At 44.3% G+C, this 144,179-nt stretch overlaps 1 protein-coding gene and 1 long non-coding RNA gene across 4 annotated transcripts; both read right to left on the bottom strand.

Moving 5' to 3' along the window:
• Positions 1–6,238: 6,238 nt before the first annotated feature.
• Positions 6,239–62,091, bottom strand: CYRIA (CYFIP related Rac1 interactor A). Of its 3 annotated transcripts, XM_032866876.1 has the most exons (12): positions 62,044–62,091; positions 51,711–51,806; positions 32,700–32,779; positions 18,463–18,584; positions 17,032–17,137; positions 15,128–15,264; positions 14,579–14,656; positions 14,290–14,406; positions 14,120–14,199; positions 12,416–12,542; positions 8,696–8,766; positions 6,239–6,702 (listed from the first exon to the last, which is right to left on the bottom strand). In XM_032866876.1, the coding sequence occupies exons 3-12, from the start codon at positions 32,767–32,769 to the stop codon at positions 6,639–6,641; spliced, it is 972 nt and encodes a 323-aa protein (XP_032722767.1). In that variant the 5' UTR covers positions 32,770–32,779; positions 51,711–51,806; positions 62,044–62,091; the 3' UTR covers positions 6,239–6,638. The 3 variants fall into 3 exon arrangements, with proteins under 3 accessions (XP_032722767.1, XP_032722768.1, XP_032722769.1); XM_032866877.1 differs by lacking the exon at positions 51,711–51,806; XM_032866878.1 differs by lacking the exons at positions 18,463–18,584; positions 51,711–51,806 and having other exon boundaries at positions 62,044–62,085.
• LOC116873185 lies at positions 62,087–107,513 on the bottom strand. Its single transcript, XR_004383758.1, has 3 exons — positions 107,408–107,513; positions 63,809–63,835; positions 62,087–62,164 (listed from the first exon to the last, which is right to left on the bottom strand). It is a non-coding gene; the product is annotated as an uncharacterized LOC116873185 (long non-coding RNA).
• Positions 107,514–144,179: the final 36,666 nt, after the last annotated feature.

Consider the following 144,179-nt stretch of genomic DNA (forward strand, 5'->3'; position numbering starts at 1 on the left):
AAGAAATAAGAGTCATTCCTATGAGTTTGGCTTGAATCTAAAACTGTGAATATGAAAACACAAGGTGATACTTGTGCCTTTCCAAAACTATTTTCTTTTCTTTTTTAAAATTTTATTATTTAAGTGTTCCAAGATTCATTGTTTATGCATCACACCCAGTGCTCCATGTAATAAATGCCCTCCTTTAATAGCCACCACAAGGCTTACCCATCTCCCCACTTACACTCTTGGTGGGAATACAAGTTGGTGCAGCCATTTTGGAAAACATTTGGAGATGCCTTAAGAAATTAAAAATAGAGCTAACCTATGACCCTTCAGTTGCACTACTGGGTATTTATCCCAAAGATACAGTGAAAGAAAGGCCATATGTACCCAAATGTTCATAGCAGCAATGGCCACAGTCGCTATACTGTGGAAAGAGCCAAGATGGCCTTCAACAGATGAATGGATAAAGAAGATACGGTTTACATAATATTATGCCTCCATCAGAAGGATAAATACCCAACTTTTGTATAACATGGACGGGACTGGAAGAGATTATGCCGAGTGAAATAAGTCAAGCAGAGAAAGTCAATTATCATATGATTTCACTTACCTGTGGAGCATAAGGAATAACATGGAAGACATTAGGAGAAGGAAAGGAAAAGTGAATTGGGGGAAATTGGAGGAGATGAAATGAAAGACTGTGGACTCGGAGATCCAAAACTATTTTTTGCTCATTTTATGTGATATTCGAAGTCTCAGGACAAGGAAAAATGCGTTCCCAGGAACCTAGCAACTTATTTTTTGTAATGAACATATTATCTTTCATAATCAGAGTTTTAGAGACAAAGTGAAACCAAGTAATAGGACAGATTCCAGGATAAATAGCTAAGGACTGTTAGGACAACACGCCTAGATTGCTATCCAAGGTGCTGAATGGGTTTGTCTAGTTATTGGAAACCCTCTGCTTCTGTTGCCCTTTTGCCTTTGCCTAAGCTCAGTCCTCTGATGGAGTAGCAGCCTTGTCCCAGACCAAGCTAGACTTCATCTGATAACATGCCTGTTCTTGCTAGCACTAACTGACTCTGACTTTTGATTAAGGCAACAGACTGATTTCTCAACTGGACTCCTGGCATATCAGCTGCAAGCTTAAGCTGTGTCCACAGAGGTTAAACATATCCTGGCAGGTAGGTAAATATTTCCTCCAGGAATAAAGTTGACCAGCCACGGGAGCAGAGACTTTGTTACTGTGGATAGTTGTGAGCTATAGAAATTAATTCTCTGGGTTTCATTTCAGCACATTCAGGTGTCAGAACCCTGAAGTTTCCCCTTTACAGGCAACTTTTATTGGCTACTGGCTTACAGTGAGCTTGACCCTGTTTCGATGTATTCTTTTCCCTTAGGAACTTAACATCTAGTATAAGAAATAAACATATAAAGTGCTGTTCAGTGCCCTACATTTAGCATCAAATAAATTAAATGCTTTAGAGACCAAGAACAGAGAGGATTAGCATTATTTGGGGGTGGTTAGGAAAAGCTTCTGGAAGAGGTAGAGTATGACCTTGATGTCTAGGTAAACTTCAGGTAGGCAAGGAAGAAGAAGGGGTGCATTAATGATGATATCATAGGAGTGGAAATGCCCATGACACATGAAAGTAGTAAATACTCACCTGGATCTGCCTAGAGCTCCCTATTCTTTTAGCCTCCCCACCCACATTCACACATAACACTACCGCCCTTATGCACACCCCCACAGGGTTTGCATTATTTCTCTTATACAAAAGGAAGACAGTTTTCCAATGTGGAAGGAGCCACTGATGCTCAAGCCACAACACTGTAGGAATGGCTAAGAAAATATAGCTCCTGACTTGAAACAAAGCCTGTCATGGGGCAAACAAAGACAATTAAAAAAATGAACAGTAAGGGCAGGGAGAGAGAAGAACAATCTAGAAACATACAATTTGTAGGGAAAACTGGAAGATTTCATAGGGAAAAGACTTTCTTAAATGAGTTTACAAGATGTCTCAGCCTAAATGACTCTACAGAAAATTCTGGGATTTATCTAAAATCCTACTGACCACGATTTCAAATGTATTTTTATAGAGTTTGTAACTCTATAAGGTGACCAGAGCAGAAAAAAGTCCCTTCTTTGTAGTCTGACTTCGAGCAGAAGAGACAGAGCTGTCAGCACCTCTCTTTATTGCCGTATAAAAGGTGCATGGGGGTGTGGTCAGCAAGGCTTTGTTTGTTTCTTTGCTTTTTGCTTTGTTTTTACTATTAGGGGTCAGGGTTTTGGCACTGGATGGAATAATGTACTTAATGAATATGAATAGTACAAGTAGATTGTATAAAAAGTACAAGTACATATTATTATTATTTAATTACTTAAGTTGTGATGAATAAATATAGTACAGACATTTCAAGCAAAAAATGCCTGCCTAGAAATTCTATCTACTCAGTGATACCTCAGAGTATGAAGTCAGTGTGAATAGAGATCGCATATATTCACTCTTTACCAGGTTTCATGAATGTGACCAGCTAAACTCCTCATCTCCATCCTTCCAAGAAAACCCCGATTAATAACCAGCTTTTTGGATGGCATGAAGGTATTCCTCACTAGCCGTATTCCTCTTAACAATCACACATACGCTCATTTTTTTTCACGTATCTTAACGCTCAACACTCATTTAATTAGTGTCTTTATCTTTCTCTCTTGGCCTCTTTTCTTCTCTCTCCCTCCAGCTTGAGTCCATTTACAATTCATCAGTGTGTCAATTTACAGAAAATTTCCCATTCCTACTCATTTCTCTTTGAGTCCCAAATAGTCCTAATTATTGTACCTTTGTCTTTTGCATAGAGAAGGTCTCTTTTGGAGACTGTGACCCATTGATAGCACACACAATTAGGTCTCAGGTGAAAAACTTAAAATGTCCAAGGATGCTCTAAGCGATTTCAATATTCAATTTTTAAAAGAATTATTCGCTTTAGAGCTTAAGTTGCCTGAAAAATATACATATATAGAATAAGGTAATGGCTATTATTGTTGAATCCATAAAGGGCTCCTACTCTCAAAAGATAGAATGCGTGGGCATTTATCAGTGTTCCTTAGCATCCTTGGGCAATTAGGTCTCATGCTTCTCTAGATATCAATCTACCTTTTTTTATTCTATACCTTTTTAAATAATGAAAGATCTTTGCTGAGATGAATAAAATATAGCTGGTACCAAGAGCAGAACATTTTTCATATTTTATGACGTAGGTAAAGAAAGGTGAAAGGCAGATGGTGTGATTTGCTGGTCCCCAGAGCAGGTGTTTAGCAAATATCTATGATCATGGGCTCATCATGTGGAACATCATGTAAAATAGAGGTATATTTTTAAATATATGTACCAAACTTTAATTTTCATTTCACACTCAAAACTTCTGTACAAAAAGAGGCAAAGCAGGCAAAAAAAATTACAATGACTTTAGCAAACAACATATGACAACTTTAAAACAGCTTTGTGTATGCAACAGCCTTTATAGATGTAATGGGGAAGTTAGGTTCCAAAATGTCTTTAAGATAAAATTCCACTGTTTATTATTAATGCATGGAAAAATTTGTAGCTGGGTGGATACAAGATTGAATGAGAATTCTCTGAATTCTATTTGCACAATTGGATTCCAAGACTGGGTAGGCTTCATTTTTCTTTTGAGGAACCATGATTCTTACTTTTTTAAAACTTAAGTGTGATGATGTATCAAAAACCTCAGTTTACCCTTAATGTCTTGATATAATGATGATGACTAGAAGCAAATGATGAAGCATGAGATTAACTAACAATTAAGAGATTACTATCAGGACTTTTTTTTCTGGTTGTTAATAAATTCTCCAGCCTTAATGGGCTACCACAATTCAAAACACTCATCTCTACTTGCTTTCATTAGCAGTTCTTAGTGATGCATGAAAAACTTCTGAGAATAATGTCATGGTGTCAAAATAGCAGTACATCTGAGCAATGTGATTTTCACCTGTTGTCTGCCCCCAAATAAATAGCTGAGTAATGGAAAACACCGTTTATTTGAAAACTATGAAACATCAAATATGAAATATAGTTAACATCGACATGGATACTGTGGCTAGCACTTTCCCCTAAACCACCCACGGGTCTTAAACACATGTGCATGCAGCACACACAGGAAAAAAAACAAAAACAAAAACAAAAACAAAACATGATTGTTCACAGACTCCTGGTGCCTGGAGGACAGGTTGTTAAGAGAATTTGTCTCCCACAGTAGCTCAGGAGTGGATCCAAGGTCCATTACCTGTTAGTGATCACAGACGTTCAATTAACTTGTCCTCCTGGCCCTGGGCTTTTGGAAATCCATGTACAGATGAATCCTAGCTTTGAAACAAGGTGGCCTGGCTGTATTGGGGCAGGCCAGCAGCCCCTCCTGTATATTTGGTCCCATTTGATAAAATCTTACTAAAAATTATAAATGTGCTCAACTGTTTCCTCTGCAAGTCCTTTCCTCTCTCCAAGACTTAAGCTCCTCACCCGATAAAGGGAACAAAGGGACCCAATGATGATAAACATCGAGAGCCTCCATGATTCTTGTCTTGTTGTTGCTGCCCAAAATTACTGCCCAAAGATGACATGCGGCTGCCAAATAGAGCATTTCTTAAGCTAAATAGTCAATGAATATGACTATTTACCTCACTGTAACCCTATTCCTCTAAGGTGTTAAGATCCCTAGATTTGAAAAGATCATAAAGGCCATCGAAGTGCGTTTCTGTCCTGACGAGAAAACCCTCTATCTAAGGAGCTATATTCACCCAGCTTGAAAAGTTCTAAGGAAAACAGTCTTTTTTTTCTCTCTCTGTTGACTGGCATTTAGATATAAACCAGAGAATCTGTTCTGCCACTTGATTGGAATTCTTGTTGCTGTTGTTGTTAAAAATAAAACAAAACAAAAGTATGTTTCCCCCTTTTTGGAGGACTCGAGAGAATGCCAGCTGGATCCTAAAGTCTGGAGATGAATTGTGTCTGACAACTCCTTTCCTGGGATATGGTGCATGAAACCCCGATGTACCCAGGCCCAGTTTCTGGGATTATCAATCATTCAGCAACTCTTTCCTTCTGTCAGAAATAGGCAAGTAATAATATAAGCCAGACTGAAGATTGACTTTAAAGTGTCCAATCTCATTCCATAGTATGTATGCATAGGCCACATGGTGAAGAGGGAGAGTCAGGAGTGAGGGATCCTGGGCTCTAGTCCTACCTGGGGTCTATCCTATTTGATTTCACCCTTGTCTGGTTTCTCCACTGGAGGTTGGAATAGGAGATTTCCAAGATCCATTATAAGTTCTGATCCACATACAGAATGACTCTAGGCCCCGTCTTATTTTCAATCATCAAGACAAGATGGCGTGATGCTTCCTGGACGCTCTTTCTTAAGGAAGCATGTAAGAGTCTGCCATTCTATTGGCTGGTTGCCTTGCAGGGCTCTTGGAGATCGTCTGTTCTAACTGCCCATTTTATAGATGAAGAAAGTGATACACAAAGACCTTACGTGAACTTCCAAAGATCACACAGTGGATCAATAAGGTGAGGACTAAATCCAGGTACCCAGACCAAAGTTGTACACATTGCAACAAGCTAGCTATGTGGTCAAGGAGGAGCTACCTTTTAAATACTAGGGAACTGGAAAATGTAGGGTCTCTCCTCTTTGAATTTCCCAGTCTTCTGGAAATCAGTGAAAAACCTGAGACCTCTGTCACCACATAATCAATCCACAAAGGGCAGGGCCCATTTTAGGAGGGGGGCTGGGCTTCCAGCACTCCACAGACACCTGGAGTGCCAGTAAAATTACCCAAAGCCAGAGGCTTGAAGTGGAGAGAGAACTGTCCTGTTGCCTGTGTCTCCTTCCTCCCAGCCTGCCCCCACTTCCATGACAACCATCTTCCCAGCTCATTTATGAGAGCATATCTATCTATACCCACTTCTTTCTTACAAATGGATTCAAGTGCAGGTGATTTTCCTCTTGCAGAATCTAAAGGGAATGTTAGAGGAACATAAAACCAGAGAGAAGGGGAATAGGTTGATAAATAAAATACGCGCAAACAAAAAAGCTGCACATGTGGTTTGCAGTCTGAGGAAAGAGGTGGGGTGGGGGGCGTGCTGAATTTCAAACACTTGAGTTTGAGTCTTCACATGCATTTTTCTTTTCTTGGATTCCTCTCTCCCTCTGTCAGGATAATGCTTGTGTTTCTTGTAGCCAAGCCGACACAGGAAATCAAATAGTTCGTGTTTCTATAAGTAAACTTCCCAGAGAGATTACACATCTAGAATTAAAACACTACCACAAACTATTGGGAATTTCGGATTGTTATCAGGGTAGTTAAAGGACTGCAGTAGCAAAGATCAACATCGCCAAATTTTGGCTTTGGAGAAGAGGGCTTTGTTTTAGACATCAAAGGTAAGGCTCTCAAGTTAATTTATGCTCTGCTGGGTCGAGTCAGTCAAGATACAAATTAAAGTCCATATATTTCAGTGACAAGAATGAAACGGCTATGTAAATACACAAGTATTAACATCAATCTGTATTAAATTATGTAAACATGTACATCTTCTGAGGTCAGTACATAGATCCTCTTCTCTTCTCCGAGCAGAGCTCTACTGAAGCATTGCTCGAATCTGTTTGGAAGTTGATTCATCATTCAAGTGCTTGGTAGTGAACCTGGATGGAGGGAAAGCGACAGGGGTCAGCGTGTGAACAGTGCTCTGCCAAAGCTTCATGATGACTCTCCCCCCATCTTTACCTTGAGAGACAGGATGGCTATTTAAAAATCAAACTTGGGCTCTTTCCTTACACCAAGAACCACATTTTGATGCCCAGTGTATTTTCGGAAGGATTTAATATTTTATTCTTCTTCCCAGAGGAATTTTGGATTGTGGTTATTCAACCATTAGACCTTTTATCTAATCAAATAAATACACGGAGAAGACAGTAGCCGTCTCATTTTCTGGGGAGAGAGACTTGGTGTGAAGGCTTGCGGCATCTCAGCCATCTCGGCTCCCCCTGCTGAGTTACAAATTTCAGAACGTGGCTCCGCATCCCAACATTCCCCCAAACCTCAATGCTGATGGTTTTCTACTTTCCTGGGAATGCTTATGCTCATTGCCACCACAAGGGGGCCTGAATGCAGGTAAACACACCAAAAAAAGGAGCGGGGGCAGTCTGCAAAGTCACATTTACCTGGCACAGGCATGGGGTCCGGAAAGGGAGGGGAGGGGAGTTAACATGTCATCAAACCCTGCCAACTCCCAGGCACTTTACGTTCTCACTTCACCCACACTAACTCTGCGGGAGAGGGTCCTGTCTCCATTTTACAGGTGAGAAAACTAAGAATCAGAGAGGAGAAATCACTCATTCCAGACCACAAATCTGCCCATGTGTGATTTGTGAGCGATCTGTGGCTTCTGATTTGGACGCAAGTCTGTCTGCCTCCAAAGCCATTCATCACAGACAAGACACCGCAGATGCCTGCACTCATTTGGGACTCACTGCTCAGTCGATGCCCTGCTCTTCACGAAGCCTTGCTCGACTGAACAAAGTTGGAAAGTTAAAAAAAAAAAAAATTCAGGCATTAACGTCTTACTGTGTATGGGAAGCCAGTGTGCCATGAAATGGGCACTAATGGGGAAAAGGTTGGTTCATGCAAGGAGTCTGGGAGGCTCCATCTGTTCTGAAGGATGATGACCTAGCAACTCCACAAAACAGCACTGAACTCAGTTTTATTCATTAAATGTGTGGCTGTTTCTTCATTTACTAAATGGGGGTGACAGATCACCTCCCCCCTGTGAGCTATGACAAGGAGATGAGACAACGCACTCGGGAGTGGGGCACAAGACATGAGTGTTGTACACAGAAGACTACTGATCCATTCCACTTGTGCTAACTGAGCCCTTCCTGCACGCACAACAGTGAGTGGGACTCGGGGAAATCAAAGATGAATGAGACAGCGAGGACCTGAAACCTTCCAGATTGCAATCCGGCATTGGAATAATTCACGTGGTAGGATGAGTAAACAAATTCCTGTCCATGTGTCATGGCTAAAAAATAAGAATGCCTTCTCGGGAGTGAATTAAGCACATGTATCCTTGGAAGAGAGGCCGCTGGGGCATCAGCTGTTAGCAGGGAGAAGCCAAGATGAGCCACAGCTGCCAAATACTTGGGCATCAAGACAGGGTTGAGCAGGTCCCCCAGGGAGCTTTCGAATGAACACAGAGTGGATGCCCGTGTCCCCACCCTCAAGACTCTGATTCGTTCAGTCAGGTTGGAGCCTGAGTGTCAGGGTTTCCAAAAGCCACCCACCATTCCCAGAATACAGCCAGGGTAAGGGGAAAAGAAGACTCGGGAAGCATCTTCTGCTGAGTCTCCACTCACCACAAAATGGCACAACGTGGAGTGAGGCTCCCGGCCTGTGGGGTGACCAAGACCCAGGGTTAGGCTCTAGCTTTGTCATTTGCTGTGTGACTTCGGGGAAGTTATTCGATTCCCTACATCTCAGTTTCTTCTGTCTGGGAAAAATGGTGCTGACTTCAACTGGTTGTTGGCAAGATTAAACGTGTGAAGACATGCCGGGGGTCAAGCCTGGTGCTCCAGCGCCTGGGCCCTAAGAACATCTGAATTTGAAGGCGCTCCGAAGGGTCACGGGGCTGAGGCTTACCTGAGGGCATTCAGCAGCCCCTCCACGCTGTCCGGGGCCTGTTCCTTTAAAACCTTTATGCAGCCTTTCATCTGCGAAGAGAAAGCACAACATTTTGTGAATAGCCTAGCAACTGAGTCTGTGGTAGCCTCCGTTCACGCTACCGACGGTCCCTAATCAGATCGCGTTGTTTCTGCCCAGAGAAATCAAAACGGAAACGACCCACAGACCTTCCTACTCCCTCAGGGAGTTGCTCCTCGGGGCAGTTCTCAAAGTTGTGTATCACTTTACTGTCAAACACTTAACATTTCCCTTTCTTTATCCTCCCTTCCTTCTTTCCATCCTTCCTTCCTTCCAATACAGCTAAAGATCATCCAAACCGGATGATGACCTCATTACCTTCCGCAAGTAGAAGTAAACACCGCCTCTTTGTGCTCCTAATAGCACACTGGCATTCATCAGAGGACCTTGGAGATTTTAATGCCTGGGTTATTTGGGCTCCCTCAGCAGGAGGGGACTGGTGAAGGACAGAGGTTAAGAATATGAGGGGCATCTGGGTAGCTCAGTCAGTTGGGCGTCTGCTCAGGGTCATGATCCTGGGGGCCTGGGATCGAGCCCCACATCGGGGTCCCTAATCAGCAGAGAGCCTGCTCTTTCGTCCCCCTCTGCCTGCTGCTCTGCCTACTTGTGCTCTCTCTCTCTCTGCCAAATAAATAAGTAAAATCTTAAAAAAAAGAAAATACAAGCCACTTGGGGGTGGATGGCTTGGGTTTCCTCCATCCATGTTTATTTAGTACCTGCATGAACCTGGGCAAGTTTCTTAGTTTTTTGCATCCTCGGAATATAATTTATTCATACTGTGGGGAGTGTATGAAAACTAAGTTTACATGGATCACATTATACTATGCATATCCTATAATTTTTTTTTTTTGACAGGGAAATATCTTCCTGCAAAAAATACAATCACTCATTTTAAACTCAGATGTTCAGTTTAAACTGTATTGAACCTGGGCAGACCAATGGCCTCTTTTATGATGGTCTCCTTCAAATACTTTCTGTGGGACTACTTCTGGTACGTAGGAAGTTTTATCTTATGGCCTGATAGACTCTGGTAGATTGAAGGAGGCAGCCAGAAGCACAGGGTTGAGAATCATTTGGGGGTCACATTATAGGCTCATCAAGAAAGAATGTCATGGTCCCTCAGAGATGTCTGTCACGGGTGCAGGATAGCAGAGACTAAAACATGCCCAGTGTGTGCCATCCTGAGGCTGCTCACTTCCAAGAATGGGCTCCCAGCCGAGGGATATAGAGATTTGGTCCCTTTCCCAGTAGAGTTCATGGTCTAGTGGAAGAAGAGACCCTCAAGGTTCTCCGGTAAGTGTCCATATTCTATCAGGAACACAAAGCGCCTGGCCTTCTGGCACCCAAGAATGGCATCTCTTCTGTCAATGACCCAACCCTTCTGGGCCTCTGTGACTTGACTCTGATGATTCACTGTTCCAGGAGCCTTCCTCCTCCCCTCTGTCCACTTGGGGAAATCCTGGTCCTTCTCCAAGATCCACCTCAAATATCGCCCTCTGTCTCTTCTCTAAACAGAATAAGATTCTCCACCATTTGGGTTCTTTGTAAGTGCATGGAATGAATGACACGCATCTCAGGGCTTCACAAATAAATATTTGTGTTTTTTTTCCACAGTTCATGATACTCAAAAGATGTAAAAATCCAGTGCGTGTAACTGCTGGCTTAGAAGCAGACTAGTATCTGAAAGAGCCCCTTTATGGTGTCCAAGAGCATGGCCCATCTTGGATATGTGATGTATTGAGTAAGCCTGAAACTTTCTCAGAGAAACATGCACAGTTCAGTATGAATAAGTTTTCCCTAGTGAGACCAAGGAACAAACAAGATTTCATGAAAGCTCTGGGTGGTTAGATGTAACATTATATAATGATTGTGACCTCAACAGAAAGACTCAGTAAATGACCAGCAAGGACAAGCTTTTAAAAGGTTAGCGATACAAGCCATAGTTGTCCTGAGTGTATTTTGAATTGTTGACTCTTAGGTAAGTTGACAAGTGGCTCTGGTCAGTGAGAATGTCCTGTGGGTTCCAAGTGATAAACTCAATCCACATTCAAATGATGTCCATGGAGTTATTAATAGAGTTATTTACATTTGATCCACAGTATGAACATGTTCAAGCCTCACCAAGAATATAGTAAAAATGTTCAATGGTATGAAAAAAATTCTGTAAAATACTGTGATGCAAATTTTAAAATAGTAATTACAGCAGGGGGGTGATCTGTTATGTACACACACACTTGCATATACACAAATATCCACATAAAAGGAAGGGAGGTACATATGCTGCCACGTTGACCATGGTCATTGCCTATGGTAAGGTTACTATAGAAGACACGTTCCATTTTCTGCATCTTGAATTCTTAGGTTTTCCTAATTCTTTTATACTAAATATTCCGCCCCCCCCCGGTAAACAGAAAAATAACAAAGTGATATTAAAAAATAAAAAAAATTATAATGAAGACTATGAAGAATAATGACTAGCTGTGCTAGGAAGCCAGACCTGCAAAATAAGTCATCTAAGTTTACTGTAATTGGTAAATTTCCTTATGGTCTTCAGCCTTGTGGTCCCTCAGGGCATGAAGACTTGCTGTCTGCATGCACTAAAGTATCAGAGACGTTGTTCTGCGCAGATGAGTGAGAACAGAGCATGCCTCCCAAACTGAGCATGGTCGGAAGGGGTTCATCCCAAAGGGGCCTTCCTATTCTGCCCCAGAAGGCTGTATATTAATGCCTGGGGCACGCTATTGGGGTGATGCTGCAGATGGGAGCTAGGAGGAGCGGTGCTTTATGCTTCCATCAACGGAAGTCACTTGTATACCAAAGCCAGGTGTCTTCTGGTTATGTGCATTCATTCAGCAAAAATGCTACAGAGCATCTATTGAGTGTCATGCTCTACGTCAAGTACAATGTTAGGCAGTAGAGCAGACGGTGGGCGTACAGATCATGGTCTCTGCCCTTACAGACACACTTGGAGTCTGTGAGGGAATCAGAAAATCCAAAATGGTAAGTGGTCTGGGGGCCAGAGGAGGAGGGAGGTCCTGATCACAGAGGGTACAGGAAATGTGTTCCGAAGTGAGGTGACATTTGGGGATTGGTTTAAAGGAATCCACCCATCAGAAAGAAGGGAGGGTCTTCTGGGCAGGGAATGGGGCTCAAGCATATCCCAATGACAAGAAAAGTCATGGCCATCAGAGAGAGCCACCAGTGGGGAGTGGTAGGAGAGGAAGTTGGAACGTTGCTTGAAATTTGACCATGGCGTCTTGTAATCCAGTCTCTCCCAACACTGTTTGCTTTAAGACACATAAAACATATTAATATCTATATATTCGCATGGCACATTGGGTGCAGACGTAAGGGGCAGTTTGCAACTAAGTGATTATTCACATCTGCTCTGCTCCCCTGCCTGCTGTCAGGGTCAGTGTCTCTGAGCTCCTGCCAGGATTGTTGATTGATGTTTTGCTGTAAGAACATGGAAAAGACTGGACATCTTGCTATGAGGATAGCTGCCAATCGGGGGTCTTGCCTCTTGGACAGATCCCTGTCTCCAAGTGGTGGATGAAGGAGACAGAGAGAGAGAGAGAGAGAGAGAGAGAGGAGAAAGTTCTGTCTGGCATCATTCACGAGAGCTCTTATTGGGAAAGCAGAGCTCGTCACTGTTCTTACATCGATCTTGGATGTCTTGCAGAAAGCTCCCACGGGGTGGACGTGGTCGTACAGAATGATAACCCCCACCATGACCCTCATGCAGAACATCAGTGTCTCGTCGCTGGTGAACCTACTTCTATATTCCCTGTAAGACAGAAGACATGGCAGCCGTGTTACTTCCTTGCCGGAGCACGTCCATTTCTGGCCACTTTAGGCTCCTCCAATCATCTCTTGAGAACAATCCTGGACTGCAACAACCAGGTTAATATGCTCTTAAAGAAGCCCATGATGATAATTCTCCTTGAACCTATCCAACCAGCAATTCAGTGGGAAAATAAGGTATATTAGAGGGCAGTAAATTCTCTTCTCTTCTGCCCTTCAGCGGCCCGGCTCATCATGCACATCACTCCCCCACCCATCAATCTTGAATATTTTATAGCAGGTCCCTCTGGCTGTCCAAGATTATCGAGAATAATGGCTTCATTATGGAGAAAAAGAATCGGGCTCATTTCTACAGAGCGGATATCGTGCCTCCAGTCAGAGGAATTCCTTTGTTAAGACACAGGCTGCAGATTGAATTGGATGGGCAGAGATACGTAAAAGAAATTATGTACCATTCACTGGGGCTGGGAGTATTTGTGGAGTTGGAATTTTGTTCACTTACCTTGACAGGGTCCCTGATGATTCAGATAATTCAAGATAATTCTAGAGGCTTTCTTAACAACTATTTCATTATGAATTTGGCCCACAATGAAGATGATTACTATTTCTGTCTTGGAATAAATCTTAACTTGGGTATAAGTGAAATATTTGAAATGAACACCATCTTACATTTGAACAGAGTGTCACATTTCATATGGCACTTTTGAGGTCTCTGGCCCTCCCCAGCCCTCTGCCGCATAGATGACCTTACGGGAACCCCATCAGGGAAGGAAACCAAGGCCTGGGCAGGCCATCCCACCTGTCTACAGGCACAGAAGTAGCTAAAGAGATTACAGGGTATGGAGAGGTGTTCCATGAACCCTGGCTTATGGGTGTGGACTTCCTCATTACCACACTGCCTTGTCATTAACCACCTCTGCCACTTCTAAAATCCAGCAACTAGTTGAATTAAGCACAAAGGATCTGCTAAGAGAGGGAGACAGAGTGAGAGGCAGAGAGGGAAGGGAAGGGAAGGGAGAAAATGAGAAGGAAAGAGGGAGAGAAGTCTGATAATCCATGATCATTCTTGCAACAATACTACCCCTTATACTCTTTTGTTCTAAATCTTCTGCCAAATCCCTTCTCCAATATACTTATAATAATAATAATAATAATAATAATAATAATACCCAGTCATTTAAGCCAGCCCTCCATTTGGCCCTTCCCCATTTTCTACAGCACTTTTGGTGTGAGTCCTGGTTCTGCCATCTAATAAGCTATGAGACCTTTGGGAAGTCAGCTAACCAATTTGGACCCCAGTTTCTTCAACTATACAATGGGGCTGATTACATTTATCACCCAGAGTTCTTTATAAAATTAATTCAAATAATATACCTGTGTCAATATGCTGACCCAAGTGTTAACACCACCACCACCATCATCATCATCATCATCAACATCAAGATCAACATCATCATCAACATCATCATCACCATCAACATCATCACCATCAACAACATCATGTTAACAAGCTCTCTCTAGGCGACCTCTAGACCTTAATTCCACTCTGATCTCACTTACGGTGTTTCCAGCATGACTTTACAGACACTTGTCATCGTGCTGAGGCAGTCTGTCGTGTTCTCTATTGGCAGGGTTTTGTTCTGAATGGGAGATACAGAAGTGTATTAGCCCTGAGAGCAGCTTCTTCGTGCAGCTAGGGAAAAAGCACCTCAGGGCTCAGCTTCACTTACTTCAGAGACAAAGTGCATGGTGGCATTGCTAAGGGTTTTCAGCATTGGTGTAGCTTCTGCATAGAAGAGGGACATTCGATTGGCCATCTCATTATTGACTTCATTCTCAATGTCTAGCTGATGAAAATAAGAAAAAGCACTGATAAAGACAGGGTCGACAATCACCAAACAGTGTCTGCTGGAAGGGGAATCAGAGACAGGGTTGTCTTTTCCTTGGGCCCTGCCTAAGGCAGCAGCCAAAGGATGGTGTGGGGAGTGGGTGCACAGACCAGGAGACCCAGGGGCTCACATGCATGTTGTTGATGCGGTTGCGACTTATCGTCCTTCTGTAGTAGCTGAAGTCATTCTGAATAGCTGGGTTCCTCATCTGAAATTCAGAAGAGAGCAAAGAAGGTCATCTCTCTGTGTCACAGAGAGGACAGGCATTAGGGGCCCAGACACTAGACTTGGGAAATACACCAGGACATCTCTTGATTATACAACAATCAAAGCAACTTCTGCTTAAAAATGAATACCCAGTGCCTCACTGTTTTAATACAGGCCCTGCTTTTCCTGTCAGCTAGATCTCAAGGAAAGAATACTTGTTCTCAATCAGGACAGATACTCTGAAAAGGTCTCCTCTTCTTGTATTTAGTGGATTTTGAATTTACACACACAAACTGAGATCCTAAGTCATGTGGACTATAGGAATGCAAATTCTCACCATGTTTGATGTCTCTGTAGGGAGGGAGCTACATCCTACTCATCAATCTCCCGCCCCATGGCATTAGCAGAGTGCTGGCACACAGTAGGTCCTCAGGACAAGTTTGTTAAACTGTCTTAACGTGTGTGGTCTAACCTTCAGCTCATCAAATCGCAGGGTAAAATGAAGAATTTCTGCGAACTCCTTCGCAAGGGCCTGCTCCCGTTCCAGGTGCTGGGTTGGCGTGTAGGGTGGACAGGTCAGAGACTCTAACAAACTCTGAAGAGCTTTCTCTGAAAGTCAAAGTGATAAATATATATCTGAGGTGGCCCACAGAGATCCTTTTAGAAGCACAGTTCTTAGGCCCCATTGACATTCTCAGAGACAACTGCTTGAATCTTTCTTTCCCACGTCTTTTCCCATAGCTGTGTATAGTAGGACGTGTGCAGAAAGGAGAAGGAGGCCATCAGGCCTGAGCAGGTGCCCCCCCCCACCTGCAGAAGACCCCCAGGGCCACACAGTTTCCCCCGTGTCTCTCAGAGCTCAGCTCAACTCAATGTTCTATAGTGCTGACTCCTACCACTGTTTGGAACCAGACACGTTTTTGGATCCTGTGCTCGAGAATGTGCAGTGCTTTTCTGCCAACCCATTGCCATATCGATCTCCCTTACTGTCCTTGAAACAGTCTCATTACTCCCTCTTGTCTATCCCTAAACATTCCCTCCTGTTTTCCCTTCACCATATTTCTAATAATACTGAATCATTTAGCCAATCCTCTATAGCAGGGGTTGGGAAACAATGGCGCACCGGCCAAACATGGCCCACAGTCAATTGTTACAAATAAAGTTTTATTAACACATAGCCCCACTTTATTTCCATTCCTTAATGTACTGACTGTGTCTACTAATGTGCTACATTAGTTGGGAGAGTTGGGTAGCTGCAACCAAGACAGGGTGGCCCATAAGCCTAAAATATTTATGATCTGCTTTTTACAGACAAGTTTGCTGGCTCCTTATCTGCAGTCCTGAATTGTATTTCATAGCATCTTTACAAGGACATCTCTTGCCTTTTTCATATATGGGGACATACTGCCTTCTGAGGTAGCCCTGACAGGGTGGGTCTTTGTCCTGTTAAAAATCTGGCTCTTTAGAATTTCAGTTCAGTGGATCTAGATATATACTTTGGTCTGCTCTGACAGGTGGGTCTTTGTCCTGTTAAAAATCTGGCTCGTTAGAATTTCAGTTCAGTGGGTCTAGATATATACTTTGAAGAAACAGAGAGGGAGGAAACAAGAAGACGCTGACCGAGAGTCTCCAGAAGCTCTCTTTTCTTGAAAGAATCTTTTAGTTCATTCCACCATTCCCTTTGGGTTTTTGTTTCAAGTTCTCTCAACGCCATGACTATTATTTCCCCAAAGTATTTTAATTTCTCTGTTTAACTCTTAAAATGTGACATTCACTTACAGCAAAAGTAAACATAACTATCCCTTTCCTCGTTCAAGCTGTGTTAACTAATGAAACCACAGACAGTTTAATTCTTGGGGGTGTGGTTAGATCATACATGTGGTCACATCGAGCCTATTGTTAACCACACCTGACTTCGCTCTTGTTTCTGCAATGCCATCCTGTACCTGTACATGTTGTTTTTAAAGCTTAAGGGCAGAATATTGTTTGTTTTTCCCATATTTTACTATATTAAATTTATCACAAGACTCCAGCAAATCAAGTTTTTGGGATTAGCAGGTAACTTGTTTGTTTCAACTTCTCTGCCATTTAGGAATGTGATCAGCCTATAACAAAACTGTTAGCTGAGAATAAGACCAGAGGACATCCACCAGTAGAGACACGCTCAATGTGCAGGTAACCGCAGGGGAAGGAACTCTGAGATGAATTTAAGGAAATGAAAATGACAGGTGTTTCTGTCCATGGATGGCCTCTCCTAAGACACTGGGGACAGATGCGGGCCACTCCCCAGCTCACTGAGCTAGCTCTTCCTGCTCCCTAAGCAAACTCCATAACAGAACTTCACACGTGGGATGCAACTTATAAACACATACTCACCTAGCCTTATGGAAAATTCATAAAATCTCTTTAGCCTCACAACCAGAGGACATACTGCATTCCAAGCTTTTTCTTGAAGCTGAATGTCATTGGGATTCTGAATCGCCTACAGAAACATGATAAAATTGTCTGTTTAAAAAGAGGGAATAAGCTCCACATCGAAATGCCTTAAGATTGAGAAGGGATTTTAGTTTAAGAAAATACAATGCCTGACGCACTTCACTACTGTGCTAGTAAACTGACATCAGTTTCACCGACTGTCCTGCAAGATGTTCAATTAGAATGGAGATTTTAGCCCTTAAACATAATGCAAATGACCCTACAATTAGATCCTGTGTCATCTTACTTGTTTCTCTGATTTTAAATGCGAAAAAAAAAAAAATTGCCGATCTAATTGGAAGCCATTCAGCTTTCCTCCATCACATGTTGATTTTACTAAAGTAAAGCCAGTGCTCATTAAGAAGTGCGGATCCTGTAGACATCTTCCTTTCTCTATAATATGCATTATGTGCCTTCCGTTCTGGGATGTTACCTAAATTATCTAAATTAATGGCGACCCCTAAGTAGAAAGACCACCTCTTAAGAGGCTGTCACGTTCTTGGAAATGCTGTTTTGTCTGAGTTTCAGCAGCTCATGGATTATGCCAGTGGGATTTTTCCCAGAAAGACGGAAGCGGCAGCAGTAGCGTGTGTGTACGTGCGAGTACGTGCGTGTAGGTGTACGTGTACGTGTGTGCGTGTAGGTGTGCGCATGTGCGCGCATGCGTGTATGGGTTGATACTGCCACGAAACTGATTTCAAATACAAGGAGTGTGAAGTTTTTTGCCTTTAAGGCATAATGAAGTCGTAAAAGCCACACTGACAACCTCCTTTGTTGTTTGGGTGGTTGTTTTTTCAGGGATTTCTTTTTTAAAGCTCAAAGTCATTTCAAGATGACAAGCCTGCAGGCTTCTTGAAGCGACCTTGCTTACAAGGACCCTGCCCTTTGTGATACTGTGGGACCTGCCAAAATTATTACAAATGCTGAGAAATTCGTGCAAATCCAGACCTCATGACTTACAGTTCTTTTTTTTTTTTCTTTTCTCATGACTTCTATTTCAACTTTTGTCCAGACACCTTACATGTATGTTTCCCTTACCCGAGGTTGTATGCTGACCAACCAGTGTTTAAACGTCAGTCCTGCGCTATCGCACGTATGGCTGAGAAGAGAATGGCTAATGTTTTACACGGTCTACAGTGCCGTGTGCTCAGATTAATGTACCAGAATAAAAAGGACCATTCATACTTTGTGAAAACCACATTACCGTCCTTGTTCTTCCTAGTACACTAGGAAATACTAGGGCTATTGCTTAATCTTGCTGGGTGTGTGTGCGTGTGTGGGTTTCCCTTCTCGTCCAAGAGGGTTGTCAGCCCAGTGTTATCATTGGCATACATCTCGGATCTCTGGCCCCGCGCCCTTGTAAGCCTGCAGGTCTGCGAGGATGCTCTCCGAATCCTGGAGGACCGCGCTGATCTGGTTCCATATTTCCCTCTCTCCTTCTGTGGGCTGGGCATCTGAGCAGAAGGGAAACCAAAAGACACAGAGAGCTGATATTTACAAACAGCTTGGAATGAAGATCAGCATTCAGTTCTACCTGCTACAGAGTCCTGTTTGATTCCCGCAGGTTTGGTCTTTACTCTTTAAGGTAATAAGCTGCTAGGAAAGGAAACTAACACAACTTCTGCCCATGACTCAGTTCAAGACAGTCATCTGATTCTGTACATGTTACACGGAGCACACTGGAATAACTGAGAGCACTTTATTTATTTGTGTAGAACATACTTTTTGCACCCCAATTATGTGCCAAGTGATTAACTGGGTGATGGAAGGAATCAATGTTGTCTTCTGGGGGCCATGTTTAATAGGAGAAGCTATTGAATAGTTCTGTTATGACTAAAAATCTGTGAATCTGAGTGTAGGTGAGAAAAACACTCCCTCCATTACCATAGAAACAAATAAGCTTAAGATATTAGATAATCTTTCAGAGCCATGACAGAGATATATCTTTCTGGAACACAAAGACAGGGAGAAAGCACTGAGATTTATAATTGAATGTAAACTAAAGAATTACATGAGGTTCATTTGATTTATTTATTTGCTTGTTTATTTCCAGTAAGCTCTACACCCAGTGTGGGGGGCTTGAACTGATGACCCCAAGATCAGGACTTGCATGCTCTATTGACTGTGCCAGCTAGGCACCCCCAACAGGAGGTTCATTTTAAAGATACTTGTACTATTCAACTTTGATCTTGATTATAAATAATTCCCACAGGAATAAGTGACACTTTCAGGTTTACATAAATAAGTAACATATTCTAACAGCCATAAAAGCATCCCCTCAGCTCTGAATTCCGAATTTTACTTTGCATTCCTGTAGCCGATATATATTCTTGTCCCCACGAGTATTTTGTGGAAGCTGGTGAGTGGTAAAGATTGGGTTTTATCTCCTAATACTTACAAAATAGGTTACTTGCCTGGGCTAATAAGGGAATTAATCTCCATCTCAAACAAAGGTACTGCTAATGGAGAAGGGGGATAGATGTCACCTCCTAAAAATTCATTTTTAAAAATCCAAGTCCTAAGGTAGTGAATTCTCTCAGCAGACCCTACTCATGAAAAGGGAGCTAGAGTTATGTCAGGTAAAACATTCGTGAGAACATGAGGAACATGACAGAGACCCACCAGGTTATGGTACAGAACCTAGCCTGGGAGGATAGATTACTTCTTTATCCTCTTCTATCCTCTCACTGTTTCTAGAATATTCTCAGGTACAGTGTTACGCACAGTATCAGTCACTTTGGAGCCTATCCTTTCCCGTTTCCGAAACTTTCCCCAAAGTGATATGGGTGTCTTAAACAGAAACCTTTAAAACTTAGTAAGTTAGGAAGCCTGTAATTGAGGAGAGCATTTCAGGGAACAGAAATTCAGGGAAATTTCTGAGAAAGAAGAAAGTGCGGGAAAAGAACGTGTGACAAAAATGCAACATGAAGTTCCTAGAAAACAAAGAAAAAGGAAAAGCTCATTTCCTCAAATCCTTCCCCCCCTCTGATGAATGCACTGAAAAATCACAAGCTAAAAAAACCCATTTCCTAGAGAGAAATTTGAAAAGGAGGAAAAGAAAAATAGGCTGTAACCAAGATTCTGGGGGGTAAGCCTCTTTGAATGTAATTATAAAATAGTATGAAAAGAAGAAGACACTTGGGGACCAGGAAAGGGAAACTTCTGATCTTGGCCATTACCAGGGTTCCATCTGAGCGAGACCCCACTTGGTCAAGTTTTAGACAAAACAGAATTAAAATGAAGTGGCTGGAAGATGAGGGCCAAACACAAAAACCTGTTCTTCTAGTGATTAACACAAAAGGAGAAAACTTTCAGTCAGTTTTTAAAAGCAGAAGCCCTTTCTTAAGTGCTTCAAAAAGAAGACCATCTACAATAGAGCAGCCTGAACGTGGTATTGGCAAACTTTGCTCTCTATCCCAGGAGAGGTGACACCTTCTGTTATGACTTAGCCCTGACCTGATGTGACCAAAGGAACTGGATGAGTGACATGGGGTGGTGTCACTTCTCTCAGGGTGGCAGAGTTGGGGCTGTGGGGAAGCCCCTCCACCCTAGGGTGACCCTCTCGCAGCACTGCAATGGTCTCTGAAACAGGACCCCTCAGTCCCAGCCTTCCTCTCTGGGAAAATGCTTCTTTTGGCAAATGTCCTGGTGTCTTATTAAAAACGTTTTTCCTATGGCCCCACTTCACAGGGGTGGGGTGGGATCAGAGAAATCCAATCCATCTTTCCTTCTTCATACCAACTTAGAAATGTGTTGCTCATTTTCTTCCATAATTTGTTAGTCTTCTTGGATGCCCTCTTTTTTTTTTTCTTCCCCTCTCATGGAGCTGAAGTCACTTCTTCATCCAGCTAATGAGTAAGCCCTTGGTGCCAGCAGCATGGCCCCAGCCTTCTGAGGACTCGAGTCACAAGTGGGGCCAACTTCTAAGGTGAAGAGTGCTGACTGGGAGAAGCTCTAATCTATTTGCCTTTTTTTTTTTTTCCAAATAGAAAAAAGACTGTATAACCCTAATTTGGCATAGGCTCATGTCCCTATGGAAGTTCGTGATTGATCCTACTCTGATTCCCCTGAGCCATGTGATCAGACAGCCAAGGCTAATTAATGAGAATCTGACCTATTAGGCTGCAGGACTCTGGCTTTATTTGTTTCATGTGATCTTAAATCTCCAGGGCCTGGCACATAGTATATGCTCAAGAAAGAGTTGCTGAATAAAATACCTGAATGATTTACTTCTCACACTACGTCTTATGATTTTTCTGCTTGTGTTTGAATTGGAAGGTTTTTGGAGACACAGTCTATATTTTATCCTCATTGCCTCCATATGTCCTACCTATTGGAGACACTCAATAAATATGTCATGACTCAATGAACATATGAGGACATTGACCAGGTGGTAGAGGATGTGGGTGTTTGGAGGCAGTGAAAGAAATAAAGGTCCTTTTACTTCTGGATCCTCTCCTCTGTCTCTTCTTCCAAATGGTCTCTATACTGGTAACCTCTTTTCACTGTTATTGTTTTTCTATATGTATATTCATCTACGACCAAATTGGCTATTCACCCTTTCATTAACACTTGTGTTTTTAAATCATCCATCATTCGTCTACAACTTCAATATCTCTTCAGTAGGGTCAACACCCTATTAGGATATTTGTTGAGTGAAAAACTACGCCTATGTTGACTATCCCAACCCTAAGGCTGCTATCATTTGCTTTTTGGAATATTCCTTTAAGAGGCTTTGGGGTCTTTATGTCTGGTTCTCTCTGTATTCAGATTCAGTAGGTATCCATGTTTTAAAAATGTATTGTGTCTTCAGATGTCAAAGAGAAACATCTTGAAAAATTAGTGATTAAAAAGGTACGCTGATATCTAACCTATCAGCGACCTTCTAAAGCGCCTGCAGAGTGAACAGGAAATCAGATTTACAGGTTTTGTTTTCCTACTTTTAACATAAAGATTGACACTTACTCAAAGGTGCACACACATACACATGCCCACCAATAATATTACTGATGGACACCAGTCCTTATTTTCAGTTGTAGCCAGGGAATCCCTCAGTGATGTTTCTTCTAAGAATCACATTCCAAAATTCTAATCATTGTCCATTATTCCATCTCCATTGAGAAGAATGGTTGCACCAAGCTGGGCTGCTCTTATCTAACAATGAAGCTGTTTAAAAAAAAAAAAAAAAAACCCACCCTGTGATTTACACACGCAATTTCAGAAACCAATCCTCTGAGGAGCCCCGGAACAAGCCTATCCAGGCCATTCCCCAGGCAATAATTTAAACCTCTGTTCTGGACTTGCTATTGTACAAAGTATGAAAATGTATCATGTGCACTGTGACCTTGAATACATTGTTAAGAACTTTCTGAATTCCAAGTGCCTAGAATTTTTAATGGAAAAATAACCCTCTTAGCAATGAAGATAGTGAGGCGGTATTCATCTTGTTTACAGGGGATCTATTTACCCTCCTTTGGCTCAATTTGCTTGTGACTGTGGATGTTAACTGTCAGGATTCCGGTGTCACCAGGTCAGTTGGAGGCTTTGCTGTGGAGGCCTGTGATGTTTACTGAAAGCAGAATACCTCACATTCCACTGGGAGGATGGAGAGGAAGGTGGCCCAGTGTTTTTGTTTGTCAGGAAGGAACATCTTTGGTGAACATACCCCGGGGCAGCAGGGCTCAAACCAGAGCAGGGCTGTCAAATCAAAGGGTTCTTATCTTTATAAATCAGTCAAGGACCTCCTCTGTCTTCAAGCATGGGGGAACATGCATACCTTCTCCTCACAACCTACTCAGAACTGTATTGGAAAATCTGACAGAATCAAACAAATTAACAGAAAGTAATGCGAGCAGAGGACACCATTTATGTGGAGATGTCTTTGGCTTTGAAGGAAGCTGTGGCCTTTCATCCATAGGATATGCTGCTCTCCCTGTACCCAGTGGTGTTGTAGAAACCCTGAAGACAGTTTCAGCAAAGGGATTTGCCACAGCTGTAAATTAAGTCCCTCGCTCTTCTCCCCCACCACTTCCTTCCCCCTCCGCCCCTTCCCCCTTCAAGATAGACTAAGAAACATAACCAATTATCTATGATTAACATTTGGGGATATAAAGTGGCGATGATTTACAGCAGAATACCAGCTGCTTGAAGAAACCACATAAAATTGCAAAGGTCCATTGGAAAATGTTAAGTGTGACTGGGCTGACATATTTATTTGCACGGGAACATTAGTCATCCCTTTCCTATGGAAGAGCGAATGAGGGCCTGCAAAAAGCAGGGAGGGCTGAGTTTGCTGGAAGGCTCATCTTTTCAACCCCAGGCAGTGGGATCCCTGTGATGTCACAGGAAGAGGAGGGAACTTCAAGGACGCAGAGTTTTGAGACTGGATCCTACTGCCCCCCTGCCACTCAATGAATATGAGACTTCAAGGTCCTCTCCATTCATCTCTGGCTCTCAGATTACTTCGTGGCAGAGGGAGGGACACGCACAAGAGCTCTGTCCCCTCCCTGTACTGTCTTGTAGGGACTATGGCCTGGAGGCTCCTAATGGGATGTTGATGTCGATCAAAAGCACTTAAAAAGAGAGTGCTGGAAATTTAACCAATCGCTGGACTGAATCTCTGTATTGGCATAAATTAATTGCCTCTCAGGTCTGTTCTGTTGCTTTTTGCTTGTTTGTTTTATTTGTAAAGTGACCAGAAAACAGCTTTTATTTTCCCCCTCTCCTCTCCCAAGATTATCTAGCCATCTCTGAAGAACCTTAGTGGAAGTGAGGGTACCAGGGAAGGGCGGGATGAAAGAAAAGCTCAGTGGTATCACTATATTGTACACCTAAAACTGACATAACACTGTATGTGAACTATACTGGGATTAAAATTAAAAACTTAATAAAAAAAAAAAAAGAAAGAAAGAAAGACACTCAGCAATGGCAGGAGGTAGCCTGCTCTACCAAGATCATCCCAGGCAAGGGTTTCATCTGACACTCCACCTCGTTTCAAGACGTAGGAGGAGACTGTTGTCCTAATAGGTCACAATATCCAGAGCCTTTCTGTGAATATAATGGGTGGCTTGGAGGCTTTAGAATTTCCTTCCAAACTAGCCCCCACCCCTGCCCCCGGACCACTCTTACTGTTCTTGGCATTCCTTTCATGCTCATAAAGGTGGATTTGTCTTATAAGAAGATCATTTCTCAGTTCCTATCTGCCAAGAAACATTTCTTGCTCCCAGCCCTAGAAGCTGTACTTTCTCTCCTGGCTAGCCTGCCCCTTGCTCTCCCTTCTCTTGTAGGCTTCTGTACTATGTGTCCTATTGTCTGTTCAATGTGCTTGTGTCTCTCCCCAATACAGTTCTGTAATCCCTGAAGAAGAGGACATGGTTCTCCTAATGTCCCCCTGTATTGATGTGCTCTATGTCATCTCCATGCCTCTCTGCCCCCATTCCTGTTGTTCCTGCTTGATGCTACAATGCAGCGGAAGCCCTGCATATAATTACTGAATTAGCATCAGTACAAAAAAAAATCAAAATTCCTAAGCAGAGACTTCATGTCCAGCTCTATGCCATCCAAGGCCTCTCTGCAGGGAAGTTCTTCATGCGAAAGTGAAATGATACCAAAGACATCTAGTTGTGTAAGAAGGAATGGGGAACACCAGAGCCAGCTACTGTGTCTGTAAATAGAAAATGTCTATTTAAATTGCACACACACACACACATACACATTGAGAGTTTAAAGGAAAGAAAAAGGCCACCACACATTGCACTAGGGAGTTTCTAACAGATATAAAAGCAAAACAGAAAAGAGCACAAGGTGGAGGGATCTGTGACAAGAGTCTTGAATTCTTCATGAAATGAAAACTACATGTGGAAGATTGATTCTAATATGTCAAAGATGTATCTTGCAACAAGCATGGAGGGGCAGAACTAAAAAGCCAACAGAAAAGATCAAAGAGAATACCAGAATTATTCTACTTAATCAAGAGGCATAAAGATATTAAGAGATAAAAATACAACAAGTAGAAATCAATATCAAAATAGGCTCAGATACAAACATTAATTGAATATAAATGGGCTAATGACTCCAATTAAAAGGTAGATATTATCAGCTTGGATGGAAGAGTTGGGGCCAACTACACACGGTTTACAAGAATTACGCTGTAAAGATAAAGACACAGACAGGATGCAGACACATACATCATACAAAACAGCAAGCATAAAAATCTGGTATGGTCAAACCATAAAATTCTTAATGATACACTTAAAAAAATATTATGCAAGACCTCTAAAAATTATACAACATTGCTAAGTAAAATCAAAGAATATCTAAACAAATGGAAAGATACAGCATACCCATAAGTAAGAAGCATCAATATTGTTAGATGTCAATTCTCCTCAAATTGATCTTCAGATTTTATATCATTATAATCAATATCCCAGCAAGGTGATTTTGTAGCAATTGAAGGCTGATTATAAAACTTACTTAGACAAGTAAAGAAACTGGAGTAGTCAAAACAATCTTGAAAAAGAACAACAGATTTGAAGGACTTACTCTTCTTGGCTTTAAGATTTGTTATTTGTTATAGTTTGGTAATCCTTGGTGAAAAGGCTCAATAAATCAATGGGGGAGACGAGAAGGCCCAAACATATCACAGTGAGCTGATTTCTGATAATGGCCCTCAAGCAATCTACCTGTGCTCAAACAAGTTGATAATGCATGAAAAAAATAAACCCAACACCTTGCTCATAAAATGAACAAAAATCAGTTCAGGATTGGTCACTGGCCTGATGTAATGCTTAAATTTCTAGAACTTCCAGAAGGAAACAGTAGAATGTCTTTAAGACGTTGGAGTGGGCCATGATTTCTTACAGAGGAGATAGCATGCCCTTAGCACAGAAGAAAAGCAATCATAAATCACACTTCATCAAAATTTAAAAGTTCTGTTCATGCAAAAATAAGAAAAAAAGAGGCAAAGAACTGAGAGAGTAAAAACATTTGCAAGCTATTATCTCACAAATGACAAGTATCCAGAACACACTAACTCCGACAACTTAGTAATACGATCAAAAACAACCAAACTCAAAATGGATAAAAGATAAATATATTCTAAAAACGCCAAGCGAATATTCAATAAGCACATGCAACAGTGTCCAACAGTCTGAATTATGATGGAAGTGCAAATTAAGCCACAAGGAGAAATCATCCCACAGTCACTAGAACAGCTGAAAGGAAAAAGATCGACAATGCTAAGTTTTGGAGAAGACGTGTTACACCTGAGCACTCTAGACTGCTGGTAGAAATGGAAAATAGTACATCCCATTTGGGAAACAATTTGACAGTTTCTTGAAAAGCTGCATATAACTACTCAACAAGTCTATCTTCCATATGTACACGAGAGAAAAGACGCATGCAGATATTCTACAAGAATGTTCACAGCATGTTACTCCTAGTAGCAAAAAACTGGAAGTTGCCCAAGGTGATCATCAATAGGAAAAGGGATGCAAAACTGTCCCACAATAAGAGTATTCAGCAAAAAAGGGAGGAAACTCTGATACATGTAATAACATGGTTGGATCCAAAAACATTTTGTTAAATCAGAAAAAGGTACCAAAAAAGCATACACTGTATAACTCCATTTATATGAAGTTCAAGACTTTAAAGATTAGCTAAATTTATCTTAGAGATACAAATCAGATCTGATCAGTAGTAGTTTCTGGGTGTTGGTTAAGGGCAGGGGACTGACAGAGAAGAGGCATGCTGGAACTCTTTGGAGTGAAATATGCTGTCTTGTCAGAGAGTGTGGCATTGGTCAAAATTGACTGTATTTCAGCCTGTCTAATTCAGCACATGTAAATTATGCCTCAATAAAAATAAATTTAAAAAAATGGAAAAGTCAGGAAAAGAAGAAAAATTATCTATTTTGAGTAGATGGAATGGCTTCTTCTCTTCCAGCAGCAAGAAATCGGATTTTCTAAAAGAAGCACGTTTTTTTTTCAGTAGCAGCTTTATTGTGATACAGTTCACATGCCACACAATTCACCGATCCCAAGTGTTCAATGATATGTAGTATATTGCCATTGTATAATCATCACCGTCACCAATTTTAAAACATGCTTTTATCCCTCAAAAAATCTGTACTCGTTAGCTATTGCTCCCCATTTCTTCCTAGCACCCCTAGACCCAGACCATCACTAGTGAACTTTTTATCTCTGTAGATTTGCCTAATCTAGACGTTCCCCATAAATGGGATTATACAATATGCGCTCTTTTGTGATTGGCTTTTTTTCACTTAGCAGAATGATTTCAAGGTATCCCTCCATCAGTATTTTACTTTCTATCACTCAGTAATGTTCAAGTGAATGGCTGTTCCATTATGTGTCCATTCATGACTTGATGGGCATTTGGGTGGTTCCCACTTATTGGCTAGTATGAATAATGCTACTGTGAAAATTGATGTCCGAGTTTATGTGTGGACCTATGTCTTCATTTCTCTTGGGATGTACCTGGGAGTGGAATCATTGGGTCATAGGGTGACTTTATGTTTTACATTTGAGGAACTGCCAAACTGTTTCCAAAGCATCTGTACCATCTTACATTCCCACAGACAGTGAAAGACAGTTCCAATGTCTTTGCATCCTCACCAACACGTTTTGTTATAATTTTTTTTGTGTGCGAAGTGCTCTCTTGTGGTGGTTTTGCTTTGCATTTCCTTCTTGACTAATGACAGTGAATATTTTTCCTGTGCTAAGAGGATTTTTGTTCATCTTTGGAGACGTATCTACTCAGATCCCAAAGGAATATTTTGATAGATGCAGTTGTTTGGTGAGACAGAGTGTCTTCGAAGAAAGGTAACCTTGCATAGATTGTCACCTACTGGGACTTGTGCCTGTCTCAGAGACCTTATACTCCAGAGTGGATACTGGGTGAAAGGCTGAGGAAGCGTGTTACTCCATAGAGTTCAAGTTCTAAGTTATGGCTACCTCTATATCACCTGCGTGGCAGGGGAAAAACAGGGAACCAAAACCTAAAAGGAGTCTTCTGTGACCAACTCTGGAGACCTCAGCTCTGGATCTGGGAACCCGAAAGGTTGCCTGGTCAGCTCCGCTGTCCCAGACCCTAGGGTGTGTTGATGCTTGACTCGAATGCGTTAGTTAAATATGGTTCCCAAACTTCCTGATCATCAGAACCACCTGGGAAATGTGGGCAAAAGCAGATTCCTGGAACTAGGCTACTGAATCAAAATTTTGGGAGAGGCTCAGACAACTATGGAAAATCTATATCCAGCAGATGTTTCTAATGATCATTTCAGTCTGAGAATCCCTGGAATTATTTTGCTGGGTGGCTAATGCCCGCTGCTCACTTTGGGTATCATAATGAGTAGATTCAATTGAACAATCGTCAACAGACCTTCAGGCATATATCTTCCTGTACACGGTCCCCAAAGCCATCGCTCAGGCAAGATTAGGTTGCATTATATTCCCCTCTCTGTCTCCCAGCCTTCAAAAAGGAAATGGAAATATGTTAAGGAGGCAGAGACAGAAAAAGAAGAAAAAAAAAGTAGTGGGATAAAAAAAACCCCAACAACAATAAAAGAGATGTTAAATAGTTGTGTAGAAATGTGAGCACAGAGTATGGAACTCACTGCAAAGGTCAGACAAGAATTTAAATTAAATCTACACAACTGAAAAACCTTAGGACAGATGTGTCTAATTTTGTCTTATATTTTGACCCAGCTTAATTATATCTATTTGACCCAGTTCAATTATATTCCATCACTGACTTCAAAAAGAAGACTCAACACTCAGAGTAGAGGTGCCAAATTCATTTAAGCTGTTGCTACATGCATGCTGTTTGGCCTTCCTTCCTCCCTCCATTGCTTTCTCCTTAACTCTTTGTAGTCCAGCCTCTAGAGGCAAAGGAATATGTCTTGAATCTGTTCTGCCAGTGGCTACAGTAGCTGGGTGGCTCATAGCCCATGCTGCCATTCCCTTTCCAAGCCTTTTTTTTTTTTAAGATTTTATTTATTTATTTGACAGAGATCACAAGTAGGCAGAGAGGCAGGCAGAGAGAGAGAGAGGAGGAAGCAGGCTCCCCGCTGAGCAGAGAGCCCGATGCGGGGCTCGATCCCAGGACCCTGAGATCATGACCTGAGCCAAAGGCAGAGGCTTAACCCACTGAGCCACCCAGGCACCCCATCCCTTTCCAAGCCTTATCTGTCTGGAGTGTTTTGCAGCATGTGAACCGATTTACAGTCCCTCCTTCTTTACTGTCTGTGCTCTTCTGGCTGCCTCAATCTAGCCTGTTGTATTCCATTCCTTCACATGGCCAGCATCTGTTACGAAAGCTTATTTGGTGATCTGTTCTCCATGTTCAACATGGGGAGAAGATACTGGGTTGCAAACCTGAGTGGGGCCCGGACTCTGCCATCATGAGTCTTGGTTTAGTAAGATATTCTCTTTCCTCTACAATCTAGTCTCTTTTCCTGATCCTCTGACTCATCAGCCTCCTGATAAGCATGAGCATACCTAAAGTTCCCACCTGCCAATCCCTTATCTGCTCTCGAGTTTTCCCTCAAGGAGTTCAGCTATTCTTTTTGAAGGAGAACCCCAATTATGGACCACTTAGCCCTGAGCTTCTGCAACTGCTGTGGTCTAACCCGAGCCAGCCCTCCATTTCTGCCCATACTTCCTTTTCGTGAGCATGAGCTGCTCTGTCTAAATTGGGCCTCTTGCCTTTCTTCAAACACGCCTTCCTATTCCTACCCCTACCTACTTCCACTGTTGGAAAACTCCTGTCCCTATACGCTTGTAGAAAAATCACCATTCTTTAAAGCCCATTCCAAAGGCCACCTTTTGCTAGAAGACTTCTCCAATTCCTTCTGTTGTCTTCCGTTTCCCTAAACTAAACTCTTTCTTCCTCTTTACTCCCCAGACTATAGAGTGGTCTTAAGCCCCTTATTTTTATCTTGTCTTGAAAAATGTGCCTATATTATGCTGCACACCAGCCTGAGATTCCAGTGACGGTCCTTATTTAGCTCTGTCTCCTTGATGTTGCCTGGCTTACATGGATGTTCGTAACCATATTGCACATACCACTGTTGTGCTGAGCAGATATCTACAGCCTACAGAGAAATTATGGCCACAGCCCACCTTTGCTATCCTCTGGTCCATCACCATTCTTTTTTGAAAACTATCTTTAGGAAAGAGGATTTTCAGGATCAAGAAAAACTTATTTTTTCCATGAGATGTTTTAGTTCATAGATGATGGAGAAGCTCTCTACTCAGGAACAGGATGATGGCTGTTGTACTTCTAAGAGGCTGCTTGTGCTGGGCTCTTGAGGAGGAGAGCCAGAGACCTGTGCTCCATCTCAGGTCCTTACTCATTCCCTACATGACATCAGCCCAGCTATTTATCTTTTCTTTGTCTCAGTGAAATAATGTTAACCTTCTCCTCGGGATTGACAGGGAAATAAAGAGTTCCCATACATTTTTTAGTAAATTTCTAGGTTTTGTTTTGTTTTGTTTTCCTTACTTACTACTGCTCTAGTCTTAATGAGCCCCAAGGCATGAGAATCCAGTCCATGAGGAACCTTGTTGAAGATACTATGGCAGATCTACAAGTAGAGTTTTTGGTACCATAAAGAACATCATCAAAATTCAAGATATTTAAATGTCCTTTTTAGCCACAATGACCTTTTTAAAAACAAACAAACAAAAAAATTAAGAAACTATCCAAAGTACAAGACCGAGCAGACCAGAGTGCTTGGTCTTAGGAGAGAGGAATAGCAACAGATCCTCTGCAACAGCAGTGGGCCAGGGGCCCCCAAGGGGATAACCCCAGAAGGCTGGCCGTCTAGAGAACACCCATTGAAAACCACTGCTTTAAATCCCTATAGACTGTGATTTTCTCACTTGGAAGACTTTTCAAATTACTCAATATTACTTTTGTAAAAGCAAGAAAACCACGAATGCAAGAACAGCTAAATAGACAAATGGGGGCCACTGAACGTAGTAGGCATTTGTGAACAGGGTGTACAGGTGCATGTGGCATTTAGAGCTTCAGGAAAAGTGCATGCATTTAACTCCCCTAGGGGTTTATATGCCCCTCCCCCACATTTTGGGTGAATGGAGTATTTTACTTTCACCACTGTTTTGGACCTTGTACATCCTGGACGCAACAGTGTAACATGCACGTGACAAGTGGAAGGAATCAACTAAACATGCAGATAGTAAGATTAGGGGGATGAGATAATAGGTCATTTATCTCGTAAAATTCTTTAAAGTTATTAATAAATTTTCATTAACAACAAGAGCAACAGCAATGAAGATATGTGTTTGCTAAAGTTATACCAGGAAAAAGCAAACAAACAAACAAAACATTCTTTTCAATGTGTTGTATCAATCTGGTATTGATCCCAACTATGGCACTTACCAAACCCAGCCAACCCAACCCAACCCATCCATCCCAATCCAACCCAAGCCAACCAAATCCAACCAAATGGCGGCAGCAGAAAATGAGTTAAGTTAGAAGTGAAATATCCTTCATTGAATATAATCTAGAATCTGAAATATTTTTTTAGGACACATGAACTTTGGGGTCACTTTTCCTTTTCATGCAGCTCTCTTACACTTACCGAAGATTCTGAAAAGACATCTCTAGGGAGCAGTCACCTTTTGCTTAACTGTATCTTTAAAGGGTCTTCTAGCATTTACCTAGAAAATCTCTGTTTGCAAGTTTAATCTACGTGTAAGGAAATTCTAACTTATTTTTTAGTATACATAAATATTTAAAAAATTAAAGCTTAATGCAGGTTAAAGTTTGCAACAAATGGTGAATACTGACAAAAAGGACATTTAATGTGCTTGCTGTTGTGAAATTGCAATTTAGAAAAAGGGGAATGTAATAGTGAAGGTGGAAACATAAGCTTGGTTGATACATGAATGTGTCACTCATCTGGAAATATATTCAATCAAGAAAATCAACAAGATAAGGAAAAAAAAAACCCAATGTTTCTTCAGTCATAATTCACAGCCATTTCACCTTAGAAAAAAATAAAATTTTTGATAAAAGAAACATAGCCTTCAGACAAAAGGAGTATATCTCAAAAGTTTTATATAGTTTTATATAATCAAATAACATAAACAGACAGCAATGACTCAGAAGTAAATAATCTATATGCCTATTTTCTAGTTTTGATAATTTTTTCACATCTAGTGATATTTGTTTTATATTAATCTCTGTAAGTTATTACATGTGCTATTTTTCTTTAGAATATGATATAGTGTTTCATAAGATTTGTTAGGAAAAATACATGATGATGATAGATGCTAGCTGATGAAAGTAACTGGTTCTATAATCAAAGAAAACCATGGATACATTAAAAAGATTTTCTATGAGATTTAAAAAAAAATAATGGGAAAATAAAGAAATGCAATAATCTTTGAAGACCCAGAAAGAAATGCATAGTGACATTTGGATTTAAGTATCACATAAAATCTTTATGTTATAACTTCTCTATCAACAAGCTATAAAGAAAGCAAACAAGTTCTCATCATTATCTTTTAATTTTTGGAACTTACTTTCAAAATCCAGGAAAAAGTGTGGATAATTTTCAATTTCCCTGGTAAGGACTTTGAGCAGGTTTCCCATCCCAGCAAACCTAGGAGAAGCAACACAAAACCAAATACCATTAGCAGGATGAAAAACAGAGTTCTTTTTCTTCTTCTCCTTCTTGTCCTTCTTCTAAGAAAAAAAAAAAAAAAAACAAAAACAGTCTTTTTAAAGGGTTGGACCTATTTTATTACCTTGCATAAATCACACTGGACCCCCAATAGTTGCATCTGAAGACCAGATACAAAACATCTCCGTACCAGACGATGACTAATAACTTAGCAACTTCTTCCTGAATCAGGGACAGATAAACATCTCTGAGGTTCTGGTTCTCTAAAAATTAGGGTTATCTGACCTAAGCCATATAAAGTATGACAGTGAGAAGAATGTCACAAGCTGTCTCTGGAGAATATACTTGTGTTTTACATATCATTCCCTGTAATGACAATTAACCAAAGAACATGCTATTCTAAAAATCAGGTATTTTAGTTATAGGAGTCAAAGCTTAGGTATATTCTACATTGTTTACTTCTCCCCTTCACCAGTTCCCTGAATCTTTACAATTAATACTTTAGCGTTGCTTTGTTTCCTTTTCACCGATGTGGGAACATACCATGTTAATGGATAAGCACAAAGAGGGCATTATTAAAATATCTGTCCAGAAGGAAAGTTTCTTAAAATTTCTGAGGAAAAGAGTTTAGAAAACACAGATTGAGAGCCCTAGGGACCCCTTATGGTCTGTACAGGAAACCAGATTTCCCAGAAGTTCAACTTTCTGGCAAGTCAGAAACTCTCATTTTTTGGGATGCCTGGGTGGCTCAGTTGGTTGGGTGTCTGCCTTGGGCTCAGGCCATGATCCCAGAGTCCTCAGATCAAGTCTACATTGGGCTTCTTGCTTGGTGGGGAGTCTGATTCTCCACCCTTCCTATTCTTTTCCCCACTCACCTTCCCTCTCTCTCTCTGAAAAATAAATAAAATCTTAAAAAAAAAAAAAAAGAAACTCATAATTTGACATTTCAGTGGTAACAAGATTGGCTACTTCATGAAGTGCAAACATGAAAAAGTGTTGCTATTAATCCAAAAACTTATTTTCAATAAAATTACAGTGTAATTGCATAAGTGGATCAAACCAACAGAGAAATACAGATTTGATATATATTGGCAATCCCAACTTAAAAAAAAAAGAATAGGGAAAACATAGTTATATTTAGGTTATTGGCAAAAATTCTACTGCTCTCAGCTTCAGACATTAAATTATCTTCTTTAGGAGGCCACTGGTCCATTCACTCATTCGGCACATATTCGTGGAGCTGCCATTTGACGCTGGGTGCTGTGCTCTTTGGAAGGCATTTCTCTAACTCCTGACACAGACCTCTCAGTTTGTAAAGGATCAACTTGAAAAATCACTGGACCAGTAAAAGAAAGCCGCAGGCTGCAGTTTTCTTTACACAGGGCTTCAGACAGTGTTTATGCTGATACAGGAATTCCTAAAAATACACCACTGTAAGAAAGATGGGAGGAGCAGAGAGTGCTTTGTGTGAGACAGTATGTAGCCAGAAGTTCCCTTGGATGCAGAAGGAGATATTCGAGTCCTCATAACCCTCCGCTGAGAAAATACTTGCACACATCATCCATGGAATAGGCCACTAATAAGCTAAAAAGGAGCTTGGGAAGCCCGATTTCAATCCTAGTTCTGTGTCCTGCTACCTCTGTTAGCCAGGACAAGCCTCTTAATCTCTCTAAATCTCAGTCTTCTCATCTGTAAAATGAATTTTTGAAATGTATCTATTTCATCAAGTCCTGAGAATTAATGAGATCCAATTGTAAGATGCTTTGCACATCATTTACAGGAAGTACTCAAGAAGGGTGAAGTACTACTAGTATGGATAATGATGATGACAATTGTCAGCATCATCATTATCGTGATTATAACAGCCTCTGGATACTTAGGGTTAGCCTGTGGAAGATGGGTTAATAGGTTGTATGCAGCTCTAGGGAAGAGAGCCAGGGTCACTGAAGAAATAACTGAAGAAGATCTTCATTCTGTGCCATGAAAAAACAAAACAAAACAAAACAAAACAAAACAAAACAAAACATTCCAGTTGTCTGAATAGTGAGGGATTTGCCTTGTAAAATAGTGAGCTTCCTGTAGTAACTCATGGTGTTTAAGTACTCTAGCAGCCTGTAAAAATATAGACATGAATGATGTGTTGGGCAGATGGTTGGCCAAGATACGTCTTAGACCTCTGCCATCTTGAGGCATCTGGGCATGCGCACCCATGTGTGTGCACACACATACACACCCGCCCTTGTGCACTGGGAAGCAAACACCAAGCTTCCCTCTTCCAAAAGAATCTTCCCTATTCTTTCTGTCATTTTCCATGCCTTTATGCACATTTCTATTTAAGATATTTTTCGAGCACAGCTCTGTATGAGGTAGATTTTGCCAAACTAAAGCTCAGAACTGGTGTAGTCCATTCCTGCCACTGGGCAACATTCACAAACCCTCCTGAGTCTCTTGGAAAGAATCTGTATCCAGCTTAACGAACAATCCCAATTCAGACCCAGAGACATTTCTGGTAGGAAGATGATTCTACTGCTTAGTAGTGGTCCCAACTTTCACATAAAATGCCTTAATAGAAGTTAAATCTTCTTGATTTTTCCTGGTTTAGCGCTATTAATGTGTCGCAAGAGACCTGAATGGATTTAGCTCCCTCCTAAAATTCTGTCTTGTGCATGATTTTACTGTCAGACTACCTGGGTGGGAAATATGTCAAGCCTTTAAAATTGGTAACAGACTGAAAGGAATACACTCAAATATCAGCCGGCTACAGAATTCTAGTCTGTTCAAAAGGTCATTTCAGCTAGCTGGCTGATATGGTCAAACATTTTGCAACATGATTCTAACATCAACTGTGGTCAATTAAGGAACTCCCATTATTCTAGATGTTTCATACTCCCAAAAAGAACTGTCTGGAACAATGACTGTGGGACATTATGTAGCCTTAGGGGTTAAGTCCAGTCCCATGGAACCTGCATTTCCAGACACACTCTTTGAATAAGTACAGAAAGGTTTGATGCTTCTTGTTCCTCTTTAAGGTCAGCAAGAACTCATGGAAGAGTATTCTGGTTTCAGGTCTGCAAAGTGAGTTAACATCACACAGATGGTCACTGAGGTGGCCCGGGATCCACTTGGAAGGGACCCTCAACCGTGGGGTTTCCACTACTGCCCCAGCCATATCCTGCTGGCAGTGACTCTGCAATCTTTGCAAATAGCTCTTCAGTGCATAGAAAATACATCTTTATGCAGCACATTCCTAGTGAGATACTTTCATTCATTCATACGAAGATTCTTAAAAATATTTTATCTTGTTCAATACAAGAACATAAGATACATTATTATATGCTATTAGAGAATGCAGATCCATAGCAAGAGTGGGGAGAAGAGAAAAATAAAAACAGAGTTGGAAGATGAAGGTAGAGAGGCATGGAGCACGTGAATTATAGGATATCTGGGCCGTAAGGTCTTCACGTTCACTGGAGTTGAGTGTTCAATTTCGACCTGTGCTTCTACTGGCCAAAGCGAAGGAGAAAAAATGGTCCTTTTCAAGATATGGTGTCCAGAAAGTAAAAACAAATGGGTTATGCTGAAGAAGTAGAGTTTTACTTTTTTTTTATTAAAGAGAAAAGAATGAAAAATTGATCATAGCTAAGAAGTAGCTGAGACAAAGAGAAATCTCCTGTGCCTAAGAGTACACAGAGAAGTCATTCGTATCTGAGGAGGAGCCAACCCTCCGAGCTCCCGGGGGCACAGAAGTGATTTCACAGCTGAATGGGGGGGGGGGCAGAGCTGCTTGGCAGGCAGTTTGGGGCTGTGCTTGAGAAAGCAGGAACTCCGGTTTCCATGTTGCATTTGGGTCTGTCCCAAGGAACGCCAGTTACTTGCCATTCTTCCCTGTGGTGCTGGAGCTTCTATCAGAATGAATACAGAAACCCAGCAAGGGCTCTGCTTCTCCTAGGAGGACTTTAACCTGCATCCCTTAAAATGGGGTTGATGATTCTGATGATGATTCTTGGCAGTTTCTATAAGTAAATTTCCAGGAATAGGAAAGGCCTCCCCAGTAATGCACGAGGGGGAGGAGAACCAATGTGAAGGAGGGAAATATAGCCAAAAATGTAGAAGCTGAAGTACTAAAATACTTTACTAGAAATAGAAGTCACAAAGGAGGATGGTAAGTGGGACTCCAGGCATAAAAGAGATCAAGTAATATTGTATAGAGCATGCTTCTTACTCAAAAGAGTGTGTTGTCTATATTGTGAGCTATAGGTTTACTTAACACACACACACACACACACAACTCCTTTGGCATCCTCAGAGATCGTTTTAAAGTGAGGCCTTCCTGGGACTTGCTCTAGCTACAGTGTGCATGTCAGGGTTGTGAGATCTGAATTGATTTCTGTGGGAAGAGTCTGGTAGGGGTGCAGCAAGGGAAGAGGACAAGGTCTTGGCTATCAGATGAAGAGAAAGGAAAGTTATATCAGTTGGATAAGAACTTAGGAAGTGGTGAGCCTTGCAAAGACACTCTCTGACTCTTTGACTTGGGAGGTCTCTTGCTTTTGGAGAATAGCGTTGGAACATAATTCTCTTGCCATCAGTTACCACTCTGGATGGCCCTTTGCTCTTAGAGGCACCAGTCTTCTTCCATGGCTGAATTTTCCAGGACTACCCCTTCTTTACCAAAGCAAAGTTCTACTGGGTTCTTGGCATGTTGACTTTAGCTATTCGCTGGACTTGTTTTCCCACACCATTATAAGCTAGGATCCACCAAAAAAGATTAAGACATGGTCTTGAGAATTTAAAGCACAGAGTAGGTCAAAATAACAATATGGCCCACTGGTATTCTCAAAAGATGGACACTGTAAGTAGTAGATGAAGGAGATAACTCAGAAAATTTTGAAAAAGCTGCACAAATAGAAAGCACCATCTAATTCTCCCATTATTCTAGAGCAATTCATTTCAGTTGTGAGTCTTGGGTTCCTCATCTTACAAAATACTCATATAATAACATCTTGCAAGGACTAAAAGAAACAGGTGTGAAATGATTGTGCATACTGTAGAATGCCATGCAAATATTGCTACAATGATTCAGCATTACAACTCAGTTTAAGATATTCAGGGAATGAAAGAAGTATAATATTCCCTGACTCACAATATAAGTTCCTTTGCTCTAGATCTTTCATGGTTGGTCTCTTACGGTCCACGTTTCTTTATGCAAATCACTTTCATTATCGTCAGGTTAATAAGTATCTAAGGGCATTCATAGTTGACATGGCAAGATATTTTACTATGGGCCAAACAATGTATTTTAGATATATTTTTCTTATTTTATCTTCAAAATATAATTAGGAGAAAGATATATTTTCTAAGGTTTAGAAAACTGAGGATTATGAAAATTAAATATAGAAGCTGATTGAAAAAAATATAAATCCTTATTTAAAAAAAACAAATTTTCAGAAGAACAGTATTTATGCGAGTCTGTAATAAGCAGAGGCTGAGGTCTTCAGATAATGTTGTGTACATTATCAGCCATTTCCAACACAAGAATTCCAAGCATATACAAATGCTTTTGAAAACAGGAACAACTAGGTCACTCTTTTAGTAAACGTTAGAATCGTCATTGAAAACTTCAAATTTTAACCAAATTATTGTATGCCATTTCATAAACATAGCATAAAGTCCAAGGAAAACACAAATATTTAATGAAGAAAACCCCACCAAAGTGACTCATGAAACATCTCCACTGAAAAGGATTGAAGTGCCAAAGGACTAACGTACAGACTTGCAGCAATCTAAAGAAGAGGAAGTTATGGTTATTGCCCATTTGGTCCCAGGAGACTTGGTTCCCTCCAGTGTTGGCCTTCTTTAGCACTGATTCTCTTGATGACAGTGACCTATCTAAATAAAAGGCAAAAGCAAAAGCAAGCTCCTATCCCAAGACAAGGGAATCTGATAGTAGTTTGGTGGAAAGTTTGTCTCTGCTCCTCCGCCTTTGCTTGTGAAAAAAAAAGAAAAAGAAAGAAAGAAAGACCTGTGATAATTACTGAAGGGAACCAGTCAATTACTAGTTGAACACCACGACTACCCAGGGAACAGGGCTGGGATATGCAGGCCATGAAGTCACGGCCTCAGCACTCAGGGAGGCATATTCTATTTAGGGAGATGGCAACAGGCTTAAGGATGTGATCTACCCAGGAAACATATAACACATTTCTGATAAATGATAAGTGCTCAAAAATGTTAAATGAATGTGAAAGTCACAGAATATACTTGGCACATACTGAGAACCAATCAGGGGGATTAGAGCCTATTATTTTGATACCACACACGAGAGGGACCAGAACATCTCTTTTTATTGAGTGCCTACTGTGTGCCTGGCGCTACACTTGAGCTTCCACACATTTCAGTCCCCTCAAAACTCACGGCAACCCTTGAGCTCGCTATAACTATCTTCATGTTTACTGGAGGAAAAAGAGGTTCGTGTGGTTAGAGCATCTTTCTGAGCACTGGAGGAGAATAAAAGATAGAGTCACATTTGACGTTGAGAGGCTGTGAGCATAAGTCTATGCTCTTTTCCCCACAGGAGGAGACCTGGAGCTCCAGACCCTAGGTGGTCTGGGGACTTTGGGGGTCCATGAGCAGGGAAACTGCACGCAAGCTAGCCTGTTATTACACGCATGTGCTCTCTTTTCTTGGAAGAGGAGCCACCATTTCTGTTCCATTCCAAAGTGGCCTCTCCACATGAGCACTGCTCAGTGCCATAGATAGGGAGGGAGGTGAAAACCACGGCGGGTGGAGTCTTCCAGAAAAGCTGATTTGATAAAAATGAGCTGCCCCGAGAGCGTGAAGCACCCTACACATCTGGACCGGCCAAGGACAGCCCTCTCAGCTGGGTTTGGGGGGGAGAGGAGGGATTTAGGGACGAGAGGAGAGCAAAGGGCACAAGCTGGGTGACTCGTCAAGTCTTCCAAATACAGAGGGATTATCCCTCAAGGTTCTTTTACTGCTATATAATTTTGAAATGGGTCCTTTTGCATTTTTTTCTCCAAGTATTCTAGAAGGAGGGCGTTTCTCTAGTCACTGTAGGAGTGTTAATGGTGCCTGTAGAGACAGCCCCGCATGTCACTGCCAAGGGAGGCCCTCATCTCCCAGGGGTGACAATTTGGGATGAGCATGTGGTATTTTCTATGACTACTTTCTTGACTCCGGGCATAAGATCACTTCCACGGAGTTAGCTCTAAGCCTGCTCAGTAGAACACAGAGACTCTTAAAAAAGTTTTCTGCTAACATTTCCAGTTCCAAAAGAGAGGAGAAAATTAAAGGACACACACACACACACACACACACGCAAATATAAATATCTATATATACATATATAGATATGTATATGTATATTTATATGTATATAAAATTTGGAGCTCTGCACTGTTTGGAAGGAACAATTGAGTAACAGCATTAGCTATATTCCCAGTGTAAAACCGAATAAAACAAATCCAAACTTCGTCTTAAAAAACTTGGTCATAGTTTGTGAGGAAATTAATCTGTTTACTCTAAGTGAGAATAACAAAGGACCCAGGCCCAGGGTGCAGGCATTACTGGAAATGTTGACCTTTTCCTGCATCCACCAGAATTTCAACGCCAATGTCCTTGATTAGAGAATAGGCGCTCAGAAGATTTCTTTAGGAGCTATGGCTATTTGAAAGGAGAATTCCAAAGTCAAGACCACCTTTATCAATAAAGAACAGAACGTGAAGAAAAAAATAGATAAAACAGTAACCCCACAGGGTTTTACCTTCTAATATATTTTCCTTAAGTTTTAAGACAATGAATACCCAATGCCTCTATCAGAAGGGATAGCTTTTGTTAACACATGGAATGAGCAAATGTCTTCCAGAATCTATAATACTTGGCATCCCTGCCCCTGGTGCAAAGATTTTAAGAAATCAAAGACTTTGGTTCTTTATCTATAACTCAGTATTTTGCAGGATAAGAATCCCAGTCCGTCCTAACATTTTGCTGCAACATAGCATATAAGCCACAGACCAGTCACGAATACAACAATGACATATATTTATATAATATCACATCTTTGTCAAAGAGGTGTCTGGCCACAATCACCCTCAAAACCCAGCACGTGTCAAATGTAAAAAAGGTATTATTGGACCCACTTTACAGACCAGAATTCATGGGTCAGGTATAATAAGTGTCCTTCCCTAAGTCTCCGGATAGATTCTGGACTTTCTGATCACCCAGATGTATCACAGTACGTTCTGTAATAGAACCAGGATTATCTTTTTCTAGCTCCTATTTTTACAAAAAAGCACTTGCTCAAGGACCCAAAATACATTAGGGCCAAAGAAGGGACCAGAACGGAGATATCCTGCCTCTCCATCTCATGCTCCATCTGCCAACACAGAAAGTAAATGGGACACCTAATCCGTTCTTTAAGATGTAAGAAGTACAGTGCGATGTACTGTTGCCAATGGAGGGTTTCTCCGGCAAGTTTGTAAGGTCTCATCAGAACGTGCTAATTGGCGACCTAACAAAGACATCCCTGTGGATGGTTCACACACTTGTGCACACTTCTCTGGGCCCAGACCTTGATTATCCTAATTCTGACACTTAGCAGAACTTGTTTGCATCCAGCAAACAGCCCCCAAACCGATCTTCCTGACTCGTCTTGTTACCCTGCCATTCATCTCCATATGACTGGCAGCGCCCTCTCTCTAAGCACAAATCTGATTATGTTACTTCCTTTTCCACTGCTCCCCAGTGCCTGCAGGATATTACACAACCAGATACACGTGCTGGGCACAGAAGAACCAGGTCTCTGGCCTCTGCTCATCGCCTCTGTTCCCTGTCTTCCTCCCTCTCCAAGGACCCTACATTCCCCCCCACACACCCTGTGCTTCTCTAAAGGAGCCCTGCTCTTGATTGCCTCAGGGCCCTTGCACATGCTTCTCCTTTTGCTTCCAACTGTAATGACAACTAATATTTTTTAATGCTTTGCAGGCCATAGTGATGATGTATTAGCACATCTTGATTTTTACAACAACCATATGAGGTAAGAACAGTTATTCTCTCAATTTCAGAGATAAAGAAAGAATCTTAGAGATTTAGAAACTTGCTCAAGCCCACAGTGGCAGAGCAGGGTCTGGAATCCAATTCCACGTGACCTCTAAGCACTAGTTTTGGCAAGTGCCTCCCTGGAATTCCCTTTGAAGTATGAGTTTGGAAACCAGGGTGTGCAGAAGGAGCCCCCTGACTCCTCCCTACTCTTTGACCCCACTCTGGTAAAACAAAATCCCCTCCCCTGAATGAGCTCTGCCTCTCTGCTCACCCACCATGCTGTGCTACTATGTCAAAGTGCTTATCAGCCTGGACCCTGACTGCATGCTTTCTCCCTTACCTCTCTCAAGGTCAGGTCTTGGGCAGGGCTGTTTTATACCTTACTGTATCCCCCCGCACTTAGCACAGTTCCTGGCCCACAGTTAACACTAAAACGTAGTAAGCCATCCTTTTTTTTTTTTTAAGATTTTATTTATTTATTTGATAGAGAGAGATCACGAGTTGGCAGAGAGGCAGGCAGAGAGAGAGAGAGGAGGAAGCAGGCTCCCTGCTGAGCAGAGAGCCCGATGTGTTACTTGATCCCAGGACCCTGAGATCATGACCTGAGCCGAAGGCAGAGGCTCAACCCCCTGAGTCACCCAGGCGTCCCCATAGTAAGCCATCCTTAACTGCTCTGCCCAGTGGTTCCAAAACATCAATTAGTCTAAAGCAAAATAAGAAAAATAAAGGCTATGTCATGAGCCTTGCCGAAAACTAAAGCTATTCAAACATTTTCATGTAGCAGTGTTTTTATTTATTTTACAAAACAACGGTGAGAGTTACATCCTAAATCCCCAAAGTTTATTTGGAAATTTTACTGGTTTATGAAATTCAAAAATCTCGGAACTGCTAACCCAGTCAGTTACTTGCCCGGACTCAGTAACAGAGCCCCAGGGGGAGCCTGGTCTCTGCTCTCAGGCCAGTGCCTCTCCCTGGATCCTGCTACCAGCCTTTATCCAAAGTCTTACCTTCTAACTACAACAGTGCTCCAAGATTTGCCCAGCAGAATGGAGAAGAGCAGGTCATCTCCGACTTTATGACTGTTTCTGGGACTATCTGTGAATTTAGGAGGGCTAGTAAAACAATCTACCTTTCAACCTGAAAAAAAATACCTCTCGACTAAAATAAAGACACATTGCTTGAACAAAATAAGCACCTGTTTTGCTGGGGGGAGAGGGGGATATGCACCAATGGAATGAAATAGCTCAGCTTATAAATTCTGGGAGCTGGAATTTGCTAAACCAGGTTAGCGATTTTAGATAAGTGGGCTGGGTTGGACTTCCCTTCTCCATCTGCCACTTGTGTAACGGAGTCATAAGGTTGTCTGTTGTGTTGCCGAATGGGTTGCCAAGAATCCAACAGATGAGTTCATTCTGAGATGAAGGAGGAAAACTGAAGTAGAGTGAGTCTATTAAAGCACTTTCATCTGACAATAAAAATGAGTTAATGGCTAAAATGTGTTTTCAAAACGTTTTAACACTACAAGTAATGGCACTCAAATGGGAATATGCCTTGAATATTCTCATCGATCATTAATACCATGGTGTCCCTCAAAAGGGCTTGGCATTCCCCATGGAATTCAAACTGCAAGAGTCCAGTCGTAAGACAATTCGTGAGAATTCTCAAAAAAAAAAAAAAATATATATATATATAGAGAGAGAGAGAGACCATTATGGAACAGAATGATAAAGTGCAGGTTTAAAATAGCCCTTTCAATATCTGAGCTCAGTTTTCTAAAATAAACTATTAACCTCATCATAGCTAATTTCCCCATAAACATCAATATTAAAGCAGCGAAAAGCCTCCAAGAAATGAGGGAAAAATCTGATTCTTTTTTAAGGAGTGAAAGTCAAAATGTCCCCCAATTTCAGATGTTTGTGAAGATGGAAACAATCCGACTGGGCTTTACTCTGGACCAGCCCACCGCTGGGAAGTCCTTAGTGAGTTTGGTCCCTTCTACTTGTGAAATCAAGAACATGGTTATGAGCAAATGGGTTGGTCAACCTGCCCCTGACAGAGGAGGAGTCTCAGCCCACCCAGGCCAGTTCTGCCTAATTTCAAAGGGAAAGTGACCCCTTGCGGAGCCAGCAGCCTGGGGACCTAACCGCTAGTCTTGGAAATGTCTTTTGTCTGGTGGTTAATTTATTCAACTTCTCTGGGATGGCCTCAGCTTAGATACTGAAAGGAAACACCAAGAAGTTACTTAAAATTTGGGCTGTCCAGACCATCAGTGATTTAAACACTGTCCGTCCTCTTGGATTATAAATCTCCTTTTTCCAGAATTCCCTTTCGGGAAAGCAGCTCAACAAGCAACCAGCCCCCCTTCCTCTCAGGGACGAGCTGCTGAGAGGTCATGCTGGACGCGCTCTGGGTCAAACCCGCCTCCCCGACTCTGCTCCCCGGTCTCTGCTCCTCTCCCCTCCCTCAGTGTTCCTTCTTAAGTTTCCACCTCCTCCATCTAACCTTCAAATGTCTGTCTCCAGCTGTCTTTCTTCACACCTTTCCAGCCCTCCCAGGGGACACCCTCCGGACTCCCAATTTTTGCCTGAAAGACTTCCGAAGATTTCTCAAACCCTCGCCCCAAACTCACCCTTCCTCCTCACCTCCAGGCCTGCAAATCTAAGTGAATTTCCTGAAAGCACAGAGATTTGGGTTTGGGTTTTAATATCTGCCGCAAATATCCCTCCCTTCCCTTATTCAGTGAAAGGCATCGTCATTCAACCAATTGTATTAGCCGGAAACCCGAGTGTCATCTGAGATTTCTGTACCCACTACACTCCCCAGATCCATTCTCTATCCCAGACTGTCCACGTCACTTCCACATCTCCCCGAGATCCGCCCCTCTCCATGCCTCCTGCTTGCCACTATCTCCTTATCGCCTCCAGTCACCATCCCCACTCCCACCCCCGCACCCCCACTAATGCAGCACCAGATACCTCAAGCACCTCAGATCACGGACTCTCGTCTCCGAGCTTGTCACAGGAAATGCCACGTGCAAAATGGATGCTGGTGGGTTAATTCTCTTCCATGTCTGTTACCTTATAATATAACATTAAAAAAAAAAAAAGGATTTCCCCTTGTCTCTGCCTGGTTTTCATTCCATGGCAGCTGTGTCCCACAACATTTGTGCTTGAAGTTTCTCTGCCTCCACAGTTCGCTGTCAGCAGGTGAAATATGTCGTAGCAGGTTGACACAGACAGGGGTGATATTGGAAGAAATTCTTCTGGGAAGTGAAAGCCGCCTGGAGAATCCCACCCACCCCAGGGTTGTGGGTTAACTTCATGTGTAAGTCTAGATTTTCAGTTGTCAAGTTTTCTTAAACTGGGACCCATCTGTATACTGAAGGAGATTTGGAATTGGCATGTTAAAGCATTAGGGGTATTACTTCCCAGATCAAATTTATTTGGGGGTGGGGGCGGCTGGAAAGTAAGAAATTAGGTAAGTGTCAAAAAGACCAACAAAAGCCATTTGGCATACTAAAAACCTGAAGAATTTGAAGCCAAGGGAGGTTGTCATGCCCCATTCCATCTCAAGCATGAAGGGCAGTGAAAGGCCTGAAAACCTCCCTTGAAACCTCACAGACAGGAGTGGTTCTGCTTTGGTTTCCAGTTTCTGAAGCCAGCCATCGGCTTGATTTCAAAGTATTGTCCCTAGCAGACCAAATCAACATTTTTTAATGATTTTTTAGAATTTATTTATTCATCAGAGAGAGAGAGAGAGGGAGGGAGCACTCACAAGCACAGGGAGCAGCAGGCAGAGAGAGAAGCAGGCTGCCCACTGAGGAAGGAACGCTCTGCGGGGCTCGATCCCAGGACCCGGGATCATGACCTGAGCTGAAGGCAGATGTTCAACGGAGCCATCCAGGTGTCCCTAAACTAATGTTTCCAAATAAATCCCTGGCTTGAACTCCCAAGCAAGTGACGAGGGCCATCAGCCTAGGCAGGGAAGGGAGAGGTGAGTAGGGAGGGTTTGCTGAGCACTGGGAGATGTGGCATCCAAGCCAGGCGCTTCCTGCGGCAGACTCCACGGCTGCGCGGGACATGGGGTTAGCTGGGGGGAAGGATGGTGCGTTTTAGCATCCATGCTTTCCAAGCTGGCTGTCAAATTAAGAGGAGTACAATTTTTTTAAACATGCTACTGAGGGCCATAATATGTGACCCAAAACTCCCTTTCAAGTTTCAGCTCTTTGAACGCTATGTACTTTGGTGGCACCAGAATACGGACAGTGCCAACAGCTCTGGACTCCTTCTTGTTGTCCGCCCCCCGCTTTGCTTATGTTATTCCCTTTGCCTGGAATGCCCTTCCCCTCTCTTCTGCCTGGAGATGTTCTGTCTGTCTTTCAAGATCCAAATCAAATAGTGTGTCCTCCCAGAAATCTCCTACCTGACTCCCAGGCTGAAGAAGCCACCCTCCTTGCTGTGAGTTCTTTCAAGGGCTAGGTCTTCTTCATTCTCAGAATGTCACCCATTTCAATCCATCCTCCCTCCTCCTCCCCACGGGGCACCAAACGCAGGTCCCGCACAGCACACAGCCCCCTTCCCTTAGGTCGACTGACATGGATCGGAAGAATGAGACGAGCAGTCACGGCATAGGAACAGCACTGAGATGTCAGCTGGGAATCCACTCAACAGAGAAAATAGTCATGGGTACGAGGAAGAGGTCAGAGAAAAAGAAGCATTTCCCAAAATAGAAATATCTCTGGGTGCCTGCCTCTTTTGTTTTACTATCGCAGATGACTTCAAGAATCTGATGGAAGTCAGCCTTCTCAGGGAAATGCACACATCCACAGACCCACTTTTTTTTTTTTCTCATGTAATTCCAGGAGGTACTATAAACACACCAAAGCCTGGGAATGGAAATTCCTCATCTACTTTAAAATCACCGATTTCAGTGTATAGGCACAAGTATATAGGACAAAGCAGGCATCTTCACATGTGTGGATCGTGGACCACACTGAAAAGGAGAGAGTCATTTGGTGGGAATGCCATGTGTTCTGGACACCTTGGGCAAGTCCTTCTACTCTTCTGAATCGGAGTTTTCCTCATCTGTAAAATGCAAATCATAACACTTCCTTTGCCAGGTTGCTATTGAGGAAATGAAGGTAATGCCGATTAGGTGGATTAGGTAGCTGGAGGGGTATCCAGCCCGCAGCCCGCCCCTGACAAGAGATACTCCTTTCCTGCACCTCCTGTCGTGCAGAGCAGAAACTGCAGCCACAATGCAAACAAGTCATTTCCCTTTTAGCAATAAATACTGCGCTGCTGTTTCTGGGCAAGAAGAAAGCCCACTCAGATCACCGCCTCCATGAGGACGTGAAGCCGGGTGCTGCACGGCTGCTGCGCGCTCATTGCCTGGCTATTAATCACACAAGAGCCCATTTATGACAAATACAGGTCCCTCCCTTTGCATGACAAGGCGTATGGGTCCACAGAGGCCCATTATCCAAAAAAAACAGAGCATTGTGGGCTACGCAGGCGAAGCCGAGTGCACACACACAAGCGGACATTGTAAGGCTGTTTGCACAACCCCGCAGTGCTCCTCGAGGATTTCCTGCCAAGGAGACATTTAGATCTCATAGTCTGCAGCAGACATTCGCTCATTCAACATGGCTTCGGGCAGTGGGCTGGAGAAACCCGGGCGCGTGGCCCCCTCTGCTGGCCATGTCGGGAACTGCATGCCAGGGATGCTCGGCTGATGGTGCTCTCAAGATCCCAGCCTCTTCTCCCCTTTCCCTTCTAAGTCTTGCAGTGCACCAGGCAGGAGCTTGGGGGTCTGGAGAGCCTAGTTCAGATCTCTACGGTACCCTGTGTTAGCTTCAGACCTTGGACAAGTCAGATCCTACTCTCCTAGATGGAGTCCACAGCACTCATTTGCCTGTGGCTTGGCCTACCCTAGAGGACAGCAGGGCGGGGTGCCTGCCGATGGCCATTGCACACCTGCCTCCTAGTCCCTGCCTCTGGGACTAGGAAAGGAAATCAACAAGCGCCTCCTGGTAATGTCGTTGCTTTAAACTGTAGCCGGCATTTAGAGTGGAAGTGTGACTCTGTCTTATGTCTCATCTCTGATGCTTTTTTCAAACTGCACCCCCCCACCCACTTTACATCATGTGCCCTGTCGGCAGAAGCAGCCATCCTTGAACTCCTTCAGCTGAGCTGTGATCTGCTTCCCGACTGATGCTCTGCATAGCAATGGCAACATGGAGTTGGGTTGAATCCCAGCTCGGCCAGCATATGAGCTGGGTGGTCTTAATCAATGTTGCTTAACAACATTTATAACCTCCCTGAGTCAGAGTTTCAATATGAGTAAAACAGAGATTATTCCAACCTCTTCAAGGGTGGCTGTTGGAAATAATGAGACAGCCATAGCTAAGCAGCCAGATGTATGAACGATAGCTGCCATAACTCACTATCACTCTTGTTCTTTTTATTGTACCAGCCACTGTTCTTAGTTCTGTCCTCCCTAGTTCTGTCCTCCGGGCCATGATGAAGAATTCCACTTTCCGCACAGTTACAGATATCCGTGAGGGTTTTCTATACCATCTTAGAGATGGAGGCTGACGGCTTCCAAATTTGTACCTGTCGCTTTGATCCTCTTGCTTGAACTCCCGACTTGTATCTAATTGACGACTTGACTCTAATAAACAGCTGAAACTGAACACACCCAACATTACACCAGCCCTGCGCCAGTCTTCCCCAGCTCAGCCAGGGCCAATTCAGATGCTCAGTCCAGACGCTCAGTCCGAAAAGGCTGGTGTTATCCTAGACGTCTCTCCTTCTCTCATACCCCATAACCAAGCTAACAAATCCCATCAGATATACTTTGAAGATGTACCTTGAATCCAGTTGCGTCTCACACCCGTCATCTCCAGTGCACTAGACCAAGCCACAAGCCATCACCTCTTCCCCAGAGTATCAGAGTCACCCCTTAAACAGATTTCCCAGCTCTGCTCTTGCCCGCTCGCAATCACTTGGTTAATTGCCTGTCTGGCAGCTGTAATGATGTTTTAAAGTTGCATCGTGTCACTCTGCTTAAATCCTTTTAGCAGTGTCCTACTTTACTTGGAGTAAGGTTAAAGATCCTTATCATAGTCCACAAGTACCTCTGTGATGGTATCTCAACGTGGTTCATCTCCTGCAACCTCCCCTCTTTCACTCTGCTTCAGCCACCTCTGCCTCCTCACCTTTTCATTTTTGAACTTACCACATGTCTTTCTGCCACAGGACCTTTGCACTTGCTAGTCCTTCTACCTAGAATGCTTTCCTCTAATACATCTACATGTTTTTTCTCTAGGCCTCTGTTCAGGGTTAATTTTTCAGTGGAGCCCAACCTAACCACGCAGTCCAAAATAGGATTTCATCTCACCTCACCACAAACCTCCCCCCAACCCTAGTCACTGTCTTTATTTTTCCTTTAAATCTCTATTACCATTGACATATGTACCTTCAACTCCTAGACTAGGGCCTGACACATAGTAGGAACGCCACACATGGTCATTCATTCATGAACAGAACTCCCATGAGCCCATGGAGCTTCTCTGTCAACAAAAGCTATGTTTTTTCCTCCATATCCCTAGGGAAGAGAGGCTGTCAGGTCATTTGCATAAGAATGAGGGAGAAGTGGTCACTGCAGGGGATGGGGAAATGGCTGGCCAATGAGCAAGGTCCTAATGAGGAACAGTATGAGGCTGTAAAACAGAAAGCATTTTGGAGGGGAGGGGAGGCAGGGAGAGAAGGTCAGAAAACTCAGCTGAGGACTGATGATACAGGAACATTGCAACCAGAGAGCTGGAGTAAGGACATTCCTGGGCAGACATGCAGCTTGACACCTTGGAGAGGTCCAATGGTTATCGTGTCACCCAAGGCCTCAAGGGCACAGGACATGCCATTGACCATAATGCCTCTGTAATGACATCAAGTGCACAGAGAGCCATGGGCTCTGCATCCTGATCTCATTTTAGCCACTCATTTGCTGCAGAACCTTGGGGAAGGTCATTTCCCGGCTCTGAGCCTCATCCTTATCATCTGTTGCCCGCAAGGACTGGCCCAATGAACTGGGATGTCCGCCCTGTCCCAGCGTCCTAGGATTTTATACAGTAAAAATGTGCAACAATTTTCAAATATGCGTCCAGGCAACCTAATGGCAGATCATGAGCTAAGTTAATTAGAACGGGGGATGCACTTTCCATGTCACTCACAGCATTCCGCACTGACAGCACTTTCTGCAAAAGCCGCCCCAGTCTTGCTCCTCGAAGCCATTTGGATTTCACATTCTTTGGCAAGGACAGTGGCGACAGAACCCCAGCACTTTCGAATGCCCCATGCTGTACGTGAATTGGCCACGTCCTAATGCTGCCATTAGGGAGTGCTAGAGAATTAGCCTGTGAAAAACAGCAATGATTCCAGAATCTGGCGGAATACTGATATGACTCCATGGTCTGAAGTCCTTGAGCACGTTGGAGGGAGCAAATGTCATTAAATGTGTGGGTGTGCAAACTACAAATGATTTTCTTATCTACAACAAAGTGGCCCCAAAGTAGCTCTGTGAAGCCATGCTCAGACAGCCTGGTGTCCTCTCTTCTGTGTCTCCAAAGATCTAATAGAACATTCTCTTATTCTGACCCCTTTCCTTTGGAATTTGAGAAGCAACTGAAGATCTGCCATGTCCCAGCCCGAGAAGCCCAAATCAGCTCTCGTGGCAACTGTAATAATAGTACAATTGTGACATCAGGGCCCTACGTTGGTGATAATTTGCAAACACCAAAGCTTTGTCTTTTGGCTTTTAAATTTCAAACAACAACAACAACAACAAAACAACAACAACAACAAAAACCACATCATGACAAAGCAGTGATCTTAACACAGATCCCAAGGCTTTGGAAGTTTAGTTACATTGCCCAAGAAATGGCAGCATTTCATTGGAATACGTAATAAGCTTTTTCAAAATTTCTAGAAAGTACTATTTTAGCCAAAGATTTTGTTTAGTTGGCAATACTCTACTGGTTCTGTTGGGCTACCTATCAATTTATATTCAATATAATTAAGCTGATGCCCCATCGCCAAAGATTTCCAGCACCTCTGCTCACCCAGGCCACTTGCTCCCGAGTTTAAATGACCTCTTCCTTCCGAGGACCCTAATATCCTCAATACCTAGCCGAGTCCTTCAGAGAGTATAGAAAGTTGGTGAATGGTCTAAGGAAGAAGTACATGAACATTTGCTTATTTTAGAGACCCATGCTCGGTAAGACTTGGTCGCTGCAAAGCACAGTTCAGTGAGGGCAAGAAGCCATGTTCAAAGCCCACCATAAAGGATGGGATGTTCTAGGGAGGACTGTGGTTTGTGTTCTGGAAAAAGGGAGCAGGAGGAGAGGTGACTCATCTGGGTCGGAATAAGCTGGAAAGTTCTCATGTAGAAGGAAGCGTTGGAGTCTGGAGGGAGAAGCTCTCAGTGGACATCTGGCTATTGGTGAGACCAAGGAGCTGGATGGAAGCCAAGCCCAGGTCCCTCACTGTTGAGATCACACATTCTTGGCGGGAATGGCCATGAGGGATCTTGGGAATGACAACTGTCACATGCTCAGCTTTGCGATCCCTGGGCAGACAGACCCCAGTCTTCTGTTCATGATGAAGTAGTGGGACTGGTTTTGCTACAAGCATTTACTCCTGTTCTCAAGGTACTTCCCTGCCAAGTAGACTTCCATCCTCCACTGGTCAGGGGCCTGTCCTGGGTGGGGGCCATGTCCCCTGCCCTCTGCTTCTCATCAGACCCCAGGAGCCCTCACATGCCACCCCTGCACATTCTAGTCATTCCTGCTTACCTGTCTGCCTCTCTTCCTAGAAGGTGAAAACCTCCAGGACAGGAGCCAAGACTTATGCTTGAATCCACAGCAGGCCGCTCGGGGAATATGTGTTTGCTAATGAATGAAAAAAAAAAAAAAAAAGAGTGAAGAAGTGATGGCATGAATGCCAAAATCGGTATCCAAGATCTCCTGAGTCCCAGCAATTTACTTAAAAAGAGAAAGAGGGAAGGAAAGAGGATAGGCAGGCAGGAGAGGGAGAAAGAGTGAGAGGGAGGGATGAAAGAAGAAGGGAAAGGAGAAAGGAAGGAAGAAGGGAAGAAAGAAGGGAGGGAAGGAGGGAGGGAGAGAAGAAATGTGTTTCCCCCTTTCACCTAGTTTAATAAAGATACTAGTTTCTGGCATATAGAGAAGCAGACAGGGATCTCATGCTATGCTTGAAAATTGAAAGAAAGAAAATTTGAGTCATCTGAAAGGCAAACTACAGCCTCAGGGATGCACGAGTGAACTGAAGACAGGTGGCAGGCTCTGAGATAGCCTGCGACTCATTCTCACAAAGAGAAGCCTGTGACTGGCCCTGCCTTGGGCCCTGCCAATAGGCTGCAGGGGTCCAGCTGGGAAAAACCCAAGGTCAGGGACAGAAATGACAAAATAATACGTCTCAGGGCTGTGATTCCCATTTGTGGATGCCTCTTTGTTTTTTAAAGATTTTATTTATTTATTTATTTTGAGAGAGAGAGAGAGGGAGAGAGAGAGTGAGCCGGGGGAAGGGCAGAGGGAGAGAGAATCTTAAGCTGACTCTCTGCTCTGCGTGGAGCCCGACATGGGGCTGGACCTCAGGACCCTGAGATCATGACGTGAGCCAAGATCGACAGCCAGACGCTCACTGACTGAGCCACCCAGGCTCCCCCATGGAAGCTTCCTTGACTCAAAATTCTTGCCCAGTGAGAACGCACCCCCCAGCAGGTGGGTTGGCAGGAGGAGTCCCGGCTCAGGGGACAAGGGGCCGCTTTGGTCACCTTTCCTACCACAGGTCACCGCCCACACAGAGGGCTCTGAAACTGAAATCCTGGGGGCTCCAAAGACCACTTGGGTCATCCCCTGCTTCCCCAAATCCTCATGGTCAGATGACCACAGTCACAATCAATGATCAGTCAATGATACTCCCGCACTCCATGCTGTTTTAAGCTTACCCATAAATTATCTCATCTGATTCTCATGATGCCCTTCAAAAGCAGGTACCTTGTTTAGTTTAAAGAATTGTGAAAGTGATGTCTTCTGCTCACACGGAGCTTTTCTTGGAGCTTTTCTTCTGGCAAAAGCAAGAGCCTGCAGTTACCAGGCTCTCCACTAAGAGGCATTCTTGGCCCACGTTAGAATTGCCAGACCAGGTCAGGGTAGGGCCTTCGTATAAAGTCAGAAGTTCTAAGAAGGACAACTCAGCAGGATTGAGTTCAAAGTCCTGGATATTTTCTAAACTTTATTCCTGTCCTCTTCGTAGTAACAAGTGTTCAGATTCGCAGCTGTACGACCCAATGCTTACTTAATACTATAACTCACTTAATTCCCGTTCAAGGTCATTTCCAAAGCACTGATCTTAACCAGGCTGCCAACAGGGGAGCCATGGCAATTGGGGGAAATAAAATCAATAGATTCCACCTTTTGGGTAAGTAATCAGCCTCCCCATCTGCTCTCCCTAATCTCCCAAGTCACGTTTTCCTCCAAGAGAAACATGGCTTGTGGCTGAATCACCTTGACTCCAGCTGGAATGCAAGAGAATGAAAAAATGGAGGGGGGTGGAGGGGAAGGCTGAAATTCTATCCCAAGCTCATCAAAATGAGTTTCTCTAGTTTACTTTGGCACACCTGGAAAACCCTCTGGAAGTGTAAATTAGGACAGCGGGAGATCCTCCCTTAGTGATGGTCCCGACGTACCCCAGTGTGAGGCTGTTTTTACACCAACGGACAAAGTTGCATTCACAGAGAGAGGATGCTCTTGCAGGAAATCCATAATACACACAGACCCCAGCAAAATCGCCGAAGGACTTCCCTGTTTGGATGGATCCACCAAAACCACAGTTAAACCAAACAAACAAACTCACCGAGTTTATCTCCAGGTTTACGTTCAGGGCCAGCCCCACTCTTGATGACTCAACCACACCCTATCCTGATTTCAACTTGACCCTGCAGCTGGGTTTCCCGGGCTGGTGTCCGTGGCCACAAATGACGGCGCTTGAGAGCTCTGCTCTCCATCTGCTCTGGGGCTCGCCGCCCCGCAGACGCTTGATAGGGTTTCGGTTGCATCTTAGTCCCACTTGAAGATGACAAATTTTTATGCCAATACGAAGTCTGAGGCTGCCCTGGGGTTGGCACCGGCTGAGAAGCCCGCTAAATGAAATGACTCCAGTCCTGTGGTGCCCAGTGGAGTGTGGGAAGCACCTGGGAGAGACTGGAGAGACACCAGCTTACCGTCCCCGACCAGCCGGCGGCCTCGGCCATACCCTGGAGAAGCCCCGCCCTAGACTAAGGACTGGAAGTTCCAATGTCAAATCCCCTTTTCACCCTGTAGCTCAAAAGCAAGCTGCTGTTGTAGGACGAAGGAAATCAGAAGTTTCTCCTGTACTGATTTAACATGTATTTTGTTTTATGAGCGTTTCATTTATTGATCCCGCTTGGCACACGTGGAAGTTCCCAGCATAATCGGGGACAGCGTTGGCCGAGCCCCGCTGTGGGCCAGGTCTTGGCCTAAGTGCTCTATACACAGGATCCTGATCCTGGAGCCTGGGACTGCATAGTGGGAAGGTTTTATTCTCTCCACTGTGTTCACACTGCCTCCTACTTCCCCCCGCCTCACTCTCTTCATGTAAAAAAAAAAAAAAGATCAAGCAGCATCTAGACCAGCTGATCTTACAGATTCCTCTAAAGAGTAAGCTTTTCTTTTTAATTTTTAAAAAAGTATTTATTTATTTATTTGAGGGAGAGAGAGAGAGTGTGAGCACACAAGCAGGGCTAAGGGCAGAGGGAGAGAGACAATCTCAAGCAGGGTCCCCTCTGAGCACAGAGCCTGATGCAGGGCTCGATCCCACGATCCTGAGATCATTACCTGAGCCAGAAGCAAGAGTCGGATGCTTAACTGGCTGAGCCACCCAGGAGCCCCTAAACAGTAAGTTTTTATGAAATTTCGAAGGTAAAACTCTATATAAGTGTTTGTTAAAATAGAAAACCCGGGTGTTTAAATGAAACACTTGCTTATTTAAGAAGAAAACAAAAAACAGAAATCAACTTGGTGTATGCAGCGATACTTAATCTGGCCCCCCAATATTTGGTCCATTACTGCCCACGTGGCTGGCACCTCAGAACCGTGCCCAGTGACTTCCCCCCGGGGGGTTCAGACCAGCCACTCGGCAGCTCAGCACTGGCCCCGGCAGGACCCCCGAGGGGCACAGGCACACGTGGCCAGCGCCACCTCCCTGCCCTCTGCCGGGGAGCGTGTTGGCATGGCGACGCCTGAGCCATCTTCCCTGGCTCCCGCCCTTCCCTTTCAGGCCATTATCACTCTGTGAGATCTTGCCCCAGAAGAACAGAGAAGTCCTGAGGGCGAGCTCTGATGTCAGGGGAGAACAAGCGAGTCTTTGTCGGCCCTTCAAGGAGAGGAGGCCCGGCCCGGGGCTCCTGGCACACACAGAGGGGCCTGTGCTCTCTCACTGCGGCCCAGCGGGCCCGCTCCAGTCCTGCCTGCGCGGTGGGGCTTCCATGGCACATCCGGAGCCCTCTGCTTCCCCCCACCCCGACATGGAGCTGGACGAAGTGGCGGGAAGCCCACCGGGTGCTCTCAGGCCCACCCATACCAACACCCACAAGCGCTCCCAAGCAATCCCTCTCTCTGGAGCTGTTCCCCACCTCCCGTTCCCAATGACTCCCTCATCCCTCCATCACCCCCGTGGTGGAGTTCCTTCTCCTCCTCACCACCCGACATCTGCCTCCAACATCCTGCCTCCATCCCTCCTGACCACCACGCCCACTTGGAACCACCCGTGTGGCCTGAGCAGCCTTGGGGCTCAGAGCTCTCTCCTGCTGCCTCCAGTCTCCTCATATGTTCTGATGGCCACACGGTGCCCCACGTCTGAGGCCACACTGCTCAACACTGTTGCTGACTTTGGCTCCGAAATGCCTTCCTTTAGGACCAGATCTACACTCGGAAGACGCTTAATAAGTAGCTCTTCAGTGTTGGAAACCATAGTGCATCCCCAAAACTTACTTTTAATACAATATTCAACGAAGCCTTCAGATCAAAATAAAACCAGCTAATATGTGCTTGCCATGTGCCCGGCACCACTCGGAACAGACACCTAGACTAGCTCCTCGAACCAGCACAGCAACCCCGAATGGCAGGTGCCATTGACTTTCTCACTCTAAAGACAAGGAAACTGCTGGAGGGGAGATGTGGTCACTGACCGAACTCAGCAGCTAGCGGGAAGGCCAAGAGGCTTCTGACCCAGACGGCGTGGCTCCCGTCTGAGCTCCGAACCATAAAGCGACTCCACGTTCCTGAGCCAAACCTCGCCTGTGGTCCTCGCCGAATGCACAGTACCACGTCATTCCCCAAAACTCGGGACAGGTGCCTTTGCAGATGGCATCACATTTCCAGGCTCCAGGAATCCCATGAGATGGCAATGGAAGCAGAATGTTGGGTTTCCCTGTTCCCCTTCTCCCTGGACGGGCCGCATGGTCCGGAGAAGAGCCAGGTGGCATGCTGGGGAGTGAGCTCTGTGGAGGAGACACGTCCTGAGCCTGCTTTCCGCAGTAACAAATCTCTCCCAGATCACTACTTCCCATTTGCAGCCTGGGCCTAACACCAGATTGCAGATCAGATGAAGTCCCCATCCTGGACCACCGGACCGGCAGTTTCCAAGTGCCAGAGAAAGGCAGGCTCACCCTCAGGGCTAAGCCAAGCACCCCAAACTGATTCTCCTACTTTTCAACAGAGGGGAGGAGCACGGGGCTGCAGGGAGCTGGAAAACTGGAAGAGGAGCAAAACAGGGGTGGCGGCCGCACCAGGGCTCAGGGCATCGGGGTGGGGGTGAGGCGGCAGGCCGAGCCCTTTCAGGCTGAGAACCACTTGGGCTGTTCGGAGGTCCCGGAGGATGGAGGCCTGTCAGGTGAGGGGTCCAGTTTCTCACCTTCCAGAGGTGCTTCCTGGTGGGGTGAGGCAGATGCGAACCCCACACCCCACACCGGGGTCCTGCAGGGCTGAGCGCAGACCCAGCATCATTCAAGGACTCTCTCTGGGGTCAAGTTCAGAAGTGAAAAACTCTGAACCATCAAGCCCCACTGCCTTGTAGTGATGATGGAGGAGGGAAGGGGTGTCCAAGGTCAAATGGTCAGTTAGGACCACAGCCTGGTCTAGTGCGAGTTAACCCTGATGCCACAGCCGTCCTTTTTGTCCTTCCTTTTCTCTTTCTTCCCCTTCTTTTCAAACTTCACCTTCTGTCTGTTAAGGGCGTCCAAAGGAAATGCTTACTTGCCCTGAGAAAGCCAGGGTTGTGGAGTGAAGAGGGCCGGAGAAAGCTCACGGTGAGGTATTACCTTAGAGGGAGAAGAGAAGAAATCCATATGCTCTGTCTTCCACTCAGCCTAACCCATCAGGATGAACACACAGATGCCCCCAAAAGCAAGAGATGAGGAAGCCCCAGCTGATTCTCCTGGCTCTCCAGGAGGAGAAACAGAGATGGAGTGTGCGTCATGGGGCTGCCCGTGTCTCCCGGAGACTCCAAACTGAGCAAACAGTCACTCCCTAAGCTGATTGCTGTTGAGATGTTTAAGCCTGCTAGGAATGAAGGAGTGCCTGGCTGGCTTAGTCAGTATAGTATGCTACTCCTGATCTTAGGTCATGAGTTTGAGCCCCACATTGAGTGCAGACATTGCTTACAAAAAACAAACAAACAAACAAACAACAAACAAACTCGGGAGTAAGCCTACTAGAAATGGGACAAGGTTAGTTTCAGAGATGGCTCTGTAAGGAGGGAAAGGTCCCTAGTGCCCACTATGAGAACCTATTGTTTTATCAAGTAGTGAGCTCCACGTCCCTGGAAGCAAGTAGGAAGATGCCTGCAGGGCAAGCTGTAGAGACTTTGCTGACACCACAGGGATCTGGAGTGGACTCTGTGGTGAGATGCCACTGCTCTGCCTAGTGCTGCCTTTCAGAGCTCTAGGTGGAACCCATGTCCAAGGGTGATTCTCTGCTGCTCCTCTCTGTGCCATCAGAGGGGTGGCACAGCATGCGGAGCAGGCGAGGGGACAACTGATAGACAGCCTGACTCCTGACCGCCTAGTAGTTGTGGGCCTTGGACAAGCTGCTCCGTGGTCGAGTCTCAGTGTCCTCTTCTGTCAGTGGACATCCTGGGGTGTGTGTGAACCCCTGGTGCTGGGAAGTGCGCAGATCGCAGCACACCCAGAGAGCATGCAGGAGGGCAAGGCCACTTCTACCCCATCCATTCCTCTCCCAGCCGGCATGTGTGGCGGGAGGGCTTCCGTGCTGGGCTGTTAGGTTAGCATAGATTTTAAGCAATACATACCTGAGTGTGTATGTGTACACACATACCTGTATAAACACAGAGTGTACACATATATACGTGTGTCTGGGTATATATATATATATATATATAGTTTCCCCCCTAAGAGGAAGCTAGAGAGACTGACACAGTTCTAAACCTCTCTGGCAGTTTTCACGGGGAAGCAACAGACCTAGTTTCCTGGAAAGCTGAATTTTGCTACCAGAGAGTGCCAGCGGGAGCTACACCATTACATCAGTGTTCCTGGAAGGCGGGGATGGATTCCTCCTCCTCCTCTTTTCACTTCTTTCCGTGGTCCCTCTCAGCCTAGTCCGCTCACTGACACCTCCACGGGGTCAGAGGAGAGAGCGACTCAAATTAGTGAATCTGATTATTTTTAGTCACTGTTGGGAGCAAGGTGGGAGGCTGAGGAGGCAGCTACTAATGGGTTCTCAAAAGCAGACTGGAGGCATTACTGTGTGTTGTTCACTCTGGCTATTTCCTCTCCATCCCTGCCACAGACGCTCGAACATTGGCCTGTATTTATACGGTGCCATTCTGTGCTGAGGGTGTCTCTTGCCCAGCTCCCAACTCCTACTCACACTTCAATGCCCAACTCATTGGGCCCCTCCTGGAAGTCTTCCCTGACTTCCCTGGGCAGAGAACATGCTCCCTTTCTGCACTTTAACAAAAACAAAAACAAAAACAAAAACAAAAACAAAAAGAAAGCAAAAACAAAAACAAAAACAAAATTTATTTATTTATTTATTTATCTGGGGATGGGGGCAGAGGGAGAGAGATAATCTTAAGCAGACTCCCTGCTGAGCACAGAGCCTGACGTAGGACTTGGTCCTATGACCCCGAGATCATGACCTGAGTCGAAATCAAAGTCAGACAGGCTTAACCAACGGACCTACCCAGGCACTCCTCCCTCTCTGTACTTTGTTCGTGCATGGGGCTCCTGCCCACGATCTGAGTCTGTGACTGCTGGATCCTCAGTCATTGTCACGAACATGACCTCCTTGGAGGGCTGAGCACGCTTCATTTATCTTGATGAAGTTTCTAGGCCTAGCATAGCATCTGACCCATGGTAGGGACTCCAGCATTCCCTGGCCAGCGACTGTGTCCTTTCCAAAGAGAACATTCCTTTTGTCCCCTTCAACTAGGAGAGGGTTAAGAGGGGGCTATTACCTATTTGCTTTCCGACTGGAGGAAAATGTATCAAGACCTAAATTCCATCACTCCCGCGAGAACAGCATAGGCTTTTGCCAGCCACTCTCCAGTGAGAAACAAGGCTCACTCTCTAACCACGTCCCAGCAACGTGTACACTCAGGCTGCACACGCACTGGCCAACACTTACCATTCACGAGGGCGACAGAAAAGGCCGCGTATACATCCACCCAGACGACTACCTCATTCTCTCCATCCGTACGAACCTACTTAACATCCGAGGAAACTCTGATCTTACGATTCTATAAGAAGTGCGTATAAAATAAGCCCTTTAAAAACCAACCGCTTTTGATAGATCAGAATAAATTTAGGGTCAATAAAATTAGACCCTTTGCCTCATATGCTCCAATCTCATCAGGCTATCCATCTTTTCTTAAAAAAGACTCTTCACAGGTCTGAACTGCCCCCATGTGGACTTGGCTCCCTTGGTGGGTGTTTGAGGCCCCCAGCCAGCCAGAGCATAAAAGCCCAAGACCCTACAGGTGCGTATGAGGCCCTACGTGATCTGATTGCTTCTCTCTACCTTCACCTCCTTCCCCTGTCCCCTCGCGCCTCTTGATCCAGTCCTACTGGCTGCTTGCCGTCCCTTAAAGCCCAAGCACATTCCCACCTCAGGCCTTTGTTCCTTCGAGCCTCACTCCCTCACTCTGTTTGGGTCCTACAATAATGCCTAAGCAGGGACGCTTTTCCTTGGATCCTGTTCCCAGTTTCCCCATTTTCCATCTCTCTGGCTTGGCTTTATTTACTTATGTTTTCCTGCTTTATTTTTTTCCATAACACTTAACACTGCCTGATATATTGTACATATGTTTACTTGTTGGCCATCCCACGATCCCATGAGAATGCAAGCCCCATGAGAACAGGAACTATGGTTTGTTCTGTGCTGCAGCCCTAAGACCAAGAATGTCACCTGCTATGTTCTTCACCCTCCCAACACCCGTGGAATGGATGGCTGGGTGAATGAGTGCCTAAAACTTCTAGACACACAAGGCACAAGGTTCTAACAGAACCCGATGGGGGACCAAAGCTATATTTAAGTAGTTCTAAATAAGATTGGGGAGGATAAGGAGCCAACTTTTTTTTTTTTTTTTAAGGAAGAAATTATTTCCTTTGATTCTGATCACAAGGGTACAACATAGGGCATATGGTCCCCATCTTACTGGTGGGGAGACAGAACCCCACCAATTTAACGTGATTTCAGCAAAATCACAGAACTAATAAATAGCACAACTGAGGTTTGAAATCAGGTCTGATTCCAAAAGCTCTTCTCTTTCCTCTGACTTATACTGTAGCCTGGTGGCCACCTTTGGAAAAGGAACCACAAGAGGAAGAAAGGAAGGGAGCAACAGATAATCCTATCCCCCTCAAAGAATGAACATGTGGTATCAGGAACAAGTCTAGGATAAAATGATCCTGGGAACTGGGACTGGAAACCACCCGAGAAATCCAGTCTTACCTTCTCTGCTGAGCTCAGCTGTATGAAATGCTTCTGCTTCTAGTTTTCAAGGGAACTCAAGACATTTAGATGTGAGGAAGAGTGTTAGGATAGAGGACAGCAGAAGGGAAGGCCAGCAACTGGAGAGAGATGAACAGGTACAAGGCCACCTCAGGGTATTGGCATCTCCTTTGTGATTCCTGATCTTGCGAGGGTGGGTGCCGTAGGCCAGCTTAAGGAAATGTGCTAGAACACCAGCACCCCGGGCGCTGAGCCCCTCGGTAGATCTTTAGTCATCTGGGAGGGGTGTCGGCTCATGTCCGGTCCAAGTTCAATGAAGAAATTCAGGGAGGTGTGGCCCAGCCCTTGCAGATAAGAAGTATCCATAGTGAATGGGGAGGGGGTGACAAAGGAGGGAGGGAGGAACAGCAAAGAACCCATGTGTTGGAGGTAAGGCCTGGCGACCTGCTGCTGGAGCAGTGCGGTTGTCTTGGATGCTAACTGCACAAACAGAAAATGCCTCAAAAGTTGTTATAGCGAGTGTGATGCAAGCCAGACCTCTTGCCCGAGACCCAAATCCTGTCCTGGGTTTGCTAATGAAGGATATCTCCCGCTCACCTAAATCTGCATGACTGGGAGAGACAGAATGGATCCCGGAGCATTCTTCATCCCCAATGAATTCTGCCTGGGCCAGTATCCTAGAACTACAGTTCCAGTCTGCTCTCCGCTGCCTGTGGTTCTAAGCTATTCTAGTTCATGCCTCACATTCTCCAGACCAGGATAAAAGCAGCTCCCACTCAGAATGCAGGTGTAGAACCCAGGAACCTTTAACCACTTCAAAACTTTATCTTTGGGTTTTTTTGTTTGTTTGTCTTGTTTTGTTTTTCCTCCTTTTATGTGTATGTGGTGTTAGGAGGCATGACTTCTTTTTTTTCTTTTTTTTTTAATTTAAATTCAATCAGCCAACTTACAGTATATTATTAGAGGAGGCACAACTTCTAATCAAAGATGACGAATCTGGTGAAATGACCTTCACGCTTGCCAGTGTTCTGGAAGCCCACCTATCCCACATTCTCTCCACCAGCTGTGCTGCTTATCCCTGTGCTGTCTGCTGGAACCCAAGTCATTTGTTTCTTACCTAGAGCTCTCTCTTGTGATTCAGGTTCGCCCGTCCAGGCTGATGGCAAGTCTGGGCTCCCAAACCAGGGCTGTGGCCCCCTAGAGTCCTGTCGTTTCTCCTTCGTCAAGTGAGTGTTAATCTGTTAAAGGGAATGCAAGTCATGTTACTTTGAGAGGCCATTTCCTGTTCTCTTCTAGAGAGAATACATGTGTTAAGGAGAGCAGAGAGAATACCAGAATTACAGACGACTAGGCCTACAAGAAACTGATGCAATCGCCACTTGTGCAATGTTTTCTTTTTGTAGTTTGGGAAACTGAGGCTTAGAAGCAAAGAGCCTCATTCAAGGACTCGGCCACTTGGAGAATTCAAATTGGAATAGGTCTCTCAGTCTCTGGTCTTCGGAATTTTTTAAAAAGTAGCTCCGTGGTCAGGCTGACTTCTCAAACAAGTGGTCACTGACCCTGGTTGGAAAGTCTTTTTTTTTTTTTTTTTTAAGCAGATTTTCAAAAAGGGAGGTGGGACTTTTTCCAGATTGCTGTTTTTTATAGTTTTGCCCCTGGGAGCTAAATGAGTGAAACAGGCCTGTGGTTGGGATTGCTCTATTTCCCATCAGAAAAATATTATCGTGGAACATTGGGCCCCAGGAGCACAGTAGTGGATGGGCTTTGTTTTTCAATGATTTGTGCCCAGCCAGTTTCTGTCTCTGTCTCTCTGTCTTTCTCTCTTTCTCCTTGTTTCAGGAAAACACAGTAACAGACAGATATGGACCCTCCTCCCAGGGGTATCATTTATTATGTGATTTTTCTGGCTACTATATAGTTGAACAGTCACTCCTCTGTGCGGAAAACCAAAACCCAGGAGGGGATCTCACATTTATTAAGCAAATAAGATCTGCCAGGCCTACCATATGAATCTGACAGATACATTTTCCTGATCTGTCCTCAAAAGTCCCCATGAGGTACCGGTAACTCCATTTTTCCAAAAGCCTAGGGAACTCAGTTTCAGAGAACCAGAATGATCTATAGAAGCATAAAGAGAAGAGACTGCAGACCCAGAAATGAACTCCTATCTAACTCCCACATCACTGTTTTGTCCATCTGAACTAGACTTCAGTTACTTGGCCAAAACACTAGCAGTTGTCTTATTTTTCCAGTGTTTTAGCTTGAATGCAGGAGAAAGTTCTTTGGAAACTATGACTTGTTGCAAGGACGTGAAGGATTACTCTTGTTGGGTTCTCTCTCAGACAGCGGGATCTAAAGGCCAGGCTTCCTGCTGTGCTCCCAGCAGAGGCTCCAGTGTCCCAGAGAAGCTGGGCCTGTCCCTGGCTCCCAGCAGTGAGAGAGGGCCCATCAGGAAATCATGATTATCTACGCTCTGCGCTTTGTTCCTGTTCTCAGACAACAAGGGACAGGGCTGGAGAGCCAGGCTAGGGGGTGGAGAAAGAGGAAGAAAAAACAGGAAGTGAAGGGGGGGAGAGGAAGGAAGGAAATGATATGGAAAACACAGGGACTCTGAAAAGTCCTTGGCCTGATGAGAAAGTGAATCCTGAGCCTGCCTTTGTGAGGCCGGCCCTGCACTTTGGGAAACCGGGTCACAGAGGTAAAGGGGGAGAGAAGTTTGTCTCCTCTGGATTTGGGGTTGTGTTCGTAAAGTCCCAGCACAGAGCACAAGCCTGAGGAAAAGGGAGCCCTGACGCGGGGGCTGTTTCCTGTGCACGTGGGTGTAGGCAGCGAAGAAGGTGATTTTCTGAACTAGGATCCAGGGGTAAGATGGTGTCTCTCACCTTTTGCTGGGTGTACCACAGAAGGACCTGAAAACAAGAGAGAAGAAGTTGAAGTCATCAGTTATCAGCGTCACTGTCCCATCCCCACCGCTTTCTCTCTCAAGAACTCTCAAAATTATAATCCATTTTCTGTGTATATGATAGGAACTTGATTCTCCCCCTGAGGCCCAGCCAGAATCCCACTTTCTTCCACCACAAAACTAAGAGGGCCAGGCCGATAAAATGCTAGGTCACTGCCAGACTGTGATTCTCTGGTACTTCCAGAATGTTCTCCTACCCATGGTGTCCTCTCAAAAGTCCCCCAACTCCCACTATACATCATGAAGGACACGGGCACCTGGTTAGGCTAACAGCCACATGAATAGATAACCCTAATCGTAACCTGATCCTTCCACAGGGCTAATATTGTTAACACTTCCAGCCTCCTGATGGGGACCAGGAAGGGGACAGTATCGAGGAGCCCTCTGACAGGCAAGCCTAGTCCCACCCACGCTAGCAGTTCCCAAACTCATTGTGCATCTGGAGAAGCTAACAGAAAGTAAAATTCCATCCTGAAGTGGCGGTCAAAGCTTCTGGAGAGTTTTGATGTCACCATCTTGGCTCTGGTCCACGGACCAGCATTTGGGTCACTTATGATCTTATCCAGCCCCCAGCACAGCCCACCTCCTTCCATCCGACTGATGTGGTCACAGAGGCCCTCTCAGGGAGCGGCTTTCTTGGAGGATCTGCCCTCAACTCGGTGAATTACTCCCCCACCGTCCAAACAGAGAGCAACGCGAAGTAAGCCCATCTCTGAGAGGAGTCCAAGCTTTTGAAGTGACGGCTGATGGCTTCCTGTTTGAGTCACCCTTAGGCCAGATGTCCCTTAGAGAGCACAAGGGTCAGCAGGGAAGGACACTTACAACTCCCGTCTCAGGTCCCCACAAGCAGCACAACCTCACACAACCCCAGTGCTGAGTGACTTCTGTCCCCAGCCACGTGGACTGTTGCCGGGGCTGCGGCCACATCGCCTGCGCCACCTGAGACCGTCAGGGGCCCTCGCTTCTGTACCACCCTCATTCTGGGTCATTTTTTAGAGGGGTCATTGCCCCCATTTTGAAACTGGGGACACTGAAATCCAGAGACATGAAAGGACTAATCCAGGGTCACACCATAGAACCCAGACGATGACAGGCATCTCCTGACCTCCTGTCTACGACGTGTGGCTTTTTCTCCATGTTATGTGTCCCTGCCCCGTTCAGTGGAGGCGCTGAGAGCTCAGAATGGCTGTGTGTCTTCCACTTTTGAAAGGCTCCAGAAGTGAAAGGGCAGGGCAGGGGCACACCAAAGAGAAGGCAGAGCCCGGTGAGAAGGCCCAGCATGGGTGGCTTGCTCCCGAGAGTCCCCACGAACCAGCAGCAGAGCCTAGACTCGGGCCAGGACACCTCCCTGCAGCCTCAGTCCCACGGCACCAAGAACACCCAGGGACATGAAGAAACAGGAACGGGCAGGATTTTAGGATACAAATAGCTCCCATTCAGCAGGCACCCCCTGGGCATCAGGCATTGGTAGGCTTAGTGACCCCTGATACCTCCCAGCAACCACACAAGAGATGTATCCCTCTTGCCCCCTTTCATAGATAAGGACACTGATGTGTTCCTCCAAGGGACTCAGCTTTTGGGTGGTAGGTAAAGCCAAGATTTCAACTCAGAAAGTCCGGGTGGACTTCCTGCTCTCAACCACTAGGGAATCCTCCCTTTCAGAGCAGTCACATTCAAAGAAAAAGAAGAAGAAAGAAAGAAAGTGCGAGGCATACAGAAAAGCAAATTAATGGAAAGAGCCTGGGAATAAAGCAAGTTCCCTGGGAACAGAGGACACCTTCATTCAAGAGGCACAGGAAGGGAGGAAGCTCCCCAGGCGGAGAACACTGAGAGGTGCCCCACAGGCCCACCCGGGAATCTGGACCCTGCCCCTTCTTGGGTGGCACCCTCCTCCCCCCACAGTAAGTGATGTTCTGGCCTTGGTGTTTATACAGCGTTGTTCAAAGGAAGAGGAAGTAGGCTGGGCCGAGGAGGGCCGGCAAGGGGAGAGTCCTCGGGGTGGGTGGAAGGGGCGATGATGTCTCGGGAACCCATCTTCCATGTCACAAAGGGATGGCCCCACCGGGTAGGGGAGACTCTGTCCAAAGCCCTCGCCTGGGACAGCACGCACAGTCCCAGGGACACTAGGTTCTGGGGATGCTACTCGCTTTTAGTCTCATGAAGACCCGGGAAGCAGGCCAGGACAAGGATCACCCACCACCATGTCACAGATGGAGGGACTAAAGCTACAATAATAATGGTCATGAAATAATAATAATGACAATAATAACAATAGTGGCAATGCCATACGTTGGTAGCTTATCATGTATCAAGAAATAAGCACTTGCTTGACATGGGTTATCACATAATGACACCAACCGTTGAGTCTCTATGATTATCCCCAATGGATAGTTGAGATAAGCTAAGTTATTTCCTCAACATCAAAAAGCCAGCAGGTTATGAGAAAGGATCTAAACCACTCTCTATTTGACATTTTGGCCCATGATTTCACCTCGAAGTCACCTATGTAACAAGACAGGGACATGCCTCAGTCACAGGGCGCAGTCGTGCTCACACACAGCCAGCCTCAGAGCCACTGGAGCACACAGATACAGGCTTTTCTTCAAATATGTCATCCACGCTGCATCTCTGTTGAATGCACATATAAGATGACACGCAATTAGGGTGACCAAGTGATTTATCAGCCAAACCCAGATCCTTCTCAGAGTGAAAAGGGGGCATTAATGATGCCTCTGGGACAACAGACAGAGAGCAGGAGTGGCCTGGGCCCACAAGACATCTGGTCAACCCCCACATAATCCACAGGGCCTTGTTTATGGGGCTGCTTGTTTGTGTGCCTAGTTGTGCTGGACTCTCCTGGGTGTCCCCCTGCTTTCCAACCCACGTAAATGCCCCTTTGCAGCCACTCACTCTCCTATGCTCAGCAGAATGCCTTCTAAATCTGCTGGGCTCAAAGGCCCTACATATAAAACAGGCTGATGTAATTTGATTATAAAGGAGTCACGCTATGATTCAAGAAGCAAGGCGTGACGAGTTTTGGCAATATATTTTAAAAGGACCATTGGGTTCCTTGAGCCCTCACACCCAGAACCTGAATGTGCAGCTGTTCTGATAACCAGTCAGTCCCCCAAACGGGAGGGCTCCGTGGCTCTCCTTTCTGGGGCAGCCTAGGGCAGTGTGGGAGCAGCCACCCAGCCTCACTGGAGAAACTGAGGCCCACTGCCAGGTGGACCCCACTTCCTCAGGGATAGCATTGGTAGGACAAGCCAGTTTTCCTCCAAAACCAGCAGGCGCTGACCCTGACCTGGGGGTGCTGAGCTGGAGCCTTTGGCCAGGAATCTGGCCTGGAGACGAAGCCCTACTTAAGAATCAGGCCGTAGCGGGTTGCGTTCATTTAATCAAGGAACATCACAGCACTTGTAGTCTAGTGATTTCTGAGGACTCTAGAGAAACTCTTGGGGCTGAGGAAGGTTACTCATGCCTGGAGGGGCTGCTCTCAGAGACACTGGCCGCAGGCCTCATCCTGCGGTAACAGGCAGCAACGCCTGCTCTCTGCTTCCTGAAGCAGCTTCTGCAAGTGATGATATTTGAGGAATAAGTGAGACCCTTCTTTCTAAATTAGGCCATATTCACAGGTTGTGGGGGTTAGGGCATGGACTTTTGGGGGGGCGACACCAATAAAACCACTACTGACATCGGTACTATCATTACCACTATTGATATGACTGTTAATGCCATTCACAGGATCCCCGAGTTCTAGAGAAGGGGAGGGACTTGTCTATTGCCACCCAGCAGGTAGGCGGAGAAGCCAGGACTGGACACAGCTCTTGGGACTGGTTCCAGTTTCTTGCATCTTGGCATGTAGCCTCTTGTGCTGGGGACACAACCTGGGAGCAGGCCAGAGTCCAGATGGTGATAGCCCACAGTGTCTGGGCTCAGACAATTCTAGACTGTCAGAGGTCGATGAGTGGATGATGGCGAGGGAATCAAAACATGGCACTCATTTGCACTGTGCACTGACTGTGCACCAGGCCGTGTGCTCCACATCCTGTGGTCCTCCTGGAAATGGCTATGCTCATTCAGATAAGGACTTAGAGAGTAACTCTGAGAGGCAGAGTGAGTACAAGGTTGACAGTAAGCTGAGGTGGGGGGGTGGGTAACACCTCTGAGCCCAAGTTCAATCCCTAATTCCCTAATACCGCATACTATAGCTCACAGCTGGTGTATCTGGCATAGGGTGAGAGGGCCATCGCCAGTGGCAGGCAATGGCAGAACCAGGACGTGAGCCTGGGTCTCGAGCAGAGCTCAGGAGCACTGAGCTCACATCTGTTCCATTTCCCAGGGTCATGGTTTAACATCTGTCTGTCTTCTCTGTCCCACCTCAACAGCCCTAAGATAAGTGCCTCCCATGTGGAGGGCAGGAGGACAGGAGGACACCAGCTTCATTGACTGGACCTGTCAGGAAACTTGGCCCAGTTATTTAAGAAGTTCACATCTCATTCTCTGCGCACCAGCGGCACAGTGGCTCCCTCCTTTTTGCGAAGAACATGTTTTACAGTATTGATCATGTCAACCGGAGGTTCTCCTCTGGGGTGGGCAAGGGAGACACTTCTGAAAAGGAGTGGGGCCAGCATCCTCTCCCTGATGACCCTGAATGTCAGTATAATTAAGTCGCAGACAACAGAGGAATTTCCATCTACCCTCCTCCCTCTCTGGGCAGCAACCACAGGATTACTGCCTTTCTGTAGGGAAAGGGCCACAACCTAACGGATTTGAGGTATCAACATCGGACAGCCGCCTTGTCTGCACAGGCAGGCGGCAATAAGACAGAGACAGACAGTCCAGCCTGCAGAGGCTGTGCCCAATCATCCCCAGTGACACAAGCCGAGAGGACACCTTGATGTAGCAGGAATGTTTTATAGGCAGTAAGGGAAACCTAAGTCTACTCCCAATGTGGCCTTGGCTGGGCTGTGCGACCTTTACTTAGTCACTGTTTCCCTCTGACTGCAGATGGAAAGTCTATTAAATGCAGATCTTTCAGCAATATATACTAGCAGCTTCTCTGGGCCACTTTGAAGATCAAATGAACTTTGTCTTCTAAAGCATCAAAGCTACTTATGTCCGTGTTTTCTCTTTGCCACTGGACGGGGAGCTGGTTAAGAGGAAAGGGATGTCTTACTTATCTTCAAGGGGGAGTTATAGCTCTTGTAACTAGCCCAGGGCCCCACAAAAATGACAAGGATCGATTGTAAAATTTGGTTTCCTTGAAGGCTCAGCGTGGCTGGGGACGAGGGAAAGAGGTAGCAGAGACAGCAGGAAATGAGACGGGTGTCAGGCTATGAAGGGCTTTACCCGCACGGTGCTTCCTGGGATGCTGCCCGTGAGTTAGTACATCAAACACTTTTCCAAGTGTTAGTGGGGGGATGAAGCTATGGCAAGTGCCTGGGGTCTTGAGCCCATCAGCTGTGAACTGTAACTTCTTTGCACCTTGGCCTCTGTCTGTCCATTTCATGTGAACTTTAGAAAATACAACTGCTCCTCACAACGTGGGCAAAGTGGGCCTGGACGATGAGAGTAAAGGATTGCTTTGAAGTTCAAGGCCAGGGCTGCCCAGGAGTAAGAAGCTAAGAAATGTTGCCACGGCCAGATTGCACTGAGAGTAATCTGAAAGCCAGTCCAGCTGGAGTCATTTGCCATCCAAGTCCCTGCGGCGAGGATGGGTTCCCACATACTGTGCCAACATCGGCGGCACTCACGCTCCCAACACCGCACGTGCGTCCTACGTCTGACGCCATCCGAGCACCACAAACCACCTATGAACTCCCCACCAGCCCCTGGCCTGTAGCAACAGAGGGCTCTTTCTAGGTGGCTTCTGTTGGGTATTTGATAGAGATAGCGCCTCTGCCGGAGACCGGAGGGAAACAGAGCACTGTGGATTGAGAAGTTCGTGAACCGGGCTCCCATCTCTGCTTTGATCCCACATCTCTACGACAGCGGGAAGGTCACTCCCTGCCACTTGCATAATGAAGAAGGCCTTGGAACTCGGGACTCGGGCTGTCTAGAACAGCCCATCGGTGGAGCCCATCTATGGAGTAAGAGCCTAACCTAGGTTACATACGGCCATTTGAGAAAGTGATTTTCTTCCAAGGCAGGTCTCTGCTAAACCAGGCAAATGGTTCCCCTCCTGCCTAATGGCCGGATCTGAATCCAAATCCAACAGGGACACTCTGAGGTCCAGAGGGTGTCTGGAATCTGTCCTCCTGCTACTGATTCCAGACGGTTCCAGCCGGGGTGAGTCATTTTCCCTTCCCTGTTTACTCACGTGAGCCTCAGAGATTGTGCTACCTAGCTCGTGCTGTTTCCCAGCAAACTCTTGGTTCCTGACCCTCCACGGGAAGCCCCCATCTCTGTTACCTCGGACGCCGTGAGGCTGGCTGTCCTTCGCCTCGTGGACAGGGACAGACACGCTGTCATGAATCTGGCATGCGAGACAACGGGGCCTTTCCATCCTTCTTAGTAAGGGCAAAGGGTCACAGTCAACCCAGGGAGGAGTGATTGAGAACCTACCTGCGACAGCTGGGAGACGGCTTATCACCGGGGACCATGGTCACCCTGGCCTAGGCAGACAAACCCTGGGGACTGCGCTCACGCACCAGCACAGCTGGTCCTTTCCTGGGCCCCCCACTGCGAGGAGAATCGGGAGTCATCCATCAGCATTCAGCACCCTCAAGCCTCAGAGAGACGGTGCCTTCCTCAACAGCACAGGGCTGCAGGGGGTGAGTGTGGGCACCCCTTGTCAGGGTCCCAGACACCCCATACCTTGCCAAAGGCAAAAAAGAAAGTGGGAGCTGCAGACAGGAAAACGCCTCTGATCTGAGCCCCGTGGAAGGATGACAAGAGAATGTGCTTTCCTGTGAGGCCCACGGCCTTCTAACAAGAATGCACTTTCCAAAGCCTCGCATTCAGGTCTTTCCATCACCGGGTCCTTTACATCGCCATCCTTTACACAAAGTCTCAGTTTAAGCCCAACGGGCTTTACTGCAGTTTTGTGTTTTCTTGCCTGTTCTGCAGCCTTAGGCTTATACCTCCATACATCTCCATCCTTCCAAGTCAGCAGCCGCCTCACCTCCTCCAGGAAGTCTTCTCTGATACTCTGCTGACCTCTCCCTTCTCTGAACTCCCACAGCATTTTCTGTCTGTGCCACTCTGCATTAGTGCCTGTGGGGGGCTCCCTCACTTTTTGACTGGACTGTTGTATCACTCCCTAACTAGTTTCATCCTGCCTGGACTCTGGCCCTGTGCTCTGTGGAAAGAAATTTCTAAAGCACACTTCTGATGATGTGTCTTCTCTTTCAGCACTTCCCACCGCCTTCAGGAGAAACTCCAAATGCCACATCATGCTCCCACCCTTCCCGCGGGGCCACCCACATTCTAGTCACACTGAACTGCTTCCCAAGGTTATGGAATGAGGTGGTACCAAAGTTGGGATGAGAATCCAGGTCTTTCAATAACCCAGTCCCAGCTCCCCAAGATCTCAGGCTGGACCAGAGAGAAGGAGCATATGGCACTGAACCATGACCCAGTGGAAAAAGCCAAGACCAGCTGAGTTCTTAGGCCTGATGAGCTGATACTATAATGATAACCAGGCAATCCTTCAAGCAATGGAGTAGATGAGCACACACCCGAGGCTCCCGACATAAGCTAGTTCTCCCTTCACAGGTGTGGAGACTGGGTCTTACAGAAGTTCAAGTTCATATCCAGACTAAAACTCTAGCCTACTCCCTATTCCCATCTCCCAGAAGGGTATGTGCAATAGCCCTGTGGCCATCACTACCCCATATCTCCAGGCACCTCACACTCAATATGATGGATGCTGACCAACAGCCCTTACGTAGCTCCTGCTCAGGAGTTGATTCAATCCAGGCGATCCTAAGACCAGAGCTTTCCTGCTTCTGCAGATCCTCAGGTGGGAAGATTATGAAACCAAATGTTAACAGGAGAGGGAGAAAATTCCACTCTAACTGTTCTGTGCTTATCCAAAGGGGCGATCAAAGCCCTCACCAGGCTAACGCTTCCCCATGGCACCTTCCAGTGTCAGTGTATCTGTGGACGGGGAAGAGAGAAGGGGCAGAAGCAGTCCAGGAGAGAGCAAAGCTATCTGAGCAGAAGCACACGTGAGCCCTGTGGCATCCTGGAACCAGCTGGCACCGGCCAACCAGAGCCAATTATGCATGTCTCCTCCCAACTTCCGGTTCAGTGATGTCTTTTTGAGAAGAAACTGGCCATGGTGGGGGTACTTGCACCATGACATTGGCAACCACTCCCAATCAGGTTTGCTTTGCTTTTGTTTTTCCCAGAGCATCAGTGACTAAACATTCACCACCACACCACTGAGTGGATCCACAAGAAGGACACTGGGTTGGGAAGACAGCAACTTAAATTATAACCTTAGCTCTTTCCCTGACTCACTGTTTGATAGGCAATTCTTCCCTTCCTGGCCCTCAATTACTTTAGCTATAAAAGGGGAGCAAAAAAAAAAAATCCTTCCGCCTGACTACATAAACTAGGACAATAGACAGAAGGGCGTTTCGGTAAATGTAAAGTCTGAGGACGTATTTGGCAATGTCTATGGACATTTTTGGTTGTCCCATCTGGAGCGTGTGTGTGGTGTTCCTGGCACCCAGGGTAGAAGCCAGGGACGCTGCTGAACATCCTGCAAAGCCTTGAGAGTCTCCCACAATAAAGACTGATTTTGGCCCAAATGTCAGTAGCGCCGAAGTTGAAAAACCTCGATAGAAGATTTTCACACACTCTAACTGTTCTGTACCTACCTGAAGAGGTGATCAAAGCCCTCGCCAGGCTAATGCTTCCCTGTGGCACCACACAGTGGCCCATTCAAGGTACCTCAATACATCGGCATGTGGAAGAAACATTGAGGGGACTTGGATCAGTTTACAGGAATCCTACCCAGACAGCAGATGGGTGCAGAACACTGGGACGCAGGCGACAGAAAGAAAGGACCAGGACAAGATACGGTGCCGGGCACACAGTATATGCTCAGTAATAGATTGTGGGAAAAGCGAACTGGTCTGAAATCCTGATGTGCTCCTTCCTGAAAGCCCGCACGCCAGTGCGCATGCGCATCCCCTCCCCCCAAGGTGACACCAGGTGGAAGGATGTAACTAACACAATTTCACCTCCTCTGGGAGGGACATGGTGTCCAGTTCCAGCCCTGGAGACTCGGGTTAGACAAATAATCACCAGTCTGGCAATCGCAGCAGCTGTGGTCAGAAGAGCAATTGTATTAAAGTTACTTTTTAATCTGAGTTGAAACATCTTGAAAGGTGAGGTTTTCAACCCTCCCCTGGGGAGGCAATTGTTAAAAACACACAGCAGGCAGCCTTGCTTTCCACACATTCAGAAACCACTTTTTTTTTTTTTTTTTTTTAAAGACAGTCCTTTTATCCTTTCTACCACATGGGATTGCAAATGCACTTAGCACAAGCCACCCGAAGCGGAAACAGCGCTGGGTAAGATCCACTCCTGTCGCTGCGGCCACCGTGGGGAGCCACAGCCGAAGCAGCCCTGGCGGGCACAGCCCAAAAACTCCGAGGGAAAAAAAGCCGGGGCGAGCCACACATCAGTGGTCCCTGAGCCTCTGGGGCCTAGAGCCCGTGCGGCCTCGGGGCCAGGCTGAGCCACAAGCCCTTTCTGGAAGACCCCCACACATCTCCCAGCTCCTTGCCTCTGTGTTGGGAGAAGCGGCCGATTTCTCAAGGAGGAGATGACAGGAGAGAGGACCTCCCTGCGTGTCTCCCTGAAGATCTGAATCTGACCATAAACCATCTGACTCACAAAGCCCTTTAATTAAAAGCCCAAGGGTTCAGAGCTAATTCTAGATGTGACAGGACCCAGTGGCTTCTCAGGCACCAGAGCTGCGAGCAGAGTAATGAGGGTAATTTGGCCCTTCCTGGTCTGTGAATGACAACTCACTCAGCTATAAATTAGACTCCAAGCATGCCAGAGCTGGAAGCCACCTGGGCGACTGTCTGCCCTCCTCCTGCAGCGTGTGGACGAGGAGCTGGAGGCCCGGCGGGGGGGGGTGCAGGCTGCCCCAGGCCCGCTGCTGAGTTTCTTACTGACTCTCTGGCTGATGCAGTATTTTTGAGTGCCCAGAAGAGGCTCTTCTTCAGGTCCTTCTACCAAACTCCAAGGCTACTTGGAGCTCAGGAATAAACTGGTTACAATCCAGGCAGATTTCACAGATGGGAGTAGAACAGCTTCAGGGAAAGAAATTCCAAAACCACTTACTGAGAACCAGCTCTGTCCTTGGCTGCACGTGGCCTTTTCAACCGCTCCTCTCTCACTCATTTCTCACGTCCACACCCTGGCAACACGGGTCTCCTTATGCCCGTCATGGAGATAAGGCAACCCAGGCTAAGAGAAATAAGGAAATGTGTGGAAGGCCAAACAGCTGGAGATTTTTCTTTGTTATTCCGATGCTCCTGCCTTGAACAGATTCTTTTCTTTTCTTTTTTTAATTTAAAGGTGTAATGTCTAAAGCAATGCCATGATGGCTTTCTTCATCAGTGACGGTAAAATCCTTTTACTATATTTTTAATAATCTGATTTCTTAGATTGGAAGCTGGATTGTTTTTCATACTACTAACACTCAACAGTTTTGAATCTCCTTTAAGTACCAAGTACTTTACAACATAATCTCTTGTCATTAACAAACAGCTTCATACGACGCCTCTCCCTCATTTTACTGAGACAGATACAAAGGCTCCGAGCAATAAGGTCAATTTCCTGAGATCACACAGATCACCCATTCGTGGCAGAAGTGGGATTCTCACTCGGGTCTGTCGGCCTGAATAATACCGCGTTCCTTCTATCCTAACGACCTGCTTCTCCCCCAGTGACTTTGTTGACTCAGTGATAGATCAGACACCACGGATCTGGAGATGAACTTTCTCAAAGGTATCAGCTGGGCACAGTACCAAAGGCCTGGGTCGGGGCGGTGATAAACGGGGCAGCAGTGGTGACCTCATCTTGGGGCCTGGAAGCAGCCACACACCTGACGGTACACAGGACAGTCCCCAAACCCGGCCTGGTGGGCTGACTCCTTGTTTGGGGTATATCCAGAGGGACAGTGACAGGGAGGAAGAATCCCACCATGACCCACCCTGCAGCTGACTGCGATCTTCCTGAATTTCTCTAGGATGAAGATTCTGAGAGCAAAGCTTGGTGACTCCCTCATGGTCGCTAGCAGCTCCTGAGCTATGAGAAAAGACAGACATACACGAAATGACAATGAAGATACAATGTGGCAGCTGTTGCAATGGGAATGAATGGGCTGCTGTGGCCATGCCAGTGATGGATGCCTGAGCCTCATGGTAGGAATCTGCGGGAGGAAGGCTTCCTAGGAGGACCTGCACTGAGTCCGGAATCCACGCAGGACATAGCCACGGAAATGAGGAACGTGTGAAGGAGAGTGGGAAGCGGGTGGTGCTCGGGCTCAGGTAACAAGGAGACAATATGTATGGGCAGAAGTGATACGGCTCACGAAGTAAGAACTCCATGCGGTGGGGTAAGGCTGGAGTGTGCGAACATGATGGGGTGCAGTGGGACAGAAGCCTGAACGGAAGCTCGAGACGGGGGCTGAGCTAGAAGACAAAATACCGGCGAAGCCTCAGAAAGGACCCTCCCCTCCGAATGGGAGCTGGATCGTAGGGTTCCCCTTTTGTTGTTCTCCCGTGGCGGGGCGATACCATCAGGCTCGTATTCTAGATCACATGTATGCCTGTGTGGATGTGGATGTGTGTTTCACTGCTCGAGGGACAGGGACTGTAGTCCATTGCATTTCCGCTCCAGCTTCCAATTATTTCATTTCTAAAATGCTAAAAACGTGGTGTGCCCACCATATCCCAAAGCATAAGAAGGATAAAAGGAGACAGTTAATAAAAGGATTATTAAAGATTAAAAAAAGATGAGAAGCCTATATAAAGAATCATAACCAGCTTCTCCCAGGCTATCTCAAGGAGAGCTAGGCTGTGTGAAATACCCACTCCAGGAGGATGAACTGGGAGGGAGATTATGGGGCCTGGACAGAGAACACCCCCTCCTACAGCCAGAGGCGTTCTTATCTGGACGTCCTACCCAGTACTGTGCCGGGGATGCACGTGCCCTCAGCACTTGTGTTTGGGGCTAATGTTCTGACCCCTTTGAGGGCCCTAAGGAGGCAAAAAAAAAAAAAAAAAAAAAAAACCCAGCAGACACCTGCCTTTCCTCCTGACCCAGTGGATGGCTCCAATTTCAGATCAAAGAATTAGTTTCAGAAAGCCCTTCTTGACTCTGAGAGAAGTCAGGAAAGCACACCTGATATTCAGAGGCTATCTGTCCTAAGGGGTGGGTGTACGGATGCCTAGTTCATGTGTTGTCCCTCTCAGTCAGCCCTGACTCTGTGGGTGTCTGACTCTTGCTAAAATCAGACAAGACAAAGCCGGACCAGGCCCAGTACCTGGAGCGCAGGGCCAGTGGGTGCGGGACAAAAGCTTCCTTCCAAGAGAACAGAGCAGTTTCCAATCATTGCACAATTACCTTTATTAGCATAACGTCTCGTCTCCTCCCGCATTCTCTAAAACACTTTCCTTTTCCATCTAAGGAAGAAGGCAGAGATTGAAATTGCTGCCACCGCGAGGGGGAAAAATATCCGTAAAATTTAAACCATGGGGCATTTGTTCAAGACTCTTGGGTAATAATGTCTCTTGATATGTAATTCATGATAACCTTAAAGCTTGGCCTACTTCTGACACAGAGATCATATACTTGGGGGAAGTCAGGGAGGCAGAGGGAGAAAATCACTTTTAAATGGTCCCACTGTACTTTGTCTTTTGAGTAAAGCCAGACGATATTTTGGACCGTTCTTTTCTACCATAAGGGCTTCCCTTTAAAAGCTTTTTTATTTTTTTCCCCCCTCTTGTAAATTGAAGAGGCAGCATATCATCCAGTTTCAGTTTTATCTTCTGTAACACTAGATAAAAGATGAGTCTGGATCCATCTGTTAGCACATACAGCCTAGAAACTGTGTGAAAGCAATCTCTCTCTCTTTCTCTCTCTCTCCCTCTCTCCCTCTCTTTCTCTCCCCGCCCCCTTCTCCCCCACCCCCCCCGCTTTGCAAAAAAGGGGGGAAAATCCACACTTTTAAAAAATTTATCATCAGCAATCCTACCCAATGCCGACCAGATAGCAGCACTTTTCTCCTTTTATGGGCAGAGTCAGGAGGAAGCCAGCCTTGCCACAAAGGCTCATCCCCCTGTGCTGCCGCATGAATTGGGATGCTGGTGCTGGCGGCAGGCCAGCCCCTTCCCCCACAGCCCGGGGTTCCAACCTCACGGAAATCAGTGAGGAGCCCCCTGGGTGCCATTACCTGCTTGAGTGTGAGCCCACTGAGCTGAGGCTGGGGGACTGGCAGAGAAGCGGGAGGGTTTCTGTCCTCTGGTACAAAGGCCGTGCTCCTGGGGTGGATTTGCCTGGGCAAATGAGCAGGCAGGCTGCCTGGGCCCCATCTGGGTCACTTGGCATTTCCTATGGCACTGCCAGGCAGGGTGGCACCATGCATTTCCCCCTCCCCAGGGCTCTGACTACTGCTTCACCCAACAATTCAGGAAATGCCGATGCCGCGCACGGCTGATCAGCCCAGATGCAACAGAAAAATCAGAGCCCGAGGGCGGGAGGTGGCCTGGATGGGACCTTGCTGGCATTCATCTCTCCCATCTCCAAAATGACCTCCCTAAAGTCCAGGAATGCGGAGCTCCTTTGTTTCTTCAGTGCAGAAACTGTGTTAATCACAGAGTTCCAGAAATAAGCATGCTTTATGTCGTTAACGAGGTGAAACTCAAGTGCGCCTGGTTCAGAAGAGGACTGGGGGGGGAGGGGGCGGAGGTGACAAGTACCAGTGACCAGGGACTGCCTAGGTCACTGCACTTCAAAAGGCTCCTGTGGTTTTCAGGGAGGGCCCAGAGCCCCAGCTACAGGCCAGGCGCTCCGCACTCCTGAGTGTTAACGTCCTGCGGGTTCTGCCTCCGCTGAGTCTCACGTCACCCCTCCTCCCACCTCTCCTCCCTCCTCCCACTGCCACTGCCCTAATTTAGGTCCTTCTTCTCTTTCTTCTGGACGGTTCTGCACACACAGCCAGATGACTCTTCCCAAAGCAGCACAACTATTCCCACATCACTCTGTGGCTCCAAAGCCTTTAATGATTTCCCCGTTGACCAAGAAATAAAGCCCAGAATCTAATTTCTAAGACTCTCTTCATCAGGTCCTGGCCAAAATTCCAGGCCCCGTCTCCCACTTGTCTCTCTCCTTCCCACACCCTTCCCTCCAGCTCAGTGCCCCCTTTCCAGCTGTCTCCCTTGCTCTAGCGTTCCCTCTGTCTGAAATAGTTCTCTCTTCTCTGCCTTCTCATTTCCAAATCCTGTCCATCCTTCAAGGCCACATTCAAAGGCCACTTCAGCCATTGACTCAAACTTGACCCCCAGGGGAAGCTTTGCCGGTCTCTGAACTTCCATAATTTTTTTCCTACCTCAATCACTTCCTGGTGCTGTAACAGAGCCCAGACACCTTGGTTTTCTCTCTTAGATGGTAAGATAACTGAGGGCAGAGGAGTGTGCATTTGACTTAAACACACTCATGCCACCCAGATAGGTCCTGGTACACCAGCATAGCTCACTAATGTTACCTCAGTAATTAGTGGGGTGGCTCCAGGCTTGCTGACATAAGCTATTTTGTGTGGGCCTGGCTAATTGAACAGATCACGTCGCTGCCGTGTAGAACATCATGAGAGGAGCACACAACATGTGGAGGACACACACTGGGTGGGCGGGGACCCAGTGGGCCACACGCATGACTTCCAGGAGCCTAAATCCAGTGATGAGTTCTCAACCTTCATCGTCACTAGACCATCATCAGTGGTGACACAGTTGAGTCTTTGTTCCAAAAAGCCTTAGTTACCTGACCCCTAGATCGTAGTCTCCTATTGCTCCCCCTAGTTAACGTCTGTTCCTTCTTTCTCTCTTTGGCTGGTTCCTTGGCTTTCTTCCCAAACTTCACCTTGGCATCTCCTGGGACTCAGGCCTTCAGGCTCTTTCTTCTCTATCAGGACTCACACTTTTGGTGACCTTATCTGGGTTCATGGTTTTAAGTATCATCTCTATTTCGATGAATCTCAAATCCATAATTCCAGCTTTGACCTCTCCCTTATTTACAATAACCACAGCCTCCTCAAAGTCTACACTTGGACGCCTATCTCAAATGTGTCACAGCCCCAGACTGAACTCCCTGTCTCTTTTCTCTGTGCAGCTCCCCAGCCCCCAGTCTTTCTCATCTCAGCTAATGACATTTCCATCCGTCCAGTGTCCTAGGACAAAACGTTGAGTCATCCCAGCCTCCTCTCTTATTTCACGCCCCACATGCAATCCTTCCAAAAATCCTTCTGGCCTTACCTTTAAAATATATCCAGCGTAGATCAAAACATATTCCCTTTACACTGTGCTCCATTTTTTTCCACTGCTTTTTTGACCTTCTAATATACTAGAAGGCAATAAATATCACTTTATTACCTTCCCCCGATTTATTATTATTATTGCTTTATTATCTACTTTTTCCCCTCACTGATGTAAGCCTTTCCCCAGAGCCTAGAAGTACACATCCACAAAGCAGGCTTTCAGTAAACAGTTGTCCAATGCTTCAATGGATGACTTTAGTCGACGATCTCTGAACTGTAGCTTAAAAAATACACAGCATCCAGCCACAGAGAAAGGTATCTGTAGGCAGGGGAACTGTAAGAAGCAAGGACCTAGAGATACACCCTTCTCCACTGTCTTAAGACACAGCACTGTCCCGAAAGCCTGCTGGAATTATATAAAACCACGGAAAGAGCATACCTAAACCATTGGCAACTTGTCCAGACCAACCAAGGAAAGGTCCAAGGGACTTCAGTAAATAATTATGCTTTTGTTTTATAAAAAATAGATACAGTCAAAATGAAACAGGACAACCCAAAGTCGGTAAATAATTGTATCTAAACATCCCCTCTGTAATTTTATTTACCTTCCACATTTTCCACATTTCCCCCCCAGGATATTACAAAAGGAGTATCCGGTTCTGTCTATATTCACCTACAATTCAATATCCTGTGTGTGTTTTCAGGACCAGGCCCATGGCAGTCTTGCTCCCTGTCATTCCCTCAGTGCCCACCCAGACACAGTGTTTTCAAAGTATTTATCTGATCAAGGAAGGCATGAGTAAATGCCTTCTGGATGTGTCCTGCCAGGACCGGTTCCATGATATAAGAACATATTCCGAGAAACAACTCTCCACCAGACTTTCTTTGAGGCAGAAAATGCATTAGACCTCGCTTGCCCCCAGGGCCCAGCCCCATGGCCAGTGTCTAGCACTGTCGATGCCTAAAATCAAGTTCATCTACCTGCAGGACCGAAGTGATAAAGGATGCCCACATACATCCCGCTTGTTGACTCTACGCCAGCGTCTCAGCTCTGTTGCTGGGATCTGACACAAAGCAGAGCACAGGCCTCAGGGGGGTGGGGGGCAGTAGGACATTCCACTCAGCTGTCATGTCCACCTGCCCCACAGGGAGGTTATGACAGGAACCAGAAAGGCTCTGCTCTAGGACCATCCTCTTTAGTGGAAAGGTTGAATCACCGGCCTCAGTGCTTGCATCCAGAAAAAAGACACCCTCATAGGGTATGGTGAGGATTTGCATGGCCCTTCGGAGGCTGATCACATTGATTTCAGCCTGAGAGGACCATTTCTTCTCTGGGTGCTCCCGGACGCGTCCCCCCAGGGAGCTGGAGCTGATCGCGCTCTTCAAGAGGCATCTGTTGTGCGGGTCCTGGGGCTTAACTACTGGTGTCTATCCAAAGACTCCTCTACGCATGCTTCCTTCGCAGATGTTTGTGAAGAGATCTGCCATCACCAAACTCAGAAGCGTGATTAGGGGCTTTGGGCTCTGATTAGAATCAGGAATTAACTGGGCTAAATAATAAAAGATGACTCCAGCCTCGCTGTGCATGCTTTCTTCTACTTTTGGAGGGTCTCTACCATAGAAGGGGTGGATTATTGCTATGGGAGGTGAGAAAGGGAGCAGAAAACTGAAGCAGGATGTTCCCCGCCATGCCGCCAGCAAGCACACACACGCGCGCACACGCACACACGCACACACGCACACAGGGAGTGGTAGCCACCAGGCCTCCCAGGGACCAGAAGCTGATTGGATTTACTTCCTAAAAAGGCAAGACTTATCAAGGACAATGATGAACATCCAAATGAAAAGGTATGAATTTCCATTTTCATTGTGGTAGAAACGGGGGTGGGGGCGCAAGACATTCTTGCCACTGAAAGTCACATTTCAGTAGAACCTGCGGACAAGTTCCTGGGGACAGAGGGAGATAAGCAGAACGCATCCACGAGTGCAAACATTCTTTTCATGCTTCCCCAGCACGAGGGTACTTCTGTGACCAGTAGCAAAAATCACACGTGGCTTACGGCATGTATTTGCCTCTGAGTTAATCGCTCCCTTCTCCTTGGCTTGTATATTGATTCCACCAACAAGGACGCACCCTGGGCTGGTGCAAAGGGCGGGGGACTTGGGGCCAGAAGTTTTGGTCTCAACTAAAACCTTAAAACTGTCTTGGATAGGTAACTTCGCTCTTCAAATCTCAGTTTCCTTGGCCTGTAAAATGAAGCTTACCTGCCCAGCCACCTTGGAGGGCTGCTGAGGTCAACATGAGCCCCTGTGACAGCAGACTGTGGGCAGGGTCTGAGGCGCAATCGGCCCTTCTCGAAATATGCTGAATCCGAATCGAATGTCTGTTAAGTCAATGCCACTCTGTTTCATGAACCCCATGGAGCTCTCCCTTCAGAGTGGCTGTATCATTGGAGAAAGGACAATGGAATGCATTCACCTGTGACTCCAATATAAGGGAGAAAGTCGTAAAAGCACTCAGATGTCACGAAAAGAATGCTCTGGAGGGTCAAAGCAGAGATTATTTACGGCTGGGGACATCAGGGGACGCTTTCTTAGCAGAAGGGACGCCTGATGTAGAAGGACACCACAGTTTAGTTTCAAGGTTACGGCTGGATGGTTGTTCATTTATACTTTAACACATAGAAAAGTCCAAGCCATTATGCTTGATGATTTGGAGGAAATAAGAAGAGAAAAAGAACATGACAAAGACTCTGTCCCTAGACCACTGATAACCTAAGGGGGAAGAGGTCATGTGAGTATAATGCACACACACACACACACATGCACACACACACACCCCCACCCACACAGTATCTGTCTCTGGCAATTTGTGGCAAATGATTAATAAATAATTCAGAAATTTGGAGCCATGCAGGGCAATCAACAGGGTGCTCTGCTCCTGTTCTTTCTTCTCTGGGCCTCAATCTTCCCATCTGTAAAATAGATGGCTTAGACTAAATAGACATTTTTTCAATCATGCAGCAAAGATCTGCTGCTGTATGCCCAGGCCTGGGGGGAGTCAGTTGGTGGGTTCAAGGTGGCCAGAGCCTCCTACCCCCATCCTGGCTACTCGCCTTGGCCACAGGCAGCTTCAGCATGTCATCTGTGGGCTGCACACATAGCACCATTTTCCATGTGATGATGAGATAGAAGATGCTAGAAAATCCTTAGTCCAGGTGATCCCAGAGAATTCTGACTATTCCGTCAACCCTTCAAGTGGAATTGGAACGTTGCTCTGAACATGAAGGGCCTTGAATTGGATAAGAGCAGTCTTAGAATCTAGAGAAGCCGGTCCACACAAGGGGAGACGGTTGGGATGTGGTCCCGGGAAGGAGCTCAGGCCTGCTTCATTGCAACTTTCAATTTTCTTTAAGTATATTTGTATTTATAAAAATGGTCCCTGTGATGGTGAATACCACAGGTCAACTTGCTGGGACATGACGTGCCCAAATACTGGTTAAACATTATTCTGAGCATGTCTCTGAGGACGTCTCTACCTGAAATTCACATTTAAAAAAATATTTCATTGTATTTAAATTCAATTAATTAACATACGACGTATTTGAAGCCGTAGGTTGAGTCCAACAGATGTCCTGCCAAACGTGGACGGGCCTTATCCAATCCCTTAAAGGCGTTAACAGGACAGAGGGCAGAGTATGGGAGAACTTGTGCTCTCTATCTGTCTGTCTTTGAGCTAGCACACAGGTCTCCTGCCTTCCTTCTGGAAGAGCCATCGGCTCGCCTGGTTCTTGGGTCTTTGGATTTGGATAGAACAATACCAACAGCTTTGCTAAGTCTCCGGCTTGCCGGCTAGGGATTCTGGACTTCGTTGGATACACGTGTGTATCTCCTGTTGGTTCTGTTTCTCTGGAAACACACTAACCCTTACCAGGTACCAGGGGATGTGTTAATTTGCTCAAGCTATGAAACCACATCTGACATGATCTCCCTTGTGAAAAGATGTGTTACAGCCATGATCTGTGTTAATGTGATTCAGGGAGGAGACATTGAGCTTTCCTACATCATCATAGTTGATACGAAGCAGAGAAATGAACAACTATATTCAAATCCTAAATGTGGTTGACCTTTGAAAAACACGGGTTTGAACGGCGCCAATCTACTTTTATGTGGATTTCTTTTTACAGGAGAGTATTGTACGTGTGTTTCCTCTTCCTTATGATTTCCTCAATAACATTTTCTTTTCTCTAGCTTATTGCAAGAATGTAGTATATAAAGCATCAGGTACAAAAATAGTGTCTACTGTTTATGTTATCAGGAAGGCCCCCGGCCAACTATTCCTAGTTAAGTTTTGGGGGAGTCAAAAGTCATACAGGGATTTGTGACTACCCACAGGTGGAAGCTTCTAACCCCCATGTTGTTCAAAAGTCAATGTTAATGAACAAATGTCTAAATTTGAGGCAGGTCTGGGATATGTTCCGAAATTCAAAAGACCTTGTCCAAATGTTGGTTTTGTCATTTGTGAGCTAACTAATTATAGATAAGCCCCCCAGCTTCCTCACCTGTTCCAGATACTTTGGCAGAATTACTAAAGTAATCTTTTGTAAATCAGATGACACCCAGTTTAGAGCATTAGTGGGCAATGGCTGCTCGGTCCATGTCAGTTTCCAGTCGCCCTGTTAGAGACCAGTTCCGCTCAGCCCTTCAGGTCCTGCCCGACTTCCAGCTCTCTCCTCACCACTCTGGCTTCATCTATCCCCCTACACACCCTGCTGACACTTTTCTCCTGTCTTTGAACCAGCAAAACGCACTCTCACTTTCTATTCCTTCTGCCTTGTACAGTCCACCTGTCTCTGCAGACAGGGCCAAGACTCATCTCCCACTTCTTTCAGGAGTCTGCTCATCAGACCGCCTCCCCTGAACCACCCGTAGGAACACCAACCTCTTTCGCTCTTTCCCGGCAATACCCAGTTCCATTTCTTCCCATAATGCTCTCCATAGCCTAGCATAGTGCATGCGTGTGTGTGTGCATATGCACGAAAGATAAAACTTGGGGCTCCATTTTGTTTAGTCCCAAGGGATCGATAAATATTTGTCAACAAACGTAGGGAATACATTAATGAAAGAACTGGCAGGTTCATTGCAGTCCTGTTGCCAGTGCATGTGAGTGGAACAGAAAACAGTCAGTCATAGGTAGAAGCTGATGACAGGATTTGGATGGGAAGAACTCACACCCCAGGGAGCCCAGGCTGATGACGCTGACCTCTCTGCTCTCCCATACCCCTGCATGGTCATAGAGTGGACCCCCTGTACAGGCGGCTATTTCTCCCAACCACTAAAACCACCCTCACATACACACTCCAAGCCAAAGTAGAAAGGTTTTCATGAACACAAATCCTAACTCACTTTGGCCCGAGCAGCAAGGGCCAAAGAACCCTCAAAAAGTTCGATGTGAACCTCATGCAACCGACCTCTATCCCAATCCTGTGCAGGGCCAAGACCACATACTCTGGGCTGCATCCACTTTTGGGTTCAAGTTGTGGTCCTTCCAATGATCCAAAAAACCTGAGCCAAGTGCTCACGTGAGCCCCTGAGTTGTAGTTCCCTCTTCGATAAAATGGGCTTAAATAATAAGGTGTCATTTCTAGAGCTTGTGCCCAGTCAGGGAGACAACGGAGATGGGAATCAACCTGGAAAGCAGTGTCCATGGACCCCTGAATGACACATTTCAGAGCAGAACGTCCTGCCCACCTAATGCCAGCGGAAGGGGAAAATGATTAAAATGTAAATAAGGCCTACATTTTCCATTATTACAAAAACACAGCATTCCAAATGAGCTGTTTCCTTTTGCTAATAATACCTGTTAATCCTGGTGACAAGAAAGTTAGAGGTTGAAATGGATTTTGAAATTTCTGGGTGCTCCAGATGGAGTTATTTAAATTCAATGCCCTTAGAAGAAAGGTGACTCTCAATGACAGACGAACGAGCAGAATGACACGTTGTGGTTTCCAAGTTCACAATATGGTACACACTGGCCTCTCAGATCCTTGTCTACTCAAGGTCTTCGAAGGAAAGAGCTGGTGAGGGCTTGCAAGGACCCCCTAGAGGATCTTATATGCATAGGAGGTGCCCCCCGCTGTATGGGGCATCTGGGTGGAGGGGCGCAGGCTTACCCTTCTTCTGGAACGCTCTCACCTCAAACCAGCTCTGACCATGCTTCCAGAGTCGCACACACGTCACATGCAGAGGCCCCACACCTTGGACAGACAGGTGGCGACTGCTTGACCCAGGCCATCACGTGAGGCCCGAGACAAAGATGAACAACATCCCTGTGAAGTCCCTTGTGTCTCAGCTGAGCGTTGCTTTGGAAAGCTCTTGCCTGAGTCACCATCACAGAAATATGAGGCCCACAGCCCAACTGACTAGAAGTCCTGCCCAAACGGGAAGTCTCATAGGCCCCCTGCCTGAGAGGCTCAAGGACAGTGGGGACCAAGGCCCTGCTTCTGAGTTTTCCAGTCTCCGCACCTTGTTATGAGACTTTTCCAGACAGGAGCATGGCCACGTTGGCTGCAGGGCCCTCCTTTCCTTACCACTCATCTCAGTCCCTCAGTCCATGGGGTCCCATCTCCCAGCTGCAATCCAAGACCTTACTTCTGCTCTGGCTCTCCCTTCAGTGCTGAGGCTGGTCGGGATGGATTGTGGGTATCCTGAGCACTACTGATGCTAAACAGGGCTTCAAACCCTTCCCATGTGTCACCCCATCATCTCCTCATGACAGCCTAGGAGGAAGATGCTATTATGATCCCTACTTTGCAGATAGGAACAATGAGACACAGAGAGTTTGAGTAACTAGCCCAAGACCATACAGCTGGGGAGCGGAGCAAGGGCCCATGCCCACTGCCCACCTTTGGCCCTGCCCTCGCATCCTGGCAGCTTGGTTTTCTTTTCTCTAAATGTAAGAAACTACCAGGGAGGCAGATTAGGAACAACAACAAAAGTTAGGAAGAATAATATGAGCTCTGGAAAGCCCCAGAGAAAGATGCAACAATGGTTAATCGCACTGTTATTATTGCCCCTGATGAGGACAGAGATCATTGACAGGGCTGGGGACCTTGAGTTATGTTTGTACCAGAGTTCTTTGATGTAATGACATGAGTTCTAACATAAAAGAAGAAAAAGGCTTCAGAATTTAAGAAATACACTGATAACCCTGTTTATCTAGTACGCAGTTGAAATCCATGCTTTGCCAAGTTTTCTCCTCTTAAATAGACTGTGGAAGCCTTAATTATATTTGGCTTTTGAGTTCCCAGAGAATTAGAGCAGCTGTGATCTCATACAGTTACTAGTATATTCTGTTATCTACTGTTTTCCAGTCTCGGTGCTAAGTTTTACCCCCAGCATATTGGGGGTAAATGGCATCAAATCTCCTCCATCCAGGAGCACCGATCTTCTAGTGCAATCAAATGTTAGCTAAGTCAGCGTATTTCAGTTAACTAAAATGTCAACATAAACTAACAGGTCATTATTATTTTACTAAGAACCTAACAAGCCCATCTTGTCCCACAGGTTTATGAGGTATGGGTTGGGCTACATTGTCTTCTCAACCATAAAAAGATTATATTGCCCGTCTGGCTGCCATGTGGCTTGCATGTCCAATCTCCCTGCCCATGGGAGGGGGAACTCCATTGATAGAGGACCTGGCCATTTGTCCTGTTTAGCAAGTGGAATGTAAGTATAATAAAGCAGAAGCTTCAGGAAGCATTTCAAGTTTCTGCCACTTTGCTCACTCTCTTCCTTCTGGTATGAGCACAGCACACTCCCAGAAGTCACCTGTCTGTTCAGCCCAGGTCCCAGAATAGGAAATGTAGAGTGATATCATAGAAGGCAATCTACAGCCCCCAACATGGGACATAAGAGAGATGCTTGTTGCTACAACCACTGAAATGTGGGGCTATTTCTTACCACAGCAAAGCTGATGAATACACCACATTATCACATATAAAATCATTTCATATTCGCAGGTAGTAGGTTGAGGACAGCAAAAAAATGAATTTATGTCCATTTTATGGATGAAGTCCTCAAGACCTAAGAGTGGTTAAAAACACTTGGAAGCTACAGACCACCCTGCTTAAGAACTTTTGGATCAACCAGAAAATCAAGGAAGAACTTAAACAATTCATGGAAACCAATGAGAATGAAGACATTTCAGTCCAAAACTTATGGGATATGGCAAAGGCGGTCCCCTAAGGGGGAAGTAATAGCCATCCAAGCCTCCCTCAAACAAAACAGAAAAATACAGAATTCACCAGTTCTCTTTATAACTTAAAGAACTGGAGAATCAACAACAAATTAAGCCAACCCCACACAAGAAGGGAAATAAGCAAGATTAGAGCAGATAGATAGAAACTGGAAATACAGTAGAACACATCAACAAAACTAGAAGCTGGTTTTTTGAAAGAATCAATAAGATCAATAAACCATTGGCCAAACTAATCCAAAAGAAAAAAGAAAGGACCCAAATTAATAAAATTATGAATGAAAAAGGGAGAGATCATGACTAACACCAAGGAAATAGAAACAATAATCAGAAATTATTAACAGTTATATGCCAATAAGTTAAGTAACCTAGATGAAATGGATGCATTCCTGGAAACTTATAAACTTCCAAAAACTGAATCAGGAAGAAATTGACAACCTGAGTAGATCAATATCTAGTAAGGTGATTGAAGCAGTGATCAAAAACCTCCCAAGAAACAAGAGCCCAGGACGTTATGGATTCCTTGGAGAATTCTACCAAACATTCAAAGAAGAAATAACACCTATTCTCCTCAAGGTGTTTGAAAAAATAGAAATGGAAGGAAAACTTCCAAACTCTTTTTATGAAGTCAGCATTACCTTGATTCCCAAACCAGACAAAGACCCCACCAACAAGGAGAATTTCAGACCAATATCCCTCATGAATATGGATGCCAAGATTCTCAACAAGATCCTAGCTAATAGGATCCAACAGTACATTAAAAAGATTATCCACCATTATCAGGTGGGATTCATCCATGGGTTACAATTATGGTTCAATATTCACAAATCAATCAATGTGATAGAACAAATCAATAAGAGAAGAGAGAAGAAATGCATGGTCCTCTCAATTGAAGCAGAAAAAGCATTTGACAAAATATAGCACCCATTCCTGATTAAAATGATTCAAAGTATAGGGATAGAGGGAACATTCCTCAACTTCATAAAATCTATCTATGAAAAACCCACAGTGAATATCATCCTCAATTGGGAAAAGCTGACAGCCTTCCCTTTGAGATCAGGAACACAACAAGGATGCCCACTCTCACCACTGTTGTTCAACATAGTACTTGAAGTCCTAGCAACAGCAATCAGACAACAAAAAGAAATAAAAGGTATCCAAATTGGCAAAGAAGTCAAATTCTCTCTCTTCGCAGATGACATGATACTTTATATGGAAAACCCAAAATACTCCACCCCCAAACTTCTAGAACTCATACAGCAATTCAGGAATGTGGCAGGATACAAAATCAATGTACAGAAATCAGTTGCTTTCTTATACACTAATAATGAAAATATAGAAATGGAAATTAGAGATTTGATTCCATTTGATTCCATTTACTATATCACCAAGAACCATAAGATACCTGGGAATAAACCTAACCAAAGAAGTAAAGGATCTGTACTCGAGGAACCACTGAACACTCAGGAAAGAAACCGAAGAAGACGCAAAAAGATGGAAGACAATTCCATGCTCGTAGATCGGAAGAATAAACATTGTTAAAATGTCTATACTGCCTAGAGCAATCTATACTTTCAATGGAATCCCAATCAAAATTCCACGGACATTTTGCAAAGAGCTGGAACAAACAATCCTAAAATTTGTATGGAACCAGAAGAGACCCCGAATTGCTAAGGAAATGTTGAAAGAAAAAAACAAAACTGGGGGCATCACGTTGCCCGATTTCAACCTTTACTACACAGCTGCGATCACCAAGACAGCAGGGTACTGGCACAAAAACAGACACATAGACCAGTGCAACAGAGTAGAGAGCCCAGATATGGACCCTCAACTCTATGGTCAAATAATCTTCGGCAAAACAGGAAAAAAAATAAACAGTGGAATAAAGACAGTCTCTTCAATAAATGGTGCTGGGAAAATTGGACAGCTACATGTAGAAGAATGAAACTCGACCATTCTCTTACACACAAAGATAAACTTGAAATGCATGAAAGACCTCAACATGAGGCAGGGATCTATCAAAATCCTTCAGGAGAACATAGGCAGTAACCTCTTCGACATCGGCCACAGCAACTTCTTTCAAGATATGTCTCCAAAGGTAAAGGAAACAAAAGTACAAATGAACTTTTGGGACTTCATCAAGATCAAAAGCTTCTGCACAGCAAAGGAAACAGTCAACAAAACAAAGAGGCAACCCACGGAATGGGAGAAGATACTTGCAAATGACACTACAGAGAAAGGGCTGATATCCAAGATCTATAAAGAACTCTTCAAACTCAACACACAAAACAGCTAATCATGTCAAAAATGGACAGAAGACATGAACAGACACTTCTCCAAAGAAGACATACAAATGGCTAACAGACACATGAAAAAGTGTTCATCATAGGGGCGCCTGGGTGGCTCAGTTGGTTAGAGCCTCTGCCTTCAGCTCAGGTCATGATCTCAGGGTCCTGGGATCGAACCCCACATCGGGCTCTCTGCTCAGCAGGGAGCCTGCTTCCCCCCCTCTCTCTGCCTGCCTCTCTGCCTACTTGTGATCTCTGTCTGTCAAATAAATAAATAAAATCTTTAGAAAAAAAAAAGTGTTCATCATCATGAGCCATCAGGGAGATTCAGATCAAAACCACATTGATACCACCTTACACCAGTTAGAATGGCCAAAATTAACAAGATAGTAAACAACATGTGTTGGAGAGGATGTGGAGAAAGGGGAACCCTCTTACCCTGTGAGTGGGAATGCAAGTTGGTGTAGCCACTTTGGAAAACAGTGTGGAGATTCCTTAAGAAATTAAAAATAAAGCTACCCTATGACCCTGCAATTGCACGACTGGGTTTTTACACCAAAAATACAGATGTAGTGAAAAGAAGGGCCATCTGTACCCCAATGTTCATAGTAGCCATGGCCACAAGTCACCAAACTGTGGAAAGAACCAAGATGCCCTTCAACAGATGAATGGATAAGGAAGATATGGTCCATATATACAATGGAGTATTATGCCTCCATCAAAAAAGATGACTACCCAACTTTTGTATCAACATGGCCAGGACTGGAGGAGATTATGCTGAGTGAAATAAGTCGAGCAGAGAGAGAGTCAGTTATTATACAGTTTCACTTACTTGTGGAGCATAAGGAATAATACGGAGGACATTGGGAGATGGAGAGGAGAAGGGAGTTGGGGGAAATCAGAGGGGGAGACAAAGCATGAGAGACTGTGTACTCTGAGAAACAAACTGAGGGTTTTGGAGGGGAGAGCGGTGGGAGGCTGGGTGAGCCTGGTGGTGGATATTATGGAGGGCACATATTCTGTGGAACACTGGGTGTGGTGCATAAACAATGAATTTTGGAACACTGAAAAAAAATTAAATTAAATTAAAAGAAAAGAAAACAAACAAACAAACAAACAAACAAACAAAAAAGTGATGGCCCAGAATCAAACAGCAAAGAGATGGAGATACTAGAAACAAAATCATGATCATAGCCCAGTGTGATTAAAAACAGGAATGACACATCTTCAGTGTAAAAATTTCCTTGCAAACTGCAGACTGATCAAAACAGTAGCAAACCACACAGGTTTCCCTGGTCTCTGGGCCATTTCCTGAGATCAGGGATGACACAATCAAAGAACAAGAGACCTACAGTAAGACAAACAGAACCAGAGGGTTGAACCTCCATCTGCGTTGCACTGAGTGGGCAGGGGGTCCGGGGACTGGCCTCAGCTCTCCTGCCCCACGGCTAGAGGGGCTCCACGTGGTCTCACTGAAACATCTCAGGGACAATGGCTGTTCTCTGGCCACAGCAAGGTTTCCTGAGTTTGCAGAGTCGCCCCGCAGCAGCTCCGAAACAGCTCCGTGTCACGTATCCCCAGGATGCCCAGCACATGCCTGAAGCCAGAGCTGGGAACAGTGTGTCACTTTACCAGGAAATAAGACCATAAAGAAGCCCTGACCTCAAAACCTTGTCAGGGAGGTTGTGATTCAGGACAGAGGCTCACCGGATCTGTTTGGAGTGACTAATTCCAATTTTCTTATTCCTATTGTTTTACATCCAAACCGATTGTTCTCGGTCTCTTTTTTTATTCTCTTCTTTCTCTCGTATTTTCACTTTAAAAAAAAAAAAAAAGCTCCTTCCTCCAGGAGTGGGTGAGTGACCTTCAATACTGATTTAGACAGATTCCAGGCAGGCTTTACACTCTCTGTCCCAGCTTACTGACATACATGGAAGGCATTCGGCAACAGCGGATCTTTTCACCAGAAAGCTCAGTTTTCAAAAGCTATATTTGGGGGTCTGAGAGAGTTGGCACCCTGCGATGCCGCTTTTCATTCACACTATGGGTTTCCTACCCTGACCCAAGCGAGGCTGACTTCTGACACCCCCTCCCCGCTCTCTACCCACAGATGCTATTTTCATAAGGCAGCCCAGGCTTTTCAGATCCTGAGCGACCATCCTGGCCTTCTTCTTTCTTTAGTGTAATAGCCACCAAAAATACAATCAGCCCCATAGCGCTCAGGTACACATATACACGTGAATGTTTTTAAAATTTTGCACCAAACTGCAGAAACCGAGCATTAACACGAAGTCAGGAAAAGCCATTATGAAAGCTGGAGGAAAGCCCTACAGGCGGTCTGAGACACCAGAGAAGCAAGGTTTCTAATGACCGGGTTGCAAACAAACATTAGGTTTCATCCAAACCTCTCACAGGTGGTACATTGTTAACGGAGGTCCCTCTCAGGCAGGTGAATAACACCTCTACAACTGTAGAGAGCTTTTGACTTGTTTTCAAAGTTTGTTATGTTCATCAGATCCCCGAGAGGGAGGGCTGCAAGGAGAGAAGACCACGTCCACCGATGGGGAAGAGAGGAGGGCCAGGCAAGGCCGTGACTTGTTTTAAAAAGGTCATTGGCGCGTAGACAACTCGCTCTCTGTTCTTCACGTGTCAGGTACCGTGAATGTGTATCCCCCACTTTCAAGCATTTGAAGCCAGAGCAATTCAAGTGATCTTATCTCAAGTGCCCTGGAGAACAGTGCTTCTAGAAACCCCTGCAGAAGGGAGACTCCATGAGGGTATGAGGGTCTAGACAGACAATCAGCCTAGCAAGGTGCCTGCACATGGTTCATTCTAAAAAAAACCAACCAACCAAACAAACAAAAACCTGTTGACAAGACAAATTTTTCATTTTCCTACTTTATTCCTTTTAAACAAACCCACCACCTGACACGCCAGCTATGAAGGAATTACTCTCCTCCCCAACTCTCACCGTGAACACTCCACAGTTTTGTAAGAATGTCATACATGCTTTGACACACAAGTCCCTCTGGTTGAAAGTCCCGTGTCACCACTGCCTTGTTGAGATGCCTTAACAGCTTCCCACAGACTTCAGGATGTCTGGCTTCAGTCCCCAGTCCCCCAGACACCCTGGCTTCGACCCTACTGAGCTACTTGCATCAAGGTCTCTGAGTTGGGCCATTGCACTATGTCCCCTTTATCCTGAGGGTGCATTATTCTGACTGGAAGCAGAAAAGAAGGTGGGAGCTGATAGCCATGGGCGGTCTCCCATGTGACAAGTCACCGAAGGCCACATGCTTCTTCCCAGCCCTCTTGTCTTAGCCCATCTGCATTTCACACGTTCCTGCCCCACCTCAGAAGCAGCCCAAGCTTCTCAGAGATCAGAGTTCCACTCTGTGAGGGGAAAGTCCCAAGCAGGGAAAGTGCTCTTTTCTTTCCAGAAAGGTCTCCAGAGACAAGGCTTTCCAGGTCCCTAGGGGTCCCCCCTCCCCAGCTATCCTCTGAGAAGCAGTGAGTGGAAAGTCCTGGCTGGTCTCCTGACAGGCTTTGAGGGTTTCTCGAGAGCCTCCTCGTTCCAGCCTGTGGTCACTTTCTGTAAACACCAGTCCCCAGCAGGGAACTGGGCCATCCTGCTCCGTCCCTGGGGATTTCGGGTGAGGCCCTCTTCCTCTGGACTCCAGGGAACACCCTCCTCTCTGCAACTTTCGCTTCCAGCTTTTTCCTGGCACCTTGTTCTCTCCCCAGGGAGTCCATCCCTTTGATGGCTGTCCAAGAAGGAAGTGGCTAATTGGAGTTTAGAAGTGGCATTCCTTCAAAATAACCATTTTTTTATCAAAAGAATCACAAATAGTCTTTAATGAGAACGCTTGGCCTTCCAAAAAGAAGCCAAAGAGAAGGAGTAGACTTACAAACGCTGCACTCTTCCTCTCCCCAGGCCTGAGCCGGGGACTGGGGATGTGAAAACCAAGGATGTAAGAGGCCTTCCCTCCAGGCTACACAGACCAGTATGGGCGCAGAGCAGTGGAAAAGGTGACCCTAAAAATACAGTGAAGGCTTTCAGTAGGAGGGAACAGCTGGGGTGACTGAAATCACAGGCCACGGCACCTGGGTAGCTCAGTTGTTAAGTGTCTGCCTTCTGCTCAGGTCATGATCCAGGGTCCTGGGATCAAGCCCTGCACTGGGCTCCCTGCACAGCTGGAAGCTGGCTTCTCCCTACCCCACTCCCCTCTGCTTGTATTCCCTCTCTCACTGTGTCTCTCTCTGTCAAGTAAATAAATAGAATCTTAGGGGAAAAAAAAGGAAAGAAAATCACAGACCAGCCCTAGACTGTCATCCCAACGTCTCTGTTTACCCCTGCCCACCTGTCTACTTAGCGACAAGTCCTAGTCTCCCGGTTGGTCCTTCAATGGGCTGGGTACACCTACCCTGCCTACCCTCTTTCTGGACCATGCCTTCCCTAGATGGGTGCACGGCTCATTCTCTCACTACCCGCAGACCTTCCATCATCCTCACCTTTCGTGGGGACGTCGGTGACCACCCAACGTCTAGTAGCAACCCTCTCCTCACTCACCCTCACTCTGCGCACCTTCTCTGCTTCAGTCTTCTGCATGGAACACAGGACATCTAACGTAACACACATTTTACTTGTTCGCTTGTTTATGGTGCATCTTTCCCCAGTAGAATAGAGTTTCATGGGGGCAAGGAGCTTTTTTGCCTGATTCACTGCTGAATCTTCAGAAGTTGACACCGAAGAGAAATGCCCAGCTTATTGTGAATGCCCGATAAATATTTGTTGAGTAAGTGGATGGATGGATGGATGGATGGGCGGATAGATGGATGGAGTTGGAGTTGGGGGATATATCCAGGAGAGGGAGTTGGGGGAGTTGGGGGATATATCCAGGAGAGGGTAACACCAGAACCAAAACTCAACGGATCCTTTTTTGTTTGTTTGTTTGTTAAGATTTTATTTATTTATTTGAGAGAGAGAGAGTGAGTGTGAGAAAGCACAAGCGGGGGAGGGGCAAAGGGAGAGGGAGGAGCAGGCTCCCTGCTGAGCAGGGAGTCTTATATGGGATTCAATCCCAGAACCCTGGGATCACGACCGGACCTGAAGACAGATGCTTAACCGACAGAGCCATCCAGGCGCCCTCAAAGGACCTTTTGGGTAAATAAAATGCATCTCAGATGAGATCAAGGCCGCTCAAGGTGTAAGAAACAGCACAGAGGATCACAGGGTGAGGGAGAGAAAACTGAATGGGAAGAAATCACAGAGGGAGACAAACCATGAGAGACTCTTGACTCTGGGAAACAAACTGAAGGTTGCTGGAGAGGAGGTGGGTGAGGGGGATGGGGTAGCTGGGTGATGGGTCTTAAGGAAGGCATGTGATGTGATGGGCATTGGGTATCATCTGCAACTGATAAATTATCAAACATCTGAGATTAATGATGTACTGTATGTCAGCTAATTGAATTTAAATAAAAAAATTGTAAAAATCATTTTGGAAAAAGAATGCCGAGCCCACATGTGATCTTGGGTAAATCGTGTTACCGCTTTCTCCTCTGTAATATGACACTAATGCTTAATGTTGGCAAGTCTATGATGAGCAATGAAACTGAAATAGGAGTTCAGACTAACTGAAGTGAGCTAGGGACGGTGCAGGCTAATGCAAGATGGGGAAAGACAAGAGGAACCCTGCCTTTCTCCACAACCACCAAACTAGGTTCCAACCGCAGCCGACGGAGACTGAGGAAGCCAGGCACAATGCGGGGGTGAGCAGGGTGGGTCAGCTGAACTTGATCTTGCAGTTTCATAAGGGATGCCTTGGTCCCAGGCCAAAAGCAAAATCTCAAGCACGCTCTAGAACTACATTCTAAATTGTTCATTCACAAAGTGAACCATCCCTTTTTCGTATGCTATTTGCCTTTGTGTACCTCATTGCATCTGAGTCTGAATTTCACCCTCTGTAAGATAAAGTCCACATCTTTTCCTACTGAATGACACAGAAAAGCTTCTAGAGGAGTGTCTGCTACTTTGGAAGTGCATAGTAAAAGTCTGTTATATGGAAATACAGTGACTGCATGAAGTTTACATTACATCAGGGAGAGCCATGGGACTCCATTCTGGAAAAAGGCAGCACACTCCAACTCAGATTGTATTTTCTGAGGCTTAAGGAGAGTCATGGCTGGGAAAAAATAAAGATCGTATTTTCCTAAAAAATAAGATTGTGGCCTGGAAGCAGTGAACTATGTGGTATGGGTAAGTGTGGGATTTTGAGAGCCGGGCAGTTTGGAGTCAAAATCCTTGGGCCTCATTTTCAGTCCTATGTCTCAAAGCAAGTTTGTAAAATTCTCTTGACATCCTTGCCTTTATCTTCAAAAGAGACATCAACAGATCTGCCTTGCAAAGTTGTCTATAGGGTGAGAAATGCACATAGGCAGCCTAGTAAAATAGAATTAATAGGTGCTCCATGTGCACGGAAGAGCATTACTCATTGGTACTAATATAACTGAACATTTGAGTGGGCTTTGAAAAACGAGGGGCCCTGCTGGTCCTGGGTCATAAAAATAATTCATGCGCATATACCATAAAATATCAAAAACACCATCGCTATTTCTGTTTCTATGAGCTACTCAGAGTATTTCCTGAACTTGAGGTTGAGCAGATAAATTTGTACAACCCACAACCTCGCTAGCAGGTTAGCGAGTGAATGATATCAAAAAGGGAGGAGGAGATAGCATCTTGACACAGTGCTTTAAGAGGAGGACAAAATAGGAAACGTGCACATAACACTTCATTCACTCAAGCACGCGCTTACAGGGTTGCTCCCAGGCACGAGGGAGGAAAGCCCGCATGTGGATGGACCCTCTGGGGAGGGAGGCCACCACTGAAGACCAGAGCCAGGCTTTGCTTCTCCCTTTCCCGGAGAGCCTTGGGCCCAGAGTCGGGGGCCAGGATTCCCTCTTCGACCCCAGGAATTGCTTTGCTCTTCATCTAGTGAAACTCACTTATTAGTCAGTGACCGGGATCTAGAGAGGGAAGATGAGTGCAGAAAGTTAGTGAGTCAGTGGCAGACCTCAGTTCCCCAGGGACTCCCCAGGCCCCCGCTACCTCCATATCCTGCTAGGTCTTCTGGCTCCTTGGAAGCTTAGGAAGTTAAACTGAGCCAGGATCCCTAGCTCCCTACTTCTGTTCCTTCTGCCCTCTCCCCTCCAGACTCCCGACTCCACTTAGCTTACACGAGAGGACCTGAGTACCCAAGGTTCCTGGGATAGAGGCAGCTGCCACAGTTTTCCTTCTGGGTTTCTCTTTTTCCTTCTCTTGCCTTTCTCCTTCATCTTCTTTTCCTATGTCCCCCAACTGGCTGTTAAACAAAACTGAGTAGTTTCCTCGTCCTTTACTTTTGAAACATTATATTTGGGTTTTCTTTCATTTATTTTATTTTTAAAGTAATAAGCTCAAAGGATTTGAGTATTTTCAAGTATGTCTAGAATAAGATTTGACAGAGTTCTGTGTTTCCCAAGCAAAAGGATGAACTATTTCCCCCTAAGAAACGTAATGTAGTGGCTTCCTGCCAGGGAAGCCCAGAATTGCCGATCTCAGGGGTCACTGGTCCTTGACACAAGGTTCCTTAGCGCTGGGGAAGCACTTCAGTGGTCAGTCCCCCAGTGAGCTACAGAGAAACCAGGGCTCAGGTCAAGGTGGGCCTTGTTCAGAGTACACCTAGCAGGGCTCAGGTCTTGGCAGAATCTGAAATGACTCCCTAACACATGCATTGGAAGTGCATGCATGCACACACACACACACACACACACACACACACACACACACACACGAGTCCAGGCCTCTCTAACTTATAAGCACCAGCCATTCCCAGAAATACCCCCACCTCAGCGTGCCCTGGTGTCTATGCTCTTTCCTGCTCCCCAGTGGCTCCCACAGTCTCTGCGAACAGAAAGGCTACAGGATCCTAAAATTGGAGGTCACTTCTCCACTGTGGAAAACCCCTGTCCACAGTCAGGCCCCTGGTTCCTAACCGGGAGGTGAGATGACCAGGGTGGGTGCTCAGGAAGAGGCAGATCTACTGCCTTCTTCCACAGTTAGATCCAGGAGGACAGGTGAAATGTTCACCCTGGCAAAAGCCAGAATTATGCTACCTGAAGTGTAAACTTAAAAGGCAAAGAAATAAAGAAGGAGAGAGAGAGAGAATGAGATTCATCCCCAAAGCCCTTCCCCTACAGCTTCTATAACCCATGCTTAGCTCGTGAAGGTACACTCTTCCATTTCCCTGGGCAGAGCTTCCTGGTCCCAAGGTCTACAAGAGGGATCTTTCATGCTCCTTCCTGACTTCTCAGCAACGCTGCCTGAGCCTCGGCCTCAACAACTACCCCAGGCAAGAGAGCAGCTGCGGGGAAGGCCACCTCCAGCAGAGACATGTTCACCTGCAACGTTTGCGGGAGCATCACTGAGCCCTTGCTGGGCAATGGTGCAGGGCCTAGAACCCCAGTGGATCCCACACAAACCAGTCCTGAGGAATCAGAAGGTCAGTGCTGTGAGAAGGAACAGCCTGAGGAAACCGATGCAGAGTGCGGGGAAGCCTCTTGGCTTCCCTCTCTGGTTCGCATGGAGGCCGGATGGAAGCTACCAGAACATGGCCAGCAAGCCGGCCGCTGAGCTCTTTTCACTCTCTTGGGGGTCCCCACCTCCACTCCCAACCTCTCAGAGAGGAAGAAAGACTTAATTGACTTAGAAACCAAGTTCCCAGGGCCCAGAGAAGGGAAGCAACAGCCCAAGCTGAACGGCCAAGTCAAGAGCAGACCCGAGATAAGAAGCAAGACCTTCTCACGCTCGGCTGGCCACTTTCACTTCCCCCGGCTCACTCTTCAGGACCTGGTTCCTTCTGATGTGGCTAAAACGATGAGTAAGATTTAAAAATTCCCTTCTACCTTCCTCCGCAGGCCAATGATGACATTGGACTATAAGCCACACCAGACCAAAAATTCCCAGCTTATTTTTAGTTCTATGGAATTTTCTAAAAAATCACTGTCTCCATGAAACTTTGGAACCGAGGCTTTAAAAGGTTTTGTTGTTGTTGCTGTTGTTGTTTTGGGTCTGTGCCAAGGATGGTCGTTTAATATTTTTTCCCTATTACAGTGGATCCTTGAATAACACAGGTTGGAACCATGCGGGTCCCTTATACTTGGGTTTTTTTTTTTTTTTTAACAATTGCAGTAGAGAACTACAAATATATTTCCTCTTCCTTATGATTTTCTCAACATTTTCTTTTCTCTAGCTTCCTTTATTGTACGCATATAGCATATAATACCTGTCATGTACACAATATGCATTAAGGCTTCTGATGAGGAATGAATGAACCAAGTCCCCATACCAGGTGGTACCAAAAGTAGGATGCTCAAGGGCCCACTCATATCTTCCCAAGCCCCAACCCAAGGGATTCTGTGTGTTCTTTTGGGCTTTTGAAGAAGAAGCCCATGAACCCTTCTTTGAAATCTCTTCCCTATATGTACTTCCAAATTCAGAATCTTTCAGATTTTAAAACAATAATATAGAGCATGTATTATGTATACCCTGGGTAGGGTGGGGGGGCACTCATCCATCTGATGAAAGCTTGCCCACCTAGAGCGGTATAAATAAAAACTATCCATAGTCTCAGGTACGATCAGGCCAGCTTTTGCTTCCAAATGAGCTAGGAGAGATAAAACTTTAACTTTTCAGATGATTTTGGATTTTGGACTTGAGAAAAGGGGAATGTCAGAAAACAGCTTATAAACTCATTTTTTTGTCTAAGGCACTCAAGGGCCCAGATCTGAAACCTCAACACTCCAGAAAGAAAACATACACACACACACACACGCACGCACGCACAGTAAGAAAAAGACTTAGGGTGACTTACAGAGTAAGTAAAACCCTTATACTACACTCCAGCAAACACTACAGCCAGCTTCAATTCAAGTATAAAATGAAGGCTCCCAGCTAGAAGCATCAACCCAGAGGAGTGGATTTGGGGGATTTGTCGGGGGCAATTCAGGAATGTATTTCTAAAGGCAAAGAGAAGCCCCAGGTCATTTTCTACCCCAAACAACAAATAAAGAGGAGCCTAAAGGAAGTAGCAAAAAATTCTCAAAAATTTTCTTCGACGAGCAGGCGCAAAAGGGAGACTGACATAGGCTTAATTAATTTGTCCTTTACAATATTTCTGAGATACAAGTATCATTAACTTCAGCTCATAAATTACAAACCTTAGCAAGCCTGAGGAATTTGCAGAGGGGAAGAGCCAGGATTTCAACCCAGGTTTGCTTGCTCTCTCTGTAGCCCTGGGATATTCTCCCAGAACTTCTAGATGCACATCTCACCTCCAGACCTCTCAAAGAGCTGTAGCTCCATTGCAGTTTCCACGAAGCTGAATTCTTGTGCTAGCCTTGGAAAAGCCTTTGATACTGGCTCCCCAAACTATCTGTCTCTTTCTCTTAACTTCGGTTTTTGTACAATAGAGGAAGTAGACCAAAGGTGTCGTTCCAGTTTTGAGGACAGGCAAGTCCATCATTCTGCAACTGAGCCCACAGTTCTCTCGTGTTCCCATGACCTCCAGCTGTCGCAGGGAGAGGTCTGAAAAATAAGTTCTGCAAAGCCTGCCTCAACTGGGTGGGTTCCACAGCTCAGCAAGGCCATATGCCGCACACACCAGAGGCTCAGCTCATTCCTGCTGGATGGCGTTCTCTGATGAAGTGGGCTGAGCAAAGGACACCGTCCAAGGACATCAGTCTGATGCAGAGATACGGTCCCAGGGAAGCCTGAAAATACAGTTCTATTTTCTTCTTCTCCTCCTCCTCCTCCCCCTTCTCCCCTCCTTCTTCTTCTTCTTTTCGATTTCAAGGTAAGGAAGCACATCTAGCTCTTTGAGATGAGGATTTTAGCCAAGACCCACGCTTATTAATTGCACCCTCCTCACACATGCATGGCTCTCATCTCTCGTGTGGGTGACAGAGAGAGGCCAGGCTTTGCAGGCACATAGATGTGGTTTCGGGCATCAGCCCACAACCTTCCTTAACGAGGTGACTTTATGCAAAGCTCCTTCTTAACACCCCTGCATTTCTGTTTCCCCATCCAGAATGGGGATATCCGTTTCAAAAGGTCTTCAGAAGACGGCTAAAAGTGATCCGAAATGCTCATAATAGCTGCGGACAATAATTTCTATGCCTTGGAAGGTGCAAGGGCCCACGTTGGATCGAGAGGACCACAAGTCTCAGACAGATGAGAAGTTGCTCGCCTCCCAGCCCCAGCACGCTGCCACCCTAGTCTAGGCAACTGGGACCCAGTCCCGTGGTTGCTTCTGGAAGGGCCTGTGTTTGGTTGTCAGTGGGAAAGACGGGACTTGATGCAGTGCTGAGAGAGTTGTGTGCTCGTCATTGTTCCTCACAATCCTAAAATGATTGTGCATTTTCATTTATTCTAAAGCCCAGGGATTACCAAACCAAATTATTTTTTTAAAGGACATTAACTTAAAGCAATTGCGGTAGCCAAGACATCTGTGAAGCCAAGCCCCCATCTCCATGTCAGCAGAGACCCTGGGAAGTGGGAGTAAGCTGGTGACTCCTCCCTGCCTCTGCTGAGCTAGAGCTCCTGCATTCCTTTTGTCTGTCCCTGTTGTCATTGGCCTTGACTTCCACTCATTTATCTGATGCTCAATCAGAATGGCGGTTCCCTTTCTGGGAAGGAGAGCAAGGTTTCTCTGCTCTTTGAGAAAATTATTTGAAAATGCCCTTGGCTCTCCCCATCTGCAGCTTGGCCTTGGCGGCCCCCCTGACTAAGGCTGCCAGGTTTGCCCCTTCCCCCGTCACTCAGGAAAAGGGGGTCCCGGGCGTATCAGAATCATCAGGCTCGATGCAGAAGAACGCTTTTAAACCCTCAAATCCAACCTTCCCGTTTGACCGACAGAGAAACTGACCCAGGCAGCGAGGAGCAGGGCTGAGAGCCACGCCCAGGTCACCAGCTGCCCCAGCCACGTGTTTTCACCCTCTCCCTGCAACGTGTCAGGTGTAATTCAGGGGCTCCACAAATAACACAATAATAACTCTCACTGTGTTGCAGCAAGAGTCGAAATGATTACATTTCCCTCTTTTTCTGGCACACGGCACTCTGTAGGACAAATGACAAGGCTCCACTTAGGTACGCGGCTTCTCCTCTGCCTCGCCTGAAATGACAGCCAGCTGCGGGCAGGGATGATGCCCTCTTGATCACTGTACCCTACCTAGCACAGCACAGGGCAAGAGCCTACCCCATACATATTTGTTAAATGAATGAATGATCTCATTTTAACGCTGGATCCACCATAAAACTGCAATTCTTTGGGGGCAGACCATTTCCCCAGTTTCATTTTAAAGATCTAATTATCCACACCATACAGAATTTTTATTAGAAAGTGAAGTCATTAAATAAGCAGACACCAGACTCGGGCCCTGAGATAATTGCAAATAGAAGCACATCTGTCTGCAGCACTAAACTGGACCCAGGAAGCCCGTTGCTGGGCGAACAGGGCATCCATTCTCAGCACTTGGATTCACTGGGACAACGGCTTCCTAACCGGGGAAATCAGGCTTCTAAATTACCTGAGAAAGGCCAGGAGTGAGCAATTTTCCAATCACTTTTCAGCACCTCCATCTTCCTAGACATGGGTTATGATGCCAGCCTGCATCCAAACCACCCTCCCTTTTAAAAGCCATCCACCCACATTTCCTGACCTTGTTGCTTTGGTCCGTAGATATTCCCGGGACATACCTGTCATGCTTTCCATTTGTATGTTCACTTATAAAATCAGTTCAATTTATTTCAATGACAAACCAGCAATCCGTTCTTGAGCAAAAGAAGCTACTTCTAGCATCATCGAACATTTTCTCTTAAGACATATCAGACTCCTCCTCCATTCATCACTTCTAGGAATGAGGCCTCAGCCAACCACACAAAGCTTCGTTAATGCTACGCTGAGAGCAAAATCCTTATTAAAGGTCTCTAAATATTTACTACGAGTCTAAGTTACTGACCAGTTCCACTCCCGTTGAAATCTGCTCTCCTTCTCCAAACACAATTATTTTAGGTCACTGACACACCAGCCAAGGAAATGACAAGACTGTATACTATGGCGGAAAGTGCAAGCAGGCCCCAGTTTTAAATTCTGGCCCTGTCCCTTACTAGCTGATAGACCCTGCCAGTTACCTTGCCTTTCCCGCTTTCCCTAACTATGGAAAAGGGGACAAGAATACTAAGGTCACAGAGTTCTGGTGATGATTTGAGAAAATGTAACATGGTTCACCTTACAATGTAACATGGTACATGTTACAATGTAACATGGTAACTTGGGGGGGGGGGAAGAAGCTAAACACGCCCAGTATAAAACATATGAAACATTCATTTTCAAGGGTTCTCTGACAAAGGAGCCAAGAGTATACAATAGGGAAAGGACAGTCTCTTCAACAAATGGTGTTGGGAAAACTGGACACCCACATGCAAAAGAATGAAACCAGACCATGACCTTGCACTGTACATGAAAATGAACATGAAATAGATTAAAACCTTGCAAGTAAGTTCTGAAACCATAAATGGCCTAGAACATACAGGAGATAAGTTCCCTGACACTGTTCTGGACAATGAATTTTTGGATTTGACAATAAAATCAAAGGCAAAGAAGCAAATTACAGTATTCTCACAGATAGTAACATATTCTTGAACTCAGAGTGGTTTTTTGGCTATTTCAAATTCATTCCTCTTTGAGAAAACAAAGTTGGTGATTTGCGTAAACTCATCATGTTTGGAGCATAGTTTATCTGTTGAGCGATATCTCGCAGACTAACCAGCAGTTGAGGGACTGGAACATGGGCAATTTTTAAACTTTCCAGATAATGAATAGATCTCCGAAGGCCAGAATTAGTCCAAAGAGCTCCCCACCTCCGTTCTAAGAGGGCCCAGAGGCCCAGTAACTGAGAACTCTTTTCTAATCAATGAAAGTAAATAAGGGCAAGTCTACTGTGAGGTAGGCACCATGCCAGATGCCATAAAGACATGAGATTATTTCCTTCCTAGAAGGCAAGTATCAGTATTACCATTTTACAGGTACGAAAACTGAGGCTTGGAGGGGTTAGACAGCCCTGCGGGATCCCACAGCTGGGATACAGCAGCAGCAGAGTCTGGATTCATAGCTGACTCCAAAATCTACTTCTTGCCCATCACCGTTCTGCACTGTCAGGTAAATCATGCAGCCTCTGAGAAAGGATTATAAGCAGGATGAAGTAGGAACCAGGGGATACCATGGGTCGATGAGTCGAAACTCAGCAAGGAAGGCAGGACTGGCTCCTGGCCGTGGGCCTCTGCTGTTCCTGCTCACCAGCCAAGGGAGGGGCTCTGGAACAATCACCCCATCGCCGTGCGGCGTGGACTCGGGCTCCCCAAGTGGGCAGTGGTAAAACAACTAAATTGTAGCCACCAAGCACAAGATGTCTGATTCAACATTAATGGGTGACCTAGTCAAGTTGTCTGGGGCCCCACCTCTCCCTGACTTGTCCTTCATCGCACCACCCCTCTGACGTATCATAAGGATCTCTTTCTATGTCTGACTTCATTCTTTGAGAAGAGGAATAACGGACAGGGTTTTAAATGTGCAGTTCCCAAAACTGTATTTGGTTCAGAGTAGATGCTCATTGAAGGTCGAGTGGATGAAAGAAGTGAATTCAACATCAAGGTTGGACAAGATGACTTCAGAAGATGCCTCCCAACCCTGAGATGTCGCGGCTTAATGATTCCTAGACCAGCTTTCCATCTCCAGGCAATAGTTCAGGGTCTCTTCAACACTGAGATTTCCCAACGGGATGAGAGCATTATAGGTGCTTCAGGGCTTCAACCCTTCAAAACACCCCCTACAGGCTACTCCTTGCCATCCTTCAGGAACAAGCAAACACGGCTATTGGAACAGATGCTGTCAAACCCGTTTTAAAGACTGTAAACTGAGGCCCATAGGAGTGAATCGACTTCTCCAGGGCCAACATTTGACAATGAGGCTACTGATTCCCTAGTCTTTTCATGTTACCAAGCCTGGAGCATAGATAGGCAAAGCTGGGGTGGAGGTGGGGGCAGGGCGGTGGGAAAGAAGAAAGTATGCAAAAAAGCAAAAATAAAAGGGAAGAGAGGGGGCAGCTTCTCTGGAGAGTGTCACTGACAGCTGACAGTCAGTGACCTATAGCCCTGGCCAACTCTGAACTCCTCACTCCGGGCTGGCTGGGATGGGGGTGGGGGGTGGGGGTTAACTTGGCTCTCAGTGCCCCTGACTTACCCAGTTGCATCTAGGCCCTGAGAGCAAAAGCAAACTGAATGCTTCTTGGTGCTGAGTAAAAAAACAGGAAGTGACAAGTGGCTTCACTCTCCTCTCAACTTGGGTCTCCAACAGTCAGGGTCACAGGTGCACCAAAGACCTGACAGGCAGTCCCCTGGCAGCTTGCCACTGTGGGAGTACGTGGCACCCCAGAACATGGGGCTTAGGGGGCTCTGTTGTCCCGCGAGGAGCAAGACCAGGAAGCCTACAGGGTGGGAGGTCAGGACATGGGCCTTTGGGGCCAGCTCCATCACTGTTCCATTCGTTGAACAAAAACTGAACTCTGACTACATGCTAAATCCAGTGTGACCTGAGGGAAATGGCTCACTCTGAGCTTGGTTTTGTCATCTGCAAAGTGGGGACAGCCCCGAGCCCACAGGGCTGTCATGAACATCAGTGAGCTCCTTCACTACACATGGAGTCTATTATTAGCACGGAGGCAGGATGGGAGGCATGGTGTGCCTGAGACGGAGGTGCTGCCCGCTTCCCAGAGCTGGAGACAGGAGGCAGTGTGGGCAGGTCTGTCCCCACCTCTCTCCCCTCGCAGGAGCCCAGGGCCAGAGGAGGTGAAGTTATGCCAGCCCCCAGCCTGGGCCCAGTGCCCATGTTTATGACTGTTTATTTCAGAGCAAGTAGAAAGGAGAAATTAGAGTCATAAAAGACAGGACAACAGACCAATAAAAACCAGCTCCCAGAAGAGTCAGAAGGAGGAAGAGAGGCAAAACTGTCACCATAGCAACACAAGACAGTCAGAAGCACGCAGGAAAAACAGCCCCTGCTCTGCCTCCTCTCATCACAGCAAAGCGAGCCTGGGACCCCACTCGGGGCTCAGTGAAAGCGCAGACCCACCCCAAAGCCCTAGTCCCCAGGCCCAGATGCTCAGCCTGACCTGGCTAGCAGCCACCCCTCCTCCTGTTGGCCCTTCATTGCAGCACAGGTCCCAGCCTTTCCCGGTCCCAGCCCAGCTTGCTGTGCCCTGGGGACTCAATGCAATGCAGATGGCCCAGGCCCTATCCAGAGGGACGGTGATAGTGAAAGACGGGAAAAGTTTCCAACAGAGTAAGGCAGGAGGGCCACAGAGCTGTGGGGGCGACCGAGGTCCCAAACACCTGCCCCTGGAGTCCCTGGGGCACAAGCAGGGAAACAAGGACACGGGTGAGGAGACCAGGCCCTGAAGGGTAACCTGTCACTGCACGACTCTACACACCCAACACAGTGGCTGGAGGAATTCCTAGGATCTGGGGGTGGACTCAGCAAATACCCCTGGAGGTCTTAAATGACAAAGGGTTTCTTCTGGTCCCTGGGAACACGGGCCAGCAAGTCAGGACAGCTTGAAGAAGGATCCGGGAACCCACTGGCCCATTCTGACAGAGGCTTCTTAGTCTTTTGGCTGGCAGGCAAGACAGGTGTCTCCACCAAATAGCACGGCTGGCCTGGGACCAGCCTTTTGGCAAGTGGGTCAGATTGTTCCCAAAGCCCAAGATCTGTAAAGTCCCTCTTGCCAGACTGGGATTCTCAGGAGGAGGAAGGTGATGGGGCCAGGAGGCCCGGGTCCTAGACACAGCAGTGCGCTGACTGGCTAAGAACATCTAGGGCAGGTGGCCGCAGAAGGGTCCAGGTGTGCAGGCACTGGGGGTAAGGGGGTGGGGGTCATCCTTGCCTCTGGCGCTGTAGAGAGAGGCGGGGAGCCTGGGCCTCTGGTGGTGGGAATGGGGAAGCAGAAGGTTAGGGTGTCCTGGAAGAACGGCTTTGGAGCTGAAGATACCTGGCTGGGGGCGGGGAAACCTGGGGGGCCGGGGGACCGAGTGGCTGAGGGGTGACGGGGGTGACCTGTACCAATCGGGAAGCAGTCCTGGGGAGCGGGGCAACGGGCGCACAGACGGACATCTGGACGGCGATCACAGGAGAAGGACTGTAGGACTGGGTCCTCCGCTCTCCGTCCCTCCCTCCCTCCCTCCCTCCCCTGAAGGCTGCAGGGGCATCGGGAGCTGGGGAAGGATGGCAGGGTTCTCCCCGGCGCCTGCCGAGCCCCGGTCCCTGCCGATCCCCACCCGCGCTCCCCGCCGCGCCCCCGCCGCGTCCGCGCTGCGCTCACCCGGGGTCGCCGCCGCCCTGCTCGGCCGCGCGTCCGCCGCTGCCCCAGCTGCCGCCGCTGTGGACGCCTCTCCCGCGGCCGCCGCAGCCTGCGAGACGGCCCCGGAGCCCCGCCCCGGCCCGCCCCGCCCCGGCCCGCCCCCAGCCCGGCCCGCTGCGGCCGCCCCGCCCCGCCCCGGCCCGCCCCGGCCCCCGGGGCTCCCCACCCGCGCCGGCACCCGCCTAGCCCCACACGCGCGCGGCGACCCCTTCCGCGTCCCCGGGAGTGGTGCTGGCCGCCTCCGCACACGGTGGCCCCGGCCTTCTTTCGGCCTTGGCCACTTGGCATTGGCGTCCGCGAGCAAGCCGGGACCAGCCCTTGCTGCTTCTACACACGGAATTCCTTCATACCCATTGTGCCCTCCAAGGAAACCGGAGAAGGGCCTTGCAATCAACCCCAAGACACTCACGCCCACCCTCAATTTAGTGCCCGTGTCCCCAGCCAGACCGCCCTAACCTCTTCCCACCCGCTCACGTTACTTTGGGTTCTGAAGCCGCCTTCCTCCCTGTCCTTCCGTGTTCATACTTTGAACAGATTCCTAGCTTTGGGGGCTGCAGGGATCTGATGGGACCACCAAAAAAGTCTTTCAAATGCTCGAATCCAAATAACGTAACTACTCTAAAGAGTAAGCCTGCAAAAACACTTTAAAAAATTCTGTGATGCCAGGGGAGTGTAGGAGATGAGGGAGTGTCACTGTCATGATCATTGTTTTAAAGCATCTGCCATGAAGGCTTTCTGCATTAAAGAGAGAGAGATTCAGGAAACCCGAGAGGTGCAGGGTGCCAAACAGGTTGTGAGTCAGAGCTCTTCTTGGGGGGCTGGGGGGCCGGGGGGCCGCCCTCTCCTGCTTCCTTTCCCAGTGAGCCAGAGCATCATGAAACATTTCTGAAAGCCCATACAATGGGCCTAGCCCTGTGAGGGGAACCGGGTCAGTTTCAGGGGCTGTGTGGGCTGGGAGCATAAGGTGCCCAGGTCCCAGAGTGTGGAGAGCTTCAGGAGACTTCAGTCAATGCCATCTCCTTTCTGAGTTCCCCATGCTTGAGGTGATGTCATCCCTGCCTTCTTCAGACTCTGAAAAGCTTCTGTGAGCTGCCTAGCATGGCTCCAGCGCTGGGTTTTGGTAAGAATTCAGGGAAGGCCCAGGAGGGCACAGTCTAGTTAGAATGAAATAGTCTCCTGGTTGGAAGTGTCCTTAGAACGAACACTTTCCCCTTCTTCATTTGGGAGTCAAGACCCCTCATGGCCGGCCCAGGCCCGGTTGTCAATCTCTGCAAAGAAAATCCATTTTAACTTGGGATGTCTCTATTAGAAGACCCTTCTTAGTGTATGCCCATACATACACACACCAAAACTTCTGGCTTATTCTCTCCACCTTGGACCTAGTCAGGCTCTGGAAAGGACAAGGATGAGCCAGCCACAGATGCCATTCCCCCCATAAAACACTCATTTCAGACCACAGGAAGACTCCTTACTTTACGTGGTCTGTCTCTAATAATAACATAGCTTAGGTTGGTGATAAGGGACTATTTGATGTATGAGACTTCACTTCCACACACTTAAAAGATGGCTTCTGTTTCTGTAATTGACGGATACCTGTAGAGCATTGCCTAGCCCATTATGAAATAACAGGGTTTCTAATTATCAGTGTGGAATTTAATAATTAAGTGTTTCCTAAGACACAATAATCAGACGAAATGGTCTTTCAACTTCATTAGTAATACTAATAACAGGTCTAGAGGTTACTATAATAAAGATTATAGTGAAATTAAACTGTCATTGAAGGGGCAGGGAGGTTGAGATTAAATTTTCATTCACAGTATAAGTTTGCTAAAATGAACCTTAATGTCTTAATTAAATTAACTTTAAATTGAACTGCTCTAGTTTCAAGGGCATCTTCTTCGTGTATTTATTTTTTAAAAGAGATTTCTCGAGCTTTGACGCAGGGCCAGGCACTGTGCTAAATGATGGCATAAAGACACAGGTCCCTGGCCCTGAGGAGGATTCAGACAGATTGCCAATCCTGGTTTATGACAAAGCAGAAAAGAAAGCAGGAGAAAATAGGGGCATTTGCTGTATGGGCCCAGGCCAAGAAGGAATTTATCGAGATTGGGGGAAATGGAAAGCAGATTCTTTTAAGCTGAACCCTGAGGGATGAGTTAGTCTTTAATAGGCAAGAAATGGGGTCAAGGACACTCCAGGTAGAGGGACAAAAGAGAGGTCCCGGTGGGAAGGGGGTCGGTATGGCTACAGGGCCCAGGGGATAGCACAAAGTGGCTGAGAATGAAGAACCAGGGTACCAGCCCAAGAAGGCTGCCCTTGACCATGGCAGCTTCAGGCAACTGGGTAGTCTCGATCAGAGTGTCAACTACAGAGTGTGACAGGTCAAGTGTGCCTGGGGATTGGGTGGAGAAAGAAAGGGCAGCAATGAGGATGGTCAGGTGAAAAATACCATCACCGGGGGGTGGGGCCTGTGGGCTGCCCCCCAGGGACGAGGTTCTGGTTTTCATTTGAAAACACATTCTCTAAAGCATCCCTAGTGCAGAGAACAATACTTAGCACAAACTCGGTGCCCACTAATATTCACCGAGTGGAATGGCAGGGTCATGGAAGATGAGCATCTTCTAGTCACAAGGACTGATCTCACTGAGATCCATTCCAGGCCTGGGGGAACATTTCCTCTAAATTCTGGACAAATTAGTGTTTTTTTTTTTTTTTCCTTTTCTCAGAGCAACCCCCTTTTTCCAAAGGATCATTTCTGCTTCTGAAGCTTTGCTTCCTTGTACACCTAGGATGATTCCTTCTCCCATCTCTAGCTATCAAGGCCCACTAGTTCTGAGGCTCATGATGTCTGCGACCAGTGGTGGCATCTGGGCTCATGCTTCTTTACTCTGAAATCTCATGAAATTAACTGTCTGAGCCACTTACCCCTCTGAGTCACCACGTATACAAGTTTCCTGAGGACAAGGACCTTCTCTGAGACAAGGCTGAAACTTCCGCTCGATTTGAAATCAAAGCAGAGTGTAAATCCTGGTTGTGCCACTCATGGGCTGTGTGCACTTAAGTTACCTCAGAGTTTGGGTTTTCTCTTCTATAAAACGGAGGTCATAAAACCTACCTCAGGAGGTTGATGTGAAGGCAAACATAACTGCTTTGCAGCTGTGGTGGGAAGAGTAATTGTGTGTGCATGCGTGCGTGTGTGCGTGTGTGTGTGTGTCCGTTGCCTCCTGGTGTCTTGATTAATGCTGGCCATACCGTCAGAGTCAATTGCGGCTGAGCTGGTTAGTGGCTGATTCATGGATGAGGAGGTGAAGTGATGGTAGAATGATCCGGGGTCAGGAAACCCTCCAGGGCTCTCTGCTTGCCATTCTACAGGAAGGAATCTTTATTTTATTTTATTTTATTTTATTTTATAGATTTCATTTATTTAGTTATTCAGTAATTTATTTAGCTATTTGTTTGGTTAGAGAGCCTGAACAGGGAGAGGGGTAGAGGGAGAGAGAGAATCCCAAGCAGACTTCCCACTGAGCGTAGAGCCCCATGGTCTATCCCACGACCCTGAGATCATGACCTGAGCTGCCTTCAAGAATCAGATGCTCGTCTGACTGTACCACCCAGGCGCCCCAGGAATCTTGATCTTTGTCCTCCCGGTTTACTTTCCTCCAGCAGGAATTACACAGGGCTTGCTTTCCCTCCTGCTTTACTATAATGGCTTCCAAAGGTGGTGGATGTTCTTGCCAATTACAGGCCAGGGTTCCTTTATGTAACGAGGGGTTTCTACGGAAACATGGCCCCGGCTTCAGAGGGAGCATAATAGATTTGATTATGAATATTGAGCCAATTTTCACAGCTGACATACCGCACACTTCCTCATTGCAAAAAATCATAGTCCAAACTGTGTAGAGAAACTTGGTCATGCCTGCAAATTCTGCATGTGGATGATTTGGAGCCCGTGGCCTGAAATATCTGATTTTAATCACTTTTTCAATCACGGAGCATGTCAGGCTCTTTCAGATTTCCCTTGCTTTGCACGTGGCTCCAATCTGCCTTGAATAACCTTGCATCCTGGTTCATTCATTGAGTTTCTACTTATTTTATATATATTTTTAAAATCCCAACTCATAAGCAACCCCTCTATAACTCCTCCTTCATTTCTCCTGGGTGGAGCCCATTCTTCTTTCTGGTGTGCCTCCGTAGATTTGCATTCATACCTTTACCATTGCACTCACCAGGCTCTGTCTTGTGTGTGTTTCTGTTGAAAACATCTTATTTAATGTGCACCTCGTATGGCTTGATTCATTAACATTGAACTCACAACCAACAACACTGTAACTCGTGTGTGAATGAAGCTTGTCTAATGTGCATTTTCTCCGTAAGACACACCACCCCTTTGCACACTTTGGGGCACCGTGCACGGGGGCAATTTTAAACGTGCAATCACCAACAGAAAGCACACAAATAGGAAAAGCCCGGCCCTGAGCAGACCATGGAAAGGGCACGTGGTCACAGTATGACAGCTGAAATGAGAAGACAATTTCGCCTCAGTCGACCTCCGCTAAGAACATATGTGTTGGCGACTTGAGTTTCTCACTGCTTGGTGCACAGTGGAAAATGACACATTGGAAAATCACCCAGAGTATTGATTTTGAGGTTACAAATACATTTCAGTGAGTGGGCCAAGTCACAAACATGAAATCTGCAAATAATGAACATCGATTATAGGTGCCTCCTGCCTAGATGATGAACTCTTTGAAACCAGCATGTGTGTTTATTGTCCTTTGTATCTTTCCAGTGCTTTGAAGAAGACCCAGTACATGAAAACCCAGCCCTCAGTGAATGCCAGTTGAATGAGCGAGCCATTCAATCCCGTCTTGCGTTTCTTTTGTGATTTCCCCAGCAATTTATAAGCATATTAATAAAGTGGCAAATGTCTCTGGTTCTTCTCCCATATGAATGTCTTGGGTCTAATTTGATTCTTTGCAGTTATTTGAGAAAAGCCCTGCCTTTGAAAGTAAGGAGCATTATATACGGAATAGATTCTCATATGTGACAAATCTGGATAATACAGATACAGGCTTCCAAGATGGGTAAAAAGGATACATAACAGAATCTACCCATCTCCTCCCAAAGAGAAGAAGGAGCAACACATTTCTAGGATCTGGAAAAATAGTGTCAAATGATGAGCAACAATGGAGAAAGATGACATAGCCCAGGATCTGAAAGGGGGATGCTGGTGATGAAGTACACAGTGGTGAGAGGGAAGGAAAGTGGATGACGGGAGGCAGGAGAGTCACGGGAATCATGAAGAAACTTTGCAGTGAGGTCAAGATTTAAATCTAGACTCCTCTCTCTCACTTACAGAGAAGTATGATTTTGGGCAGGTTTCTTGACTTCCTGCTTCCTTGGTCATCACATACATAAAACAAGGATAATAGGATGTACCATACAAGGTTATTTATGGGACTGATATTTATTGATGCCACTATATGCCAGATAGAAACATGAAAGAGATAACATATAGGCAGATAATTAATTAGTATATAGCACAGTTCTTTTTTTTTTTAATTTTATTTATGTATTTGCCAGAGAAAGAGAGAGCACAAGCAGGCAGAGAGGCAGGCAGAGGCAGAGGGAGAAGCAGACTCCCACTGAGCAAGGAGCCCGATGTGGGACTGGATCTCAGGACCCTGGGATCATGACCTGAGCTGAAGGCAGCGGCTTAACCAACTGAACCACCCAGGCATCCCTATAGCACAGTTCTTAATGTTAACTTAGCTACTAAGTTAAAAAAATGATCTTCACTATTTCCACCCTTAAGTTATTTCTTTTTTTTTTTTTTTTAATTTGACAGAGAGAGGGATCACAAGTAGGCAGAGAGGAAGGCAGAGAGAGGGAAACAGGCTCCCTGCTGAGCAGAGAGCCCGATGTGGGACTCGATCCCAGGACCCTGAGATCATGACCTGAGCTGAGGGCAGCAGCTTAACCCACTGAGCCACCCAGGTACCCCCACCCTTAAGTTATTTCTGCTTTCATTCTTCTTCTCTCTCCTTCTGTCTCTAATTTTCAAGGCTTCGAGGTAATACTTCTTCCATTCTCTTCCAAGTCCAAACCCTCTGATACTTTTTCATGGTCAGTTGATCTCAATATTTAGCTGGCCAGGTAAATCCAGAAATTGCTGATTGCATCAATTTTTGGCAGCTTAGACAAAATGAGTCAGTCCCTCTAGGGAACTCTGTCTCACCACCCACAAAGGCCACATCAACTCCAAAATCACCATCAACAAAGTAATAACACATATATGGGGACCTTTGAGCAAAGGCTGGGAGCATTTTACAGGCATTGCCTAGTCATTTATGCTGCAGCATAAACAGGTAAGTGGGGCTCACTTCTGACTATACCCATTTTATAGCCAGGGAAATGAAGGCTTGATGTAATGCGTACAAGTCATCAGTTGAGTTCTAGCCACAGCCAAGAAAATAAAACATAGGTGTCATGAATCACAGTTGAGAACCAAGCATTCAATTCCTTGGACAACGTGATCTTCCTTTTCTTTAAAATTTTTTTTTTTTTGCTTTTCAGGAAGTCCATCAGTGAGCAAGCTGACAAGTTAATTTGGACGCAATCTAGGATTTTCTCTCTTGCTACCAGACTTTGAGTCCAGTGTGGGGAGCTGGAAACACAGCTCAGTGCTAAGGTGATGTAAAAATTCTCACCAAACACAATGATTACTGTACTGAACTTCTTTACAAGACCTGCTAGTAATGCACGAAGGTTTCGTGTCTATAGGCACAGAAATACTGTATATGACATACAAAAAGATGGCCATGTTAATGGTTTTCAGCCTGTTGTGTTTGCTTTTGACTCTTCAATCACTTGAAAGATACTTTATAATAGTGATGCTTGATATAGTTCAACCTCCTACTGCTTTGTTTTTGTTTTTAAATTTTTTTTCATTCTCCCTTTAGCCACTACCCAGATCAACCCCTTATCAGCTCTCACTTGAGTCACCTGGACAGCTTTCTGATGGGTTCTCGGCCTTCACATTCAACCCACTGCACTACTGTCTACTGGAAGCCCCAGCGCCCCCTCTAAGAGAACTATGTGGTGGGAGCAGCCCCAGGACACAGTCTCACGTCTCTGTAGACCTCACGTGGTTGTTTATAGTCTGCCCTTGCTTGTTCTTCCTCCTGCACTTCTTTCTACTCCTTGACTCAAAATATTATATCACTCCTCTCTCTCTGCCTGCTGTTTCCTCTCCCGGGAATGCCCACTCTCTGTTATGAAATGGACAAACTCCAAGTTATCCTTCCAGGTTGGAGAACATCATCTTGTAACAAAATCTTTTCTGAATCCTGATCTTCAGCCTGCCTGGGACCACTGACTCACACGCACTTTATCTCAGTGTTTTAGTTCTGTGCCACACTTCTTGAGCCCCAGAAATTTAGAAATTGTGTGCATATGTGTGTGTGTGTGTGTGTGTGTGTGTGTACACATGTATGTATGTATATGTATATGTATATCTCATATGTATGCATACATATACATATTTTATACATTTATACATACATATATATAAACATATAAGTACAAATATACCTGATAGGTATATACGTATTTTACACACACACACACACACACACACACACACACGTATAAAACATCTGTGCTTTCAGTTCTTGACATCTAAGATCCACTTGATAAATATCCACTGAGTTTCTCTGAGTTAAACTGAATCCCTCCAGATCCAGAGTGTAGAAAAACTGTGCTTTCAAGTTAGTTCTGGAAAAATAAAGTATAACCAAGCTTGAAAGAACCAATACGGGATCTTTTTCACAGAAGAATCCTTTTTTAGAGTGCTTTTTTTTTTTTTCTGATTAAAAAGAACAAAAAACCTTCTACAATGTGCTTTGCTAGCTGTGTGATCTTATAATAAAATCCATGTTAGTGATTATAAGCAAATCCAACAAATGGTTCTCCACTTCTGATGTTGAAATGATCCCTTTCCTTACATGCCAACACCTCTACATTTTCTTTGTTTTAATTACACTAAGCGTCTTTTTGTTCTTCCTGGGACACTTGCCTGGGAGGCTGGGGCAAGCTATAAATAATAATCGTCATCATTATAAGAAATAGTATTTATAGAGTCTATTCTTGGAGCTGAAGACTAATTCATGAGCGTGCCCAACAGGGGCCTGGTAGAGATGCCGTGATTTCTTGGGGAGAGTCCTGGGCTCTTGAATATTTCACCTGTCTCATTAGCGTCACTCATGTGGCGTGACTGTTCAGATGGTGGCTGCTTCATCCAATAAACTTTCTCAAACTGCTTCCCATCTGTTAATGGGGAGGAAACGAGGTTTTAGAAAATATGATGATTTTTATGTTCTTGTACATAAATGCAATTGGTTTTCTAATTTCTACATTTCCTCTATACCCAAGACTTCCATGAATCTATTAAATATGTTTTTTTTTAGAAATAAAAAGAACACTATCTTTTATTACACATATTTAGACACTTGAAGGTCTTAAAAGAATCTCAGTGCAGAAGTGGTCCTGGAAATAACCTAATTCGGTTTGTTCATTTGACAGATAGAAAAACTGAGGCCCAGAAAGGGAAGGTGATATCCCAAGGTCGAATGGTAAGTAAATGGCAGAAGCTGGGAATTTTTTTTTGGGGGGGGGTGTAGATTTAAAACACGATGTGCTGGTTCCATGTTAATTTTTTAAAGATTTTATTTATTTGTCAGAGAGAGAGAGAGAGAGAGAGTACAAGCAGGGGTGTACAAGCAGGCAGAGGGAAAAGCTGACCCCCAGCTGAGCAGGGAGCTCGATGCTGAACTCAATCCCAGGATCCTGGGATTATGACCTGAGCCCAAGGCAGATGTTTAATGACCTGAGCCACCCAGGGGTCCTAAAACCACAAAGGGAGCACACAGATAGGCCACTGTTTGTTTGTTTTTTTTTCTCTCTCTCCTTGATGCTGAACAAATCTTCACACACCTCCTTCTGATCTGAGCCCTAAAATTTTCAGCCTGTTACATATTTAGGGCACTAATCTTTTGCACATGAATTATCCAGTTACCTCCATAGTTTCTTGTAAATCCTGAAACCATTTTATTGGACTGCACTGGGTGTTGTCCTGAAGATGGGCGAGCCTATGGAGGAAGAGAGCCAGGAGAGTGCTGGAGACAAGAACTGGAAACTGCCAACCCAACAGGCCTCGTGACCTGGTGGGAAGAGCTTGTTGTCCTTAATCCTGGGTTCTAGGAACAGATCTGCTGGATTTGTTCTATGATTTGGGGCGGGTCAGTGAACTCACCTTGCTTCAGTGTTTTCATTTGTTCACCATAGATAATAATTGCTTGCCCTTCCTTCCCTAGAGAAATGTGGAGGGAATCAAATAAAATGACAGGTGTGAAAAGACTGTGAAAAGATAAACACCAACAACAAAAATCATGATTTCTAGCAGCAGAAACAGAGCAGACTCTTTTGCCTCTGTTTATTGCCAAAGTGTCATGTACGGTGATTTCATGCTAATTTCCCGCAGGTGGTCAGGTTTTCCTTGACCTTTATCTGTCTCCTACCAAGTATCACTGAAGTTCAGGACACATTTTATATTCTCACATATTTAAGAATTTACTTAGCATTTACTACATGCCAGCTACTCCGACAGGTGCTAGGGACGCTCTTGTGAATTCACCGCCCAGGTGTGAAACAGACATAAAAATATATGAGAAGCATTTAAGGAATTTAGGGACAGGTGTTCAACCCAGGCTGTGAGAAGAGCTGCCAGGAAAAGTTGTGAAAGACCGAGAAGGACTGATTCAGGGAAAGAAAAAGGAGAAGTTAGAAATAACCACAAGTGCACTGCGATGCTGATGTACCTGGGACATTATGAATGCTTTGGTTGGACAGACATGACCGTGGATGAGAGACGGAGGTAGCGGTCATTGCAGAGACACATTGGATACTCTCAAAAGCTGATACTAGTTGTTGAAAGTGTATGGGAAAGCTTGATTTCAGCATGCACCCCTCTCCTTTCTCCTATCTTCAGTCCTGATCCAAGCACACTTAAATTCACCCTACCGAGTGATGATTGAGACGTGCTTATCCCTTTCTGGGGAGTATGTGTACAAAGGATAGTATAACAAATACCCATGATCCCACCACCTAGAATAACATCCTGTTATTTGTGCTTCATTTTTTCTATTAAACAATAGGATATTAATGATTTATACTAGCACATTAATGATTAACAATAGGATATTAAAGATTAATGATTAAAAGTTCCCATGGGTAGTAGAAACTTCTAATGCTAAGAAAATTCTGGTTCTTCTCCCCTTCTGGATGTTGGGGGGACCATACTTCCCTGACTTCTTGTCACACATTCTGTCCAATGCTTTGTGGGCTGATACAAGTCCCTTCTGGGTTGGAACACTCAACTGACAAGGTGAGACTCCAAAAACTTTTATCCTTTCTGTTCCAAAGTGCGATGTTCATCATCATAGGTCCTGGAGAAAGGGTAACATTGAGAAGCCCACCCACCTGTACCACCCATGGCTGATGGACATATGGGTGATACATAGATACACCCTGTTGTTTAAGCTGCTGAGACTGAGAATCTGGAGTTTGTTTTGATAGCATTGTCTTATCTAACCAACTGACACGTCTTCTAGCCCTAATCCCAATCTTTCCCATCTAGAGATAACCACTATTGTGAAGTCATAGGGAATATTTGCATTCACATATTCTGAACAATTTTCTAAATAAGGATGTGGACTTAATATCTGATATTACAGTTTTAAAATTTTCATAAAGGCCATCATATGGTATTCCAGTTCTCACCTCTCCTTATCCAACAGTATGGATTTTTAGGATAACCCACCATGATAACTATAAAATTCTGTAATACATGTTCTATTTTACCAGATGCTGGCAAATTCCTCTTCAAAATGGTTCTCTTATTTCTCTTAGTATTTTAATACTCATAGTATCAGTGAGTAAGTGTGCTTACATCTCTACTTATTTCCCAATATTTCTCTTGTCAGTTTCTCTTTTTTATATGTAAAATGTAATTTTATTGTTTTCATTGATACTTTCTTGTTTAGTAAAGACATTGAGCATTTTTTCATGTTTATTGATTTTTCAGGTTTTCACTTTTATAAAATAACTGTTCATATCCTTTGTAATTTTATCTATCATGCCACTTATAATTTACAGGCTTATAGTTTGTTATTTTGTTCTTGATTTGTAAGAGTTACAAATTATCTTCTGAATATATTTCTGTTGCTTATTATGTGTTACTAATTCCTTCATTTAATCTGCTGTTTGCCTTAACATTGTTCATGGTATCTTTTATATACAAAATTTAATTTTGATGAAGTCAATTTATATTTTTTGTTTCATCTTTAAGAAAACTTTTCCTGACCAGAGATCAAAACGATATTTTCTATTTTTGTCTAAATCTGTAGAGTGTATTTTTCAATTTTGATTGCATCTTTGATACATATGAATTATACTTGGGAAAATGGTATAAGGGAGATATCTTTCTTTTTTTTTTGTAGGAAAAGCCATTTGTCCAAACACGATACTTTCTGCTTTGTTTTCTAATACTTCTCCTAACATAAATCAAGTTTACATTTATTCCTCTTCATATACTACACTACTGTGATTAATCTATTTTTTAATGGCGTATCTTAGTATTTGGTAGGTAATGTACCTACTTTTTCCTGATTTTTAAAGAAATTTTTGGGCTACCTTTGGATTTTTCTCTTTGATATGGACTTTAGAATACATATCCTGATTAAATTTAAATTTTTTATTAATTTTAAGTGGTTGTCTCTCTTTTTTTTTTTTTTTAAACATAGACTAGGAGTTGGAAAACTACAACATATGGATCAAATCTGGTCCACTCCCAGTTTTTGTAGAAAAAGTGTTATTGGCACACTGTCACATTCATTTGTTTATGTGTTATTTATAGCTCCTTTAAGCTTCAACGGCAGAGACTATATGGCCTGAAACGTCCAAAATATTTACCATCTGGTCCTTTACAGATAAAAGTTGTGAACCTTTGATATGGACAATCACATCAGTTACAGCCAAGGGTAGCTGAGACTAGGTCTTTAAAGGCTTTATTCATCAATTTCTCTTTCTTATCATATTGTATGGAGTACAGCTTTCAGTGTGATGTTAAATAATTATGCATATAGGGGTCATCCTTATCTCATTTCTGAGTTCATTGGGAATACCGTCAGAATTTCACAATTAGTTACAGTAATTCAGAAAGTTCTGGGTAGCTGTTTTTATGAAATAAAAACATTTTCTTCTATTTGTAATTTGCTAAGTGTCTTTATCATAGATGATGCTAAATTCTATTTTTCTACATCTCACAGAGGTTTTCCTTTTTAATTTCTTTAATGTCGTAAGCTATTATTGATGGATCTTCTGTTGTTGAGTTATTTTTTTAAAAGATTTATTTATTTATTTATTTATTTAAGAGCGAGAGAGACAGAGACACAGAGAACAGAGAGGGTGAGGGACAAGCAGACTTTGTGTTGAGTGCAGACCCTGATGTGGGACTAGATCCCATGACCCCAAGATCATGACCTGAGCCAAAAATCGAGAGTTAGTAGATTAACTGATTGAGCCACCCATGTACCCCTGTTGTTGGACTCTTGAGAATCCTATGAGAATTTTTTTTTTAAGGTTTTATTAATTTATTTGATGAGAGGGACAGAGAGAGAGGGAACACAAGCAGGGGCAGTGGGAGAGGGAGAAGCAGGCTCCCGCCAGGCCGGGAGCCTGATATGGGTCTCGATCCCAAGACCCTGAGATCACAGCCTGAGTCAATGGCAGACACCTTACTCCTGAGCCACCTAATTGCCTCTCCTATGAGAATTTCTAAGATAAACTTCTGAGTTGAAACAACTGTGTTTTATTTAGATTTTTGCATTTATGTTTACCAATGAAATTGGTATGTTTATTTATTTATTTATTTTTACTACCCTTGTTTGTTTGGGTATCAAAACTATAATAGTCTTAGAAAATTATTCAGGTAGCACTCTTTGTTCTCAGAAACAGTTGTGTGTGCTTTAAAATAAACAATAATTATCTATTTCTTGAAACTGTAACTCACTGTGATGTTCCCTGAAGAAGGGACACTTTTTAATTATGTATTCAATATCCTGAATGAGATTGATTAGCTCAAGATTTTGATTTTCCTTGAGTCAATTTTAGTAATTTATATTTCTTGAGAAAATGGTTATATCTAAATTTCAAATTTATTAATATAAAAATTTTCAATGCACTATTATACATTTTTAATTTTTTTGCTCTATTAGTAATTATGTAACCTGACATGTGATCTTTTTATTTTTTATTATTTTTTATTTATTTATTTTATTTCTTTTAAAGATTTTATTTATTTATCTGACAGAGAGAGATCACAAGCAGGCAGAGGCAGAGAGAGAGAGGAGGAAGCAGGCTCCCTGCTGAACAGAGAGCCCGATGCGGGGCTCGATCCCAGGATCCCGAGATCATGACCCGAGCCGAAGGCAGCGGCTTAACCCACTGAGCCACCCAGGCGCCCCGATCTTTTTATTTTTTAATATGTTTGGTATTCATTTTCTCTCATTTAAAAAGTCATGCTAAGGTTGTGTATTTTGTTAGACTTTTAGTATGTAAGCTTTTGATTTTAATGGTTATTATGAAGGAATTTCTGTATTTATTTGTTTGTTTTCTTTATTTTTATTTTAGATATTAAGAATCGAGTTAATCATATCATACCCTATAATTCCTATATTCCATTTTCAATTAATTTAACTCTCATCTTTGTTACTTCTTATTTTTTATTTTTTGAGCTGTATTCTGTTTTGCTTTTTTAAAGTTTCTTAAATAAAAAACTGAATTCACTTTTATTCTGTATCTTTTTATTTATGAGTAAATGGATTCAATAATACAAATTTTCATCTAACCACTGCTTTAACTATATCCCAGAAATTATGAATGTGAATAACCTAGATGTTATACTATGTAAACCTTTCCTTATTATTAAGCAATAAATGTTTATAACTTCCGTTTTTTAAATATTTTATTTATTTATTTGACAGAGAGAGACACACAGAGAGAAGGAACACCTGAGCCGAAGACAGAAGCTTAACGACTGAGCCACACAGGCACCCCTATTTATAAACTTCCACTTGGCCTTCTTTTACAGTCAGTAGGAGTTTATTTTTTAGGGTTAAAATGTTTCAGTTTGAGAAGTTTCTATCAACATATCTTCAAGCTCACTGATTCTTTCCTCATCTTTTGGTGAACCCATCAAAGTCCTTATTTCTGTTACAAAGTTTTTGATGTCTAGCACTTGCTTTTGATTCTTTCTTAGTGTTCTCTTTTTTTTTTAAAGATTTTTATTTATTTATTCGACAGAGAGAGATCACAAGTAGGCAGAGAGGCAGGCAGAGAGAGGGGGGGAAGCAGACTCCCTGCTGAGCAGAAAGCCCAATGCGGGACTCGATCCCAGGACCCTGAGATCATGACCTGAGCCGAAGGCAGAGGCTTTACCCACTGAGCCACCCAGGTGCCCCTTTCTTAATGTTTTCAATCTGTTCTTGCATGTTGTCCACTTTTTTCCATTAGAGCCTTTAGCATTTTAATCAGTTATTTTAAATTCCTTGTCTGATAATTCTAAAATGTCTACCATATGTGACTCTAGCTCTGATGTTTGCCTTGTCTCCAGACAGCATTTTTTCCTTCCTTCCTTTCTTACTTCCTTCTTTCCTTCCTCCTTCCTCCCTCCCTCCCTCCTTCTTCCCTCCTTCCCTCTTCCTTCCTTCCTTCCCCTCCCTCCCTCCCTCCTTTTCTTTCTCTTTCTTTCTTTCTTTCTCTTTCTTTCTTTCTTTCTTTCTTTCTTTCTTTCTTTCTTTCTTTCTTTCTTTCTTTCCCCTTCCTTCCTTCCTTCCTTCCTTCCTTCTCTTTCTCTTCCTCCTCCTCTCCTCCTCCTCCTCCTTCTTCCTTTTGGTATTTTGCCTTTTAACATCCTTTGTAATTTGTTATTGAAAGCCTACATGATGTATCTCTCAGGTAAAAGAAACTGAGCTGTGAGGTTGTATACTTATCTCGCTAGGGGTTAAGCCGTGTTATTGTTTCCTGTAGCTTTTGTGCCAGAGGTTGAGATTTCTTCTAGTGTCCTTGTTTTATTTCTCCCGTTATCTTTGTGTTTCCCTAGAGACTTCTTAAATGAGAGGTGAGGCTTGCATTTTCTTTTGGTTTTAATCACCTCTTATTAAAGAAGAGCTTTGTTGATGTTGTCATGTTAGGAAAAGGGAAAAATTCTATAATCTTGTGATTACGTCTTACTCCTATAAGTGAGGAGCCCCTCCTAAGGCTGGGAACTAGGAGTTTTTCATCTATCAAACTAGATCTCACTTCATCTCCAGATATTAGTTAATTAAACTTAAGTGTTCCCACCACTCTCCACTCAAGGCTTCATCTTCTGCCTCTGTGATCTCAGGTCTCTGTTATATAAAAGGTTGTGGATTTTCATTTCAGTTTTTAAGATTTTTTTCTTGTTGTGAGCCTGAGAATGAAAATTTCCAAGTTCTTTACATGTTGAAGTGGAAACTGAAAATCTCCACATTTGAATTAAAAAAAAAAAAGTTTGTGTTTAATTTACTTGCGTTTTGATCAAAGAACACGTTTTCATTTATGTCCTAATACATATTCAGTTTTTAGAAATGGTTCCCATGCACTTGAAAAGAATGCATAGTTTCTGTGTTTGGAGCGTCATGGATTTTTTGTTTGTTTTTAATTAACTTACATTTCTAGAATTTATTTTCCTTATTTTTATATTGTCCTTTTCTTATATTGTGATTTCTATTTACTCCTCTATTTCTGCAAACATTTAAAAATACTTATTTTATAGTCTTTTAAATATTATCCTCTTATCCTTAGGATTATTTGTTTTTCCTCTTGCCTCTTCTTCCTGGTCATTCATTTTCTCATATGGTTTATAATTTTGGCTGTGCTCTAGTTGTCAGTGAGGATATTTTCCATGAGAAGCACATGTGACTTGTGCTAGGGGACAGTTTCTCATCTGTATCCGCTGGAACTTTATGGATTTAAGTGAGCTGGACTGATGCTTATGTTAATTTACTTATTCTGGGTCCTGAACTATTCAGGTGGCTTAAGTTTGCATCCTTCATTGTGTTCTTTTTGCTTTTTTTTAAGATTTTATTTATTTGACAGAGAGAGTGAGAGAAAGAGAGAGAGCATGTAAGCAGGGGAAACAGAGGGAGGGAGAGAAGCAGGCTCCCCGCTGAGCAGAGAGCCCGATGTGGGGCTCCATCCCAGAGCTCTGGGATCATGACCTGAGCGGAAAGCAGATACTCAACCGACTGACCACCCAGGGGCCCCTCGCTGTGTTCTGATTACCTGTAGGTGTGTCTACTGTCATCAGGGGCGTAGGTCAATAGGTAGCTTCCTTATAGCTTTCTTGGATTGGGTGGTCAGAGATATTCTTACCAACTGCAATGCTAGTGGCTGTAGAATCAACTCAGGCCACTCCGTTGCAGCTGCCCACCCACATGTGGCTGCGGCTACGTTTCTCTCTCTGTGTGGGCATTCATCCCTAGTCCCAGCTGTTCAGGCTTATAACAGGTTCCAATTCTCCTGGAACACTTTTTGGTTTTAACTCTCACTTACCATTTTTGAAATTCTCTCTCTCTCTCTTTCCAGTTTGGGGTTTTTCCTTCTTGGTCTGAAGTTAGAGCTAAGAATTTACAATTGTTAGCAGGTTTTTTTTTTTTTCTATTTTTAAGGCAAAAATTCTATCTTGTTTTGAGTAAGAGTAGCATCTTTTATTTCGGCTCAGTGTGCCTTACTTTTCGGTGGACCTGGGGCATGTAAAGGAAGAGACAAAGCCAGAAAGGAAGGCTCTCCTGTGGGCAGCCAGACACTTAGGGGCAGAGGAAACATTGGGGCGAAGCTGGCTCATCCATTTCATTTATTTATTTTTTTTATTTGACAGAGGGAGAGAGAGTGCACAAGCTGGCAGAGCAGCAGGCAGAGGGAGAGAGAGAAGCAGAGTTCCCATGGTGGAGAGAGCCCGATGAGGGGCTCGATCCCAGGATCCTGGGATCATGACTGGAGCTGAAGGTAGACGCTTAAGCTACTGAGCCATCCAGGCACCCCTGACTCTGTCTGATTCTTGACTTCGGATCATGCTGCTTATTTAGCAAAGAGGCAGCCCTTCCCAGTTACACAACTCACTCTTGCACCACACCTTTCTTTGGCTTCTGAAGTCCCAAAGTCTGTGCTTGACTCTCCAGGACCTGTCCAGCTAATGCCTGCTCTGAGTGGTGTCCAGCTTGATTCCCAGGAGACACCCCAGCCTGGAGTGTGTGGTTAGCCCCCTTGTGAAGTCCTCTGTCCATCCCTACAGGAAAACAGAACACCTGCACTTTGAGCCGTGGTTACAGTTGCTGTATAGACATTCGTGCTTCTAGAATGGATGTCTCCTTTATTTCAATCTTGGTTAATCCCTAGGCTGAAGGACTTTAGCTAGAATATATGTGATTGCAGTTAAAGATGCCTGAAAAAGAAAGAAAGAAAAAAAAAAAGATACCTGAAGATATAAAAGACCTTTTTTTCTGTCTCAAAATTCATGAACTTGAAATAAAAAGTTATCAATATTGTTTGATGATTGCAGACTTTTAAGGCAATGCATCTCTTAGCCCAAGTTTAAAAAAAAAATTATTTAAAGGAAATTATCCATACCCCAAGGTTACTAAGGAATGAAAATAACGCTATGTGAGTTCATTAGTCTCTAATATGATTTTTCTCCTCATTTTATTTCCCAATAAGGAAAGCTTTTTCAAATGATGTATTTCAGAGGCTGAGGAGAAAGAATTATGATTGGTTTCTGCATGGCTATTATCAACCATAAGAGAAAAATTCAGCTAGTTTGCAATTTTCAAAGAAGTGGAGAGATTACTTTGTTAATGTCTATTCAGTTCATTTTCTATTTGGGGAATTGAAAATTCGAGTGTGGTTGCAGAGAAATGACGAGGGAGAACTTTCATTGCTCTGTCTGCAGAACCTCCTTGCAGTCGCTTCTGGTGAAGGTGGGAATGTGAGTAGGAACTCTAGCCTTGTGCCCTAGACTTGCACACTTAGCCTAAATGAAGGCTGTTGGTAAAAATCACTGCTGTCATCAAAAAGGCATTTACTGAGTGACCCTCTGTGCCTTGTTCTTTCTGAAGGCTGAAAACCAACAACGGTTCAATTCGAGATGGTGTATGAACTTGTTGCTACTCTTAAAGGAGTGACTCTCTTACTCAGAGGACAAACAAATTTACCTAAACCAGTAAATCAATTACATAAAGAGCTGGTGTCTTGAAATTCTCTATGGGCCAAGGGGATGTGTTGGAAAAAAACTCTGGAATGGAAGAGGAGGGGCCTGGGAGTTAGGCCAGGCTTTGTTAGTATTCACCTTGAGGGATCCCCCAACCTCCCTGGGCGCCACTTTCCTCCTGTAAAGGTGAACAAAATTGGGAACTTAGATTACAGTTATTGAAGAAGAAGTCACACACAGTTTCTTTACTGATGGGCCACAAAACCATGGGCCTCTGCCTCCAAGAATCCCCGTGTGTTCAAGAAAAACTAAGAGCCCCCAATGGCATGGTCAAGACCGTGGTCACAGTAGAAAAATCTCCGGCCAGTGTTATGGAACCGCTGCAGAACGAAGCAAGCACTGGCAAAGATCCGTTATCAGATACGGCTTCCGGAGGGAGTCCCGGGAAACATCTATCTGGAAGGAAGAGCTGTTCATGAACCAGTAAGGAAGGAAATCCAGGTTGGATAAAGGCATGACTAAAATTCCTGGTGGAACTGTTGTCCACTTACGGGTCTAGCACTGGGCACTGAACCCGAGGAAGAGAAGGTTCTGGGAAACCATGAAAAGAATTTCCATAAAGAACAGTGGGGCAAGCTCAGCTGGTTTGGAGGAGAGACGGAAAATGGGGTCCCCTGCAACCCCAGAGGATAGCAGTCTGGTTGGAGGTGACATCGGGAGAGGCGGAGCTCAGCCACACCTGAGAGACCGTGCAGCGGGGCTCACTCCAGGGTAGGAAGGCAGTGCCGCTCTTCTAGCCCAGACATGGCACCAACTTCCCCGGCGACTGGGTGGTTCTGGGAGCTTTCCAGCCCCGTTTCGCATAGTACCACATAGATCTGTGTTCTGGGAACCTGACAAGGCCCCTTTTCCTTCTCTATGATTTTGAGGAAGAACTTTCTGTCAGAGTTGCACAAATTGGAGAGGAATATGGTGTGGCTGGGACTCCCTTGTCATTGGTCATGTTCAGGCAGAGCTGGTCCGCCATCTGGCAAGGCTGCTGGAGGGGGTCCCTTGGACCCTGGTCAGGGAGAGGGCTTGGGTCACCTCGAATGTGCGTCTGGAAATGCACCGTCGGCAGCAGCGCGAGGGTCCACAGAGGCCAAAGGCATCTGAAAGAGGGCTGCGGGGGCCCGAGCTAGCAGGATGAGGGGCGGAGGAGGGCAGCTGCTCGGGCCGCTGTGACAGAAGGGCAGAGCCAGCTGGCCGAGAACTGACACACAGAGGGGAGGGGAGGAGGTGACACGGCTGTTCCGGGAAGGGGAGGGAAGCCTGTGGGCGAACACGAGCCGGGGAAGATGAACGAAGGAGTCTGCCTCTGCCAAACTCACTGCCGGGCGGTGGGATGGAAGACCCGGGTTGTGATTCAAGTCCACACATCCTCGCCGAGGCTGTCGAAGGCTGTTCAGGGCGTCCCCGCGAGGGCACCGAGGCAACCGACCCCGTCGGGGCACGGAGAGCTCAGGCCTCTAGGGAGAGAGGGCGCCAGGCGCAGAGCCAGGAGCCGGACCCACACGGAAGCCTCGACCCAGAAAAGGTGGGTGCGGCCAGTCTGGTGGGTCCTTTAGACCCAGAGACCTGAAAATGTGCAGGTCATTCCAGATGCCAACCCTCAGACGTTCCCTGGAGGCTCAGGGGTGGGTACTCACCAGGGACAGATGAAGCTGAAGGACGAGGTGACGATGTTTATTGTCAGGACTTTGCTAAGGAAAACAACTTCAATGTCGATGGTTTTCAGGAGAGCTGTGGCAAGGCAAGCACGTTCCCATTCTCAGCCATCTCAAAAACCGCCTTGTCATCGTCCAGACACAACACCACAGAGCCAGTAGTAGGAGGATGAGTTCTGCGGGGGCAGAAGAGGGGGACGTTAGCCCAGGTAGGCTTATCTGAATAACAACTCACTAGAGGGTCCGTGGGAACTCATGACGGGTCAGGAATTTTCCTTGCCAACAGTGGCACCCATTCCACTGGTAGCTGATTCTGATCTGTACATATAAAGGCCCCCTGTGCCATTGGCCTGGGTGCCCACTGACGGGCCCTTCTCGAAGCTGGCTCTATGAGCACGCTGCCAGCCACACTGCAGCCCACACTCGGTGGAGGTTTCTCGAGCTCTTCTCACAATGAGACTTGCTTTATAACCAGATTTCTTCTCCTCTCGGTGGGCACCATCTAGAAGACCCGGGCCCACGCCGGCCTAGAGCCTGACACCTGAGGATGTGTAAAGCTAAAAAAAGCAAAAAGGCCAGAAGCCACTTGATAGGACGTTCTGGAATTCCTGACAACAGCCCGGGCAGGTTCCTCCCTTGATTCCCAGCAGGGACGGGTCCACACAAAGGCTGTTTCTGGGCCACTGGTAGAGAGTGCCTTCTTTTTGTTTCTGCTCGCTGGTTCTTACCTGACTCCGTGTCTCTGTCAGGCTGGTGTTTCCGTTTCTACTCAGCTCCACTTTCAATTCCCATTCTCTGTGCCCACCGAGGCTCAGCATTTGATACTCAGACTCTAAGAACTCAGAACAGAAGGGAAGCAAAGGGGCTTGGGAGAGGCATTGGGCCAGATGGAAGGAGGAGGCCCCTGCTTCAAATAAAAGAGCAATTTTCTCATGATGAAGGCATAGTATGTTTTCTGAGAGACTCTAATTTTGGAAGAAATTATCCTTGGAAAGGGACTGGGTAGATGACAGGAAGAAATGAGAAAAAAATATTTGAGGGTGGGTTGGGACCGATCATAGAGTCAGTTAAATGTCAGGTTAAGTGATTTGCTAGTATTTTACTCATTTGCCCTTCTTCCTACTCACCTTTGTTCTTAACAATTTATTGAAAGGCTGCTATTGGAAGAAGTCACAAGGTACCACTCATAACAACTTGGATTTTCAGAGGAAATGACAATTATTCATTTTTTATTTGCATGTAATTAAATGGACTTGCCCCCAAATCTCTACATATTGGTTAGCCAGAAGAAAACAAACACACTCACAGGTGTGCCAGACACGCATGAAATGAAACAAATACTGTCCAGACATAAATTTCAATCCAGTAGAAAGCTTATTCCTATCTTGAAATTTAAACCATTTCTTGAGACATTATTCCAGCTCTCTGTGGATAAAAATTGCTCCGGGACAGCTGGGTGGCTCAGTCAGTTAAATGTCTGCCTTTGGCACAAGTCATGATCTCAGAGTCCTGGGGAGTCTGCTTCTCCCTTGGCCTGCTGCTCTCCCTCTGCTTGTGCTCTCTCTGTCTCTGGCAAATAAATAAATAAAATCTTTATTAAAAATATAAAAAATAGATAATACTTCAAAAAAAAAAAAAAACTGCTCCATCATTTGGAGATCCTACCCCTCCATGATCCAGTGACTGGGAGAGAGCCTGGGTATGAAGGGGAGTGAAAGTGTCCTCTGGCGGTGGGAGAACAGAGACCAGAGGCTTTATTCTGGTTTGCACACTCACACCTTGTCCTACGGAGAAACTGCCCTTCTTTGGAAGATCAACAGCAAGAACGTCCCTCCTTTCAGAAGAGACAGGTCCCTTATTACAATCCAGAAGCTAAAGAAAGAATAGTCTTTGAATCTGGTGACCCAGAAAGTACTACTTGAGATAAATGAAAATAAGCAACAAAAGAAAGAAACACACAAATAAATAAATAAAGGTTAGGACATCCATACCCCTCCTGGTAAAAGCTCAGAATAAAAGAGAAGAGAAATCCTCTCAAACTTCCAGAAATAGGAAAACTGTAACCAGGGGACCTTCAGAGGCTTGAAGATTAGATTATCACTTAACTTCCCTGTGGCGGTGTTGGAAACTAAAAACAGTGGAACGTGCTTTTTCAAAGTTACAAGATAAAATCATTTTGAAACTAGAATCCTAGAACAAACTCCCAACTAAATTTCGAATGAGAGGACAAAGGAAAGATAATTGAACAACCTAAGGCCTCATACAACTGAGCCCTCAGAGAGCCTTCGAATGAGCTTGTTGAAACACAGATTCTGACAAATACATAATAAACTCAAGTAAGAGGAAAGACAAAAGTTTAAAAAAATGATGCTTCCAAATAAATGAATCAAACCTACAACAACAACAACAAAAAAGTACACCACGCGAACAACAGCAAGCGATAAAACTGACGGTCAAAGTGATTATTTTTGCACACTTTAGAAATATTTTAGGGCCCATAAATGTAGAAGGAGGCTGAAGTCAGAGGGAGGAAGAAGGTTGAAACTGTACTAAGGTTTGGCTTTGCTGAAGTGAAGGACATGGATACCAGCTGGGTCAGCGGTCCGTAAATCACGCCACGATTTACAAGCTTTCCCTAGCAAAAGTGAAGTAGGATGCAGAAACATGAAAACGCCAGAGGAGCAAAATGAGCAAAACAAAACAAAACAAAACAAAACAAAAAACAAAAAACCAAAAAAACCCCAAACTCAGCGGATTAAAAGAAACCCAGGGCAGAGAAAGACAATGATGCACTAAGAAAGCAGACTCGGTAGAAAATATGGATTCAAAACTAAGTCCAACAAACATGATTACGATGAATACAAACCAAAGAGAGCCTCAGATCCGGGGTGCTAGCTCTGAACCATTTACAAGTAGCACACCTAAACAGAAGGAAACACAGGAGGCACAATTTATTTTTTATTTTATTTGTGTAAGAGATTTATGTGAGATTTTATGTATGCAAGAGAGAGAACAAGCATAAGTAGGGGGCGGAGGGAGAGGGAGAAGGAGAGGGAGAGGGAGACTCCCCACTGAACAGGGAGTATGACATGGGGCTCGATCCCAGGATCCTGGGATCAAGACCTGAACAGAAGGCAGATGCGTCACTCACTGAACCCCCCAGGCATACCCAGGAGGAACAATTTAAAGCAACTGTTTTATCTACGCCAGGCACACGGCTACAGGCAAATGCTCAAACAGCAACATTAAGTTTAGGCAAGAGGATTTCTAACCAAGACAACAGGGAGAGAAAATATTTGATACAATTGATAAATCTTAAGAAGATATGAATGAACCAGGAGTTTTTTTAGACCTCTGACAATCTTTGTTGGAAAATACGTGACAATATATTCTAAGGGAACCACCAGACAAACCCACATTCATGTTTGACATTAATGCACACTTTTCTGATCTGCAGATTAAGTAAGCAATAAAAAAGGACGGAGAGATGAGCTTCCTGATTCTTCCCCACAGTGGTGCGCCGCAGATGGGTCACTCAAGTGCTGGGTATTGATCCAAATGGCCATGCTATGGCCTGGGGGGACTTGGGGCCACCACAGCCTTGAATCAATGACTTCAGGCTTCCAGCAGTTCTTTGCATTTTCTGAAGGTGCCATCCGACTACATTTTTACGTGAGCTGTAGATCTGACCTGAGCAAATTTGGGAATGACTGAGGATAGTTAAGTGAAATCTGAAGCATGATGTGATGGGACATCCATGATCTATCACATGTCTTTGTATCATATGTATTTGTGTATAATTTCTGTGAAACTTTTTACCAATAAGGTGGAAGAAGATATTTTTTTTCCAAAAGAGTAAATAATACAAAAAATTGACAATGTGTTATGTCTCAAAGAAAATCTTAATAGAATATATAAAAAAGGAGGCATTCCTATAGATTCTATTCCTTGGCAATACTGTAATAAAATTAGAAAATACATCACAAGGATGGGTTACACTAGAAAGCTAATAATTTCAAATTAAAAAAAAAATTACACATCATCCTGATACTTTTTGTGCACTTTTCTCTGTATGCTATGCTTCAATAAAAAGGATAGAATGAAAAGATCTTACAGATTTGAATTAAAGAGGTGAAATATCTATTTAGAAATAAGTTACAATAAGTGTACTATGTTTTATAAGCTATAGCATGTCAGTTTGGTAGTCTTCATAGGAAAACATATAGTCTTACTTTCATAGAAGAGGAAAAAATATTGAGAATAAAAGAAGTAAGCACACAATTTAGAAAGGTAGGAAAACCCTCAAAATAAATTAAAATAAGATAGAATTTTTGATAAAGAGAAAAACAGAAATATGTAAATTTTAAAAAAGTGACAAAACTTGAACAGTTAAATGAAGTAATGATTCTTTGAAAACATCAAATAAAGTGGAAGATCTCTGACAAATTAACCCAAAACACAAACAGTCGTTAAAAAAAATGTAAAAGAACAAATATGGAGATTAGCAAATGACAATGATTAAACATGATAAAAATAATACATTTTTTTTCTTAATGAAAATCAAGAAGCTAAAGGTCATGGGTGATTTTTCTGGTGACATAATATTTAGCAACATTAAACAAACAAACTTTCATATACCTATCTATTAACATGGGAGAGATGGGGAAAAAGATAGCCAAGATCCAGCCCTAGAAAAGATTCTTCTCCAGTGAGCTTTCATAAGTGAGGTAATTCCTGTGATATATTACATATCCTAGAAGCACAGAAAAAGATGGCCACTTCACAGCCAATTTCATATCTTGATAATAAAACCTGCACAAAATGATCACACACTCACACACTTGCAAATCTTTGCCAATCTCACAAGTATATATCCCAAACTCAGAAGTAGCACACTGATAAAATTGAGTTTTGCAGTGGAATTAAAAGCATAGTGAATTATTCTATCGAAGGTTTCTCCCAATGCTTGCCATGTAATAATGGTTCTCCACGAGGAAAACAAAAAAATTCACTACTGAGCACATAGAAGGACAAGAGCGTTGGGATCATCTAAATACATACCAGAGACAGCCTTGATCACACACACACACACACACACACACACACACACACACTCCTCGGTAGGTGAACAATAAAGGAAATATCCTCCCTCCCATAAGGTGAGTCCCCATAGTTCATAATTCCCACAATGGAATCAAGGAGCAAGAGGCATAAATACTAGAAAAAAAAAAAAAAGAAAAAACCAGAAAAACAATATTTGTGGACCATGTAATTATTTCAGTGATAACATGATCATGTAAGAATAACAAATTGGTTTAGGAGGCTAGACTCAAGACAAACGTGAAATCTGAACAAATTCTAATATATAATAACTATTACTTGGAAATTATAAGGGAAAAAAATGTACTTCCTATGGCTACAAAGTGAATTAAAAATACCTAGGGAAAATGCTAACAAAAATATGCCCAGCCTTTGGGGAAGATTAGAAAACCACTGAATCATATACAAAGGATACCTGCATAGAAACAAATAAATATTATAAAAATATCACTTCCCTACATGTCAATGTATAGATTCAATACAGCCCTACCTGGATCCCCACAAGATTTTTTTTTTTTTTAAGATTTATTTATTTATTTGAGAGAGAGAGAGAGAGAGAGAGAGAATCTGAAGCAGACTCCACACTGAGCAGGGAGTCCGACCCGGGGCTCATCACGACCCGGGGCTCATCACGACCCGGGGCTCATCACGACCCGGAGATCACACCTGAGTGGAAACCAAGAGCCCTACACTTAACCCATAGGCCCACCCCCCGCAGCAACATTTAAAAAAATATTTAATAGGTTCAAATGTTTACATGATATTGAAGATAAAAGTAACTACTGCAATTGACTAACCACAAACTGATGATGTTTTTTATTATGTTCAGTTAGCCACTGTTCAGTACATAATTAGTTTTTGATGTAGTGTTCAATGATTCGTTAGTTAAGTATAACACCCAGTGCCCATCACAGCATGCTCCCTCCTCAATGCCCATCACCCTGTTACTCCCTCCCCACACCCTCCTCCTTTCTGAAACCCTCAGATTGTTTCTCAGGGTCCATAGTCTCTTAGGATTCATCTCCCTCTCTGATTTCTCCCCCTTTGGATTTCCTTCCCTTCCTCCGTGGTCCTCCGTGTTAATTGCCTATAGGAGCGAAACCATATGACAATTGTCTTCCTCTGCTTGACTTAAACTTAACATAATCCCCTCCAGTTCCATCCCTGTCCACCACCCAGCAACTACCACTGGAATCCCTTTAAAAGGTGTTCAGAGGAGGTCATTTTCCTGTGTCCTCCGACGAAAACTCCTGCAGACATACGATTTGCCTCCTCATTCTTAGATAACAGATAGTTCTCTGGTTACTTCATCTCAGTCCAGAAAGTAGAATTTGAAGTCCAAGATCCCAAATTTAAGTCCAAACTTTTAAGTTTACAGTGACATCTCCACCCCTCCCCCACCATGAATGTGTTTTCGCAGGAAGATTTCCCTCTTTATTTCTCTTTATTTCTCCATCTTACCTCACCTGGCCCATGCACCCCTCAACCTACCCCTGCAGACACTGGCTTGGTGCCTCTGCAGACAGGCTTCCTGTTCCCTGGGTCTGGGAGATGCTGTGCATGCACTCTTTTGATTCGGTAGTGTGCCTGCCGGGGAGCCCCTCTGCCCAGAAACCGTCTCCAATCCGTGCTTCCCAAGTAGACAGCATTTAGAAGCATCCTTCTGACTCCAATTTGGAAAATTACTTTGTTTTAACCAGGAAAGGATATTAATTTTCTCAAATGTCAGCTTGGTCTCTACAAAAATGATCATAGGGTTTTTCCTTTTTTATCTTGTTAATGTTCTAAATTCCTTTAATAGATTTCCTAAAGCTGAATTACTATGACATAAATAAAACAAATCCTATTCGTTCCATTTGCTGAAACTTCTACAGTGGTATCCGCTGTGCCCTGAGTAACCTTACAGAGCAGCCTTGTTTTTATATAATGAAATATACAGTTGGAGTTGCTAAAATGTAATTTATTTATACACATGTATTTCCTTTTCAAATGTTAGGTCTGTGGTTTTATTTTGGAAAGTCTCTATAACACTTTGATATTAGAATTCAGTTATAAAATAATTGGGAAACATTACATCTCTTTCTGTGCTGTAAAAACATAATAACATGAGAATTATTGAATCCAGGAGCCAAATGTGGGACTCGATCCCAGGACGCTGGGATCATGACCTGAGGCAAGGTAGCAACGTAACCTACTGAACCACCCAGGTGGCCCAGAGTTATTGAATCCTTAAATGTCCACTTTTAAGAATATTTTGTACTACTACCATTCTAGGGGCTGGTTTTAAGTGACTGAGTTTTAAATGTCTTTTGAAGTTACTCACCTATTCAGATTTTGGTTTTGTTCACGAGCTAGTTTTGGAAATTTGTGTTTTCATAAAGAGTTTTCAAATTCATTAACATTCTGTTATACATAGAATTGTCTTATAATTTAAAATTTTCTTTTAAAGTTCCACTTTTTGCTGCTTTTAAATTCTGCTTTATCTCTTCTTTCCCATGATATCATTTACTAGAGAATTATTATTTTGTTTTTTTTCCCTCAATTCTGTCTTCAATTTTTTTTTTTTTAATTTAACTTTTGCTGTTTTCCAATTCACAGTAAATTATGGTTTTAGCTTTAGGAATTTATGCCTGGTTTATTTTGTTTGCCTTCATTTAACTTTTTGAGCTTAAGCCTTATTTCATTTATTCTCCATCTTTTTTATTTAATAATGAAAAGTAGGCTAAACTCGTGGGTTTCTCTTATCTATGTAAATGGATAGGTTTTTCTGTGCTGTGTTTTTATTGTAATTAATTATTAATTAATTATAATTTATGACATCAAATTTGATTTTTTTTAAACAAAAGCTGTTTGAAAGAGGTTTTTTTTTTAAGCTTCTTTCTGTCCTAGTAATTTCCTTTTTTGTTGCAATGTGGTCACTGAATATGGCTGATCCATCTTGAATTTGGAACTTTTTTCTATTTTGAGCTTTCCATGACCACCGTTCTGGGTACATTCGGAAAAATGATTATGTATTTGAGCTTGCTTGATGCATACTATAGCTTACCATGTTACTGTATATTGTCTATTTGGTATAATAAATTATGAAGAAATTTTGCAAAAAAGCTTTCTAAGTGTACAAAAGTATTCTATTTCCACTATGAAGTATCTGTTTCAGTTATCTGTGATGTCCCATTTACTGCTTTTTTCTTGGATTCCACTTTGTTATTATAATGAGCTCACTACGAGTTGTATTCTGTTTGCATTTTTCCTGTGTAGTTTAATCTCTTATTTTATTTAAAACTTTTGATATATTCTATTTTATAACTCATTTGCATTTATTATGGATAATGGATAGATACATGGATCTCATTCCTGCTCTGTTATTTTATACTCTCTGTTAGTTTTGCTTTCTTATTATTTCCCCCCTGCTATTTACTGTATTGCTTTGGAAGTTGTTAATCGTAATTCATATCTTCTTGCAATTACTTTATATTAAAAAATGCACCCGTGTTTCTCTATCAATGTCAAGAATGAAGCAGAATGTACCTATGTACTACCTTCGACTCAAGCAAGACGACAACTTCCAGCACACAGGAGGTTTTAGCTTATTCTGTTCTGTGTTCAAAGTGTGTTCCCCTTTTTTCTCTGGAGAGTGTCTCCCTGTGTCACATTTGCTCTGGGTGCTGAACTCAGCTTGCTTTTTGAGACTCCTGAAAATGTTCATGTACCCAATGGTATTGGTCCATCAAGACCCTGGAAATGCTACTGGATGCTTTATGGTATAATTATTTCTGTTCCTATCTTATACTCTTCACTCACCTAAAAGTTCCTTGAGGGAATGACTCAGCATTCAGCATTCCTATGGGGCAGGGATTCTGATATAGGGCTCGATCCCAGGAATCTGGGATCACGACCTGAGTCCAAGGAAGACGCTTAACCGACTGAGCCACCCAGGGGCCCAGGTTTTATTTTCTTAAGCCATTGTTTCCTGGAGTGTCATTCGTTCTCTCAGAGTATATACTCGGCCACTGTGAGACATCCCCTTGTCTGTAAGCAGAGGCACATGTGGTCATTTCAGCCAAGGGCCAGGGCTCATTTGTCCTGAGCTGGTGAAGTATAGAAAATGCTCACACTGGAGGCAGCTGGGTGGCTCAGTGGGTTGAGCCTCTGCCTTTGACTCAGGTCAAGATCTCAGGGTCCTAGGATAGAGCCCCGCATCGGGCTCTCTGCTCAGCAGGGAGCCTGCTTCCCCCCCTCTCTCTCTGCCTGGCTCTCTGCCTACGTGTGATCTCTCTCTGTCAAATAAATAAATAAAATCTTTAAAAAAAAAAAAAGGAAAATGCTCACACTGGGTCTTCCCTTTTGGAAGATTTTTGGGGACTTCCAATGGCCTCCTGCTACTGTCACTTTCAAATGGAGACTTCTTGTTGTTGCAAAAAGTGAAAGCTTTCCTGAAGAAACATTCGCTGAACAGATACTCTGGTCTAGACTTTGCATGGATTTGACAAATACACTTTTTTTTTAAGTTTTTTTTTTGTGTGGTTTTTTGTTGTTGTTGTTGTTGTTATTGTTGTTTTGTTTCACCCCTTGACAAACACACTTTTGAAGGTTGCTAGCATTTTTTCATTAGAAAAGTTTTTCATTTTTTAATATTTTGAGGAAGCTCCATACAATTTTCCATAGTGGCTGCTCTAATTTACATTCCTACCAATGGTGCCCAAGGGTTCCCTTTTCTTCATATCCCTCCTCATGCCTCTCTCTCAACTTTTAATAGTAGCCATTCTGCACTTTGTGCTGCTGGTACCATATCCAAATAAATTCTTGCCAAGACTAATGCCAAGGCAGTTTCTCCCTATGTCTTCTAGGAGTTTTATGGTTTCAGATCTTACATTTACATCTTTAATCCATTTTGAGTCAAATTTTATGAGGAGTATAAGATCTGGGTCTAGTTTCATTCTTTGCAAGTGAATATCAAGTTTTGCCAACACCATTTATTGAAGTGAATCTCTTTTCTGCACTGAGTATTCTTGTCGCCATTGTCAAATATTAGTTGACTGGATATGCATGAGTTTATTTCTGGGCTCTCAGTTCTATTCTGTTGGTCTACTTGTCTGATTTTATGCCAGTACCATACAGTTTTGATCACTGTACTTTTGTAATATAGTTTGAAGTTAAGAAGATTGATGCTCTATGCCCCCACCCCTTTCAGGATTGTTTTGGCTACTTAGGGTCTTTGTGATGCCATATAAATTTTAGCATCCACCAATCTCCCTTCTGAGTATTTATCCAAAGGAAATGAAATAACTCTCTAGAAAAGATGTCTGCATTCCTATGTTCATCACAGATTATTCACAATTTTCAAGATATGGAAACAAACTAAGTGTCCATTGATGTGTGAATGGATAAAGAAAATGCAGTGTAGTGGTGTCTGGGTGACTCAGTCAGTTAAGTGTCTGACTCTTGATTTCAGCTCGGAGCATGATCTCAGGGTCTTGAGATCAAACCCCATGTCAACTCTGTGCTGAATGTGAAGCCTGCCTAAGATTTTCTCTCTCCCTCTTTCTTTGCCCCTCCCCCACTTGCACTTGTTCTCTCTCTCCAAAAAAAAAAAGAAAGAAAGAAAAATGAAAATGCAGTGTATACTTGTACAATGGAATCTTATTAAAATACCAAAAAAAAAAAAAGAGAGGAATCTTACCATTTACAACAATATGGACAGACCTTTAGGGAATTATGCTAAGTGAAATAAGTTCGACAAAGAAGACAAACACTGCATGATCTCACTTATATTTGGAAACTGAAAAGGTAAACTCATAGAAATAGAGTAGAATGGTGGCTGCCAGGGCTGAGGGTGGAGAAAAGGAGGAGATACTCCTCAAAGAATATAGACGTCCAGTTATAAACTGAGTAAGTTTTGGAGATCAAATGTACAGCATGATGACTATATTTAATGATATTGTATTGTATCCTTGAAAGCTGCTAGAGAGTAGACTGTAATGTTCTCACCACATGAACAGAAGTGGTGATTAGTATGTTGTGAATTACATTATATTATGAATGTGTTAATTAACCTAATGTGGTAATCATTTCGCAATATACACAAGTGTATCAAATCATCACATTATACATTAAAATTTCCCAGTGGTATATCTCAATTATATCTCCATAAAGCAGGATAACATAAAAATAAATTAAAATTCACATAGCAAATATTATGGGGAAAAAGAATAGGAGAGAGAACGGTTGAAATGAGACTAGCTATGACCTGATTATTGTTGCGGTTGGATAATGGGTTCATAGGAGTTAAATATACTATTGTGTCTATTTTGTAACTGTTTGAACGTTTCTATAATAAAATAGCTTTTAGAAAGGATGGGAAAATGCCTGGACTTAAAGAAATTCAATATCCACACAACCTGGTAATCGGATTTGTCTGTGAGTAACCCCAGGCCTAGAATTTGACTTGATCATCATCTCCCTGTTTCTTCTGTTAGAAAAAAGCAAAATGTGTAGAACATGAATTTGACTGTATAATGTGCTTAATAAAAAATGATAATAATTATTCAGTTTTACTCAATTCCATAGACTGTCATAGAATTCCTATGACGGGGATGCCTGGGTGGCGCAGTCAGTTAAGCGTCTGCCTTTGGCTCAGGTCATGATCTCAGGGTCCTGGGATTGAGTCTCGCTTCAGGATCCCTGCTCAGTGGGGAGTCAGGAGACTCCTTCTCCCTCTCCTTCTGTCCCTTTCCCCTGTTCATTCACTCACTCTGTCTCTCTCTCTCTCAAATAAATAAAAATCTTTTTTAAGAAAAGAATTCCTGGGGCTCCTGGATGGCTCAGTGGGTTAAAACTTCTGCCTTCGGCTCAGGTCATGATCCCAGGGTCCTGCGATCGAGCCCCACATCGGGCTCTCTGCTCGGTGGGGAGCCTGCTTCCTCCTCCTCTCTCTCTCTGTGCCTACTGGTAATCTCTGTCTGTCAAATAAATAAATTAAAAAAAATCTTTAAAAAAAAAAGAAAAGAATTTCTATTATATGTCAGGCAGTGTTAGGGGAGATTTAACTTGTGAGATTTCTAATTTTGGGGGGGCAAGCTTGGGGGAGGCCTTCACAGAAGGTACTGGAAAAGATAACTCTGTAGCTGGCAGTACCTCTCCAGCCTGCTGCACATCAGCTTATCTTGGGTGATTAAAATAAACTAATGAGTGAGAGAAGGATGGAAGAACAGAGCATGCAACATTTGTTGGTTTGTTTGTTTGTTTTTAATGAGCAAGTTCCTCATGAACTTTCACTATGGAAGGTCATTATTTTATGACAAGTACATTTCAGGATAATCTTTCCTATAATGCACTATAAGACAAGTTCATGGGATTAACTACTAAAAGGAATAAATGAAATAAGGATCTAATTTTCTATTAGAAAAAGAAGAAAATGAACACACAAATAAGGAAACTGTAAATCTTTTTCACTTTTAAATCATAGGTATAAAATCCCCAAATACAACACCAGCAGGCCAGAATCAATATTGCATTTAACCATGCACAATGATCTTTTAATAATAATATTCTTACTGAATCTATTTTTATCACTTTCCAAAAAGTTTTCCATTTTTTTAGAATTCAGATCCATTAACCCATAGTTATTTCTACTCTCCTTTGATTAAAATTGTCTACAAAATATAGAATAGGTCTCTATTTTTTTGGGTAATATTATTTTTAGCTTTCAATTTTTTGTTTGTTTTTCATATTTTATTAGGCTTTTGAAAAGAAAACCTTTGGAAAAAACCATTCTTAATATTTTGTTGACTTATTTTCTTTTACTATTTTATTTGTTTATTACAATTCCTTTTATTTTGATGTTTCTTGTTATTTTGCTTTCCCTCACTGCTAGTTCATTTGTTTTCACTTTTTCTTGTTTTCTAATTGAGACAGTTTGCTCCATATTTCTATGTCCTTTTTATCTACATGTCCTAATTTTAAGATGCAGTATATTCTGTTTATTTTTAAATACTGAGTGATTTCCCTTTTTTCTATTTCATCATGAATTTTTTTTTTAAGATTTTATTTTAATTCCACTTAGTTAATGTACAGTGTAATAGTAGTTTCAGGTATACAATGTAGCAATTCAACACTTGCATGCAACAGTTGGGATTCATTACAAGAGCACCCCTTAATCCCCATCCCCTATTTCATCATGAATTATTTAAAAATGAATTAGTAGTATCAACTTTATGTACATTTTACTTTTATCTTATATTTTAGTATTCATAATAAAATGCATACTTACTGAAGTATTTTATCAACTCTTAACTCTGTTGTTTTTCTTCTAGCTTTTTCTTTTTGCTGAATTATATCCTTTAGTATATACATTATTGAGTAAATGTTATAGTTTAGAAACTGTGTTGTTTCACCTTTCACATTTAGGCAAACAATCTAATGGTTTTGTATGATGTATATGATAAAAAGTAAGGGTCAAAATTTATGATTTTCTTTATTTTTTAAAAAATATTTTATTTATTTGTCAGAGAGAGAGGACAAAAACATAGGAAGCAGCAGACAGAGGGAGAAGCAGGCTCCCCGCTGAGCAGGAAGCCTGATGTGGGACTCAATCCTAGGACCCTGGGATCAGGGGCTAAGCAGGCACTTAACTGACTGAGCCACACAGGCATCCCAAGATTTATGACTTTCAATGTGAAAGTCTACTTGAACTAGGGAAAAAAAAAAGTATTGAAAATGTCCTCTCTCCATAGTTTTGCAGAGCCATTATGTCATAAATAAATTCTCCATATATATGTGAATCTGTTTCTGAATCTGCTATTATGCTTCACTAATTTCTTTGTCCTTAAGCCAATGCCATACACTCTTAATTACTATAGCTTTCTAATAAATCTTGATATCTGAGAGTGCAATTTCTCCAATTTCATTTTGTTCTTCATGATTATCATAACTTATTTTGGTCCTTTGCATTTCTTTTTAATTTTGTTATCAGTTTATTAATTTTCCCAGAAAAAAATCAATACAAATGAAAGAAAAAACACCAGTCTGCTTGTATTATGATTTTGTGTACAATGAGTCCTGAAATAAAACTGTGGAAAATTGATATCTTCATAATATGGGGCCTTCCACTCTATGATATGTTATATTCCTGTATTTATGTCTTTTTTTTATTTAACTCCCTAATGTTTTGCACATTTTTGTATAGAGTGTTTTTATATCCTTTGTTAGAGATATGTTTAGGTGTTTGATATTTTCTTTATGTTCTTGTAATGGAATTCATTTTTAAATTCATTTGCAAATTTTTTTGTTGTTGACATATGAAAATACAATTTTTGTTTATTGATCCACGAGGAGACCTACCTAGCTAATATCATTTACTAATTCTACTAGCTTGTATGTGGAGTCTTTTAATGTTTTTTTATCTGCAAAATCACATAAGCTATAAAGCAAAATAATAATAGTAAATAAAATAATACTAATACAAGTTTTATGTATTTCAAAGCCTTTCTCATTTATTTATTTTTCTTGCTTAAAGGCATTGGTCAGAAATTCTAATACAATGTTAAATAAATTAAGTGTGAAGCTTGTTAGTGTATTTTAGTAGAATACTTTATTAAAGTAGGCTCTCACATTTAAAAAATATCACTAATGAGTATTGAATTTTATAAAATGCACATTTAGAAATGAACTAATTTTTCACCAATAACAAACATAAAAACTTTAAGGCAAATGTAAGCATGAAGATTGATGCAAGAAGAAGTAAGGGGGGGTCATATAAAAACTTCCAGCTATGAAATAAGTCATGGGGATATAATTGTGCAGCACCATGACTATAGTTAAGAATACTGCATTATATTTGAAAGTTGCTGAGAGAGAACTTTAAAAGTTTTTATCACAAGGAAAAAAATTGACTAGACAATGTGGTAATTATTTTGCAATGATATACAAAAATGCTGAAGCATTATGTATTGAAACATATAATGTTATATGTCGATTATATCTCAAAGAAAAAAAAACATAAGAAAAAGAAATGAAAACCTTAAAAGATTACCACTAAATAACTTTCATTTAGAGTTGAAATTCCCAATGCCCAACCACCAACCACTCTGTATGTTCCCCATGCTCATTTGGCTAAAGATAGACATTTTACCAACTGCCAAGGAAGGAACACATAACCCCTAACATATAGAAAATATAATGGCTTATTGTTATTCTAGAGAATAGGGAAAGAAGTAAAACTGACCAACACATTTTATGAGGCCATTAGAACTTTTAGATCAAAATTTGGTCATAGCTGGCTTAAGATAGCAAATATAGGACAGTCTTTTGAACACCTGTTTGATGCATGCTAGAATTTCATATTCTAGCTTCCATTTCTCTTAGATTCTGTTCCTTCTGCATTCTAGACAAATCTCTTTCTTGGATTTATTTAATCAATTAGTAAGTCATTGGGTTTCCCTCCCACTCTGATATTAGTCCCTTCCTTGTTCTTTTCAAGAATTTACATTTTCTGGTGAAATTTATCCATTATTTTTCATTCCATGCTATTTGCTTATATTTTCCCTTCCTTAATTTGTCTCTTTGGACATTTTAAACAATGCCGATTAAAGCCTTTTCTTTAAAAAAATTCCCTTCTTCGTTGCAGCTGCTAATGACCTCATGTGACATTTCTTCACATGGGTTCTCATACTCAGTAGAATTCCTTTTTGCTGGAGCTCTTTTGTGGATTGACTTGTAGAGCCAGCCATATGGAGACCTGTGAGATTAACTGGAATTAGGCAATTTTTTAATTTCCCAGTTCAGGAGTTTTAACAACTTCTGAGATGTGTCCATTAGGGCCACATGATGGTACCCTTTATAGTAACTCTGCCTTGATGCCCTACTTGGTTAGGTGATTCTGCTTCCTATCCACCGGTTATGATATTTCTAGGTTCAGTCCACAGCTCTGGGCTTCATGCAGTGAATGCCGTTCTAGACCCTTCCAAAAACATGGCCATATCTCTTCATTTTTGCCACAGGTATTAACTCTTGGTTCTTGATACAATAAAAATACTCTTAGGAGTTTACTATCGAATCCTCTTTTTTCTTTCTTACTGTGGGAGAAGCAGAGGAGTGTTATGGGGCTTGTTCTCAGGCTACCGTCTTGCCTGGATGTCAGGAGCAGGAATTAATACATGCTATTTAAAAAACAAAACATATTTTTCCCATTTGTAAAATATGTCTATTGTTTATTCTGAAATGGGCAAATTAACTAATGAATGGACGGCTCTCTCCCTGAACAAGATAATGAAGTTGTTCTCAATTCAATTTATAGTTTATTAGGTACTTCGTGCATTTAGCATATCAGATTCACAGCATTAAAAGGAATAAAAGCAAATTCATGACCATCAATGCCTCCAAAGTTCCAGTAGAGCTCCTAGAAAAGGGCTTTGAAGTGAATTTAATGGTGACTTTGTTTGGTTCTGGATATTTAAAATCAAATGTGCCAAGAAGTTCCTATCTTTCTTTTTTCTTTGGCGCTAGAAACATCTAAAATGGAAACAACTGTTCAAGCCACTGCAGGAATTTTACACCCCAGGTTCCCAGGCAGAAGCGTGGACGT

Source organism: Lontra canadensis, unplaced genomic scaffold (assembly GCF_010015895.1).
Source record: "Lontra canadensis isolate GAN:19392208 unplaced genomic scaffold, GSC_riverotter_1.0 scaffold32, whole genome shotgun sequence".
Taxonomy (NCBI): domain Eukaryota; kingdom Metazoa; phylum Chordata; class Mammalia; order Carnivora; family Mustelidae; genus Lontra; species Lontra canadensis.

Coding starts and splice junctions, on each gene's coding strand:
- CYRIA (XM_032866877.1), bottom strand. CDS start 32,769: ATGGGAAACCTGCTCAAAGTCCTTACCAGGGAAATTGAAAATTATCCA. Junction 17,138..18,462: donor CGGGGCCAGAGATCCGAGAT/GTATGCCAATGA, acceptor ATGTTTCTGTAG/GCGATTCAGAATCCCAATGA. Junction 14,407..14,578: donor ACCGCATCAACAACATGCAT/GTGAGCCCCTGG, acceptor TATTTTCATCAG/CTAGACATTGAGAATGAAGT.